The sequence below is a fragment of the Callorhinchus milii genome, unplaced genomic scaffold (assembly GCF_018977255.1).
Source record: "Callorhinchus milii isolate IMCB2004 unplaced genomic scaffold, IMCB_Cmil_1.0 Scaffold2, whole genome shotgun sequence".
NCBI classification, from domain to species: Eukaryota; Metazoa; Chordata; class Chondrichthyes; order Chimaeriformes; family Callorhinchidae; genus Callorhinchus; species Callorhinchus milii.
In genome coordinates this window covers 14,262,362-14,373,883 of record NW_024704743.1, presented here as the reverse complement: position 1 = coordinate 14,373,883, position 111,522 = coordinate 14,262,362, and the positions used below count along the sequence as shown (strand labels likewise).

At 42.1% G+C, this 111,522-nt stretch overlaps 1 protein-coding gene across 1 annotated transcript; it reads left to right on the top strand.

Moving 5' to 3' along the window:
• Positions 1 to 15,320: 15,320 nt before the first annotated feature.
• LOC103181526 (SH3 and cysteine-rich domain-containing protein) lies at positions 15,321 to 75,247 on the top strand. The gene is given in 12 exon segments (XM_007898063.2): positions 15,321 to 15,505; positions 30,273 to 30,546; positions 45,595 to 45,695; positions 48,995 to 49,076; positions 49,179 to 49,294; positions 50,569 to 50,598; positions 50,601 to 50,652; positions 51,077 to 51,144; positions 53,685 to 53,779; positions 66,038 to 66,089; positions 72,190 to 72,327; positions 74,625 to 75,247. Coding segments are annotated over 12 exon segments (1,218 nt in total). The 5' UTR covers positions 15,321 to 15,394; the 3' UTR covers positions 74,724 to 75,247.
• Positions 75,248 to 111,522: the final 36,275 nt, after the last annotated feature.

Here is a 111,522-nt window from a genome sequence, read left to right as displayed (position 1 = left end):
TCAGTAAAAATAAGATTAAGTAAAATATCATTGTCTATCTGCACGTTAGTGTTATGGAGCATCAACCATGTGAACAAATCTCACTTGTGATTGACTGCCAAAGTACAGGTACAGTGGTATGTTATTCCATACACATGGCAAAGCACTCGTCTGAATTCTTCTTGGCTTACTGACAGGGAAGCTCATAGAATAAAGATAAATCCTTTATTCAGGAAAACAAATGTGCATATTCAATACGTTTTTGAGTTAAAAAGCAGAACCCAAGAAAAGCTTGATTATTGGCAAAGAAAAGAGCAATGTGAGACTACTGTTTTGTTGGGTGTGCCCCAAAAAGCAGAGTTACAACAAGCCTGGTTACAAAGGGTGCAATTCTCCTCTATTGTCATAGATTGAGGAGAGAATAATCCCACAGTATTATCACCGAGCCAGTAAAGAACCTTGGTGTCTTGTTCTACTCTCAAATGGCCTTTAAACTCCGTATCGATGCCTTCGCCTTCAACCTTCCCCCACCTACGCAAAACTGCCCTCCTCTCTCACTACCTCTCCCTTTGGGCTCCCAAGACCCTTACCCATACTTTGATCACATCCAGGTTTGATTTAGCTAACTTCCCAATCTCCGGACATCCCAACTCTTCCCTCTACAACATGTGGATTATTCAGAACTCTGCAGCTCATGTCCTCTCCCACACCAGACTCCATAATATCACCTACATCCTTGCCCAGATTCACTGGCTTACCATCCCCCAGAGGATCAAATTCAAGGTCCTCATCCTCACGTTTAAAGCCCTCCACGGTCTTGCCCCACAATACCTCTGGTCCTGCTAAAACCTTATCAACCCACCCGCTCTCTCCACTCAGCAGGCACTTGCATCCTTCTCGTCCCCCATCCTGCCAGCCTCACCTTCAGTGATTGGGCCTTCAGCCTTTCTGCACCCACCCTCTGCACCCACCCTCTGCAACTCCAACCCGGAGTCCCTTCGCTTCATCTCTTCCCTTCCCTCCTTCAAGGTCCATTTCAAGGCCTTCCTTTGTGACAGCACCTTCCCACTCCCACCGCCCTTGCCCCTACCTCTCTTGAATCCAACTCCCAGCTCGGGTGCAAACCCTCAACTGTACAGCGCCTTCCCTATATGAAAGGCACTATATAAATTCATAGAAATGTTGTTTTTGTTTTGTTATCACTTGGTAATCTTGTCATGATAACAATCCACATATAGAATGGCTAATAATGGAATGTTTTCTACATTTTGCAGAGAAACCATAAAGAACTTTCCGAAAACATTGGAACAGAAGGAAAGGTAGGACATTGAATAGCTAGTCTTCATTCAGACATAATTTTGAAGCCATTTTTTAAAGTACCTTTGATAATTAAGATTGAATTTAAGTCTTTTTCAAAAATCCTGCATGATCTTACATTTTTGACAATGGTCTTAAAGTTCAGACAATATTGTAATTCAGACATAGCAGCACCAATGAGGTGAGGAAGTCACTGACAGGTGGAACAGGTCTAGTAGATGGACCATTTGAGAAACAAGACTTTAAAGCAAGGTTATCATGACTGAACATTTTCTCAGTTTGTTCAGAGCATGATAAGGAATTGGACCTCTTGTGCTTGAAGAAGACTGGCTCAGTCGGTAGCACTCTCACCTTTGAGTCAGAAGATTATGGGTTCACACCTCACATTGGGAAATTCAATTTACACAGTCTAGACTGACACTCCAATGCAATGGTGGGGGTGCACTCCATTGTTGGAGTTGCTGTCCTTCAGATGAGATGATAACCAAAATCCTTAATGCCTATTCGAGTGGATCCCATGGCACTATCTGAAAAGAGAAGGGGGTCTTGGACAACAATCCCCCATATAAAATTGGTTATTCATTTCATGGCTGTCTGTGGGACGTTGATGTGTGCAAATTGGCTGCTACATTAGCCAACAAAATACATAATCATTACACTTTACAATAATGATTCTGTGAAGCCCTCTGAAATGTTCTCCCAATGTGAAAGGCACTATATAAATTGCAAATAATTTAATCTAATTTTTACACTGCTCTGTTTGTTGTACAACTGTTGTTTTGAGTTGTTTAACATACAATTACATAGAATGTTACAGCACCTAAACAGGCCATATGGCCCAATTAGCCCATGCTAGTGCTTATAGTCTACAGGATCTTCCATCCTAATGTCCTGTCTGTATCCCTCTCTATTCCCTTCTCAACTTGATATAATCAATCAACTTTCAAAAACATTATGGCCACCCAGAAGATGATTTATATAGTGTTTATATAAGAATATATAAGAATGCACCTCACTGAGGTGTCCACATAGTTGCTCTTTCTACCACAATACATTCTAAATATTTACAAGTACACAATTATATGAAAATATTAAGGTGTATTTAGAATTATCGTATACTTTGACTACAAATACACAGTCATCATGCCTTACAGAGAAGCTCTGAAGCTCTTTGAGACATTTTGATGTGCTAATGTACTGTATCAAATGCAAATTGTTTATATAATTGTTTTACACTGTACATTGACCCAAAATAATCCATCCTACTGTATGTATTATTTTCCTTTGTTGAAGTAAATAATGAAGAATGAATATCAATATTAAACAATGAATTTTATGATTGGATGATGTGTTTGGATCACACTGCATCCTAGTGCCTCGAGGCATTCTTTTATTTTATTCTGCAACAAAAAGCACGACTTTGAGGCACATGAATACATTACTGTGATGAATTACATCTTTTCTTGCTGCATCTTCATGTCCATGCACCAAAAGCTTCCCTGAGCAAGATGGAGGAGATTACACAGTAATAACAATAAAAATAACCCCTGCATTTGATACAGCACCTTTCATGTCTCGAGAACGTCTCAAAACGCTTCACAGGGTATATTGTAAAGTTTAGGATTGTATATCTTTATTTTAGTCAGCCAGTGCCTAAAACATGCAAAAATACACCACCAGGATGTAGAGTATCCAATCCAAACTGAGATTTCAATGCATCCCACACACACACACACACACACACACACAGAAATTCCCATGATTGGAATGGATTGTGTTCTCTCCCAGGAGGGACACACCTTGCTAACCTAATTCTAGAGAGTATTAGGCACAGGCTTGTAAGTATTTTGTACAATGGAGAAGATATTTGCATCCTGTACTAAAAAGCCATGTACGACGGCAATTTTAAAACAAAATTATTCTACAAAGTGCAATGTAGAAAAAAGATGAAAAAATTAAATTTGTAACATAAATGCTGTAAAATGGGTTTATTTTGCACCCGTATTTGTTTGTGCAACGGTCCGGGATTTTGGTTCGCAAACCTATATTTTTGCTCAATCAAATTTCCGGAAGTTCAGAGTCAGTGGAGTTTCCGGAGTTGGAAGCTCAGAGAGAGTGGAGTTTGTGGAGTTGAACAGTGTTTAGTGCTTATATGGTTCTTGTTAGTGGCAAATTAACTGGTCAACAAATCAACAGTACATGATGCTCTTGTCATTTCTGGTGGCAGCGTAGTTCTAGCAACACTCCACGTAGCTTTCTAAAAAGGATAGACTACAGAATGGCCATTCTTGAAAAACTGGAAAGATATCAGTAGCTAAATGCAAAGAAACCTTCTGGAAATTACAAAAAAAATTAATTTCTGTGAATTTCTTTTAATTTCACAGAAAAGTTAACAAGAGGAAATATTGAGAAAATATTGGGGTGACAAAAAATACTGGTTTTATATTTTTACAATACTCTGTGAAGTACAGCATGCTTTACATTTACTGTGAAGTACAGTCTTACCCAGTACCTTAGATAATGAGGGGCTTGAACCCATACCTCTGGACTCAGAAGCAACTGAGTCAACCTGACACCAAATAAGTACATTGAGAAACTGGTCATTGGCAACAAAGAAAAAAGAAAAAAACATTAAACAATATTATTGCAAGTAAGAGATACAACATGGTTAACAATTCACATAAGAAAAACAAGATGCGAAAAAGGAAGTGCAAAAAATATTAGGAACAGACTATTAGAATTAGAGATATAATAATATTATTGGTATTATACTAAAATGATCAGGAGCAGACAAATTAGGTAAATGATACAGGGAAGGCTTTGGAAATATATGCAAGTGTGATGATAAATCAGTAAAATAGTAGTAGAAAGGGAGATGGCAATAAACAACAACACATTTTAGAAAATTGGTATCTTTACATGTTACTGATGGCTACCCACCATTGTCAACCACCCATTTCTGATCATTGTTCCTTTGGTTCACCCACACAAACACAGCAAGAGCAATTAACTAATGTACTGACTTTTAATGTCACACTAAAACTTCACCTACCACTTTCCTCATTAGGTATAATGTTTAGATATTTCCAATGCACAAGCATAGTACATTATTAACATTGCTGATTCATTGTCTGTAAGAATAATTGCCTTTTAATATTAATTAATCTTTAATTAATATTATTCTTTACATTTGATATTTGACATACATATTATATATCCTTCGACCACCGTTGCTTTGGAAGCATTAAGCTTTTCACCCATTAACGTCTGGTAAGATTACACGAACACTCTATAAGCAGCCTGAGGAAAGAAGTTCACTGGTTTGACTCTAACCCAGGTTGACTGGTTTTGGGCATACGGTTATGATGAATATTGTAAAAAATCCCATCATAGACAGACAAGATGTTCTGATGTATTCCAGATACTGCCTGCTGGGTACTCTGGTTTGCATAATAATGACATCTGTACATATGCTGATGCTGAACAGAGAATTGTGTCGCCATTACTATTAGTGATAGCTTGTTAGCAAATTTCCATATCTGGTAGTGACACCTTCTGGAATTGACAGAAGTCCTGAAAAGTCTCACGGTCTTTGCTTTAAGACAAATCTCAGACCTCAGTGATCTCTTTAAAATGAGATTTTCTGAGAATATGTTCATTTCTTGAGTTTTATTTACCTGACTAAAATGTGTGCAGGTGGGCCACGAAGTCTATACCGGCGGTGTAATCATTTGTGTTCATTCATTCATTTTATTTTTTTTCGTTCATTATTATTTCACATGCTGCTAATGAGTCAATGGCTACGTAGACAAAGGTTGACACATCGGTTCTACATTTGGGGATCTAAGATGCAATATTTATAACTTGTGTCCCTAATAATAACTCAGAGTTACAAATAGCAACAAGATAACTTGCACTTATATAATGTGTTTCATACAGGATAAACAACTTGAATTCTTCACCTGGGGAATATCAAACAAAGAGGGAAAGTGAGGGAATGTAAGGATGTTGACGAGTGGCATGTTCAAGGAGGTTCTAATAGAATGGTGGAACAAACTTGAGGGGCTGAATGGCCTACTCCTGTTCCTATGTTCGAGATAGGTTTCTAATAGAGTTTTGGGGAGCAGGGAAAGAAGGCAAATGGAATTTGGGGAAAGAGCTCCAAAGAGCAAACTCCAAAGAGTCATTTTTTGGAGAAGTATAAGGATATGACCATACAGAGCTGGATCAATTTGTTCAGTGTGACAGTTGCTTTAATTAGATTTGTATAATTCTCTTAAAGGCAAATCCACAGCTCTGCAAAATGTGCTACCATTTTGGTGTCATAACACAAACCCTTGAGTTCAGCACTGTTTGGGTGCTCACGACTGGAAGCAAATTTTGGTTCCTCTCACTTATAGAAACTCTTGCTGCTTTGCACATTTACATACATTTACATATATTGTCCAGCACTTAGACAGGCCATAGGCCCAATTCAACTATGCCGATGTTTATACTCCACATGAGTCTCTATCAACTCCTTACTTCATCCCATATCCATCTACAAAGGAGCATAGGAACCGTAGAAGGCCATTCAGCCCCTCGAGCCTGTTCCGCCATTCTATTAAATCATAGCTGACCTGTACCTCAACTCCATTTACCTGCATTTGCCCTTTATCCCTTCATACCCTTACTTAGCAAAAGCCTAACAAATGCAGTCTTGAAAATTTGAATGGATCTATTCCCTTTTCCCTCGTGTATATATTAAGCTTCCTCTTATTATAAAATTGGACTTTATAATAAATAATAGTAATAATATTTCAATAAATTCAAACCATAACAGCTCACCTTCCCCATCCCACTCTTCTGTGACCATTACCACATCATCTGGGTCCGAGACATACCTTTTCTCTCTCTGGTCTTCCTGTTTTGTTGCAATCCCACCCCCCCCCTTTGTTTTGCATCATTAGCACCTCTTTAGCCCATCATCCCCTGTCCTCTACCCCATTTTCTCCTTTGTCTTCCTTGCCCTGCTTCCCCCCCTCTTTGTTAGTCCTTAAAGGCCTCTCCCTCCCAACATGCCCCAGTTCTGACAAAGGGTCATGGACCCGAAACGTTGACTCACTTTCCTTTCTCTATAGATGCTGCCTGACCTGCTGAGTGTTCCCAGCTATCAAAGCTTCAAAGTATTTACTGTAAAGTGTAGTGACTGTGTACTTTTGTAGGTGAACAGGGCAGCCACTTCGTGCACAGCAATATTCCACAAAAAGGCCATGAAGTGAAGGGCCAATTTTACACTCACCCAATTAGTCAGCAATTAATGAATTTTCCAGGGCACCAATTAACACTTTGCCTTAAGACTGCCCTTAAATTGCCGACTTCAATGTCATGTAATATTAAACTTTCTGAAACACTTCTGAATTAACCCAGTTTTCACTTCACATTACATACTACCATTAACATCAGAATGCCCCCCCACACTCATTTCATCTTTCATCTTTAAAATCCTGAGAGGAATAGATGATCTAGATGCATTTAGACTATTTGACTTGTTCCCTAGAGGACACACGTTTCAAGCCTCAAAACCAGGTGCTTGTTATGAGTGAATATCTGATGAAGTTTACCATATCTTGAAACTGCTCTGAGAAGTTTATAATAGAGAATTTATTTTAATTTAATGCCTTATTAAGTTGAAATGTCTCATCTTATGGGAACTAAATGAAATTTTTTTATAGTACTGCTTTGCAACGTGGCTCCTAGTAGTGATTCCTAAAATGTTCAATAATTATAAGCACTGCATTACAGCAAAGTTGAAGCATTTAAGGTAGGGTATTTCCAAACCTATCACAGGCAGGGCAAGGAAGACATTGGCCACCTTTAATAAGAGTGTTTATAAAGCAAAGCTCTCATTCAATGCCATTCATATGAGTGAAGTATTACGGCCAAATGAAATCCATACTCAACTCCTTATGATTTGCAGACACAATCAAGGATTATCTCTTACATTCATTAAAATTTCTTAGAGAAGTGGAAAGTATCGATTGAATGAAAGATAGTAAATAACAAACCTAGTTGCAAGACAGCCCATGATCAGACTCCAAGAAACTTATACCTAGTTCTGCCTGTAGTTTTCAGGATAACAAAGAGGATTATAATAATAATAATAATCCTTGCATTTGATATAGCGCTTTTCACGTCGGGAGGACGTCCCAAAGCGCTTCACAGAACACACTGTAAAGTGAATTGACTTGTGGGCGAACGCGGCAGCCAATTGTGCACAGCAATATCCCACAAACAGTCGTAGATTGAAAATGACCAATTTATTATTGTTCTTGGTTTTGGAGGGATTATTATTAGGCGTATGGAGTAAGGAAACTTGCCCAAGGTTTCGCCCCGCCTGGAATTGAACTCAGGTCTCTCGCTTGCAAAGCGAGTGCTCTAACCACTGAGCTACAGGATTATCTATCACAGTTTCATGCTTCTACACTGCCATAGATTAACTTCACTAAACCAATTATTTTTTAGGCCAAACTGCTCATCTATTCATTTTCTGACTCAAGTGTACCAACACAGATAAACCATGTTAGATTAATCTGGAAAGATTAGCACAGTCGTTCTCATTGCATTCAGAGTCTTCAACCAAACATAAAGAGTTTGTGAGAGATATGGACAGAAAGAAAGAGAGAGACCATCAGTGAGAGAAAGACGATGAGTGAGACGAACAGAGAGAGGACGAGACATGTACTGTGTGTGTGTGTGACAGAGAGACACACACACACAGATAAAACAGTGTGTGAGAGATATGGAGATTGTGAGAGTGAGACTGAGACTCTCAGTGAGAGAAAGACAATGAATGAGAGACGGACAGAGAGAGGCTGAGAGAGAGAGAGTTTTTGTGAAGTCCTGTAGTGTAGTGGTTAGAGCACTCGCCTCGGGGCGGGACAGGGCAAAACCTTAAGCAAGTTTTCTTACTCCGCACATACGCCTCTGTTTACCCAGCAGTAAGTAGGAACCCACTTGTTAGTTGATTGGCCGATCGCTTTCCGGGGGCAATAATCCCTTCAAAAAAATAATAATAATAATTTGATCACTCAATCCATGACTGTTTGTGGGACACTGCTGTGCGAAATTGGCTGCCGCATTTCACCCACAAAATACACAGTCTATTATATTATATTACAGTATATTCTGTGAAATGGTTTGCGGAGTCCCGAAGATGTGAGAAGGCACTGTATCAAATGCAATAATTATTATTTATTATACGTATTGCACGTTTAGGAGAAAAACAACTATTGGAAGGCATTTGCCTTGATAGCTGTCAGCATTAATTATGTGCAGCATCAATAGTAATCTACAAATAAAATCCTGAAGCACAGTTTATATAGAAACTGGCATCCCCCCAAAACAAAATCCTTCTTTCTGATCTTTATTGATGGCCAAGTAAGAGACCTCTCTGCAGATGAGAGAATTCTGCATTAAACACTTTTACTCCCTCCCCTCACCACCTCCTGGGATGCTGAAGTTGTTGCCGTTCAGATAAGTATTGTCAGAGTATTGCACATATAGCAGACAAATGTGTGTTTTATTGAATAAAGACAAAACACAGCTGCTTGCCACCAGCTGCCCCAAATTTCCTATTCAAGACACTACGACTGCCAACTACCAGACCTTAATGAAAACTTGTGCATTATGTGTAAACGAAATATCTAGGGCTTGATACTCACCAATGATGTTATCATCTGCATCTTCTAATATGGTATAGTTTGGTATCCATTAATAATAATAATAATAATCCTTGCATTTGATATAACGCTTTTTCACGTCTTCTAGACATCTCAAAGTGCTTCATAGAATAGACTGTAAAGTGAATTGACTGTATATTTGTGGGCGACATAATTCAGTTCAGCAGCAAAATCATTAAGTAATATATCCTGATTAGATATCATCTCTGGATTGATTACTTTTGTAAAAGCAACACTATTTTCACTTACATCTATAAGTGTTTTCTGAAATGCATTGAGGCAACAGTAGAAACAATTCAGTCAGACATGATTTTTGGGTCACATAGCCTTTAAATTCTGGTTCTTCTGGGAGCTATTAATCAGGTACCTTAAAGAAAAACAGCTCATGACATAGGCTCAGTATAACTTTCAATGAAATCATTGTTGTATTGAATTTAGCTCTCACTGATAAAACCGGTTAATTTCTTTTGAATTTATTTAGTTACAATGCAGCAGCATAGTGGCAGAATAGAAATGAAAGTGTTTATTGTTAAAAACTGCCAGTTTAACATTGCTATCACATTCAATTCCCATCAACTCATTGTATAACCACATGTTATTCCTAGCATCTACAGCCAAACTGAACAGCAATATCATCAGTTTAGATTTATTGAAATTTTTTTTGGCCCAATTCTAATATTGTAGATTTGGATTGACCTTGTTCTTAAAAAAAAGCATTGGCCAAGTGGAGAGAGATGAAATGTTCCTTTTTGCAAGGAATCCCGTTTCATGCATCCAGCTGTGAATTGGCCTACATAATAGTTATTGACAGATGAAGAACTATTATAACAGCAATTGATCTTGTTGGGGGAAATCAGAATCTTAGTGCACTTGGAGATGTAGCGTTTATATGTGGTACTGGAGGAGAATCTTCTTGTGGTGGTGGTGGTGGATCTCTATCATCATTTCATGCAGACAAAGAGGTGCTTGCTTTCACTCGCTCTCCTTAGTCTAGATGAAACTGATGTCAAAAGATCACAGACGAAGAAGGCCTTTCTCCTCATTTGATCTCATCTCTCCCGAATACCCACCCTACCCAGTCCTCTCAATACAACTTTAAGCTGTTTCTCAAATGAGGCCAGTTTCCTAGCCTCAAAAGATCCTTTCTGGTAACCTGTCCCAGTTATTAATTGCCTTACGTCTTGATGTTTGACCTCAAATTGCTTTTTACGATTCTGAACCTATATTCTATTGTTCTACTGTCCTGGCATATCTGAAATATGTTTTATTTGTTTACTTTCTTAATCCCGTTTCACCCACAAATATACAGTCAATTCACTTTACAGTATATTCTGTGAAGCGTTTTGAGACATCTGGAAGATGTGAAAAGCGCTATATGAAATGCAAGGATTATTATTATTATTATCCCATTCAAAATCCTCTCGGAGACCTCTCTTGTCAAGGTTGAATAATCCCAGATTATCTAAGCCTTGCTCAAACTCATTCCTCTAATACTGGAAATTATCCTTATTGTTCTACACTTCCTCCAGGGCTGTGGGAACCCCAACCCCACCGTTCCCCACCCCCCCCACCTTATATTGCACATCGCAGTGACCAGAGTTGTCTTCAGTACTCTAGGTGCAGCCTGACCAATGCATTGTACAGATTGAGTATGATGTCTGGGGATCTAAACCTCAACTGATTTGGCAATATTGCCCAACATCCCATTTGCCTTGTTTATTGCTGCCTCACATTGTTTTGACAGAGTGAACAATTAGTCAATAAACACCCCTAGGTCTCTTTTAGCTTTCTCCTTGGAAAATTAATCCCATGCACGTATTTCCTATTTGTACTTCCTAAATCTAGTATCTTTCATTTACTCATACTAAACTTTATTTGCCAGTTATCAGCCCATGCACATACCCTATAAAGCTCTCTTTGTAAGACCTTTGTTGTCTTCTCTGTTTCCACAGGTTCCCCCAACTTGGTGTCATCTGCAAATGTAACTACCCTGCACTGAGTCTGTGAATCCAGGTCATTAATATTATATATTCAAGGAACAGGGGGGGTCCCAGTACAGACCCCTGAGATTCACCTCTTCATAACTCCATCATGTTGACCTAGCTCCCTAATGACTATCCTCTGCCTCATTCCCTTCAAACAATTTCAAATTCACATCCTTGTCTTGCTCTTGAAACAGAGTGACATCAATTTGTGAAGAAGTCTCTCATGTGGTGTTCATGTGCCTTTTGGAAGTCTTTTTATGCTCGTCATATAATATTATGCCACGATCAAACTGGAATGTTACCTCCTCAAAAAAGTCTTTGAGGTTGGTCAGACAGATCTACTCCTTCTGAATCGGTGCTACGTGCCATTTATTAGACTATTTTTATATGAGTAAAGTTCAATTTTCTTTCCAATTATTGACTCCATCATTTTGAGGTCAGGCAAAGTAATCTGTAGATGCCAGGTATGATGGCCCTTTCTTGAATATATGAAAGGGCACATAATCATACCTGGCATCTATAGGTATGCTTGCTATCAGTCACCTGCAACCTCACCAATGGTGATTGACCCTCTGGTAACGTTCATCAGTGCTACACAAATTTGTATTGTCTCTATGAAGTAGCCTGGAGCTGTGTTGGTTTCCAGCCCCTTGAGCCTATCTAGAACCTCACAAAACAGTTTTACTTATGCTAAGAAGCATGGTTCAGGAAGTACCCATTTGGGTTTCTTGCTACAGTCTTTACATTTGAACTACACCCTCCAAAGAACCTGAATTTTGCATTTGTAAATACTTTGTCTAAATTATTCAAAAGTATTCATTTCTTTAAAATTGCTACCTCTCTTATTAGTTCTTATTTATAGGCAAAATCAATTCATGAACAAATCATGTAATAGCTGCACACTTCTTTTGAAAAAAANTTATATGAATTGAAATCTTTAATAAAACCATTTCTCACATTATAACCATAATCCTTGCATTTGATACACAGTGCACTCCACTTAATTGCATATTGAATAATTGCATACTCCATTTAATAACAAACCAATTTTCAGGTACCAGAATTCGTTGTTGGTTTGTGTAGTATTGCACTCCTCTCAAATGCATATCAGATAATTGCATAATTCACTTAATTTCATGAATGATAGTTAGCTGATTTCATTCAGACCTGTATTAGTTTCGATAGTTGCGCTTGTGACCACAAACAATTTGACTTCAAGTTATGGCAACTTCTAAGAAGAGTTTTATTTTATGCTTATTTTATGCTTATTTTAGGTCACTAGTTGTCTTGAAGCAATAAATATATACTGTTGATATACTGTGTAATGTTTTATTTAATCCTGAAGTAATAAATATATACTGTTAATTTGTTATAAATATAGTTATGAACTAATGTCAGTAGAAATTTGGGTAATTGCATACTCCGTATAATTGCTGTCATCTGTCTGATCCTTGCAATTATACGCAGTACACTGTCGCTCCTTATTGCATTGTCAAGATGACTCAAAGCACATGATTTACTATAATAATAATCCTTCCATTTGGTATAGTGCCTTTCATGTCGGATGTCCCAAAGCACTTCACAGGATATACTGTGAATTTGGGTGTGTTTGTGGGCGAAACAGCAGCCAATTTGCACACAGCAATGGCCCACAAACAGCCATGAAATTAATGAACAATTTTAATTGGAGGACTGTTGGCCAAGGCACCAAGATAAACTCCCTTCACTTTTTGAATGCAATCTTTAACATCCATTTTAACAGGTAGACAGGATCTCGGTTTAACATCTCATCTGAAGGACGGCACCTCCAACAGTGCAACAAATTTCCAGCACCGTCCACTTAAAACTATGTGAGTTCAATCCCTGACGTGGGGCTTGAATCTACAACTTTCTGAGTCAGAGAAGAGTGCTACTACTGAGCCAGACTAACAGTAAAATGTAGTGACTGTATTTTGTAGGTAAAGGTGGCAGCCAATTTGCACACAGCAATATCCCACGTGCAGCTATGAAGCGAATGACCCATTTTATCTGGGAGGATTGTTCGCCAGGATTAAAAGGGAATAATAATAATCCTTGCACTTGATATAGCGCCTGCACAGATCATTCAAAGTGCTTCACAGGATATACTGTGAAGTCACGTGACGGTGTGCGCAATGCAGGAGAACCTGGCAGCTGCAACAGCTGTGGGGTGGATGACCAATTTTATTTGGGGGAATTGTTGGCCAGGACAGGGAATTAGTGAGGAATAGACTGAAATGATCATACGGGTTGGTTAACTAGTAGGTTTGAAAAGATTGTGGCCCGAAGGCATCAAAACAAGGATGTCCGGGGTGGGGAAATAAACGCACACAACTTATCCACGACTTTCCTTGGTGAGGAGCCAGGTTACATAATAAGCAGCTACAGGTGCAGGACCAGTTGAGGCAGTGAGCTTCAGTGTTTATCACCGACTGAGCACAGAAAAGATTTGCGACGGGCAGACGTGCCTCTGCATCCCTTCACGTTGTTACTGGTCACCCCCGTTGCAGACTGTTCCCGAGCGCTCCGAGACGCTACCCCACGTGAAAGGTGCTATATAAATACAAGTTGTTGTTGGTGTTGTACTAACTTTAGGTGTGAGGCTGTCACCCCCCCCCCCTCACATTCAGTAGACAGACTCGTTCAGACACAATCCCTGGAGGCCACTCATTGACCCACTATCAGATCAATTTCGATTGGGAATATATGACGACAGAGAGAGAGAGTGGGGGGGGAACACAGGCACGAAAAGTGCAGAGATTGAATAGTCGGCTGTAAATGTGAAGGGAGTGAGCAAGACCAGTGTGTTTGTGCCGGAGCACAGGGGCAGCAGCAGAGAGTGTGAGGCAGAGGCTACAGGACAGTCCACCCCTCCCAGCTCCCTCAGCCAGAGTGCTGCCAGCACCTCCCAACACCCTCTCCCTCCCTCCACCAGCTCCTCAACACCCTCTCCCTCCCTCTCTCCTCCACCCTCTCCCTCCCTCACCAGCTCCTCAACACCCTCTCCCTCCACCAGCTCCTCAATACCCTCGCCCTCCCTCTCTCCTCCCCTCTCCCTCCCTCCACCAGCTCCTCAACACCCTCTCCCTCCCCCTCACCCTCTCCTCCCTCCTCCACCCTCTCCCTCCCTCCACCAGCTCCTCAATACCCTCTCCCTCCCTCTCTCCTCCACCCTCTCCCTCCCTCTCTCCCTCCACCAGCTCCTCAACACCCTCTCCCTCCACCAGCTCAATACCCTCTCCCTCCCTCTCCTCCACCCTCTCCCTCCCTCCACCAGCTCCTCAACACCCTCTCCCTCCCTCTCTCCTCCACCCTCTCCCTCCCTCTCTCCCTCCACCAGCTCCTCAACACCCTCTCCCTCCCTCTCTCCCTCCACCAGCTCCTCAACACCCTCTCCCTCCCTCCACCAGCTCCTCAACACCCTCTCCCTCCCTCTCTCCCTCCACCAGCTCCTCAACACCCTCTCCCTCCCTCCACCAGCTCCTCAACACCCTCTCTTGCTATTTCTCTCCCCCAGTACCCTCTTCTCCCTCTCCAGCCTCTTCTCCCAAACATCCTTTCACTTCGCAGCAGCTTCTCTGATCCCCTGTAGTTTCCCCCTAACACCATCTCCCCCTCCCCTCCCCTCCCCTCCCCCCAGCAGTTTCTCAAACACCCTTCCTCTCCATCTCCCCTTCTCCTCCAGTCTCCCTCTTCCTCCCTCCCTCCCTCTCCATCTCTCCCCTCCTCTCTGCATCTCCTCTCCCCCCTCCTTTCTCTTCCCCCCTCCCCCTCTTCCCTCCTCCCCCCCCTCTCTCTCTCTCTCCCCCCCTCCCCCCAGCAGTTTCTCAAACACCCTTCCTCTCCATCTCTTACCCCCCCCTCCTCCCCCACATACTTCATGACGTGAAGCCATTGAGAATAAAACCCTGGAGAGAGAGAGAGAGAGAGGAGAGATAGAGAGAGGAGAGAAGAGGAGAGAGAGAAGAGGAGAGATAGAGAGAGAGAGAGGAGAGATAGAGAGAGGAGAGATAGAGAGGAGAGGAGAGGAGAGGAGAGAGAGATAGAGAGAGAGAGTAGAGATAGAGAGAGGAGAGATAGAGAGAGAGAGGAGAGAGGAGAGGAGAGAGAGAGAGAGGAGAGATAGAGAGAGGAGAGAGAGAGAGGAGAGAAGAGGAGAGAGAGAGAGATAGAGAGAGAGAGAAGAGGAGAGAGAGAGAGAGAGAAGAGGAGAGATAGAGAGAGAGAGGAGAGAGAGAGAGAAGAGGAGAGATAGAGAGAGAGAGGAGAGATAGAGAGAAGAGGAGAGATAGAGAGAGAGAGAAGAGGAGAGAGAAAGAGAGAGAGAGAGAGAGAGAAACTTCAGAAGCCGCAGTGAGAGGATCGCCTGTTGAGATGATCGTTGCCAACCCCACAGCAGAAACACAGATGGAGAAAGAAAACCAAGACATCAGCGCCGAGGAGCCCAAATCTCCCGCTTCCACACTCAGTCAGCGGGAATCCAAGGTAAAAAGCAAATGGGTATTTGGCGAACACAACTGGAAAGAGATGATATCGAGGTCTGTCTGACCCGACGTCCCTCACACAGCGCGGTCTGTGGAGCAGACTCCCGCCGCCTGGTCGCCGGTGGCTCTGCCAATCGCACGGATTGGTCTCCACCGCTGCTTTTGGGGGGAAAAGTGTTCATTTCAAGCTCTTCACTGCCTGGTGAGAGGCACTCACACTCACTCACTCACTCACTCACACACTCACTCACTCACACTCACACTCACTCACTCACTCACTCACATTCACTCACACACACACACACTCACACACTCACATTCACTCACACACTCACACACTCACATTCACTCACACACACACACACTCACACACTCACTCACAGACACACACACACACTCACTCACACACAGACACACACACACACTCACACACAGACACACACACACACACACACACTCACACACAGACACACTCACTCACACACAGACACACTCACACACACAGACTCACTCTCTCACACACACAGACACACTCACACACACAGACACCCACACAGACACTCACACACACAGACACACTCACACACACACAGACACTCACACAGACACACACACACAGACACACACACACTTTCACACACACGCAGACACACACACAGACACACACTTTCACACACACACTGACACACACACACTCACACACACACACAGACACACACACACACAGACACTCACACACACACAGACACAGATACTCAAACACAGACACACACTCACACACACACACACACAGACACACTCACAGACAGACACTCACACACAGAGACACCCACACAGACACACACACACACACAGACACTCACACACACACACTCACACACCACACAGACACTCACACACACACACTCACACACACACACACACACACTCACACACACACAGACACACTCACAGACAGACACTCACACACACAGACACTCACAGACACACACAGACACGGGATGGGGAGACGGGTGTAGGGTTTTGCTATCTATCTCAAATGCAGTAGTAACCAATATATAAGATGTGTGACGGTTTGGTGTTGTTCTAACGATGAATGAATCCATCGGTTGTTGCGTCTCACAGGAGTGGAAACGATCAGAAACGTCGACAGGACCTGCGCTGAACCCCCGTCTGAAGAAACGTCGCTTTTTTTTTTCATCTTTCACGCTGCAGTTTAGATGTGTGAACAGTTGTAGCTTTTGCAAATTAATTTGTTCAGAAACTCGAGCATGAAAATGTTTGGCTCATCAGCAATTGTTGGTAACACGATCTGCATCAGGACTGGGGGTGGGGAGAGGAGGAGAGGTTTCTAAACAAATTCAGATCCCATTCGCATTGGAACATTTCAGTGTTTTATTCGATTTAGTGATAGCAGTACCCAATTATATGTGTGTGTATGTGTCTGTCTGTGTGTTATTGCATGTGACCATTCAGTCCCACAATGAAGATGTAAATATAATGCTCAGAAACAAATCATGTTTAAGAATAAGGGTTCTGATTAATCAGTTATATATGTATTGTAATATACATTGTTGTTGTGGTTTAAAGTTCTGAACAAGTTCCTGAAAAAAAACCCAGGAATATCTTGCTTCAAAAATTCAGTTCATGCTCATTCTTTTGATCATTGGGGTAAGTTTATATTTGCAGCTGTTGCTATCTATGCCCCAGAATTAACTTTTATTTTTTTAAAAAAAAATATATATATAAATGCCTGTTTGGAATGAAACCTGAACGTTTGTTTTAATGGGTGAGTTTGTAGGTGTGTCAGTATTGTCCGTTTTGCACATGGTACATTTGTTCACAAATCATAATATTTCATTCCTGTCACAAAATATACAGACTCCCACAAAATATAGTCAATTCACTTTACAGTATATTGTGTGAAGAGCTTTGAGACGTCTTGAAGACGTGATAAGGTGCTGTATCAAAGGCAAGGATTATTTTTATATTATTTATCACTTTGCCAGAAGTCAATCCCTCTTTAAGAGTATTCAAATTAATATGAGTTATTATGGCTTTAAATATCCAGATTTATAGTAGACTTATTTATGTTATTATTACTTCTTAGTTCATAAAGAGGCAGTGGTGATGTATAATTGTTTGCAACAGAAAAGCTTTCATTTAGATGTAACTATTATTTATGAAGATGTGGACAAGTGTAGACTTCAGCTTCAGGCGTCTACATACTTCACAGAATCATCATGTCTCCAAAACCCTCACTGTGCTGAATGGTTACATCTCACAGGAAGTGCCAACAATTCAGAATTGAATACCATTATTTGACCATAAGCCATTTATGAAAACATCCATTGATCAGTTCATGATTTTAAACATATTCTTGATTGCTGGAACATTCATCACTATGTAATAACTTGTGAGCGGATAGAAAATGTAATCCTAAACTATTTTCTGTTTGCTGTATTAATTCCTTACAGCTCAGTTATTTATAACTAAGCAGACATTTTTCTCTTTACACATGTTACTTTACACATTTTACCATGTTTAAAGTACAAATTGCACACATTAGGTTTCCGCCTAATCTGTGTGGCACACTTTTTTTATTTTAGCAGTCGATCAAAACATACCAGATTAAAAATATAACAATATGAATTAATTTCCACATCAGAAAAATCTCAATTATAATTATAAGCATGCATGAAATGGGCAACAGAAAGCTGCATGTTCATGATACACAAACACACTGTTCCTCTCCTATTTCTTATCTATGTGATTCTCCTTGGTAGCTTCATCCCCAGATATTGAGTCACTTTCCACATGTATGCCAGTGACACTCAGCTTTACCACCCTCCATTCTCAGACTGTTGTTGTTGTGATTGATTAACTACCCACCTGTCATCCTGGAATGCGTCTTCACCTCCTTCAACTGAACGATAACAAAACTGAAGCATCTGATTTGCCCTTTGCTAGTGCCTTCTCCCTTCTGGCTCTGACTCACTTATTCTCCCTAGCTGCTCCCATTGAGCTAACTGAGCCCTGTATACTTGTATAATCTGTGTGTTTTGTCCCATCCTCAACCTTCACTTTTGTTTCAAATCTGGTCTTTGACCAACATCACTTGCTTGTAGCATTGCCCCTGGAGTCCCTCTCTCACTCCTTCGACATCTGAAAATTCTATTCATGCCTCGTTCATCTCAAGTCTGTTCATTTCTGAGCTAGATATAGTATTGCTTATAATTTTTATGGTCTAAGGTAATTGTTAGATTTGTGTTGAGAAATGTATAGTTAGATTTTTTCTAAAGTTTATGTATTTTTGTTAAGGTTTTCTTTGTGCAGTAAACAAAATTATCTTTGTTGCACCAAATTTGTACCAATTAGGTCAATACATCACCATTTGTCTGAACAAACAAAATCACATGTGGAGAGTCAGATAAGTTTAACAAATCTGTTCCTTATGCAACTGTTCCCGTTCTCGCAGTCCTGAAGCAAACAAGAAATTTCCATTAAGTAATTCATGCAGTATCATTTCGCAAGAAGCTCTGTTTATGGAAAAGGTCAATTATTATTCAAATGCAAACATTCTGAGCTTCTCTTGTTTAGTAACCTGGGGGGTGATGTTACTCAGATCATCATTTTACGATCGTGTGTGCATGAAAGTTAATGCCAAGTTAATGCCACTAGTCAGGACACTTAAAATAAGCATGCTTCTCACACCCTGAGTTAATAGCTCATGAGTTAAACATATTCAAACATGCATAGGACCCCTTAACTATGTAATTTATCACTAATTGAAAGATGATTCTGTCGTCCTTCAAAGTGGTTAGTACAATGCAATTTACATTTATATAACAACTTTCACATTAGGAGGGTGTCTATATTTAGTAGTATAGCTATGGACATTAATGTGTGTTTGAACATGGTTATCCATGGCTATAAGCCAAAACCACACTTTAGACCGCACTGTATAAGTAAGTGAATGGTACAAATATTCCTATGACCATTAATTCAGTTGTGGACTGCAAAACTCTGCCAACATTATCTCTGAGGTCTAAGATTGGGGAGCCTGTTTTTTTCTGATTAGCCAGTAATACTGGAGGAATTAATATACTGGCACAGAGGTATATTTGCCTTACCTCAGTCCGTAAGTTTGGCAGGAGTTGACTCCCCCCTAGCTGTGGCCAATATCTGAGAGTCAGAATCCACCCCCAAAATCAAGAGAGAAGTTGAGTAACGTAAAAAGAGGTGCCAAGGTGATTTTTTAAATATCAGCAACAAACTTAGCAGAGGTTCCAACACAAATAACTCATGCAACCAATCTGAGAAACATCTATTTTCCCTTACTCCTGACTTGTATCCTTCAGCAATGCCTTTATCCAAGCTGCCAATTTTTGCAGGATGGCAGATCTTAATGACTCTCTGCCTTGCTCAGCTTTCTCGAGTGGTGTTCCTTCACACCTTCAGGTTGCTTGTTCTATCTGAATATATCTTCTGCCCAAAGGCCAGAATCTGGAACAAGGAATATAATACATGATTCATGCGTTTGATACAGTGCCTCATCATATTGTCGAGAAATCTCCCAAGTGCTTAATAGGATATACTGTAAAATATAGTGACTTATTTTTGTAGGTGAACGTGGCCGACAATTTGCACGCAGCAGGAGTGAAGTAAATGACCAATTTTTATCTGGGTGATTGTTGGCTAGGACACCTGGAGGAACTCCCTTTTTAGAATAGTGCCATGGGATCTTTAATGTCAGCTGAACAGGCAGACGGCACCTCGCTTTACCATCTTGTCAGCACCTTCAACAATGCAACATACTCCAGTACTGCATTGAAGTGTCAATTTAGACTGTAAGACTTCAAAAATCCCGATGTGCGGTTTGAACCCACAACCTTCTGTCTCAAAGGTGAGAGTGCTAGTAACTGAGCCTGGCTGACCCAATGCACTCAGGCTCCTACTCCACCTTCTCCTTCACATGTAACCATGTCCAAACCTGTGGCACCCATGTTTTCAAATACAAACTGCAATGTAGAAACCTTGGCTCATTGGAGCAATATTTGTTTACAATATCTGTTTATTTCTGTGTCTCTTAGTTTATCCTGTCAGCAGTGTTTCTCACCTGCAATGCTAATTTAGTGGATAATGGGCAAAACCAGTAGATTGTATATTAAAATATTTACTTACACCCCATTACAACAAAGATACAAATCACAACAACAACTTCCATTTATATAGCACCCCTCACACAGGGTAGCCAGGGACCCAGAGAGCTTCCAAATCACACAAAAGTACAGCTATGATATGCTATATATTATATATCCATTATATACAGACACCTATGTCTAACATATGGGGAAATCCGATCACCTGCTTAAGAGTATCCAGATGCAGACTGAGAATTCCATTTAACATGAAAATTTCTGGAATGAAATGCACTTTCCCTGGACGGATGTATCCTTCTTGCCTAATTCTGAACAGGTGCAGATTAGCAAAAACCGTGGCTCAGGGACCCCAGTGTATTATTGGGGTACTGCTCCATTGAGGTACTACAGTTTACCACAAAAAACACACAGCTTGCCATTAAGAGCAGTGCCTGGGAAGCTTCCCACTCCTTGTCCAACTATAATCAGCTTCAAAAAGTCCTGAGATATTTATTAGAATGGAATGTGCACTCTCTCATGAGCGATACATCCTACTTACCTAACTCTGGAAAGTATTGGGCGTAGGTTGGCAACAGCCAAGGCTTGGGGACCGTAGAATTTTTTGTTGGGATTCTGCTGGAGTTTAAGCAACTAAAACCACATAGCTTGCCACTGTAAGGCAATCTTTCCCACTGGTTGTCCAGCTAGGATCATCCTACCCATTAGGACTTTGGCTTGTAGGGAGCTTAACAGGAGCTGAGTGGGGGAAGAATCACTGCTCCCAGTAACTGGTCTGCCCTTCCCATGTGTCAGGCTAGCTGGGTTTAATAACCTGACTGCCTTTCTATGGCCTGCTCCATTTTAGCACAGGGTTTAAGTTTATGGACCCAAAGCATCATTATTATAACAGTGTGTATAATAACAACAACAAAATTATAATTGTATAGTGCCTTTCACAGCAGGAGGATGTCTCAAGACACTGGACACTCAGGGTTTCGGACCCGAGCTGGAGTTCGGGATTGAGGAGGGTGGAGGGCAGGGAGGGAAGCAGGGAGTTTGAAAGCACGATCGAAGAGAAGGGTCTTGAGATGGGTCTTGAAGGAGACCATGGAGGGAATGAGGCGGAGGGACTGCGGGATGGAGTTTCAGAGGATGGGGGCATAGTGGCAGAAGGCCCGCCTACCAATGGTGGGGCAGGCGAGGTGGGGGACGTGAAGCAGGCTGGAGCCCACTGAGCGGAGGGAGCGGGCAGGATGGTAGGGGGTTAGGAGGTCACAGAGATAGGGGGGGAACAAGACCATGGGGGGATTTGAAGGTGAGGACCAGGATCTTGAACGGTATCCTCGGTGTGATGGGAAACCAATAGAGTCAGGGGAGGATAGGGGTGATAGGGTCACGGAGCCTGGTGCGGAAGAGGACACGGGCTGCAGAGTTCTGGATGATCTGCAGCCTGTGGAGGGAGGAGTTGGGGAGGCCGACAAGCAATGAGTTTGCATAGTCAAGCCTCAATGTAATGAATGTGTGTATGAGGGTTTCGGCGGCCTGCGGTGTGAGACAGTGGCGGAGCGAGGCGATGTTGCAGAGATGGGGGAAGGCAGAGCGGGTCATGGCACGGATGTGTGGTAGAAAGGATAATTAAGGGTAAAACAAGTTGCCAAGGTTCGGATTGACTTAGTAAAGTGGAATGTGCATCCACCTTATTTCACAGTGTACTTGGAGCTCTGTGAAATAAGTCTCTCCAGTTAAAGGTGAAAAAGGAGTTGGCAAAATATATCAAATGTAAAAATGCTCAATGAAATAATGGATGCAGTTGTTCAATGTTTCAGTTGTAGATACTAGATTTTTGATTGATTCAATCGATTTCTGCAATGAAATTAATGCTGAAAGTGCAGTATTACTGCAGTTAAGAGTTAACCAAACTGGTATTGATTTGATTTCAAGTAAGACTATTGGAGAATCTTCTGGGAGGTAGTTTCAGATTGCAGTTGGTAAGCATATTTGTCATGGAACAACAGTATGCCTTTTTTACAAAACATAAGAGTAAAGATTCCAATGGACTGCCTTTAAATCTATTAAGATTATTTGAGAGGTAGATGCAATGCCAGCTCTTCGATGACATTAACCATTTAACCAGCATTTGAGGCAGGATAGCGGAGTTCTGTACATGAACTTGGTTGCTCATATGCACTGAATCACTTTACTTGGAATCAGTCTCAGGCGAGGACAGTATGGAAGTGACAGTATCACATGCTCTGAATCATTCTGCTGTAGAAGCCTGTTGGAGAACTGCAGTGTAACATGTTGTACAGCAATGATATCTCTGGAACAAATTGTACTTATTTTAAGGTTATTGTTCGAAACAAAATGTGTTTGTTCGGAAAATAAAAGTCTGAATACAACCCACAGTTATAATAAAAAGTTAAACAGTGAAGAAAGCCATAGATGGCTTTCTTCAATGTGATGAGATTTACTACAAACCATCTCCAGGGAATTTAGTAAGGAGACCTCTTCACACGTACAAAAGGTTTCCATTCTACAAAGCATTATCCAACCACTCATTTATCATAAAGGTCCATTACCTCGCCTCCTCCTTTAAGTTTCTATTCTTCAGTTCAAAATTTAAAACAAAAGGTGAAACTTGGGCTTGCATGTGTCAGTCTGGCTTGATTGGTAGCACTTTTGCCTCTGGGTCAGATAGTTGTGTGTTGAAGCTGCACGTTGGGACTTTGAGCTCATAGTCTAGGTTGACACTGCAATAGAATGCTGCATTGGCCAATGTGCAATACGTTAAACTGAACTGACAGTCTGACCATTCAGATGGACGTTAAAGAAATCATGGCATTATGTAAAGAGAGATAGGAGATTTTCCTGGTGTCCGGGTAAAAAATACTCCAGGTAAAAATGGCCATTCACTTCATGACTGTTTGTGGTACATTGCTGTGTGCAAATCGATGTACATATTCACTTGCAAATACACAGTCACAGCACTCCGCAGAAAACTGTAAAGTGCTTTGAGGCCTTCATATCAAATGGAAGGATTATTATTATTTTATTATTGCCATCATTCATTTGTATGCCAGGACTCAAAATGAAAACTCGCTATTTGTCACTTCTGTATCCCCACAGGTGCTCAATGTAGGTACACTTTGAATAGGACTCAGTGTAAATATCCCTGTTAGAAATCTATTATTTGCTCAAGAAATATTATTAGCTTGTGCATCTTGATAGAGGACATCACTTGGAAACTGGATTGGAGCGTTTGCTGTGTTAGATAGTGTGAGAAAGCTAAATTAGCATTTAGGATTGAAATGCCATGATCGTTGAAGCACTCTGAGTTAATGATAGTGTTTACTGATGATGATTCACTTCCTTCACACTACAGTCACGCTCAGCAACTCCTCCAAATCTGTCTCCATCAATCTAGGTCATCAGTGGTCATAGATAAAAGAGAAATAGACAGATCATTAAAGCCAATCATTGTCCTTTCTTGCTTTATCTTCATTTTATGGCAAGTACCATGTAGCTTGGATTGCACCATATTATTTATGCTGTCCCTCAACTCAAGAAAATGTGAATCTTGTTTAATCCTTATGTGTCAGGCTGGCTCAGTCGGTAGCCCTCTCACCTCCGAGTCAGAAGGTTGTGGTTTCAAGTCCCACATCAGGATTTGAAAATCATACTCTAGGCTGACACTCCAATACAGGCTGGCGGTGTGCTGTGTTGTTGGCTGTGCTAACCTTCAGATGAGACTTTAAACTGAAGTCTTGTTTGCCCGTTCAGGTGGATGTTAAAGTTCCTATGGCACTACTGGAAAAGAAAAGGGAGTTTCTCCTGCACCCAAATAAAACAGAGGGTAAGCAGCTGTTGCTTACTGGTGAAACTATCGCACAATAGGAAGGGATGCGTGCCCAAACTGCGGACAGGAAGATGCTCCACCTCCATAAGCAGTGAAAGCAGTCCACTTTGTCTAGAATAGTTAGCCATGACTTGTCTTGTTAGAGTTAGGAAGGTAAGAGTACCAGCAAAGACTGATCCAGCTTCACCGGAATGAAGCCCATCTATATTCCAACTGAAAGTTGGGGTTACGCTAAACAACTAGGTAACAGTTAAGGTAAGGTTATTAACCTATATAAACCAGGGCTCAATTTTACCATGCAACTGTCTAATTGGCACAACCGCAATGGGAAAGATAGGAGATTAAATTTAGCTCACTTGGTAGTGTAATAGGATTGGGTTTTGATTTATTTTGCGACATAAGTAGGACAATGTCAGAACAAGGAGAGAATGATAAAACCGACTGAGCGAAGACTAAGACAGCATCTTATGCTGAGGAAAAGCCTATTTCACAGATTGAGACGTTCTCAGGAATTGTGTTACCTGAAATGAAAGCAGGCTTATAGCACAACAAAGTAAACAATGTTCTCCAGAGCAGAGTGAGTTAAGCACGAGTTAAGCAAAGAAAGATGAACTCTTCCAATAAAAAAACTCAGTTGGTGATGGCAAGTGTGTAAGCAGAGGTGAAAGACTTAGACTAAGATTAAGTTTGAGAGAGTGCGAATAGTAAGTAAAGTTGATTTTGGTATCATGGAATTAATGGAGGAGAGGTACATTGAATATTTCAATTAAGGCATTCCAAGGTAAAATTACATTTTCAAATTTATTTTGCTACAATTTTGTGTCAATTGCTGTTCCCAAAGCAAGAATCATAGATTGTATTGTGTCACCTTTTATTCACAAGATTCACTTTCTTACTGCCTCAATGCGTTTTACAGTGATTATTACTGCATTGATGGATCTAACAATGAATTTAAGAAAGTTACTCATTAAAAANTAACTGTTTTATCCAGTAACCTGTCTTGATACAGTGAAAGATCATTTTCACTTGATCCAATTATCTCATCATTAGATTCTCCATTGTCTGATATATATTGTACAAGTAAGAAACTACCTGTTCATCAGAGAATTGATTGCTAGTGTTCACAAAACCTTTTATTCAAGGGAATCCTGTAAAGAGAGCGCTACAACGAGTTGCCAGGAATCTCCTGAAGTCATAGGTGATAATGCAGTGTATGAAGACAAGCGCTTAATTGTTCATAGATTTTATTTAGGGGATGGGGATTCAAATTTTGATGGCCACTAAGTAGATTGTAGTGGCCATCAGCTTATGTGTTTTATTTAAGAACTGCCTGCGTTTTGTCAGTATTCCACTTAGCATTATCTTGTTGTCCAATGTAATGCTGAAAATTGAGCCAATTTTGCCACTTAAAATGAATTGGTAGTTATTTTAACAATCTGAATTAGCTGGTAAATGTCAATAAGCATAAAATGGCATAAATGTGCTGGAAATGCAGAAAATGAATGGGTTGTGTGACATTTGGCAAATGTCACACAAAATGTCACTACGTAATACTAGTTCCACACAGGCAGCTTTAGAAATGTTTAATACTGTGTGACCACCACCAATAGTAATGTGGATAATTTATAGTAAGGTGGTTGTGACAAAATAGACCGTGATTAATAAAATAACATAGGTATGCAGAGATTAAAAATAAAGAGCTGATATATTCATGCCTGTTTTACGAAACAGTTCAACAATTTTCAAATTTAATGGGTAATAAATACCATACCGGCATAAAATTTAACAAAGAGTAGAGTGGAAAGTCTGCATGAAATTTACTCTGAAATGTTTGCATGAAAGGATCAATAAATTTAGTGGACTAACTAATCAGTAATAATCCTTGCATTTGATATAGCACCTTTCACATCAGGAGGATCCTTCACAAGATTTATTATAAAGTGTAGTGACTGTATATTTTGCAGGCAAACTTAGAAAATAACAATAACAACATTACATTTGTAAAGCACCTTTCATGTTGGGAGGACACCCCAAAGTGCTAGACCCGAGCTGGAGGTTGTGTTCGGGGAGGGTGGAGGGCAGGCGGGGAAGGAGGGTGACCGAAGGCATGGTTGAAGAGGAGAGTCTTGAGACAGGTCTTGATGGAGGCAAGGGAGGGGGCAGAGTGGAGGGACTGCAGGATGGAGTTCCAGAGGGTGGGGCCAGAGTGGCTGAAGGCCCGCCTGCCAATGATGGGGCGAGCGAGGTGGGGGATGTGAGGCAGGCCGGAGCATACTGAGTGGAGAGAGCAGGCAGGTTGTAGGGGTTTAGGAGGTCTAAGGGGTAGGGGAGAGCAAGCCTTTGGATGGCTTTGAAGGTGAGAACCAGGATCTTGAACTGTATTCTCTGTGATGGGAAGCCAATAGAGTCGGGCAAGGATGGGGGTGATAGGTTTGTGGCGTCTTGCTCTGGAGAAGACATAGACTGCAGAGTTCTGGATGATCTGTAGCCTATGGAGGGAGGAGTTGGGGAGGCTGACATGCAGAGAGTTTGCATAGCCAAGCCTGGATGTTATGAGTGCGTGCATGAGGGTCTCGGCGGCCTGCGGTGTGAGACAGCAGAGCTAGGCGATGTTGCGGAGGTGGGGAAAGGCAGAGCGGGTCATGGCACGGATGTGGGTAGAAAGGATAGTTGAGGGTCAAACAAAACTCCAAGATTCCGGACTGGCTTACTGAGGTGGAGTATACAACCATGGATGGTGATACTATCAGCGCCTGAGGTGTGGAGGCGCTGATGGGAGCCAATCAGGAGAGCCTCCGTCTTATTGACGTTCAACTGGAGTCCTGTAGCTCAGTGGTTAGAGCACTCGCTTTGCAAGTGAAAGACCTGAGTTCAATTCCAGGCAGGGCGAAACCTTGGGCAAGTTTCCTTACTCCACACGCCTAATAATAATCCCTCCAAAACAAAACAATAATAAATTGGTCATTTTCAATCCACGACTGTTTGTGGGACATTGCTGCCGCGTTCGCCCACAAAAATATACAGTCAATTCACTTTACAGTGTGTTCTGTGAAGCGCTTTGGGATGTCCCCCCGATGTGAAAAGCGCTATATCAAATGCAAGGATTATTATTATTATTATTATAACTAGCATTTAGCTCTCATTCAGGACTTGACGTCTGACAGACATTCTATCAGGACAGCAGTGGTCATGGAGTTGAGGGTGGAGTCAGAGAGATAGAGTTGGGTGTCATCCCCATACATGTGGAAGTTGACCCCATGTCTGCAGATGATGTCACCAAGAGGGAGCATATAGATATCGTAGAGGAGGGTACCAAGGACAGAGCCCTGAGGAAATCCGCATGAGATGGTGCAGGGCTAGAGAAGTTGTTGTTTGTGGAGATGAAGTAGAGACGGTGTGAAAGATAGGATCTGAACCATTCAAGGACAGAACCATGAAGATTGAGGTGAGAGGAGAGGAAATGGAGGAGGATACAGTGGTCAATGGTATCCAAGGCAGCAGAGAGGTCAAGGAGGACGAGGAGGCAGAGAGAGCCCCGGTGGCAGATCGACAAATTTGTCACTTTGACCAAAGCTGTTTCTGTGCTGCAGGTGGCACAGAAACCCAATTGAAGGGGTCATAAAAGAAAATGTGCATATAAGGCATGCATAAATAGTCAATGCAATGTTTTATATAAGGCAATATTGACCATGTGCTTACATTAACAGCTCTAGCTACTGAGTACAATACCTGCACGTAACAACCGACTTTTTATGTATTCCATAAAATCCCAAATTCGGTTGCTCGATCACAAATGGCACAAAACCAGTACCACGGTTCACCGCCAGGTGTTGTTCGAGCATCTCCATACCTACCCCCACTCCCTCTCGCAAGCCAAAACTGTAATCTACTCGCAGGTTCATTCTGGAGGCCAAAAACAACTCCAAAATCCTATTCCCCACCACCTCAGCGCCCCATCAAGCACCCTCAATCCTAACATCAAATGCCAAGTGCAAAGAGGTCTTGGATTTCTATGTCTCCAAGATAGATATTCCAGGCAGGGTGAAACCTTGGGCAAGTTTCCTTACTCCACACGCCTAATAATAATCCCTCCAAATCCCAAAACAATAATAAATTGGTCATTTTCAATCTACGACTGTTTGTGGGACATTGCTATGCGCAATTGGCTGCCGTGTTCGCCCACAAATATACAGTCAATTCACTTTACAGTGTGTTCTGTGAAGTGCTTTGGGACGTCCTCCCGACGTGAAAAGTGCTATATCAAATGCAAGGAATATTATTATTATTATTATTATAGATCGCAACCACCTGGCCGTCCTCTGGATTTGTCTGTTGTGTTCGACAGTCGACTACGCCATCCTCCTCCACTGCCTCTCCTCCCTCATCCACCTTAGTGGGACCGCACTCGCATGATTCGAGTCCTGCTTAAACGATCGCCAGCACTTTATCTTGGCCAATGGTTTTTCCTCCCGCTCAGCCCGGTCACCTGTGGGGTACCCCAAGGCTCCATCCTTGGCCCCTCCTTTTCCTCATCTATATGCTCCCACTTGATGATGTCATCTTCAGACATGGGACAGAGTAAACTTCCACAATTATGCGGATGATACCCATATCTACTTCTCCTCCTCCAGCTGCGATTCCCAGTCCCCGAATATCCAGTCAGCTTGTTTGACAGCCATCAAGAGCCTGGATGAGCGCAAACTTCCTGCAGTTGAATGTCAGCAAGACGGAAGCCATACTCTTTGGCTCCCATCAACATCTTCTCACCTGCGAGTCTGAACTCCTCAACCTCCCCGTACCCCCATCACACCAATCCTAGCTGTTTTCAGATGCCATGTAAAACTGAGGTCCGGTCTACCTGGTCAGGTGGACGTTAAAGATCCCATGGCAACTATTTGAGAAGAGTTTCTCCTGACAAACAGTCCCCCAAATAAAATTGGTCATTCAGTGATAACTGTTTGCTGTGTGTAAATTGGCTGCCACATTCGACTATAAAATATATATTATTCTTTACAGTATATCCTGTGAAGCATTTGAGACATCCAGCTGACATGAAAGTTACTACATCAAATGTAAAGATTATTATTACTGCAATGGTGAAATGAAAAAGACAACAAAAAGACAACATTGGTGGGTGGCCTTAAGGTGTGTGTTTACTGTACTACACATACAAAGAAAATGTAGGAGGCACTTATACTCCTAGGATGGCATAGAACATGTTGAGGAAGAAGTTGAAAGAGACTTAAGGGTGTTAGATGACTCGTCTCTCACAATGGCAAACAATGCAAGGCAGCCATAAAGACAAACAGGCTGCTGGGCTATGTATTGCTATTTGACAAGTAGATATATTTTAACTAGTGTTACATTCAAGGTGCCCTTCTGAACTCCCCATGAACCAATGATCAAACCTGAATCCTGATGGGTCTATGGCTCAGTGGCCACAGCCAAAGGAGTTGAAGAATAAATTTTTAAACAAGTACAGCATATCTGTCTGTCAATACACTGGCTTCCAGCAGCGCTATGTTGATTATGCACAAACAATGAAAGGCCAGGAATCTGATCTCCTTCATATTTTCCAAGGATATTGTTTCAAAATAAACTTAGGTAAGGTTTTTCTGTACACTCTGTCACACACTCGGCTGCAGATCTGGGATACGGCAGCACCACGGCACAAGATATTTGTGCCGAGCCAAGATATTTGTCTGGCAATAATTAGGCTCATCATTGCCATGTCTCCCATCCGCTTAAACATCATTTCCATTCAATTACAGCTGCAGAAACTGAAGCGATCGCTGTCGTTCAAGACAAAGAGTCTGAGGAGTAAAAGCGCTGATAATTTCTTTCATCGAACGGGCAGCGAGACAAAGCTTCAGGTGGAACTACTGCCTGGAGTTAGCTCCAGCACCGGACAGCTCCCAGGCTCAGAGAGTCAGACATCCACCCCAACCAAAACCCAAAGGCAATCTGAGAACAGGACGCATTCCTTCCAGGAATACATCTTCAAGAAACCAACTTTCTGTGATACCTGCAACCATATGATCGTTGGTAAGAAATCTCTTTCTGTCAGTCCTATGTTTAAATAAGTGTAAAGTCATTCATTTGAAATTCATTTAATGATTCGTGTTGCACAAGAAGCTCATTGGGAACATCTGAAGCAGTTGTTAGTAGATGTTATTACCCTCCCTTGGAATGATCTTTACTCCCCTATAAGTTATAATGGAAATGTATTGCCTCCTGGCCAATATTTCTAGCTGGTCCAAATCCACCCTAAAAATGTAATTAATTTGACTACTTATCCCAGAGCTGTTTGTGGGATGTTGTAGGCACAGATTGGCTACTGCGTTTGCCTAAGCTAGCTTCCATTTCCTTAGCATAGAAAAGCCTCAGGCAGCCTGCAATGGGCAAACAGTTTTGAGTCTTCAGTGTTAAGGCTGAGTTTTAACCATTCAGAGTACAGAGGGTGAGTATATACACAGATTTAATTCAGTGCCTAGCTACTGAATTCTACAAATACACAGAAAAAAAAGGAGAAATACACCTAGGAACAGGAGTAGGCCATTCAGCCTGTTGAGCCTGTTCCGCCATTTAATTAGATTATGGCTGATCTATATCTTTACTAGAATTTCAAATCCAATTTTTTTTGCTTTCTCCCCGTATCCCTTAATACCGCGACCTACCAAAAATCTGTCAATCTCTTTCTTGAATGTGTGGATGGATCCAGCATCCACCACCTTTTGGGGGAGAGAGTTCCAGATTTCTACCACCTTTTGAGTGAAAAAATGCTTCCTAATTTCACTCTTAAATGGTCTGGTTCTAATTTTAAGACTATGCCCCTTGTTTTGCATTCCCCCAACATAGGAAATAGTTTTTCTGCATCTACCCTATCAAATCCCTTTATCATCCTAAAAACCTCAATCTTCTAAACTTGAGGGAATACAATCCAAGTTTACGCAGCCTTTCCTCGTAACTTAACCCTTTTTGGCCTGGTAACATTCTGGTGAACCTGCTCTGCACCCAATATATCTTTCCTGTGGTGTGGTGCCCAAAACTGAACGCAGTACTCCAGGTAGGGTCTGACTAAAGCTCTGTACAGCTGAAGCATCGTATCTTCCCCTTTGTATTCCAGGCCTCTCGAGATAAAATCCAACATACCATTTGCCTTTTTGATTTTGCACCTGGGAACTAGTTTTTAGTGATTTGTGGATATAGACACCCAAATCTTTTTGCTCTTGCACAGCTCTTAATTTCTCCCCATTAAGAAAGTATTCTGCCCTATCTTTTTTCGGTCCATAGTGGATGACTTCCTACCTCTGTAACTTCCTACTCCCATCTTCACTACTTGCTGAGCCTCTTATCTTAGTGTCATCCGCAAACTTGGATATAAAACTTTCTATTTCTTCATCCATGTCATTTATGTATATGGCAAAAAGCTGAGGTCCCAGTACAGACCCCTGGGGGACACCACTTGTCAAGTCCCCCCAATCAGAGAATGTTTCCTTAATCCCTATCCTCTGTTTTCTGCCTCCCAACCAATTGCAAAGCCACGTCACAAGATTACCTCCGATTCTATGCGCTTCTCTTTTTGCTAATAATAGTCCCAATAGCGTAGTGGTTTGCGTGCTCGCCTTGCAAGCGAAGACCTGGGTTTGAATCCGGGTGAGGCGAAACCTTAAGGAAATTTCCTTATTCCACACAGCTCTGTTTACCTACCAGTAAGTAGGAACCTGGATGTTAGTTGATCAGTAGATCCTTTCAAAGAAAAAATAATAATTTGGTCAGTCAATCCGCGACTGTTTGTGGGACACTGCTATGTACAATTGGCTGTCGTGTTTCACCCACAAAATATACAGTCAGTTCACTTTACAGTATGTTCTGTGAAGCGCTTTGAGATGTCTCAATGACATGATAAAATACTATATAAATTCAAGGATTATTATCAAGTATTATTAATAAAGGGGACAAATACCGCCAAAAATCTAAGAAAACAGGATTCACTTCAGAATACGCTGACTGTTAGTGTGCTGTCATGGTGTGGATAAAATGATTCTGTAATCCACTTTCCCCATTTGGAAAAAAATGACTGGTTCATAACTTGTTTTGTTTTTGCAATGGCAGCACAGTCAAACAGATTATTGTAGATTATACCAAGTCCATTTGTGAATCACTGTCGCTCATAGCCAGTTATAGTAGGTGAAGTGAAGCACAGTTGAAGACTTGGCTGTTTTTCACAGAGAGAGGTCAGAAGCATCATGCAGTCTGCAATAGCAAAATCAGTCTTAGTTGGTCATTACTCCTTAGCCAGAGAAACTAAGCTCTGAAATTCCTCATGGTATTAACCTCAAACCCCTTGTTGGAAAACTTAGGGTCACATGGAATTTTGGAAAATGTTTAAATTTAATTTTAAATTAGTAGCTGATTTTCCACAGCTCTTTTTAAGAGCTTTGATATTACATTTCTGTATGATCTTTAAGACAATGGTCTTAAGGCTAAGACTATGATCTGGCTCCTTGGCTTAACAAATTAGTTGCCAAAATCTTCAAGAGGTCAAGCATGAAGTCTGACAAAATATTATTTTAATCCTAAAACCACTCCAAGCATGGTTTCAGTGCCAGTTTTAGCTGAAATAGTGGCAGTATAAACATTCTTTCAGTGTAATAACAGAATAAAACAGCTGCTTCATCAATGTCATAGCTGTAGGAAAATCATGTTCTTGTGTCCTTGTGCACATTACAACACAAAGAGCATAAACATAGCTGCACCAACATTGAATCCGGATTGCTCACAACCTTATCTGGCTGCTTTATTACAACTGGAATAATGTACACAGAGCAGTTCATCTCCATCGCAGGGTGGATTGCATTGGAATTGCCCTGGATGCTAATCTAGCTAAGACTTAAGGTCTTTTTCAGTGCACAGCCAGCACCATATGCACTGACATCTAATCTTCTGCCTCTGTTGCATTATATTGTGACATGTTATGGCCTCTGGCTGAAACCTGACACAAAGTCAGCATATAAGCCTAGTATTTAGCACAGTAGTCAATATCATTTATTGTACCTCCCAAGTAAATCTCCTAATTGTTTTCTTGCTAAATACTTGGTTACATAAATATAATGTGATCCAAATTTGCCAGAAAATCAACTTGTCACTGGGTTTATCTTGAATACTTTCACCTTTTCTGGATTTTTTAAAAGTTAGTGGCAATGGAATTCAATTCAGTTGACAAATGGAGGTTGCAAAGACGTTTTAAAAAATGATAATGTAATAACTTGGTCACTCTATCCACAGCTGTTTGTGGGTCACTGATGTGCACAATTGGCTGCCGTGTTTTGTCTACAAAATATACAGTCAATTCACTTTACAGTATATTCTGTGAAGCGCTTTGAGATGTCTCAAAGACTTGATAAGGTCTTATATCAAATTCAAGAATTGTTATTATGTATAAAAAATAATTGTTTTGACCCAAATGAAACAATATATCTTTAAAATCTTCATTAAAATTTTAGGAAAGAGGAAATCATTCTGTTCATTGTCTTAAGATTTAAGATTGTTTTCCAAAATTTTACACAATTTCCAATTCAAAATTCAGTCTTTACTTGGATGCAGTTTTTCTGTGATCCCCTATAAAAGAATGATGCAAATCGACTTCTGGATCTACGACTCTTGCAAAATTTCACATGATCTTAAACATTAAGACAATGGTCTTAAGCCTAAACGCATGAGACATTCAGGCCTCGAGTTTTGTAAATGTTTTTGTTTGTACTAAATCATCATGCAATTTATCCAAGCAACTAGAAATAGAGTAGGATGAAAATGAATGGTTTCAATTTAGAGCAGTCATACACTCCACCATAGTGGGTTTGTTTTCTCCCACGCTCCTGTGTTCCCGGCCCTGATACATCTCTATGAAAAGATGCTGTTCCCTTCAGGGAACTAAACTGAGCTGAATGTTGATAGAAAATAAAATCTTACTCTCCAAATACACTATGGGTCAAGAATTTAAAGCCAAAGGTACCAAATAGTTTTTAAATAGCTTTCAGCTATGGGCGGTGAGTGCCGAGCTTTTTGAGTCATAGAAAATGACCATCTGAAGCCAGAAATGTATATGTTTATAACTTTGTGGTCAGTTTTGTCATAATTTTAAGATTTTGAAGATTCTTAAATTCAGTCTTAATTTGGGAGTTAGTTCTTAAACTGGGCTGCGTGAAAAACAGCTTCCAAACTGGTTCAGGCTGGTTTTTGGATGATTTCCCCAAATTCGGCACAAACGTAAAATTTTAGTCTTAAGGTTACAACTGTGATACCAGGTTACAATTATAATATATGACTCAACAGCCTGAATTTAAGAATCATCAAAATCTTAAAATTATGACAAAACTGACCACAAAGTTATAAACATATACATTTCTGGCTTCAGATGGTCATTTTCTATGACTCAAAAAGCTCGGCACTCATAACTTTACTCATAATAATAACAATAATCCTTGCACTTGAAACGTCTCAAAGCGTTTCACAGTATATACTGTAAAGTGGATTGACTATATATTGTGGGCGAAATGCATAGGATACTGACATACTAATGCTTAGGCCAATTTCTGCATGGAATTGACAAAGAGGTTGGTTTTCAACCATAGAAATTTACTTTCAGAGGGAAATTTGCTAAATTAAGGTTGAATATAAATAATTTTTGGCAGCCTTTCTTGGGAATGTTCAACATCATGGGATCGAATTTCCATCCAGTACTTTATACTAAAATTAAATAAGATTGATAGAGTAATTTGGGGAATGCAATAAATGAAGAGGTGCTAAACGTACATTGCTAAATTCCAAAGTCCACTTTTTGAACTACACAGAAGGTAAACCCATTAGACCATCTTAACTGCTTGGAATGACTGGCCATTTAGTTTACTAGTTGATTTCTGTACCTTTGAACAGCTTTAACACCAACATTTATTTATGGCTTTTAACTTAGCTGTAGGCATGGATACAAACTTGGGCACACACTTGTCAGCTTGGAAAATAATTACAATTGTGAATAGTTTCTTTTACCTTAAGTGCTCAGCCTCATAGTCCTAAATTTATCAGTCTACATCTATTGAAGTAATGCAGGTGCAGACCTAATTGCAACTTCTTATCTGTGCCTATGTTTAGACTTTGGGGATGAGACTACCATCTTACATGAGCATTTAAGGATATAACATATTGCATGGCTGGAGGAGTTCTCACAAACAGCAACTCATATTGATAGCGAAGCAATAAATGCTGCAACGTTTATTCAGTAGTTGTTTTTAACTAGCATAAGTAAGTTGTGGAGATCTTGACAACAGAAGGGGGCATGACTTGTGTCAGTGTAGCTCAGTGGTAGAACTTTCACCTCTGAATCAGACGGTTGTGGGTTCAAGCCCCACATTGGGACTTGAACTCACATAGTCTAAACTAGTGTTGGCCATCTTTTTGGTCGACCAACAAAATTAATTTTCTTGATTTATGGTATTTCTGGCCCATGAGCCATTGGTTGGCCACCAGATCCCATGGCACTATTTGAAAAGAGAGTTTCTTCAGGTGTCTGATCAACAACCCTCCAAATAAAATTGGTTGCATTCACCACAAATACATAGTCACTCCACTTCACAGTATACCGAATCCTGTAAAGTGCTTTTGGACGCACTTTGGGCATGAAAGACGCTATAAGGATTATTAATATTATTTATCATGACTGAAATGGAAGCTGTGAGAATTGTTGAAAACATCATTTTGCAGAGCGCCAGCATTCAGAAAGAACCTTCTTCACAGAAAGTACCTCCTCAGAGAAAGCATCTTCTCCACATGATCATGCCTGAACAAAACCAACCTCATCTCCTGTTCGTAGGTTGTAATTTCTTCCGTTGTTGACAGAGTGCTTCATTGTCAGAGGTGCCCTCCTTCAGATGAGAAGTTAAATTAAGGTCCCGGCTGCCTGTTCAGATAGATGTTCAAAGATCTCATACACTGTTCAAAAAGAGAAAGGAGTTTCTCCCTTTGTCCTGGCCATCAATCCCCCAAATAAAATTAGTCATTCACTTCATGGCTGGTTGTGGGACCTTCGCGTGTGCAAATTAGCTATTATGTTCACAAACAAATATGCAGTTACTTTGATTCACTTTGTCATCCTCCTCGAACTCTCTGCTGTCTTTGCACAGTGGACTACTCTATCCTCCTCCACCACCTCTCCTCTCACCTTGATCTTCAAGGTTCTGTCCTTGAATGGTTCAGGTTCTATCTCTTACACTGGCTACAATTTGTGTCCACAAATGGCTTCTCTTCCAGCCCGCGCACTGTCTTGTGCAGTGTTCCTCGGGCCCTGTCCTCGGTCCTCTCCTCTTCAACCTGTACATGCTCCCTCATGGTGAACATCATCCGCAGAAATGGATCAACTTCCACATGTACGCAGATGACACCCAACGCTATCTCTCTGTCTCCACCCTCAACTCCAGGACAACTGATGTCCTGACAGAATGTCTGTCAAACATCAAGTCTTGATGAGAGCCAACTTTCTACAGTTGAACATAGGCAACACTGAAGCTCTCCTGATTAGCTCACGCCAGCGCGTCTGCACCTCAGGCACTGGCAGCATCAGCATCCACGAATGCATGCTTCACCTCACCAAGCCAGTTAGGAACCCAGGCATCTTGTTCGACCCTCAACTGTCCTTTCTCCCTTACTCCCTCCCTTGCCTCCTTCAAGGCATGCCTCAAGACCCTCCTCTTTGACCGTGTCTTTGGCCACCCTCTTACCCTGACTGTTCAGTGCCTTAGGATGTCCTCCCGATATGAAAGCCGCTTTACAATAATTTTGTATTTATTGTATTTACAGTAAAATCCTGCAAAGTTCTTTGGGACTTTTGATAAGGTGCTGTATCAAATGAAAGGATAAGCTTGATGCATTCCAAACAATGTTAGGTTTAGAAGAGACACTTCAGGCTTCACGTATGGAATCATTTATGTGGATAATCATTGTACTGTAATCCTTAGTCCGTGATGTGCTGGGCTTGTGGAGTCTTCCTGAATATATATAACATCTGTGGCTGATCATGATCCTACATCTACAGATATCCGCTTTTTCCCCCGGGAAGCCTTCACAAAGTTTTTGGAACAGCTCCCTTCCCCTCTGATGTAGGAGTCCTGTAGAGTATTGGTTAGAGCACTCGGTTCGCAAGCAGGATGACCCGGGTTTGATTCCCAGGCAGGGCCGAAACTATGGCAAATCTCCTTTCTGCCCACGGCTCTTTATCTAGCAGTAAGTGGGAACCCGTTTGTTATTTGATTGGTGGATCAATTTCCGGGCGTAGTAATCCCTTCAAAAAAAATAATAATTTGGTCACTCAATCCACGACTGTTTGAGGGACAGTGTTGTGCATAATCGGCTGCCATGTTTCCCCCACAAAATACACAGTCAATTTACTTTACAGTATATTCTGTGAAGCACTTTGAGATGTCTCACTAACATGATAAGGCACTATATCAAGTGCAAGTATTATTATTATTATTATTATCACATGCCAATATCATCCGCTACTGGAGCAAACACCTAAACTTATGAAAACCAACATGGGCAGGTAACCTCCTTCAATGGAGCCATTCAAAGTAGGCATAATTTGGACCACGTTTGGGGAGCAGCAGGTGTCTGCTCTGTCTTCATCTTCCACTGTGGGAAGAATGGATTGCATAGCAATATTTTTGGAAGAACATAAAAGAAACCAAAGCAGTTAACAACAAGAATTGCCAAGGAACTCCGCGCTGAATCAGAGAGAAGCCCTTAAATATAATAGGTTTGTACCTTGCAATGTTTCATCCACGACTTTGCTGTATGAAAGCTTCACTTGTGGGTCGTGTTCAAGTTAAAGATCAGGTTAATCCAATTCAATTCTCTCAGCTACAGCAGTATTCACAGCCAAGACCTCGAATTAATAACCTTGATTCACATTTGAACTCTAGGGAACTATGTTTGTATGAAGCCAAATGACTGAATGAGCAACTTGCAGTGTTCAATTCCTCAGCCTCATAGATGGAAGAAAATCTACCTCCACAGTGAGGGTCCTTTCTCTGATGTAGAAAAATATTCATATTATTGCCTCACTCGTTGAGCTCAATCAGAGGAAGGTAGAAGAAAGTGGACATATTAAAAGGGATATTTTATAAAAAAATATATTTTGAATTTTATTTTTTTTAAATCGGAATTTTTTTTAACATATATGAAGATGTTAATATCAACTTAAATGTGCAGGAAAATACTAACATGTAGGAAATCAGTGCCAATTGTGGAGTCCTGTAGCTCAGTGGTTAGAGCACTCGCTTTGCAAGTGAGAGACCTGAGTTCAAATCCAGGCAGGGCGAAACTTGGGCAAGTTTCCTTACTCCACACACCTAATAATAATCCCTCCAAAAAACCCAAAACAATAACAAATTGGTCATTTTCAATCTACGACTGTTTGTGGGACATTGCTGTGCGCAATTGGCTGCCGCGTTCGCCCACAAATATACAGTCAATTCACTTTACAGTGTGTTCTGTGAAGCGCTTTGGGACGTCCTCCCAACGTGAAAAGCGCTATATCAAATGCAAGGATTATTATTATTATTATTAAATGACTCCGTGAATAATGGTCCTTTAGAAGTCAAGTCACTGATGACTGCACGTCACTCAGTTTAGTAGAAAACAAAATAAACACTTCTTCATGACAGTTATAACCTAAGCTGGTCCTGTATCTTTTCTTCATATGTTGAACAATCAGACACAATACCTGGACTTCAAAACCTCTTCTGTATGTGATTCTTAAACCATAGAAATTTACAACACAGAAGGCCATTCAGCCCATTGTGTCCTCTTTAAAAAACAGCCTCTTACAGTCCCATTTCCCCTTCCTGAGGCACTGACAGCATCACCATCCATGGTTGCACACTCCACCTTACTAAGACAGTTCGGAACCTTGGCATCTTGTTTGACCCTCAACTATCTTTTCTATCCCACATCTGTGCCATGACCTGCTCTGCCTTCCCCACCTCTACAACATCGCCCGGCTCCACCAATGTCTCACACCGCAGGCCACCAAAACCCTCAAACACTCTCTCATAACATCCAGGCTTGACTATGCAAATTCCTTGCTTGTCTGCCTCCCCAACTCCTCCCTCCATAGGCTGCAGATCATCCACAACTCTGCAGCCCGTGTCCTCTCCCGCACCAGGCTCCATGACCCTATCATCCCCATCCTCGCCCGACTCCACTGGCTTCCCATCACACAGAGAATACAATTCAAGATCTTGTTTCTCACCTTCAAAGCCCTCCATGGTCTTGCTCCCCCCTATCTCTCCGACCTCCTAACCCCCTACCACCCTGTTCGCTCCCTCAGCTAGCAGGCTCTGGCCTGCTTCACGTCCCCCACCTCACCCGCCCCACCATTGGCAGGCCTTCTGCCCCACCATTGGCGGGCGGGCCTTCTGCCACTCTGCCCACACCCTCTGGAACTCCATCCCACAGTCCCTCCACTCGCCCCTTCCCTTGCCTCCTTCAAGACCCATCTCAGTACCCTCCTTCGACCGTGCTTTCCATCATCCTGCTTCCCCACCTGCCCGCCATCCTCCCCAATCCCGACCCCTAGCTCGGATCCGAATCACTGACTGTCTGGCGCCTTGGGACGTTTTCCCGACGTGAAAGGCGCTTTACAAATGTAATTTTGTTGTTGTTATTGTTCCTTTCCCCATCCCCCTTTAAAACTTTTACATACAGAAGAGGTTTTGAAGTCCATGTATTTAATCTACCATATATATAATATATATAATAATATAATAATAATATATCCTAATATATATATCCTATCCTATCTTTGCCCTTTGTCACATGTTGATCACTTTTGGAGTGTGTCGATTTTTGTAAAATCTTACTTGGTAAGATTTTGGCTTAATTGAATAAAACACATGATTTCTCTTTATGATGATATGTGAGTTTACAAGCATTTTGAGCTTTTTACCAGTGTCCTTGCAACAACTGAGTTTTGTTTGCCTCAGAGTTAATAGTTTCTATACCACGCGGTGCCATCCATTGCTGTCCAACTCCTCCACAAACCAATTCCTCAGTATTCTTCAGTTGTTACGTGGCTTTTTAAGTTGGGTCTATACTCTTGAGCATTATTACAAATGGAGACAGAACTTGGACATTGTATTAACCACTGCAATTTGGGCTTGTTCCTTCAAGCCTTCCACCTAAATTCCATCACTTGATATTGAAAGATGGGCATGAATAGTATCCATATGGACACAAGAAGAAACGCAGATTGACTATCACACTTTGGTTCGCTGAAAATTCTTCTCATATAAATTCTTTATGTGATACTTTCCAGCAGTAAAGAATAGTCCAAAGAATTACATAAGAACATAAGAATTAGGAGCAGGAGTAGGCCATTCGGCCCCTCGAGGCTGTCCCGCCATTCGATAAGATCATGGCTGATCTTCAGACCTATCTCTAATTACCCGCCCTATCCCCATATCCCCTAATCCCTCTGTTTTTTAAAAATCTATCAGTCTCAGCCTTGAAGATGTTCAAGGACTGAGCATCTACAGCCTTCTGGGGTAGTGAATTCCATAAATTCACTACCCTCTGAGTGAAGAAATGTTTCCTCAACTCTGTTCTAAAAGGCTGACCCTTAATTTTAAGACTGTGACCCCTGGTTATAGATTCTCCTACCAGGAGAAACAGACCCTCAGTAGCTACTTTATCCAGCCCTTTAAGAATCTTGTATGTTTCAATAAGATCTCCCCTAATTCTTATGTACTCTAGAGAATATAGCCCTAGTTTATTCAGCCTATCCTCATAGGTCAGTCCCCTCATCCCAGGAACTAACCTAGTGAATCTACGCTGCACCCCCTCTAGGGCAAGTATGTCCTTTTTTAAATAAGGAGACCAAAACTGCACACAATACTCTAGGTGCGGTCTCACCAAGGCCCTATACAGTTGCACCAAGACTTCCCTACTCTTGTACTCTAAACCTTTTGCAATGAATGCTAACATGCCGTTCGCCTTCTTAGTTGCTTGCTGCACCTGCAAACTAACTTTTTGAAACTGGTGTACAAGGACACCCAAATCCCTCTGCACACTAACACTATCTAATCTCTCCCCCTCTAGAAAATAATCTGGTTTTCTATTTTTTCTACCAAGGTGAATAACTTCACACTTCCCCACATTAAAATCCCTACTCCCTGTTTTCTACCCGTTAGCTACTCTTCAATCCATGCTAATATGTTCCCATTAATCCCATGGGCGTTAACCTTGTGCAATAGCCTTTTGTGTGGCACTTTGTCAAATGCCTTTTTAAAATCTAAATATACTACATCTACTGGTTCCCCCCTATCTAACCTGCAGATACATCTTCAAAAAACTCTAAAATATAGTTAAGCATGACTTCCCTTTTGTAAAGCCATGTTGTCTCTGCCTAATCTTGTTATGGTCTTCCAGGAATCGCATAACAACATCTTTAATTAAGAACTCAAGAATTTTCCCTACCACTGATGTCAGACTAACTGATCTATAGTTCCCCATCTTTTCTCTCCCACCCTTCTTAAATAGTGGTGTCACGTTTGCAATCTTCCAATCAATGGGAACCGTTCCAGAATCCAGAGAATTTTGGAAGATCAAAGACAAGCCATCCACTATCTCAGTAGCCACCTCTTTTAAAACCCTAGGATGTAGGCAATCAGGTCCAGGAGATTTATCAATTTTAAGACCTGATAATTTACCTAATTAGGCCATGTTTGTCGCTTTGAAAGTCATGAAACAGTTTCAATCTTTTAATGAAACAGGAGTTTATTGCCTTTTTAGTCTTAAAAATTGTCTTGTCATAATGGGCTAAGTGAAAGTTTAATGATTAGAAGAAGCCGGTTCCATGTAAGTGGAAGGCATTGCAGAAAAGTCAACCTGCTAAGTTTTAAATTGAAGTGCAATCATCCAATAAACGTTTTATACATTTTACTGACTTTATTGTGAGGTTCTTCAATATGTGCATGTCATTGCATACAGAATGACGCAGAGTAAAGGACAAACTGACCAGTGCTTGCTTCATTTACAACTGAGCATGGACATGACATCCTAAAATGGCTATGTTCAATGGTTCTGGCAGCAAGGTTGTTTGGGAGGTCATTTCCTCGTGTCGGTTGCTAGGCCTCAATAGGTAATTGAAGTGGCTTGAGAGAGTTGCGTTCTCATTAGCTCTTGAGGCTACAATGTTTCTCACCCTCTTAATGTTATTATACAATAATCCTGTAATTTCCCACCATACAACACGCTATGTTAAAAGCAAAATAAAACTCTATCTCTATTTATGCATCCAAACCAGAATTTCTACTCCCATGTGAGCTCTTGCTAGTGAGAATCATGAATCAAGCAAGCAGTGTAAACAGTCCATAAGCACACTACTTTGTTTACAGTGGGAATGTGCCAAAAGGCTTGACTTTTTCGGAAAAACGGCATAACACCCTAATGGGCAGAACCCATTCATAATTCCTGCATGCTCTGGGATAGAGTAACGTGTTTTTGGACATACTTTATCTCAACCTTAAACCTAGGTGCCAACGGCACAAAAATATGTTCTGGAAAGCCAAGATGCAGCACTTCTCTAAGTAATGGGAGGATATATTCTGCCTAACAGTATAAGACCATATTTCACACAGACTTCATAATAATAATAAAAATAATATTTGCATTTGATTTAGCACCTTATCACATTTTTGAGGCATCTGAAAGCACTTTACAGGATATACTGTAACGTGGTTTGACTATATTTTGTGGGCGAAACTCAGTTGAGGAAAGGTTTATTTCAGATTGTCTGTTCCGCTTAGAATCACAACAGGTACTACATTCAATTCTTAGGGTTACATAAATGCTATGTTATTGGTTATAGTGACCTAATTATGCATGATTCATCTGGATAGTTACAGGTTTTACAATAAGTGAATAATCAGTTTGCAGATAGGTGAATAATGAAATAAGTGAATTTAGTTATAGGACCAAATACTTGTATAATCTCTCTAGCACTGTGCTTTCTGATTTCCTCTATAATTACTGTGTTCAGATTATCTGAATATTAATGTTACCATTTTAAAAGTAATATCCATCCTGGTGAATAGGATTGTTATTCATTCAATTATTCATTTCTGATCACTTTATAATGCTGAAAATGAAGGGAAGTTGCATTAATATGTGTCTTTCAAGAACGTGCAGCATCAGAAAATATAATAAAAATGGTGTTTTGCTGTAATTGCAAGCGGAAATACATCAACATAATAATAATATAATAATCCTAGCATTTGGTTTAGTGCATTTTAGGTCCAGTGTTTGCCTCAAAGCACTGGATGGCTTATATTTTACTGAGAAGTAAAGCAATTGTGGCAGGCCAATTGCACATAGCAATGTCCCACAAATAGAGGTGAATGACCAATTTTATTTGGGGAATTGTTGGTCAGGACACCAGGAGAAACTCCCTTTGAATAGTGCCTGGGATCTTTAACGTCCACCTGAGTAGATGGGACCTTGTTTAATGTCTCATCTGAAGAACGACGTCACCAACAATACAATAGAACACATCCCCAGCACTGCATTGGAGTGACAGCTTAGATGTTGTGAGCTCAGGTCCCATCATGGAGCTAAATCCACAATTTCTAAATCAGAGGCAAGAGTGCTACCACCTGAGCCAGGCTGATACACCTGTGTCAGGCTGAGCCAGACTGATAATAGATAGGATTCAAAGATAAAAACAGAAGATTAATTCCAAAGTAATTGAATCATTCTTCACTTATTCTTAGCATTCTTCAACATTCTATTCAACATTGATTTGAACCAAAACGTGCAATAGACTAAAATGAATTAACTCACAGGAAAGGAAGAGGACTACCTGAATGGAAGGCTTAACAGGTGATGAGAAGCAGTCTTGATGTAATTTGGGAAATTTAAATTCATGTAGATCTGATTCTGGTCCATCATATAAAAGTAAAACAGTTTTCTGTAATTTTCTGATTTACAAGTGTTGGCCAAAGCTGTTACATCCAAGTCTTCAGGCAGCTAACTTAGTACAGTTCACTTGGCATTCTGCCCCTGTTCATGAATTTCAGTACGGTCATTAAAATTCATGGCTTGAGTAATGTCAGCCATTGGCATCTGCTTGGAAGTTTAAGAAGTGGTGTCAAAATTTACATAGAAATAGTGAGCAAAGAAGGAAGAGTGGACAATTGATCTCAAAAGATTTGATTGGGTAAAAGTATGTGATTTACATTATACATCAAGATTCTGTTTATAAAAGATATTATAAGATATGTTTTAAGAATATGCTTGTGTGAAGCAATGATGATGTGTATTGATGGGGACCTTTAGTGGCAGAATTCAACATTATTATTTGCGGTAACCTTTGCATTTGCATTTGTTATAGCGCCTTATCACATCGTTGATGCGTCACAAGGAGCTTCACAGAATATTTTGTAAAGTGAATTGTGTATTTTGTGGGCCTAAAACGCAGCAGCCAACTGCGCACAGCAGTGTCCCTACAATACTACAATAAATCGTGTACTGCTGAGTAATGGAACACAGTTTGATTAGCAGGATATTTACAAAATAATAAGTTCCCACGGGCAGAATAACAGAAAAACTGGGTTACGTTTTTTGCCCTCTTAGAGCAGTGCAGCATACATATAAGCTGTACGGATGGAGTGGTAAGCAATGGGTTCATAGTTACCACTTCCATATTGAGGAAATACTGTTCTTAGCCATGTCATCATCCTGAAGTGCCAAGCAGCAGTCGCGTCAAAGAGCAATATCAACAGAAATGTGAAGGTTACCCTCAGGCAACAGCGGGGTACACACTAATAAATAAAAATAAACCGATTACTAACAAAAGTACTTTCCCTGTAGCAAATCTGATTTTCTCTTAATAAGTTTCCACTGTTATTAATATCCATGGGCCTGACTTGGCCACGTTTAGGGTTAATATTAAACTCTATCGCTGTTCTTTCAGATTATTTAATTGCTAACTAAATATATGGAAAATATTGATGTGATCAGTGATGCATATGCATTTGACAGGCACCAATGCCAAACATGGGCTGCGTTGCAAGGCCTGCAAGATGAGCATCCATCACAAATGCATTGGCAGTATTGAGCAGCAGAGATGCGTGGGCAAACTGGTAAGCAACCAATTTGTTTAGTACAGGTACCAAAGCTCCACACAGTACGACTCACAACTAATCTGTTGATGACTGAAGGTACTTTGCTTCTTCTAAAATCTGCATTGAATTTCCTTCATGAATAATCTACAGAAATAGTTCCTGGAAATTCTGAGTGGTAAAAATTCTAAAGTAAAGCTAAATATTGTATGGCAATATGATTAATTCTTAAATTGCCAAATTTTCTGAATATATACAAGATATTCTCGATCCGCTCCCAAATGCACAATCTCCAGTCAGCTAATGAATCTACCACAGAATACTCACAGCTCCCTCCCGTTAACGTTGTCACTTAAGTGACCTAGCAATTGGGTCCAGGGATTTTTGAATCTCAGACTCAAGAGACCATTTTTTGATCTAAAGATTAAATATATTTTAATAGGTATAAATATTTCTACTATGGCACTACACAAAAATTACTCCACTTTGTCATTCTCTGACAAACTTGCTTAAGTAACTTTTAAAAGAATAGAGTAGTCTCAACTATATATGTGCTACAGATATATTACAGTAGAGCTGTTCCAAGCAAGATTCTTTAGATCAACAACACCACAGTGAAATTCTATTGCTTAACAGCAATGTGTTCATCAAAGGGACACTACAAGGGATGCCAAAGGAATATTGTTGAGCTTTCTGTAATGAAATGATTGGTTTCTGCATGTGTCAGACACCCAGGCTAACCAAAAAGAATTGAGCACCTTACCGTCAAAAAAAACATTGATTGACAATGTTATTGTCATCCTTTTCCTTCTTCGCTGCTGCAAGGGGACACTACTTATTTGTATGTACATTTACCATTTCTCATTCTAATCCACATCACTTTGCATTTAGTTACATTAAAATCACTCAAACACTTTTTGGCCAATCTGCTTAACTGGTCCAGTTCTTCTTGATTTCTACTTATCCTTCCCATTACCATTCACTTGGCAGCTTGCTGTCATTAGAAAATGCCATAATATTTAAGGAAGGATTCTGCTCCAAGACATTATGACTAATGTGAACAACAGGGGACTGACAACTGACATCTATGGAGCTCTGTTAGTTACAGTATTCTCCTCAAACAGAGCATTTTCCATTAATCATCATGTTGGGCTTTACAGTTTTTAAGCCAATTTTTAGTTATGCTTTAGAAAATGATTTCCTTGTTATTTCAACTTAGCGTATTTCAACTATATACTACTGGGAGTAAGCATGTCAACGCTTGTTATGAACGTACTTAGTTATAAATACTTTCATCTATTCTGGCTGCTTTGAAATTTAAATTTTGTAAATTGGTAAGGTTTCATTCATTAAATACTAGTGTTATGAGGATTGTAAAATGAAATACATTCATGCAGCTTAATGTGAGCATTCTGATTTGTTCTGCTCCATCAGTCAGAGCTCAAAAGACAAAACTATTGTATTCATGCTAAGAGGTCACTAGTCTGTTATACTGAATACATTTTAGCTTTTTTAGGAAGTCTTCCCCAAATTTGCCTACACACCAGGAATTAAGGAGAATGATGACTAAACAATATGCAATTAGATAAGTCAATAGAATGCATTTTACATCGTCACCATCTCGCCGGTAAGAAAACCTCTGCAAAGGTTAAAGTCTGTTCTAATCACTGTACCCTGGGCTGCACTCAGTCAAGCTCTTTGGAAAGCAGCTGCATAGTGATGACAAGGCGTAAACCACACATTACTTGACCAGCCACTAAAAGTAAGTGGAGAACTCGCCACCGTGATGCTGTTCTCCGATGACATGAAGAGGACAGTGATTGTGGTACTCGTCATTCGTCGAGTCACTGAGATGGAGTTCATGATGATACAGCAGGAGAAGTGCTACACAAAAAACTCTGCTTCCAAAATGCTTTCACTCAACAGTATAAAATGAAGGGCAATAAAAGAGCAACATAGATAATATAGATGTCTTCCTTTATACCATTTAGGAACGTCAGGAACAGTATTGGGCTATATGTCCCCTTTAAATTAGCATTACAAACTCCTGTCATTCAGCTTTATTCTTTTTATTATTATTAATTTTGAAATTCTATAAATATCATTATTTTAGTCTATTATAGATAGTATTATTGATTTAACAATAGCTACTTACCTTTGGCCTGATACTGTTGTAGCCTCTCCCTTTATTGGTTAGTGAGCCGCTGATGTCCCATTGCTCTACGATGCTCTCAGCACCCAATCCTGGACAACTCAGAAAAATCCACACTCACGGGACATTGAGGCAAAGTGTGTGAGCAGAAAGTTTAATGCCATACTAAGCCTAAATTTCAAAACGGAAGTATTTTGAGTGAAGTGAGGTGGATTTTCTGGTCCACTTAACAAATGTATAGTTTTGAGAATTATTTTATTTTTCAGTGAGTATCAAAATCTACTTCACCATCACAATGAGCCTCCCACTGGAAAGTCATTCAAACCACACTAAATTTCAACAGTTTTGGAAAACTGACAAATATTTGCTTTAATGCTGTGGTATTTATTAAATGTTACCCTCAATTCTGGTTCAGTCATGAGTTTCATGTTATTGAAACTCACAAACCTTGGCAGATAGGTTCTTGAAATCGCACGGAACAGTTGTATTTTACTTAAAAAACAGAAGAAAAATACTGGATCATTGAATAAACACCAAGCACTTTATTTCTATGCAACAAAGTAATGCACAAGTTTACACACTGCAGATTAGGCTGTTAGCTTTATCTCCAGGATTATGGTGAATTCTTAGCACTGCTATTCGATTATTGTTCCTAAAAATGAATGCACTGCAATTTTGTACAAATAATGATGCTTACTTCAGGGTTTACCAGTACAAATCACTGGTAAGTGAGTCTTCCTGAGATACCACTGACAATTATTAGTTGCTGATCTATAGTACTTGTCCTGCTCTTCATTAGGGCTTTGTCTTATCTCTAAAACTCATTATTAAGGTAGAGAAGCTGGTCAATTATCAACAAAGCCTTGGGTACTCCGTACCTGCCTGGTTTCAGACAAGCATGACTTTGCAACTCCAGTTTATTCTTGGGAATTTACCTCACTCTCCAGAGGATTTCATTTTTTAAATTATGGATTTATTCGTACTTATCATTGGAAGTAAACGGAGAAAAGCAGTAGGACTGAAGTTTCAAAAAGCTGCTCGCTTCCTTAGCTTTTCCTAAAAGAACAAATGCATGACTAAAGGACTGGAACATATTCCTAGTCAATTCTCAGTTGTCAGTGTCCAGTTGTATTGATCAACAGTTTGACGTATTTTTCCCTCTTAATAGCCGAAGGGATTTCGACGCTACTACAGCTCTCCGCTTTTAATACATGAACAGTATGGGTGCATCAAGGAAGTCATGCCTATTGGTAAGTATTGATTTGTTTCTTGCTTCCAGCCCAAATGAGTGTTGTGTCTCATTTGCTGCCAGCTCCCGCAGCTCATGTATCTCTTTCTGTTTATTTCCTAAGCTTGCCGAAGTAAAGTTGACCCAGTGTATGAAGCACTCCGGTTTGGGACATCCCTGGCTCAACGAACCAAGAAGTCTGGTTCAGGCAGTGGATCTGAGTCACCTCAGCATAACTCTGTAAATAATGCTTTTGTCTGCAAATCTCTTCTTGAACCCAACCAACAAATTCCCTATTTCATGTTTTGTTTAGGCTAGAAAGAGTCAGATCAGCATGCCGCTCTTACATTTGATATTTATTTCTGTTAATTAAAAAGTTGTCGCAGCTGGAAATAGATCTTCATTGGTATACAAACTTGTAGTTATTTGCTCAGTCAATTTAAGTCACTGGATCATTTTGCGATTCACCATTTTAAAATAAATATACTTTTAGCTCCTGAACGTTTCTGTTAATAAATGTACATGGGGTCATTTTGTAGTGGCAATTCTCTAAAACTTCAGAAGGGTAGTTGAGCTGTGGAATGGTAATATCAAAGTAATAGATCTGAAGATATTAATCACACTTTATGACAGCATTGTTTTCTAATCTAATTCCATCTTCGAAACTTTGTTTTGGGTTGTGTGTTAAAACAGAAGGTTTTTATTCTGAAGACAAGGAATTGAAGAATCTTTGACAAAATAATAATAATAGTTAAAATATTTCTTAATTACGATATAGCACCTTTCACGTCAGGGGGATGTCACAAAGTATAAACTGTAAAGTGGAGTGACTGTGTATTTTGTGGGTGAACAGGGTGGCCAATTTGAGCGCAGCAATGTCTCACATGCAGCCATGAAGTAAATGGGCTATTTTACCTGTGTCACTAGTGCAAATAAAATTGTTAAAGAAAATTCAGACCCCATTAGAAAGCACCCATTTGAATGTGAGACCACAGGTCTCCAGAGGTACACACTGCATTACACCCAACTTCCAGCCAGTGGGCAGGAAGCACCACTAACAACAGTTCCTGCACACTGGTCATGGAACTAGTTGCAGGAAGCACCATTGATATCACACTGTTAGAAGTTAGAAAGTTAGAAACTCGGAAACAGAGAGAAAAAAACAGGGAGCGAGAGAAAAACATGGAGTAAATGAGAGAAAAGTCAGAGAAAGAGAGAAAAAGTTTCAGAGAGGGAAGAGCTGGTACAATATGGCACTACAGTGACATTATAATTCCTGAAGGAACAATTGTTCAGTTTTTTAGCACGAAAGTCAATTTATGTTTTGCTTGCTGTCCAGTTTGCTTCTCCTTGAAGGGACCAGTCCAGATTAGTGCAGACAATTATCCCTATATTGTGTTTTAGAACTAGTTGAAATGAAAACATTGAAAATTTTCACTGATTACCAAATAACAGCATACAGAAAACCAAGTTAATCCCAGGTTTGCTTTCCACTTCCTGCTGTTATACTTTAGGCTTCTGATCTTGCTGAAGTTCCAGAGAAGGTGCTGATGGTCCATTTGGACTGTTGAGTTTAAGCAGAAAGCTCAGTGATAGCGGTAAGCATGAAATGCAAACCTTTCTCTCAATTATTCATACAGCAAAGCACCTACAGAAGTGGTGTTAAAATGTAGTTTCAATATTTACTGCTTCACAGTGTGCTTCTGCTCTTATGTTATAATGTTTTGCTATTTTAAGTAACATTTAAATCACACAGGTAGCTCAACTTGATCTATAAAATACGTCAATACTATTCTTTGTAGTTAATCAATTATTTGACTTACATTATTGGCATGTTGAATATTTTGCTTTTAAAAATTATAGTGATTAACTGAACGCAATGCAAAGTCTTTTTTTCTCTAATTAAAAAGAGAAAGAGTGCAACAATATTACACTCAGCACTGAAGTGAAACAAGTAATCTGCAATGGAAATGTGTCTTAGTCTTAGTTTTCAGAAACAGTTCATGTTTTTCTTCTCTGTAGTATTTGGGTCAGTGGAAAATGGGTTGGAAAACATATGCAACGAAGAAAAAAAAGCTCTCCATTCCCCGGTAAGATGTAAATCTTTGCGCTTTGTTTTTATTTATCTCTTATAATAGACAATAATAATAATCCTTGCATTTGATATGGCACCTTTCATGTTGGAAGGACATCTCAAAGTGCTTCACAGGATTTACTGTGAAGTGGAGTCACTGTATTTGTAGGCAAACACATCTACCCAATTGCGCACAGCAATGTCCTACAAACAGCAATTAAGCAAATCATCAAATTCATCTGGAAGATTGCTGGTCAGTATATCAGGAGAAACTCCCTACTGTTTTCAAATAGTGCCATGGAACCTAAACTGGCAGACAGGACCTCAGTTTAACACCCAATCCGAAGCATGGCGGAGCCGGGCGATGTTGCGGAGGTTGGGAAAGGCAGAGCAGGTCATGGCACAAATGTGGGATAGGAAGGATAGTTGAGGGTGATTTCCACTCTGGAAAGTGAGCTTGATCTCCTGGCTGTTCTTGCTGGTAATGCACCAGAAGAAGTACCGTCTGACAACTACTCTACCTCAAGTAACCCCGCCACAGAAGCTTCGATCCCACCACTGAGTGACAGCGATGGGGCTACACACACTGCCGAACCCACCCCTTTGTCAGCTGGCACTTCTGCAGGACAACCCAGTCCAATCGAGGTCATCGAGACACCCACTAATAGTGCATCTGTTTTCCCAGTCTCCAGTGCCACAGACCCAGCACATCTTAGCTCTGTTCTCGATGATAGAGATTTCTAGTGATCCTTCTGTACAGACTACTATTTCACAGGCCCTGGAAGATCACATGACCCAGATCAGAAAGAGAAGAGCTGCTCCACAAATGGCACAAGTATCCCAGGCAGAGAGGATGGCAAAGCGGAGTCAACTGGATCTCCAAGCTGCTATACCTGGAGACAATATGGCTGTCCCCATCCCACCAGCGGACAGGGGTAGAGGGGATCGCAGGAACATCCTTGGTGTTATCATTAATAGAAATTTAGACACTGACCAGTGCAAGAGCAATCACCAATTTGACCTCTGCCCACAACGATTGTTAACAGAGTCCTGTGTCAACCCGGAGAAGTCAGTGTCACTCCGTGAAGCTGTCATTGCACAGTCTGTTTGTGGTGGACAAAACTTTACGAAGTGTAACTGAGGTCAGAAGAAATGTCAGACCAACCGTTGTAAATGCTTCAAAGCAAATTTCAGGGATTTCGCAAAATCCTTGGTTAAAATAATTTCAGGGATTTCATGGAATCACACCATATACACACAGACAGTATTTAATCTTCCATAATTTATTTATTTTGAACAAAAAAAAAGGACAACCATAGCTGCAATAAAATTGAGACTTTTCAAACTAAATTTTTTTCAGTAAAAGGCTAATGATTAGTACAGGTGATGGAAGAAGGAACTATATAAAAGGTTGCAGAAAGAAACTAGACATGTCCTGTGAATTAAAAGTAGTCCATGTTATAATTAGATAAATGTGTCAAAGGAATCTTTGGGGAAGTTTTGGGTGGGTAAAGCTAGATAGACCAATGGCCCACTTCTGCCTAAAACTGAGTTAATGTTATTATGTTACAAAAGACATGGCCAAAAGATCAATAATAATCATAAAATAGTAACAAAAACACAACAATATTTTAATGATCCCCAAGTGAATTAATAATCCTACACTGTTGTAGGATTATTTCATATGGGCCTACAATGTTGAATTATTCAGTTAATTGTATCAAATGTAATGACTGTACTGTATTTGTAGGCCCCAATAATGAGGAAGCTATTTTGAGTAAAGTGTAGTGAACTAGAGATGTACCCTTTAGAATGTAGTGCTTTGGCTCCATAAAATCAAACTTTATACAATAAAGATAATACTGTAGAGCAGAGACTCATCAGTGCTTTTTGTCATCAGATTGCTGATGATGTCACCTAACTGAATAGCACATTTCCGCAGCACACACAAAGCAGACCGGTCAGCCACGACCACTCTCGCTATTTCCAGGGATTGCTGAGATGCTACTGATGTCCAGAATGCTGGCCTGGCAGGACTGCAAGTAGGACATATATTACACTTTGGGTATTCTGCTGGTGCATGGCCACCTGCATTATATATGAATCATGGACTTCTGTAGCTCAGTGGTTAGAGGACTCACCTCTCAAGTGAGAGATTTGGGTTCGATTCCAGCCAGGGCGAAATTTGGGGCAAGCTTCCCCACTCCACACACCTCTGTTTACCTAGCAGTGAGTAGGAAACCAGTTGTTAGTTGATTGGTGAATCGCTTTTCCAGGGTAATAATTGCTTCTAAAAAATGAAAAAATGTAAAAAATAATAAATTGGTCACTTCAATCCATGATTGTTTGTGGGACACTGTTATGTGCATTCAATTCATTCTACAATATATTCTGTGAAGCGCTTTGAGACGTCTCGAAGACATGATAAAGTTCTATATCAAATGAAAGGATTATTATAATATACCAAAGTGTGGGATAACGATGTCCAACTGTAGGTGGTCCAGACTAGATAATCTCTTCTTGCAGTTTTTTTATATATGTTTTATTTTCTTACAGCTGAAAGGATTAGAACATAAAGATACATTACAGCTCTACAGCTATGTAGCCTTGTATAAGTTTGTACCACAAGAAAATGAAGATCTGGAAATGCAGTAAGTAGAACTTCTAAAAGAATTTAAGCATGTAAAATAATTTTACCATCTTGTTTCCCTCTCTTCCTTCCTCAACTCATCCAGCAAAATATGTGAAGTAGGAATCTTGCAATTTATCCACTACTTGAGAAATGATTAAAGGGAGTTGTGGTGTAAATCAGTGTAAACTGATTTCAGTGTCTGTGTTAGAAACTATGCCCTTTCAAATCACTCATTTAAGCCTTTGTCTGGGTTCAGCAATACTATTTGCACTGCATTAATTTGCTGCTTTGAATTATTCAATGTACCGTAGATTAAGAAGGTGTGCATCTATTACAGCCCTGTAGATATACTTTGAAATTAAACCATAAATTTATGTAATTACTCAATTGTCTAATAGTATGAGTAATCAGGCAAGTTAGGTCCTGAGGTCCTGAAGGGCCTTTCACAATCTTATTTCATTTTATGATTTTGCTCCTTGAGTTATCAAAGTAAAAGCAAGAAAGAGATGAGCGGACGTATCATAAAGTGTAAAGATGCTGCTCGATAGAAACGAACAAAAGATCAAGAAGAGTTTTGTTTCCTTTATCTTTCTGAATTTATTTTTGTCAAAGTCTTTCTTTCTCTGTGTCTGACATTCAACAGAATGAAGTGAGATTGATGTTTATGTCGCATTAGATGGGTTTCATAATTCATTTAATCTAACTATTCTGCATCTACTCCCTGCAAATGGGATACACACTCAAAAAAAAGCTCAGTCTTATGAACTGTGTTTATCTTTGCCATCAGAAGGCTGCCTTCAACAAATCTCATAAACATACTGATGCAAAATTCTGGGAAGGCATTCAATGGAACAGAATGGAAAATTGGATGTGCTCATGATTCCCAACATATGGGCAGAAATTCCTTATTAGGGTCCTACTAGGTTTCCATTTCCTCTATTTTAGAGCATCCAGAATTTGGCAAATTGTTGAATTCAGTCTTAACATAAAAGAACTTATTAAAAAGAAGCTACAAAAATTAAGGCTATATTTAAGTATTTGCAAAATTCTAGATGCTCTGAAATATTAAGAAAATAGAGCAACTTTAGACCCAGTTCTAAATGCCCTACTGAGATCGATGTTTGAGGCAGAATCCATATTAGCTTTTAAAGGGGAACTAAGTAGATATTTTAAAAGGCGAAAACCTCATGGTTATGGGGAAATTGGACTGAAAAGATTGCTCTTTAAAAGAGCCAGCATTGACACTTTAGGCTGAATGGCCTACACCTGTGGAATCTCCCAATGATGAGTTGGTAATGCTGAACAGGAGATGAAATCACGTGATACAGTATATCAAATCACTCTGTGGACTTCATGTTGGTCAGTTATCAAGTGGCATTGGCAGATACCTGAGAGCAAGTCAAATGACAACTTTCTCCCTGTCCTCTGGTACTGTTCCCACCCCTTTAAAAACCGCTGTCATCACTCCTATCTTTAAAAANCCCTCCCTGGACCCTCCTCTACTCCCTAACTACCACCCCATCTCCAACCTCCCCTTCCTCTCCAAGGTCCTGGAATGAGTTGTTGCTTCTCAGCTTCGCTCCTTCCTCTCCCACCATTCCCTTCTCGAACCCCTTCAATCGGGCTTCCATGCCACCCACAGCACAGAAACAGCCCTGGTCAAAGTGACAAATGACATTCTGTCCATCTGCGATCAGGGCTCCCTTTGCCTCTTCGTCCTTCTTGACCTCTCTGCTGCTTTTGACAGCGTAGACCACTCTATCCTCATCCACTGCCCCTCCTCTCACATCAACCACCACGGCGCTGTCCTTCATTGGTTCAGATTGTACCTCTCACACCGCCTGCACTTCATCTCCTCAAATAGCTTCTCTTCTAGCTCCGGACCGTCTCGTGCACCGTTCCTCAGGGCTCTGTCCTTGGTCCCCTCCTCTTCAATATCTATATGCACCCTCTTGGTGACATCATCCACAGACATGGGGTCAACTTCCACACGTATGCGGATGATACCCAACTCTACCTCTCTGCCTCCACCCTTGACACCAGGAGCACTGTTGTGCTGACAGAATGTCTGTCAGACATCAAGTGCTGGATGAGAGCTAACTTTCTTCAGTTGAACGTCAACAAGACTGAGGCTGTCCTGATTGGCTCCCGTCAGCACCTCCACACCTCAGGCGCTGACAGTATCACCATCCATGGTTGCACACTCTACCCCACTAAGCCAGTCCGGAACCTTAAGGTCTTGTTTGACCCTCAACTATCCTTTCTACCCCACATCTGCACCATGAGCCGCTCTGCCTTCCCCCACCTCCGCAACGTCGTCCGGCTCCAACACTGTCTCACACAGCAGGCCGCCGAAACCCTCATACACGCATTCATTACGTCGAGGCTCCGCTTCGCTTCCTCCGCTCAGCGGGCTCCTGCCTGCTTCACGACCCCCGCCTTGCTCGCCCCACTATTGGCAGGCGGGCCTTCCGCCACTCTGCACCCACCCTCTGGAACTCCATCCCACAGTCCCTCCTCTCCCTCTTCCTCATCACCTTCAAGACCCACCTCAAGACCCTCCTCTCCGACTGTGCTTTTGATCTCCCTGCCTCCTGCCCTACCCTCCCCCCTGCCCCACCCCGACCCTCAGCTCGGCTCCGTAACTCTGTCCAGCACCTTGGGACGTCCTCTTGACATGAAAGGCGCTATATAAATGTAATTTTGTTGTTGTTGTTTCCATTAAGGATTGTTGAATTATATGGAGCCACCACATAAGGAAAGAGAGAACATAATAAAATGTCTTAGCACTTTATTTTAAAAATAAACACTCATCAATTAAATTTAAAAGACAGTATCCACATATTCAAAATAAGAATAGTTTGTAAAAGAACAAATATGGAAAGTTTCAAAGCATAGCAATTTAATAATAATAATCCTTGAATTTAATACCTTACCACCTTGAGATGTCTCAAAACGCTTCACAGAATATACTGTAAAGTAAATTTAATTGTATATTTTGTGGGCATAAAATTATTTTGTGACTATTTTTTGTGACACAATGAACTGAAAATAATTTAACGAGAAGAGGTCATTAAGAGGGTTTTGAATATTAGACAGGATCAGAAGTGCAGAGGGTACAAGGAAAAAGAATAGAACTGGAGATGGTTGTACTTTCAGGGTTAGGTAACATCATGATGGGAATTGAAGGTCAAGGTGAGGATTATAAAGTGCATCCCCTTGGTTCTTGGAGCTAGTTGAGCTTGGAAAGAATATGGCTAATGGCCTTGTGGAGCCTGGTGTGGGAGACTATATCAGCTGCCGAGTCCTTTATGAGTTGGAGCCTTGTGTAAGGCATATGAACTGGGAGACCTGGAAGAAATTGGGAGAGATGATGGATACTAGATGCTATCTCACAGGATTTCAGAATTAAATGACAGTTCAGTTCATTGGACAGTCTGGAACAATGACAGTATTACTCTGAACAATAAACGTTGTCCATTGGGGACTCGGTTCCTACCTATTGCCATATATTAGATGGCTTGAGAATCTCGTGGAAAGAGAAGAAAATCTCAAAGTTTAGAGTTCTGTTTGCTTTATTTAACCTTTTTATTTTTTTCTTATTATCCTCAGTTTTAGTTAACAATGCTTGAATTACAATGATGAAACAGTGAAAACATAGGGTGGATATGGAACTAAGTAACATAGATATTTTCTATGAGCACAGGAGATAATCAGATCATCAAGTCTGTTTCAGTGCTACATCTGTGTTTTCTGAATCGCTAAATCGCCCTTTTTTTAAAAAACACTAATCCTACATTCCATCTGTTTTTCCACATCCCTTGATTGTTTACCCAATTCCACTTTGAATGGATAACAATCTGTTGACAGCATATTCTGGGAACTAGATTGCTTCAGAGCAGAGGTCTCTTGAATGGTCAAAAATGCCTCAACTTACAATCCATCTCATACATCGAATTGTATATCCTGAGGCATTTTTTCTGGTCATTTTTTTTGTGCCATTTTCATGTTGTTGTTTCGGTTTTCACGTTTGAATGTTTTTTCTAACTCCATTAGGATAAAGAGTAAAAATACATGTCAACAAAGAGGCTGCTGAAAAAAGCTGTCAGGAAGTGGTTAATAAGATTATTTGTACAAAGAGCTGATGGGTCATGAACTGATTGGAATACTCTGAAGTGCAATGCAAGGAAAGACACAACAACAGCTGTGAGAATCGGATGGAATGAATATTTCAGTAAAAAAAAGCACAAGTGTACTTTACAAGTATAAAATAGCGACATGGGATCTAAACGAGAATTTAGGAGGAACTATTTCATGCTGAGTGTAGTGAGATTGTGGAACTCGCTGCCTGAAGTGGTAGTTGAATCAGAAAGCGTAGATCGGCTAAAGACCTTTCTTTTCGACCTCGCCTTTGGTCACCTTCTCCTGGCTCAGCCCCGGAATCCATTATTATGAAGCGCTCTGAGATGCTGTCCGGCGTGGAGGGCGCGATATAAATCCAAGTTGTTGTTGTTGTGTAGTTGGATTCATGAGGAACCTGGATTTTCACAGCAGCGAAAGGAGAATAGAAGGCTATGGGAGGGAGTAGGGAATGGGTAGAGACTCATTAGAGATATAAACACAATACAGACTTTTTGGGCCAAGAGGCCTGTTTCCTTCTTGTACATTCTTGTAAATAATAATCGTTGCACTTGATATAACACCTTATCATGTCAAAACATGTCAAAATGCTTCACAGAGCTTTCTGCAAAATGGAGTTACTATGTATTTATAGGCAAATGCTACAACAGTTGCATTTATAATAGAACCCTTCAAGTAACATCAGGGTAACATCTTGGAGCACTGTACAAAGGTGGAGTCAAACGCTGAGCAAGTGAGAGAGAAAGGAAGAGATGGCCATAGGTGCAGTTCAAGAGATAGGTTTTAAAGCAGCACTTGAAAATAGATAGAGAGGGGGTGAGACAGAAGAAGTTGTAGAGCTTAGGGCACTGTCTCACAAACAACCATGAAGTGAATGACCAATTTGTTATCTCCTCTAGCATTGCATTGGAGTGTCAGCCTCTTTGAATGGTACAGTGAGAAAATAGAAGTGACCAAGAAAGCTTAAGGAATGGGAAAGTGGAGGAGACAGAAGCAGTTTGATGATGTTGTAATCAATGCTTCAGCAAGATAAAGATGTGGCTCCTAAGATTGCGTTGGGCTTAATTAAAAGGTTTTGGAGGTCTATCATAGAGAGGTTAGATTGGGAATGGAAGTTACAGGGACATTAGGATCATGTTGGGATCTTTAATTAGTATCTAATTAAATCTTTGCAGACAGGATGGACATGATCAACAAAGATATGATCAGCCCAATCTATGTCTGGCCTCACCAGTCTTGAGGAGAATGCAACAAAAGCAGCAAATAATGCAACTATAATTTTTGATAAAGATTTTGCCCCTTTAAAAGTGTTGTGAAGAATATTGATATTTATTCAGCGAATGGTCCAACATTTTGATGTATTCAGGACCGTGAGACCCAATGTGCCGCAGCATTTGCCAATTTAATGTTTGAAGAAAACAAACTCCTGACGACAAAGAGCCTTTCATTTGGGCTCTCATCTGTCAGAAATATATAACCATAATTGGATTCAGTATTCCAGAAACTTGTCTGTTACGTCACAAAAATAAAGCACTTCAGAAACCAACTATGTGCCATGTTTCATTCTTGGCACGAATCTGAAGGCCTGTAGTTATCTTTAATCAGCTTTCCTAAATATCACCCCAATTACAGACACAATTCAGTGGAAATGATTGATTATGAATCCAGAACAGCATTTGAAGACTTAGGGAGTGAGACTTCAATTGAATTTGGACCATTTACACTAATTACTATGATCTTAACCAGCACTTTGATCCGACTACATATCAACTGGAAATTAGTTCATGAAATAGGTTAAATGAGAAGGCATCTCTGAGAGTAAAAACCACAGGTTAATTTTCAGTTAATATCACAAACTGTTATTCAGTGAATAACAAAAAAAAGTGATCATCTCTAAATGATAGGACCACAGCCATTATCATTAGCAAATGCACAATTACGTTTTAAACTTATAATAAGAATTCCATTTGAATACTCTGAGACTATTTACAATGATTATGCAAAATGCCTTATGATTACAATACCATTTAATTTTTCCAGTGCAAAATAAGCTTTGTTTAAAAAGGCAATCAAGTACAATCAGAAAATCTACAATGAGCATATTTGCATGAAGTTATTGAGGGTTGATTATGGTTCAGGCCCATTTTGGGGTGATTTGTAAATGGATTTCTAAATATTTGGCTCAAACCTCTGCTTGGGCGAAACCTTGCGCAAGTTTCCTTACTCCACACGCCTCGTAATAATCCCTCCAAAAAACAAAACAATAATAAATTGGTCAATTTCAATCCACGACTGTTTGTGGGACACTGCTGTGCGCAATTGGCTGCCGCATTTCACCCACAAATATATGGTCAATTCACTTTACATTATATTCTGTGAAGCGCTTTGAGACATCTAGAAGACGTGAAAAGCGCTATATCAAATGCAAGGATTATTATTATTATTATTATTATTGTTGGATGTTGAATGACCAACTATTAACTATCCTCCTGGGGGGAGGGGGTGGTAAGCGGGAGATGCTTGGCAATGGAATGACGGAATTCCTTAGCCAGGCGAGTCTGCAGTATTCCAGGGCACTGCTCATGATAGCCCAGCTCATCGGCAGGACCTGAAAGTGCAGACCAGTCACTGGGGCCAGGGAATCCTCCCACTCAGCTCCTGTTAACCCTGCAAGCCAAAGCCCTAACGGGTAGGGTGGTCCAAGCTGGACAAGCAGTGGGAAAGCTTGCCAGACAGCGATATCAATGGCAAGCTATGCGGTTTCAGCTGGTTAGAGTCTAAATATTTAATTCTGCAGGTGACCAGATTTGTCTCACAAAATCCACAGGAACTTCACTCAGCCAGTCTGAATTTCAACTTGTTTGAAGTTGGATTGAAGCTGGAGGAGATACTCAACACCCAGCAAAAGAACAGCTAAAATTGACATTGGTTTCAAATTCCAGCAGTTTGGCCTGAGACTCAAATTGGTTCATGAAAGATTTGATATTTACAAATTTTCTCACAAGTTCCAGCATATTAGACCCCAGTGTGTCAAATTTGATATTTTTATATTTTGGTATAGCACGGGTCCATTTAAAATGCAGGTGTACCTTAGATGTACCAGAAACGGATACACTTCTGGCTTCCAGAGGTGACTAGTTGGCTGTCAGCATATAGCACACAGATGCAGACGTTCTCCTAGTGTCTGGTATCTCAGCAACTGCTGGAAACACTTGTGAGAGTAGTTGCTGATTTACTGTATTTCGATTAACTAATTTTGAGATTAAAATCATACTAGGTAAGTCATTAGGACCAGGGAAGGGCTTAGTCTTATCTGGTTTCTGGTCTTATTATTAAACTAACTAAAAAATAACACTAACCTAATTGAGAAATAGAGAGCCTGGTTTATGTGTGCCCTGTGGATTGGCTAAATGCATTGAACATTTTTTCTGTGTTAAGGATATCTGATGGAAAAAATATGAAGTAAAAAGTGTTCCTTTGAGATTTTGGTTGCAGCTCATTCTTGGTGAAGGATAAAAGGAGTTTTGTATTGCACTTGGCACATTCTAAATTTGGCTTGAGAATGCTTAATGCTGATTATGTGAACACAAGTTCATTCTCTAACACCGACATGCCTCACTTTGTTCAGCACATAAATTGACCATTTTTGACTGTGGGTAGGAGAAGTTTACATTTATAAAGGCATATATTTTAGTTTTCGGATCAATGTCCTCTTTGAGTCATTCCTAGACTGGGGAAAGGTCCATCGCCAAAGCTTTTGTGATTTTTGAGCGTTACCACCAATGGGGCTGTGTAAATGAAGCATATGGAGGTTTGGGGCCATAAAGTTAGATCCATGTTGTAATGAGTCATTCTATACAAACGGTCAACACTTCTGGATCGCATGTCGCCACCGATGTTAGTAAACTGCACCGAGTGCAGCACACAGTAAACCAGCAACCACTCTCACAAGTGTTTCCAACAGTTGCTGGGATACCAGACACCAGGAGAACGTCTACCTCTGCATGCTATGTGCAGACAGCCAGCTAGTCACCTCTGGAAGCCAGAAGTATATCCATTTCTGGTACACCTGCATTTTAAATGGACCCATGCTATACCAAAATATGAAATAATGGGAGGCTGACTATATATATACAAATATTTTCTGCAATGCAGGATTCAATTTGACTTTTACTCCGAAAGTCAGTAACTGCAACAGGCACATGCAAAGTGTACCTTGCAATAATGCTTTTTCATCCATGTAGATTAAAGGCAAAAGATATACAGGGGTTGTACGATTAGAATTAAATGAGAGATTAAAAGGAACCTTTTCATGCAGTGTTATCAGAATAAATGGCTATTCTAAGATTATAAAAACATCTCAAAGGGAATTGGGTAAGTATTTTTATTCATAGGAATATAAAAGGATGAAGGGAAAGTATAAATAATTGCGATTATAGTAGCTAACGTCCATAGATGACTTAACACCAGGCTAGGTTCGAAAGGCTCTTCCTATGCTGTCATTTCTTTGATTCTATCATTCTGTGTAGTTCAGTGTTTACATGGCTTTAAATATAAGATGTATTCTCATCGCAGACAGTCCTGTGATCCAAATGGCTTACTTTCCTGTTTTGATTTATAATGGAAACCTTACTGACAACTGTGAATTTTCCATTGCTCAGCAGCAAGAAATACCAAACAAACAGAGATCTGAGTAGACAGATGAAAACCACCAGTGTAATGCTCTCCACTTTACCACTTAGGTTTAAGCCAAAACACTAGAAAGTGCCGATTTGTTTCAGGCTTCAGATAGTTTCAGGAACCTGAAAGTTCTCATGTTCTTTTCGAATAATACTTGCATTTGATATGGTGCCTTATGTCGAAACGCCTCAAAGCATTTTCTGCAAAGTGTAGTGACTATGTATTCGTAAGCAAAATATGGCAACCAGTTTGCACACAGCATTGTCCCACAGACAGCCATGAAGTGTATGACCATTTTATTTCTGGAGAATTGTTGGCCCTTTTGATAAATGTTATGGGCCCTTTAGGGTCCAATTCAAACAGGCAAGTAAGACCTCAGTTTAATATCTCATCTGAAGGACATAAATAAATTTCTGTTAAAAAATAATATCTTGGGATACAATATATAGTTTGGGACACGGCATGTCAAGCACCCGCAAGGATGGTGGAAGGCAAACTGGATGGACTTGGTCTTCTTTTGCCTAGCAAATTATTTTGTTCTTATGTTGATAGTATCTCCAACAATGCAGCACATCCCCAGCATTGCAGTAGAGTGTCAGTTATGAACTCATAGCCCTGAGGTGGGGTTTGAACCATAAATTTCTGACACCAAAGAAGAGAGTACTACCAACTGAGCTAGGCTGATAAGTCAACTGTCTTAAACATTGTATTAAAATTCAAGATTATTGAGGAACTTTCTAAAACAGGCTTAAATTCAGTCTTAGTCTGAAAGCTGATCTTTTTACACTTTTGGATACTATGGAAAATAGGCTTTTAAATTAAGATTGAATATAAAAAGTTATTTCCCGAAACTCTACAATCTTACATTTTAAGACAATTGTTAAACCTGCTAATATGAGGAATTTCAAGCTCCAGATATTGAACTCGATCAGAAAGTAATTGATCAACCTGGGGTCACCTCAGCTCCAAATTCTCGTGAGTTGGGGTGATTTATGTTTGATTCCTTGGAAGACGAGCACCTTACAACCCGAGATAGCATTTACACTAACGCTTTCCTGGGAAGCACTTTGTTAACCCAAATAATGACAGGCTTCTCAGCAAATGTAGTCCTCACATTACATCCAATCAAACATGAAAGCACTCGCATGTACAATACTGTACTTTCCCCCAATGTGAAAAGAATTAACCTTAAGGCATGTACTTTTTTTTGTACCTTTTCAAATGTACAAAACTAGGGAAATTAGCAAGAAGGAGGGCTGGGTGGGAGGATTTTTTTTCATAAAGCTGAAAGAATTAAAATAATAAGAGCAAGAATATAAGGATCACAAATTACAAGTGTGAAAACAACATGCAATTCAGATTGTATTGAGCAGCAGCAAATGGTTTCTAAGTGATTCAAGAAGAGGAGATTGGTAAAGCAGTTGGAGAAGATCATTAAAAAATGATTCATAATAATAGAGAACCAGCAAATGAATATTTTCCTTTAGTTTTCACTATGAGAAAAGAATATGATACCAGGGGTATAGGGAAGAGTGCAGATTAGTGAAGGGGAGAAAATGACAAAGATTAATATAAACAAGACATTTCTAATGGGTAAACTATTATGACTGAAGACATAAATCTCTACTGCCTAGGTTTCCATCCTAGGGGTATGAAAATAAATAGGCAAGGAAATTGGACATGCATTAGTTATAATCTTTCAAAGCACTATGGATTCAGGAAAGGTACCTGAGGACTGCAAAATAATAATAATCCTTTGATATATAATGCTTTATCACATAGTTGAAACATCTCAAAGCACTTCACATGATTTCAGGGCAACGACTATGTATTTGTCGGCCAAAATAGCAAATGTAATGGCATTATTGAAGAAGAGAGGAAGAAGCAAATTAAATTCCATTAGATCTCTATGATGTTACAATGTTACAGGGGTGGAGAAATTACCAGAATCTATCACTCAGGACAGAGTAATTGAGCACTTGGAGCACTTCATCAAGAAAAATCAGGAGGGGGAAGCAGAATGTTAGGATAAAAGGAACCGTCTGGTTAGCAGGCAGTGGCAAGCAGTGACCGATTGGAGTCTCCATTTTTTAAGCTATCAACAAATGATTTAGGAATAGAGGGGGGTATATCCAACTTTTTATGTGGATGGTATAGTAAATTATGAAGAGAGCTGAAGATTGTAGAGGACATATCCAGATTAAGCAAGTGAGCACTGAAACAGATCAAGAGGTCCAACTAGTCCATTGTCGTCCTGTACCTCAGGGTTACAGAACTCGCCAAGCAAGCGAGAGATCTGGGTTCGATTCTCTGCAGGGCGAAACTTTGCGTAAGTTTCCTTACTCCACATGGCTCTGTTTACCTAAACGTAAGTAGAACACAGTTGTTAGTCAATTGAAGGATCGCTTTTCCAGGGGTAATAATGCCTTAGAAGAAAAAATTAGTCACTTCAACCCACGACTGTTTGTGGGACACTGCTGTGCGCAATTGGCTGCCACGTTTCGCCCACAAAATATACAGTATATTCTGTGAAGCGCTTTGAGACGTCTCAAAGAGGTGATAAGGCGCAGTTGAATAAAGCTTGTGTTAATCCACGAGGATGTCACAGCGGCAGGTGGGAATGTATTACATTCTAAATGAGGAATCATAAGAAAGATGGGAGGGAACAAACGGATTTAGGTGTCGAGTTTTATAAATTATTGAAAGCGATTTTACAAGTGATGAAAGTGGGATTTAATTTTGATGAGGCACTGGATAAATGGGTTATAGTCCCAGCATTAAGAAGGTTAAGCGTGAGAAGAGTGATCTGTTTGAGGTATTTAAGCTAATGAAGAAAATTGACAAGATAGATATGGTATGACTCCTCTAGTAGGCAAAAGGAGGAAATAATCTTAAAATTATAGCTAAACCGATTAAACATTTCTTCTGCGAATGTGGAATTCACAGTCCGAGAAGGCCATAGATAATAATAATATTAATAATAATAATAATAATAATAATCCTTGCATTTAATATAGCGCTTTTCACATCTTCTAGATGTCTCAAAGCGCTTCACAGAATATACTGTAAAGTCAATTGACCGTATATTTGTGGGCGAAACTCGGCAGACAATTGCGCACAGCAGTGCCCCAAACAGTAGTGGATTGAAGTGACCAATTTATTTATTTTTTCTTGAGGGATTATTATTAGACGTGTGGAGTAAGGAAACTTGCCCAAGGTTTCGCCTTGGCAAAATACATTTTTTTTTGTATTTTAAAGATACAGAAATCAATTGGGATATTTCAAAGGGGGAAAAGTTATGGTATGAATGTACATTGAGAATGAGCAAGGTAATAGAATTGAAGTATGAAGAACACTCCATGAAATAGCCTTTAATCCTTAACTTGAACTTCCTTCATGTCCAAGATCGAGATGATTTGATTGAACACTGTCAACATATTTTTGTTTGAACTTACAGGGCTGGAGACAGGGTTACTCTGCTAGATGATTCTAATGAAGAGTGGTGGAAGGTAAGATTTCCTAAATTTCTATTCTCTGCTGTAATAGAAAGATTATTCTACCAGCATGCAAAGATCTAGATAGCCAGGATATCCAGAGCAAGTTATTAAAAGGGGAAATTATTATATGGTCACAGGTGGCTAAACACTTGCCTACTTTTTCAAAATTACAGCATTCTAATTTTCTTCCCATTGCCCCATCGCCCCATGCTGGGGTGGACATGTAATCATTGTTCATGTGTCAGCTTCTCATCTGGCTGACACACACTTATAATGCCAGTGTAGGATACATTCAATAGCCATCTTACAATAATTGTCAATACTTGCACATGAATAACGACAGTTTAGATGAGGTACCAGAGGGTGTCTGTAGAACTGTACCCAGCAGAAGGAAAAGTACTAGTCCACCCTCAACAGATTAGGTGAGTGGAAAAAAATCAGATAGTAAGATAGCTCCCTTCGCTCAGCGAGCACTGGCTTGCTTCATGTTCTCTATCCTGTCCACCCCTTCGTCAGCAGGTAGGCTTTCAGACAATCTACCCTGCTCTCTGGAACTCCATCCTGGAATCCCTCTAACTCGCTCCCTCCCTCTCCTCTTTCAAGACACATCTCAAAACATAGCTCTTTGGCTGCACTTTTGATCATCTTTACCCCTCCCCACCTTGGCTACTGTCTCCATTTTGAGTGCCCACCCTGTTCTGTGAATGTTTTTGGGATGTCCTTTAAAGTGGAAGGCGCTATATACAATTCCCCTTTGAGGAGAATGTGAGAAATCAGCATAATCTATCAGATGGCAAAGTAGCTCATGAACCCTGAGTAGTGTAATATCACAATTCAGAAAGACCATGTTTTTACTAGCAATTTTTTGTTATTCATATCTCCTGATTAAACATGGCTATCTCAAATTAGATGCACTTTAATAGATTGCTGTAGCAACTTAATTTCCATAATGATTTCAATCATTCGTGCTCTTCAAGGTATAGAATGATCATTTAAGTGGGAGTGGAAAATGTTTCCTCTTTGCAACTGGTGGTAGCGACATGTAAGGTCTAGTTCAAGAAACAATACCAGACATAGAAAATCCAGAATTATTCTGAGTGAGCCCCAAAGATAGTGATGTCTATTGCACCAGCTCGCAATCAATCTTCCTCAGTCACTGTCTGTAGGAAACTGTCCAAATCAGACCTGAATTCTAAGTAATTTACGTGTTCACTAAAAGCTGGACTGAGACCCTTATTGGAACAGCTGTTTATCTCTTTCACTTAGACCAGATTTATTCAGAACGCAAGACCCAGGTAGACAGCAACAGCTCCCATTTCACTGTATCACCTTGTTTCACTCTTCTGATCATCATCAACTGTCACTCTAAAAAGTATGAACTGAAAGGGTTTCTCAATGAAATAAAAAAGATATATCAAGATGAGCACTAAAATCACCTAGAAATATTGTGTTTGTACATGATTTATGTTCTTCTTTCTGCAACCTTCTGTAATCCCACCACTCCGCTGTACCCTCCGCTCGGCGGGCACTGGCCAGCTCCATGTCTCCAGCCCTGCCCGCTCCACCATCAGTGGTCGGGCCTTCAGCCTTTCTGCCCCCACCCTCTGTAACTCCATTCCAGAGCCCTTCTGCCTTGCACCCTCCCTTGCCGCCTTCAAGGCCCATCTCAGGACCTTCCTCTTTGATCAAGTCTTTGGTCATCTTCCTACCCCATCCCCCTTGCCCTCCACCCCTCTTGACTTCTGCCTGCAGCTCAAGTGCAAATCCTTTAGGATCCAGCAGATTGGGATGTCCTCCCAATGTGAAAGGCGCTATATAAATGCAATTTGTTGTTGTTGTTGAACGTTGCTTCATGTCCTCCGCCTGTTCTGCCTCACTATCTGCCACCATTCTCTGGAACTCCTCGCTCTCTTCCTCCCCATTTTTAAAGTCTGCCTTAAGACCTTCCTCTTTGATCGTGCTTTTGGTCACCCTTCCCCTTCTTCGTCTTCCTCAGCTCCCCCACTCACAGCTCGGGCTTTCAGTTGGCTCTGTGAAACGTTTTGAGACATCCTCCCAACATGAAAAGTGCTGTACAAATGTAAATTGTTGTTGTAGTCATTTATACAATACAATACTAATTTTCATTTATACAGCGCTTTTTGCATCAGGAGGACATCCCAAGCCACTGGACAGTCTAAGGTTGGTATATGAGCTGGGAGTTAAAGGGGTAGAGTGACCAAAAGTGCAGTCAAAGAGGAAGGACTTGAGGCTGTCCTTGAAGTAGATGAGGGAAGGGGGCAGATATCTATGGCCCAGCCATGTCTAATGAATTCTGTTATTTGAGTTTTGCTTCTTCCCTTCTTTGATTGAATAAGTATTGCACCTGTTAGTGGAGTTGCTCACAGAAGGATGTGCTCGTGCAGGATTTTTATTGCTGCCTCCTCAACCCAGAACATCTTTAGATCATTCAAACACATGCCGACTGCATTGGGTAGCAAGGTTCTCAAACACAGAGAATAAGATAATTCTGGAAAGAACTCACATGGTTTCTGCTGTTGCTTTGACTGACTAATGAGTATCTCCCACCTCCTCATTCTTGGTGTTAACTTTACACAGCATCTGTGATTCCTAAATTATGGACAGCTGGTTTACTGACGTAGCCAAATCTTTAAATGGAAGAGTCAGTCAAACTGAAGTGCTTTTACTATATATACTGTATATGTTTAATATATACAACAGTGTATATGTTTTCCATACAGAGCTAGTTATATTTGTTACTGGCACCTCTCTATTTCTTCAACCTGCTTATAACCCAGTCTTCTATCAGCCACCTCCGCTCAGCCAGCTGCGGCCTCCTACACGTCCCTCGTCCCCTCCACTCCATTGTCAGCAGCCTTCAGCCACTACACATAGAACATGAGAACATAAGAATTTGCTAGATGAAAGAAGAACAAGGCCCATCTAGTTTGCCTACCTGGCGATTGCTTGACATGTCATGTGCTAAACTATATACTGTATCCTGAGATATTATTTTCTATCAGAAATCTGTCTAATTTGTTCTTGAAACAAATAACATTTTCTGCTTCCACTGTCTCCCTAGGGAGCCTGTTCCATAAGTTTACTACTCGCTCATTGAAGTAATGTTACCGCAGATTTGTTCTGAATTTACCCTCCTTCAATTGCAGGCCACGTCCTCTGGTTCTACTGTTCAGTACAAGATAAAACAGCTTATCATAGTCTACATTTTCTTCCCTTCAAAATCTTAAAGACTGCAATCATATCGCCCCTCAACCTTCTCTTCTCCAGTGTGAACATGCCTAGTTTATATAATTGCTCTTAATTGTCCAGTCCCTCCATTCCCTCAATCATTTTGGTTGCCCTCCTCTGTATCCTCTCAATCGCTGCAATATCCTTTTTATATTGCGATGACCAGAACAACACCCAGAAACTCTGGAACTCTCTGCCTCAATCCCTCTGCCTTGCTTCCACCTTGCTCATCTTCAGTTCGCACTTGAGGTTGTCTTTGACTGTGCCTACAGTCATCTCAACTCAGTGCCAAGCTCCACCACTGTTAAGCACTCCAAAACACTAAATCCGCTTGAAGGCACTGTATAAATGCAAGTTGCTGTCATTATTAATGTTATTGTTGTTATACTGCCTACATGGAATTCCTACTTATTTTAATTTTACAGCATGAGCTTATTATAAATAACTCTATTGTGACAAGTAGGATATAATAAATAATGTTTTGCCTAAGGCATGACAGACGAGGATGAACTCTACATTCCACCATAACCTTTATGTTGTTTCTTTGTAGAAACCACCTGTGGAGACAACAGTCAGTTATCATTTGTTATCGTGTCAATCTTTGTGCTCAGTAGCAAATATTATTTGACCTTTATTAATATTTTTTTATTTATTTATTTACCCTTTGCTAAACTCCTTGCATTAGAATAATTTGTTTTTCTCTTTTGGGACGTACATGCTCTGCCACCCCCTGATCACAAAGCACAGTTGAGAGTTCCCATGTGTAGTATTGTAGATGGGAACGCACTTCATGACAAATGTGATGAAATATGCGTGTGTTGCAAAGAAATGCTGTCCAATTCTACTTTTGCTGATAAAACTATAAGAACAATAATCCTTGCATTTGTTATAGGACCTTATCATGTCATTGAAATGCCTCAAAGTGCTTCTCAGAATATACAGTAATGTGAATTGACTATATTTTGTGGGCAAAACACGGCAACCAATTGTACACAACAGTGTCCCACAAACAATTGTGGATTGAGTGATTAAATAATTTTTTTTATCGGGAAGGATTATTACTCATGGAAAGCAATCCTCCAATCAACTAATAACTAGGTTCCTACTTACTGCTGGGTAAATAGAGGCTTGTGGAGTTACAAAACCTGCCTAAGGTTTAACCTCACCAAGCAATTAACCCTGGGTCCTCTCGTTTGCGAGGTAAGTGCTCTAACCAATACACTACCGGACTCTACAAAAGTGGAGATTATAACACAGCTCTCCCAGGTCCAGCTATAGGGAACAAAGAGAACAAGAATATATATTTTTAAACAATATGCCATAGACATAGTCATAGGCAATATAGCACAAATGTGATTGCTTGTATCTCCCCCATAACATGACAGGAGATTTGTAGCATGTAAAAAATAAATTGTTGAGTAGATTCTTATGCTATTTCTGTACCTAGAGGGTAATTAACATAGGGGTTTCTCCCAATCTCCTCATCAACAATTCCCCCAAAATAAATTGGCCATTTGCTTCATATCTGCTTACAGTACGGATTGATTGGTGAAGAGCACGTGTTATACACTGTATCTAGTGAACACACGCCTGTCAGAATAAGCTATGAGGAGAAATCAGTTGAGCAACTTCATGCAATTTCTATGAGTAACGTACTGAACTTTCCAAAATGTTGTATGATTGATGGATAAGTGAAATATACATTGTTGCTTCTGTGCAGTTGTCTATTTCACAGGAAAGGCTTCACTGGAATGTACAAGTACATTTTGTAATGGATGTGTTACCATTTGCTATGGTAACAGAACAAGTAGTGTGGGTAGACTATTTAAACAAAATATACAAGGCCTGATTTATGTTAAGATTCATCTGAAACATAAATACGAGAGTGATTTGCAAAATGAAAAAAGGTGAAAAATGATTGGAGGATATTAAGATGTGTTTATAGATTGCACATCTTGAAAGAGGAATTGGAGAGTAAAACTTTCTTAGTACACCAACTGCACCTATTAAGATATACTATATAATTTGAAGTAAAATCGAATGGTGATTGTTAAATAATATCAGATATTCCGATGAGGAGCTAACATGTTTTTTGTGATATAGTAGCTGCATCCAACTCGTGCAAAGGGATTGAAGTATCTACACCTTTTCAGTGCTTGTTTAGACATCCGAAATTGTGTTATTTTTCAGAAGGGCATAAACAGCAGCTCCTTGCAACACCATGCACTATTCCCACAGAAAAATGTGTTTTTTTTCACAAATAAAGGGGAAATGTATATATCTCTATCGGTGTGTATTGCACCTAATTCTTGTGTGCTCACTGACCTTGCCTCAGTGTATCTGAAATCTGTGTGAAAGAGAAGGCCGATGGAAGACCTTCATTCCTCCTCGACTCTGCAGTGTTAAGTGCTTCACAATAGGATGTCCCATCATCTGCCATTTGATCTCGTCTTTTCAGAATATCCACACTACGATCCAGTTATGAACTGAATGACTAATTAATTTTATTTGAGGGCTTGTTGGTCACGACATCAGGAGAAACTCCCTTCTGTTTTGAATAGTGCCGTGGGATTTTTAACATCCACCTGAACAGGCAGACGGGACCTGGGTTTAATGTCTTCTTTGAAGGACTGTATTGCATACTATACAGCACACCCCTGCACTGCATTGAAGTGTCAGTTTTGACTATGCAAGTTTGAGTTCTGACGTGGGGCTTGAACCCACAACCTTCTGAATTCGAGGCAAGAGTCTACCAACTGGGCCAGACTATTGTGCTGCAATTTTGTTTTGAGAAAAGCTAGAATGTTATGGATATTGCACTATGTTACCTTTGCTAAATATTTTCTTTCCCTGCATTTTTCAGGGTAAAATTGAAGACCGAGTGGGATATTTTCCTGCCACCTTTGTCCAAAGGGTGATGCTGGGTGAAAGGATCTTCAGATGCACCAAACTATTCACAGGCTGTAAAGAACAAGGAGAGATAAATGTAAAGGAAAATCAAGTATGTACCTTTCCTAGGTCCTATTTGTTATTGAATTTAAATGTCGATGAAAATTAAAATCTGCACAAGTGATTCTATTCTTCAAACAATGGCACAAACACCTTCTTTAAAAAAANCATATTTTTGAATTAATGCAACCAAAATATTTCACTTAAAAATTATAGTCCCTATACTTCACAGTAATTCCTGCAAAGCGCTTTGAGACATCCTCCATATATGAAAGGTCCTGGATGAAAAGTAATTATTATTACATTAAAAGCTCCAAGACAAAGGGAGCTAAATAAATGCAAGTTGTTGTTTTATATTTTGTTAGAAGTGATTCATACATTTATTCAGTGAACAAAACCAATGTTTTATCCTGCTATGCTGTTAGGAAATAGGTAAAAGGTAAACTTTATACTAAAAACAAGAGATCAGAGAAGAGAAGGGAAGAAGAAGAAGAACAACAACAAATTATATTTGTATGGAGCCTTTCACATCAGGAGGATATCCCAAGAGAAGAGCAGTGAAGAGAAGGGAAATTATGTTTTAATTTTTATTATTTTAGGTATTTGCATTAAACATTGGTTTTAGCTAGTTAATATTAGAATACTACAGATAGTACTAGAGACATAAAGATTTCTCAGAGAATCATACAACTACACATGGATCACACTTAGTCTATCCAGTCTAAACTGGTACAAATCAGAGATTGCTGGGAACACTCAGCAGGTCAGGCAGCATCTATGGAGAAGGGAAAGTGGGTCAACGTTTCGGGTCCACGACCCTTCGTCAGAACTGGGGGAAGTTGGGAGGAAGAGGTTTTAAGGCCTAATGGAGAGAGCAGGCGGGGCAAGAAAATCAAAGCAGAAAATGGGGTGAAGGACAGGAGCAAAGAAGGTGACCAGGGTAAAAAGGGAAGAACAAAAGTCACATCGGAGAGAAGAGCAAAACTTCTTCAAGGTAGGCATTCCTAGAAGGGAAGTGGCAGTGAATTAAACATAAATAAAATGCAAAATACTGCAGATGCCTGAAATCTGAAACAAAAACAGAGATCGCTGGGAACATTCAGCAGGTCTAAACCAGTGCTATTTTATCCACTGGAGTTATTTACTTGAATCCTAATTCTACCTACTCTAATCCCAGTTCAATCTGCTCTAACTCCAATCTCAATCCTAATTGTACATAATCCCAATTCCCTGCTCTCCCCACTGTAACCTTTTTCAATTGTTCTTGTTCAAATATTTATTCAATCTCTTGTAAAATATTTTATAATCTCAGCCTTACGATGCTTAGAATTTGTATCTTTATTCCTATAACATTAGTGTAGTTTTAAATGTCACTATCCATAAAATGAAAAATTACAGAAAAGAGAGATGGAATTTTCTCTAAATGTAAAGATTTTAAAATAATAATAATAAAAATGTTTGCACTTGATATAGAAACATATCTCTTCTAAAGAGACATATTGGGTTTAGCTTTCAGGAAGGACAAGAAGTTTCTTAATGCACACTACTATTATGGTAGGGGCTGAGAGGAGCCCATTTTTCTCACAATGTAGCCATAGACATCCTTTTAAAACCATTTCTAAGGCCACACCTATTGCATAAATAGAACTTCCCATTCCGGGAAAGAAATGGTATTTGGTTATCTGTGAACTGCAATAAATTTGATATTGGATAAATCGTACAAGGCCTAAACTGTACATGGCCTTCACACTGCAAGACATAGGAAATAAGATATTGGGTCACTTCAGAAAAATGTATCGACTATACTACATCTCCAAGATATAAATTGGCTGTACCAGCACAAAACCCAAGATCAGTGTGTGTTCGACTGTCTGATGCTGGCCCAGAGTTACTCGTAATTAATCGTTTAATTTATTAATCCTGCCTCCCCTCGGCTAACTCTAGCCTCCTGATAGTCCCTCGTTCCCTCCATTCAACCATCGGCGGCCACACTTTCAGCCACTAACCCTGAAGAGTTGGAAACCTCTCCCTCAATTTCTCCATCTTGCCTCCCCTTCCCCTCTTTTAGATCACGACTAAAGACCTTCCTCTTCGTAACGACCTTATGGTCACCTACTGCCGGCATCAGACTCCGCCACTGTTAAGAGCTCCGAGACGCTGATTGAATTTATATAAATGCAAGTTGTTGTTAACTTAATTTGGTGACGTGGCAATGTAAAAAATTGTCATATGTATTTTTTCACTGTCGCAATTCTTGAAAATCAACTCACTGATTGTTTGATGCTGGGATATTGTTAAAACAAGACTAACCATGATGCAGCCTTTTACATGTTTCTATTTTTTTTGCAGATCTGCGTGGACAAGGGTGAGGAGATTAATGGCTTCATCAAGGTGTGCAGTGGGAAGAAGAAAGGCTTTGTGCCACTTGATATTCTTGTTGATATCTGATATTACAGCTGATGTGTGCAGTGAAGGTACTGGTCGTGGTGCTTGCCATCCTTGTCTCACGTTGTCAACAAAGATGAACTGTCTTTTGCACCAATGCGGACAGTCGGATTGTGCCAAAAGTGAACTTCAAAGCAACTGAGGAGTTTCACAACTTCTCCAGAAAACACAAATCTGGGGGAAATGCTGGAAACCTTCTAACGCCTCTCCCAGATTGGTGAGATGGATCAGTAATCCATATCGTTTCATGTAGGGTTCGGCAATATCCCAACCCTATAAAGTCTACCAAAAGGCAAGAATGGTGATTTCAATCACTATGCCGTCCATTTGCATTTTACTGGTCATCATCCGCTAGGAAGCCTCTCTAAACAGAAGGATTTAAAAACAGTTTGCGTGTTATCATAGATTATGCGCTACACCATGTGTTTTCAAATGGCAGCTGTTACTGTAGCACGTTTGCTGCTTGTGTTAACGTGTGAATATCATGCAGTGTGTGGACTGGAGCGTGCCGTAGATTAACTGAAATTGTTTGCCTTCTCAGTGTCTGGACTGTATCTGGAACCAGGACCTGTCTGAGTTCATCTGCTTCCTACGTGGTCCAAAATATCCAACTAAGCAACACAATAGTTGTCAATTTCAATCTACAAAAACAGAACAAGCTCACCTGCTCTTCATACAATTCTGAGTTCTTGGATGCTATGACTGGTCTCAGTGTTCTGTTTGAATTATATTTTATATCATTATCACTGTATCTTTTAACTTTTCTTTCATTGAAGCGTTTTATGGTAAAGAGAAATGCAGGTGTGTCTGTCGTTCATAGTGGTTTGCATTTTTTTAACTGTTATAAAATAAATGATTTGAATCCACATTTCTAATAACATTCAGTCCTTTTATGTAGAAGTAAGGTAGACCTCGTCAAAAAACTGCATCTTTGCATGAGAGATTGATAACAAAGACCTCACATGTATTTACAAATGCGGACAAGTATCAAATTCCAGGGTTTCCTAAAATGTATATTATTTTTGTCATTGTTTAAAGATCCTGCACCTCTTAATATGGTTAGTTCAGCTTAAACCAATCAATTGAACTATGAAAAAATAAGTGTAGGTGTAACTGGAGCCTTATGTATAAAATGATATTACAAGTGAGGACAAAAGAACTTCAAAGCCATTTGTAAAACCTGGAGAAGGGAGTTTCTCCCAATGTCTGACCATCAATCCTGGCCCAGATAAAAGTAATCATTCGCTTCCTGGCTGTTTGTGGGACATTGCCACGACAGGACTTTGAGCTTACAGATGAGGCTGATTCTCTATTGCAGTGCTGGGGTAACGTAGCATCGTTGGAGGTGCCGTACTTCAGACGAGGCATTAAACGGTGCTCTCGTCTTGCCTGTTCAGTTGGAAGTTAAAGTTCCCATGGCACTTTTCGAAAAAAGATAGGAGTTTCTCCTGGTGTCCTGGCCAACACTCCCCCAGATGAAATTGATCATTCACTTAATGGTTATTTGCTGTGTGCAATTTGGTTGCTGTGTTTGCCTACAAAATACACATATACACTTTGCAGTAAATCCTATGAAGCACTTTATTCCCTTTGTTCCATAAGGAGTATATTTTGTCGGCGCATTTCGCCGACTTTATATACTTTACAGTATATTATGTGAAGTGCTTTGCGACGTCTCGAAGACATGATAAGGCATTATATCAAATGCAGAATTATTATTTTTATGAAAACGAGAGGCTTCACAAGATCACAAGAGAGGTTCAAATGAAGGTATTTCTGCACTTATGGTCTGATACTACGAGATCTTTCCATTACAGCATTGCAGTTGTTGCTTGTAGGCCAGAGGGTTGGCTTCTACTACCAAAATGTCTGCCCTAAAGCTATCTTTTCCAACATAAAACTGTGCCCTCTTGTCCAAAGAAGCCCATTCTGTGTCCATTCACCCACCAAACAAATATTCACTGCACTTAACAGTAGATTCTATGAAGCACTTTGGGCTGGACTCCAGATGTGAAAGGCGCTAGACCAAATACCAAGGATTATTAAAGGCAGGCTGGGAAAACACTACTTTAATTAACACTAATACTACTTAGATATGTTTACAAAGATTTACAAAGAATGTAAAGTACAGAAACAGGACCCCATCAGTCCGTGCCGGTGTTTGTCCTCCACACGAGACTCCATTCCTTACTCCCTCCTCTACCCTTCTATTCCATTCCCCTCTCCCTCATGTGAAGGTCTAGCTTACTCTTGAATGCATTCAACCAGAGCTTCAGGCAGTGAGCTTCACAATCTCACAAATCTCTGCATGAAGTAGTTCCTCCTAAGTACCCTTTTAGATTCCCAACCAGTAAAAACTTTTATTAGGTCTGCCCTTAAATGGGCATAGGTTCAGCACATCATATATGAATAAAAGTTAACAATCAATGAAACGATCACATTGGTTGTTAATTATACAATTACAGGCACGTGAAAACATTGAATTTTCATATGATTAACACACCTGCAAATTAGACACAATTTATCAATTCTTTTTGATGAAATTAATTAACACAACATCAACTGTTTTGATTTATGTGTAATCCATTGCATTATAGTCTAGGTTTATAGTGGTGAATTCTTGACAAGCAGTCTAATTATGTCCCCTTGGTCTTCAAAAAACCTTCCCTGGACCCATCACTAGTCTCCAGCTATCGCCCCATCTCCAACCTCCCTTTCTTCTCCAAGGCCCTGGAACGAATTGGCGTGCCCCAGCTTCGCTCTTTCCTCTCTTGCAATTCCCTCTTTGAACCCCTCCAATCGGATTTCCGTGCTGCCCACAGAACAGAAACAGCCCTGGTGAAAGTCACTAATGACATTCTGAACATCTACGACCAGGGCTCTCTCTGCCTCCTTGTTCTCCTCGACCTCTGCTGCCTTTGATACTGTCGACCGACTTATCCTCCTCCACCGCCTCTCCGCTCAGCTCAACCTTCACGGACCTGCCCGTGCCTGGTTCAAATCCTACTTCTCCCACAATCTCCACTTTGTCTCCATTAACAGCTTCTCCTCCATCCCTGCATCATCACGTGTGGCATCCCTCAAGGCTCTGTCCTTTCTCCTCTCTTCAAAATCTACATTCTCCCTCTTGGTGACATCATCCGTAGACATGGGGTCAACTTCCAGATGGATGTGGATGACACCCAACTCTACCTCTCCGCCTCCACCCTCGACTCCAGGACCACTGCTCCCCCAGTTGAATATGAACGTGGCGGCAGGGTGGCCCTGCTCTCCAAAGCCTCCCTTGGCCTTACCCCCTATTCCTTTGGCTGCTTCCCCTTCTTCGAGCACCTCACCCTCTTACATCCCTCTCTCCCACAGAAAATCCTCCTGGTCTATCGCGCCCTAAGCCCCCTGTCTTCGTCCTCTCTGAAATCTCTACTCTCCTCTCTTCCCTGTCCCTCTGCTCCGAAAGCCTGCTCATAATGGGCGATTTCAACCTCCACCTAAACTCCCCTTGCACCACTTCTTCTGACTTCACTGCCCTCCTCTCCTCCCTAAACCTCACCCTTCACATTAATTCACTGACCCACAACCGTGGCCATGCCCTCGATCTCGTCATCACCCACGGCCTTGACATTTCCAACCTTAGCATAGTGGACAAGATCACTTCCTCATCTCCTTCTCCACTCACATTCTCCTCCACCAAACCCTCAACCATCCTCTACCACCCATAGAAAAGGCTACCCCCTGAGACCCTCACAAATGCCCTCACATCATCAAATATCCCTCTGGTCTTCCACTCGCGGAGATCCTGAAGCAGCCGTCCAGCTGCTCCATGATCGCCTCTCCTCCACCTTAACTCCCTCGTCCCCCTGAAATCCAGGACCATTACCAAACACCCGATACCCCTGGTACAACAACCATCTCCAAACCCGGCTGCTTGAGTGCAGATGGTGGAAAATTGGCCTGACAGTTCACCGCCAACTGTGGCTCGAGCATTTCCACAGTTACCGCTGTTCGTTGATGCGAGCAAAAACGGCCTTCTGCTCCAACATCATCTTGGAGGATAAAAACAATCCTAAAATCCTTTTTTCCACCATCCACTACCTTCTCCGTGCGGCCCTCAGGCCTCCTCAATCTTCACATCCAATGCCAAGTGTGAGGAGGTCATGGACTTCTTTTCCTCCAAAATATATAACCTCTGCCTGGCAGCCTCATCCTCCTGCCTGTTGTCACCCACCACCACCCTCTCTCCGTTCCCCCTCACCCTCCCCATCATCAGCTCCTACCACGATCCCCATCCTACATTCCTTCCTCCCCATCTCTCCCTCCTCCCTCTCACCCACCATCACCTCAATGAAACCCACCACCTTCAGCCTTGACCCCCTCCCCACCAACTTGATGGTCACCCAACTCCCTCTCCTCTGCCCACTAATGGCTGATGTCATCAACCAGTCCCTCTTCTCAGGATCAGTCCCAGTCCCTGCCCCTCTCAAAACTGCTGTCATCACCCCCCTCCTCAAAAAACCTTCCCTAGATCCCTCAAACCCCAGCCACTACCACCCTACCTCTAATCTGCCCTTCCTCACAAAAGTCCTAGAATGCGTTATTGCCAATCAACTCTGCGCACACCTCTCCTCCCATTCCCTCTTCGAATCCTTCCAGTCCAGTTTCCGCCCTACCCACAGTACAGAGACTGCGTTTGTGAAAGTCACAAACAACGTCCTCTCTATCTGTGACCAGGGCTCCCTCTGTCTCCTTGTCCTCCTGGATCTCTCTGCCGTTTTCGACACAGTCGATCACGCCATCCTCCTCCACCGCCTTTCCTCCGTCATCCACCTCAGTGGGACCGCTCTCGTTTGGTTTTGGTCCTACCTCATGAACCGCCAGCAGTACACCTGCACAAACGGCTTCTCCTCCCACTCTCATCCCTGCAGGATACCCCAAGGATCCATTGGCCCCCTCCTCTTTCTGATCTATATGCTCCCTCTTGGGGATGTCAGGTTCGACCCCCAATTATCCTTCCTTCCTCACATCCAGTCCCTCACCAGGACCACTTTCTTCCACCTCCGACGCATCACCCATCTCTGCCAATACCTTGCTCCAAAATCCACTGAAACCCTGGTCCATGCCTTTGTCACCTCTCGGCTGGACTATTCAGATGCCCTCCTCGTCGGTCTCCCCTCTACTACCATCCATAAAATCCAGGTCATACAAAACTCTGCCGCCCGCATTCTTACCCGCACCAAACTCCGCTCCCTGATTACCCCAGTCCTTGCCAGACTGCACTGGCTGCCTGTCCCAGAGAGGATTAACTTCAAGATCCTCACCCTTGTATTCAAATTCCTCCACTCCTCTGCAACCCTCTACCTCTCTGACCTCCTCTTTCCTCAAAACAGTGCCCGTTGCCTTCGTTCCACCGAGTCTGGCCTCCTCCTTGTCCCTCGAGTTCTCTACCTTCAGCCATTACACCCCGAGGCTCTGGAACTCCCTTTCTCACTCCCTTCGCCTCGCACTCTCTCTTCCTATTTTCAGGTCTTGCTGAAGACCTTTTTGACTGAGCCTTTGATCACCTTCCTCCCCCTCCCCCTGGCTCGGCCCCGGGATCCGTTACTGTGAAGCGCTCTGAGACGCTGTTGAACAAACCCAAGGCCCTCCTGCTTGGCTCCCGTTAGTGCCTGCATACCTCGGGCATGGACAGCATCAGCCTTCGTGGATGCCCTCTACACCTCACAGAGTCAAGAGATAATCTTGGCATCCTGTTCAACTCTCAATTGTCCTTCATCGCCCACATTCGCGCCATGACCCGTTTTGCCTTTACCCACCTCCGCAACATTGCCCAGCTCTGCCATTGTCTTTCATCGCAGGCCGCCGAGACCCTCATCCAAACATTCATCACATCTAGGATCGACTACGCAATCTCTTGACAGCCTCCCCAACTCCTCCCTCCACAGGCTGCAGCTCATCCAGATCTCTGCAACCCGTTTCCTCTCCCACACCAGGCTCCGCTTCCTAATCACCCCCATCCCTGCCCAGCTCCATTGGTTCCCCGTCACGATGAAGTTCAAGATCCTGGTTCTCACCTTCAAAGCCTTCCACAGGCTTGCTCCCCCCTACCTCTGTGACCTCCTACCAATCTGTCCGCTCCCTCCACTCAGTGGACTCTGGCCTGCTTCACGTCCCCCGTCTTACATGTCCCCCTCCTTGCACGTCGCTCGCCTTGCGCGCCTCATCATTTGCAGGCGGGCTTTCAGCATCTCTGCCCCCACACTACGGAACTCCATCCCACAGTCCTTCAGCTTCACCCTCTCCCTTGCTTCCTTCAAAACCAGTCTCAAAACCCTCATCTTCAGCTGCGCCTTCGGCCACCCTCCTACCCCACCCCTCCCCACCCTCCACCCCTCCTGATCCCAACCACCAGCTTGAGTCGGATCCCTGACTGTCCAGCTCCTTGGGACGTCCTCCTGACATGAAAGGCGCTATACAAATGTAATTTCTTGTTGTTGTTATCATCGTTTCTCATCACAATTACTTTTCAAACATTTAAACATTCTACCACATAAATCTAATCCGAAGCTTTGCATTTTCACTATGTTTTCTCTTAGCTACGCACACATGCTTTCTAGAGAAGATTATTTTCCACCTGGTTTATAAACTGGAACTCCTCTTCTACTAAAACAGCAGACTACCTGATACAAATTAGAATTATTTGTTGCCATTTATTGTGAACTGAACATTTATGTTTGTTTAATATGAGTGTGAAGGCTTTTAATTTTAACAATAATTAATAATAATCGTTGCATTTGATAAAGCACTCAGAAGGTTATAATCTCTCAAAGCTCCTGTGCAAACAACACAGCAGCCAATTGTGGCTATCTTAGAATTATGTCCCCTAGTCACTGACTCCCCTATCATTGGAAATAACTCCCTATTTACCCTGTTAAAACCCCTCATGATTTTGTACACCTTCATCGGGTCTCCCCTCAACCTTCTCTGCTCCATTGAAAACAAACTGTGCTTCTCGATTCTTTCCTCATAACTGTAGCCCTTTATCTCTGGAATTATTCCCCTAAATCTCCTCTGCAAACCTCCTCTTTCCAAATAAAATGGGATTTTCAACAGTGAGACAAGACCTAGGTTTAATGCCTCATCTGAAGGACTGCATTGGTGTGCCAGGGGAAGTTATCAGTTCAAAGTCCCGTGGAGCTAGAACAACAACAACAACAACAACAGATGTCCCAAGGCGCTGAACAGTCGGGGATCAGGACCCGAGCGTGGGGGTGCAAGGTTGGGATGAGGGAGGACAGAGAGGTAGGAGGGTGGCTGATGGCGCGGTCGAAAAGGAGCGTCTTGGGTTGTGCCTTGAAGGAGGCAAGGGAGGGAGCAAGGTGAAGGGACTGTGGGATGGAGTTCCAAAGGATGGGGGCAGAGAGGCTGCAAGCCCAGCCGCTGATGATAGGGTGGGTCGGGCAGGAGACCTGGAGCAGGCTGGAGCCTGCTGAACGGAGGGAGCGGACAGATTGATAGGGGGTCAGTAGGTTAGAGAGGTAGGAGGGGCAAACCCGGGGAGAGCCTTGAAAGTGAGGACGAGGATTTTGATTCTATCCTCTGAGACATGGAGAGCCAGTGGAGCTGGGCAAGCGTGGGGATGATGGGGTCAGGAGCTTGGTGAGGGACAGGACTTGGGCTGCAGAGTTCTGGATGATTTGCAGCTTGTGGTGTTGGGGAGGCCAACAAGGAGGGAGTTTCCGTAGTTGAGGTGACAAATGCGTGAATGAGGGTTTCGGTGGCCTGAGGGGTGAGGCGGTGGTGGAGTCAGGCAATGTTGCGGAGGTGGGACAAGGCAGAGTAGATCATGGCACGGATATGGAGGAGAAAGGACAGTTGAGGGTCGAACAAGATGCCCAGGTTCCTGACTGGCTTGGTGAGGTGGAATGTGCATTTAACTGTCCTTTCTCCCCCATTATCCATGCCTGATGCTGCAAGCGCTTGAGGTGCGGAGGCACTGGCGTGAGCCAATCAGGAGAGCTTTGGTCTTGCTGATATTTAGCTGTAGAAAATTGGCTCTTATCCAGGATTAGAGAGTTGAACCTCTCCAACTAAGTGAGAAGCCTACCAACTAAATGAGGCTGACATCTTCTGATTGATGCGTATCTCACTTAAATGATGGCATGTCTGTGTCAATGTAGGTAATGACTCCAGGTCCTGGCATGCTGCTTGAACCCACAATGCTCTAACACCATAAGTGAGAGAGGGCTACCAACTGCGACAAACTTCATAGCTTGATTTCAGTTTAATGTTGGGCCACTTATATACTAGTGGTCTTAAGTACCAGCACTTGCTTAGGTGGACCTTAAGGAACTCGAGATACTATTTAAACCGAGACAGCCTTCCTGGCCAACACATTTTGTTGATTGATCATCACCTCTTGGTTGTTGTGTTGGTCATTGCTATGTACAAATTAGCCTTTGTATTTGTATACAAATAAACTAATTATATTTAACAGTATTTACTGTGAAGCTAAAACGTATTACATTTTGGACACTGTTTCAGGCCTTGACCTCATTATGACTCTTGAGATCTGTCAACAGCAGGATTTCCAACTGGCATTTTTCAACATGTCTGAATATTTTAGTTTGCTCAAAGTCCATGCTTAATGAAGGCCACTGACAGCAGCATGTGAAAATGCTGCTGTGATGCATTTCAGGATTAAATTACAGATAGAATTGTGATAAGAGACAGATGGCCAACTGATCCAAGCTTGACATAACGCAAAATACTGAAGATACTGGAAATCTGAAACAAAAACAGAAGTCGCTGGAACACTCAGAAGGTCAGGCAGCATCTATGGAGAAACGAAAGTGAGTCAACGTTTTGGGTCCATGACCCTTTGTCAGATTCGAAGCTGGACCCCCTAGCTCAAAACTCAGAAATGAACAATAGATTCTGCCGCATAATCTCCATTGCTTTGTGCCAAAGGTAATGGAAGAGTGTCATTTCACACTGACGCTTAGCTTTACTGCTGTGTGAGAAATGTAATCTGATTCTGATGCCCTACAGATCTCTGCTGATGAATAGCACGGAAATGTACACTCAATCAGGTGAGCTACAATACGTGATTGCTTCAAAAAGCAGCCACTTTCACAGCAAGCCAATCCATGCAGGATTTAGTTTAGTTGCTTAATCCTCAAGTGCCAAGAAGAACCATCCTCATGGAAATGTCTCCAGTACATTGTACTGAGATCTTAATAATAATCCTTGCATTTGATATAGCGCTTTTTACATCGGGAGGACGTGTTGAAAAGCAGGGAAAAGCATTGGTGACTTAATGACCGGCAAATATTCAGCTTGTTTCACTGCTGCACAGATTGTAGGGCGAAATTTCCCTTGTCTCATTCTTGCATTCTATCTGGGAATTATCACACTGAATACATTCATGAAAACCTGCACATTTCACGCCTGCATTTCATTCTATCCAATGCAGAGCTGGTCCAGGGTCAAGGGTGACCATTGTTTTACTGACATTCAGCCAATAATGGGAGACAGTGGGGAATGATTAACATTCCTTCTACGTGCAGATAAACCTGTATTCATTTTGTCTACGCAAGGGAATTGTTATAAATGTCTGGTTCAGCCACTTTAGATAAATGTCATGTGTTCTAAAGTCATAATATGAGCACAGTAATCTCATTAATCATTATGGGTTTGATGCAGGAACACAAGGGCAGACCATCAATTAGAAATGCCCCACAGCACTGACTGTGAAGCCCAGAAGATAAATAACAGCATTTAAACTCTCTGCTGTTAAATAGCTGCTCAGGCAGCTGTCTCTACCAAGATTGACACAATGAATAGAATTCCTAATATTGCAGTGAATTAATGCAAAGTTGCATTAAACAATAAAAGCAAATCTTAGCTCTGAGAATTATCAGATTTTTATGTTATTCCTGGTGACCTTTGTGTGTTTTTCATGACAGATATATTGTTTACTTAAAAGAAACAGTTAATAAATTGTCTCATCATCTCACACAACTGAAATTGATATTGCTTTAAAAAGCCACATTACCGGAGCACTGGGTAGCTTGTGGGTTCAAATCCTTCCCATACTGAAGGTCTCTTCTCTCTGCTGGATGTGGGATCCTCCATGAAGTCCTATAGCTCAGTAGTTATAGCACTTGCCTCGCAAGCGAGAGACCTGGGTTCAATTCCCGACAGAGCGAAACATTGGGCAAATGTCCTTATTCCACACGCTTCTATTTACTTAGCAGTAAGTAGGAACCCAGTTGTTAGTCGATTGGCGGAATGCTTTTCTGAGGATAATAATTCCATCAAAAAAAATAATAAATTGGTCACTCAATCCACGACTGTTTGTGGGATCCTACTGCGAGTAATTGGCTACCGCATTTCGCCCATAAAATATAAGGTCAATTCCCCTCGCAGTATATTCTGTGAAGCGCTTTGAGATGTCTCGAAGACACGATAAAGTGTTATATCAAATGTAAGGTTTATTATTATGAAATTAATTTTAGGACGTCCAAATTCAGTTGCTAGTAAATTGTGTGGATGCAGCACAAACCTATTCTAATGTGGTACGGAGTTATCTCTAGATCTTCAGTCCCACTAACTGAAGCCACGAGCAGAGTGGAGAACTAGAATTCCTTTTTCAACCACTGTGTCTGGCCAATTCACATAGCTATATGTTTAGCACACTTTGACAATACGTAATGTTAATATGATTTCTTTTAATGCACAAGGTACTATACATGTACCACTGCAAGAGCACCATCCTCATAGAAGGTTTTCATTTATACCAAGGAACACAGGAATACTGGACCTTCAGTCTCTGCCATCCGAGGTGAGAATTAAATAGTGTAGATGGGGACGATTCAAGTAGACAGAGATAAACCTCCCACAAAGTTGTATTTTCATATCCATTGGAATGAAGGAACCACATTAAGAGGCAGAATTCCCATCAGAGAGGAATGGATGTATTCTTAACACAAGAATACAAGTCTCAGCCTGGTTCAGTTGGTAGCCCTCTCACCTCTGAGCTAAAACTGTGGATTCAATCCCCACATCGGGACTTTGAGTTCATAGTCTAGAGGCTGACACACCAGTGCAGGTGACATCCTTTGGATGACGTAGTAAATTGAAGACTCGCCACCTGTTCAGATGTACCTTAAAGATCCCATGTCACTACCTGAAAAAGAGAAGGAAGTTTCTCCTGGGTCCTGGTGAATAGATCAAATTGGTCATTCACTTCATCTCTTTTTGTGGAAAATGTATGTGCTCAAATTTGATTTTGCATTCCCCTATAAATACACAGTCACTACATTTTACAATTAAATGCCATGAAGTAATTTAAGATCTTTTGAGAATGTAATAAGATGCTACATCAAAATGCAACAATTGTTATTATTAAATGTCTTCCTCCATTAGATTTCTTTGCCAAAATAATATTGAAGTATTTCTTCATCTATAAAACTCCATTCAGAAGTAGATTTCATCAGAGTGCACACTCCCACGAGTGAATGTGACCTACTTCCCTTTGTTGTATGGGGACCCCAACTGAATGAGTAGGATTCTCTTCCAACTCTCTAATAAGTAATCCTGGTAAGAAATCGTGCAAATTAAAACCCTATTCATTTGCTTAACATAAATGAAAACCAACAATGCTGCCTGAGCAATAAACTATTCACATCACTGAGTTGTTAACCACTCACGGGAAATATGTTTTTAACTCTGAAATGAAATCTGATTATAGCAAAGGAACTTTTTCCCCAAACCAGAGCCAGCTATAAGTGCCCTGACCACAGCGATTTCCCCTGAGCTTCGCTCTGTTCCAAAAATGAACTCAACAGCAACCAGCTGCGGCTGACAGACAGCGAGTAACAAGTTTCCATTAGAGACAGTCATCCTTGAAGAAATCTATAAATTCCAGCTAGATATGACAAGCAATTTATCCACTGTGAGCTGCAATGTAAAACATCTCCAAACCTCAATGTCCCAGATGGGCCAATGTGTGTCTGAAGTGAAGAACCATTACCCAGAAATGATGAATGATTCACCGAGTTCAAGACAAAAGGACAATTTAAGATCACGAGATTCCACTAAAATTTTGGAGTTCACACAGTTTATTCTCAAGGATGTATTTTATTAGCAAAAGTGATGATCCTGAAGAATGTTTCAGCATGAGCTCTGAATTGAATCGATAAAGTGGAAGGATTTCAATCTATCCAAGCCGTATTCAAGAGCTTTCAGTGGATCATCTATTATAGCAAAACAACTCTCATCACCCCTATCCTAAAAAATCTTCTCTGGACACATCCCTGCTCACTAACTGCCACCCCATCTACAACCTCCCTTTCCTTTCCAAGGTCCTTGAAAGAGTTGTTGCTTCCCAGCTTCATGATCTTAAATTGTCCTTTTGTCCTTTTGTCCTTTTGTCTTGAACTCTGTGAATCATTCATCATTTCTGGGTAATGCTTCTTCACTTCAGACACAAGTGGGCCCATCTGGGACACTGAGGTTTGGAGATGTTTTATGTTGCAACTCACAGCGCCTGAAATGCTGTGCATTGTCCAGCGCCTTGGGATGTCCTCCCAACATGAAAGGCGCTATACAAATGTAATCTTGTTGTTGCTGTTGTTCACTCCTTCCTCTCCTACCATTCCCTTCACACGTTCCTCCAATTGGGTTTCCATTCTGCTCACAGCACAGAAACTGCTCTGGTCAAGGTTACAAACAACATCCTGTCCATCTGTGACCAGAGTTTCCTCTGTCTCTTCGTCCTCCTCAACCTCTCTGCTGCTTTTGACACTGTGAACCACTCCATCCTCCTCCACCGCCTCATGTCTTGTGCGGTGTTCCTCAGGGTTCTATCCTTGGTCCCCCACCTCTTCAACCTCTACATACTCCCCCTTAGTGACATCATCTGCAGACAATAGTTTGCTACCATTGCTAAATCAATTAAATGGAGAGAATTAGAGATGGATTTTTGTTTGTTGCAGACTGAATGGTAAATTTTCACATTTTCAAACGTCAATCTTTGGGATGCTGAGGAATTATAGAAGGCAGCCAAGCTATTACACAGAGTATTCACATGGGATGATCACTAGTAAGTTCATTCCAGATAAATTTAACAGAAATAAAAATATGGTGAATGAGAAAATAGTGGGACTAACGATAGACAAATCTCCAGGACCTGATAGATTCCACCTCATGGTATTAAAAGAAGTAGGCAAGGAAATTGCAGATGCATTACTCATAATTTTCCAAGGCTCCCTATATTTGGAAATTATATCTTTGGATTGGAAAATTGCAAATGCCACTCCATTATTTAGGAAAGGAGGAGAAAGCAGGTAATTACAGACCTGTCAGCTTAACTTCAGTTGTGGGGAAGTTACTAGAATCTCTCATCAGGAATAGTGTGACTGAGCACTTGGACAAGTATGAGCTAATCAAAGAGAGTCGGCATGGATTTGTGAAGGGTACGTCACGTCTGACGAACCTAATTGAATTTTTTGAGGTAGTCACTAACATGGTGGATAAGAGAGTGTCTATGGATGTCACCTACATGGACTTCAAGAAGCATGTGATAAGGTTGCACACAAAAGGTTATTAGCAAAAATAAAAGCACATGGAATCAGAGGTAACCTTACGACATGGCTTGGTAATTGGTTGAGAGGAGGGAAGCAAAGAGTAGGGATAAAAGGAATGTTCTCTGATTGGCAGGACATGACAAGTGGTGTTCCCCAGGGGCCTGTACTGGGCCCTCAGCTTTTCAGATGGGAGCAGGAAGTTACAAAGAGATTTAGATTGATTAAGTGAGTGGGAAAAACTCTGATAGATGGAATTTAATGTGGGGAAGTGGGTGGTCACCCACTATGGATCCAAAAATAGCAAAACAGAATATTTTCTAAATGGTAAGAAACTAAGAACTGTGGAAGAGCAAAGGGATTTGGAGCTAGGCCATTTAGGAGTGAAATCAGGAAGCAATTTTCCACCCAAAGGGTAGTGGAAATCTGGAACTCTCTTCCCCCAAAGGGCTATGGATGCTGGATCAATTCACATTTTCAAGACTATATTTGTTAGGTCAGGGCCTTAAGGGATATGGAGCAAGGGCAGGTAATTGGACTTGAGGAACAGATCATCCATGACCTTATTGAATGGCAGAACAGGTTCGAGGGGCTGATTGGCCCACTCCTGTTTCTATGTTTCTAAACACTAACAATAATTATCCTTGCATTTGATATAGCGCTTTATCACGTTAAGATGTCTCAAAGCACTTCACAGAATATATTGTAAAATGGAGCGTCTGTGTATTAAGAACCACTCCAGAGAATGATATAGAATGATATGGTAAGGAAACAAGTCATTCTGGCCGATTAGTCCATGCTGGAAAAGTATATAGGAAGTAAACATGAGATGTACATTCACTCTCTGGTTGGGATCAAACTTACTACGGAACAAATTGAAAGAGACCTGAGGATGTTGGTTCGCTCATCGGTTACCATGTCCAAATAGTGCGAGGCAGTAATAAACACAGAACAGATGCTGGGCTATTTTGCCAAATGAAACCTGTTGAGCTCTACAGATCCCCAGACGTCAAGCTGTACAGCGTGCTGGTCAGGGCATACCTGGACAACAGAGCACAAGAAAAGATTTCAACATTAGGAATTTACTCAGGCCTTAGAGACAATATAGAGGAGATCAGCTCAGCAGATTCCGTTTTGGAGAAATAGGTTTTGAGGAACAACTAGATAATCTCTTTAGCCTTGAAAGAGATATCTCAGAGGAGGCCCAATTAGGGAATATATGCAATGATGTTTAACAGAATAGAGAAAATAAACCCAGAAGAACAATTCCAGCTGCCCAAGTTTAGGACAGATACCAGGAAGCATTATTTTTAGTTCCTAGGAGGATGACTGATGCTAGGTCACTGGATGAAGAAACAGCTGTAATGATAGCGTGAGTATTCTGGAAGGATGAGATCAATGGGCCTGCTTGGTTTGAAACTCTTGGGATATCTTTATCCCAGCAGGTACCGTGTGCATTTTTATGCATGTTTTACAATATAAATCCTTTGTTTGATTGAATTAGATGGACTATGTCAAACATTTACTTTAAAGAGGAAATGTGGAATCAGTATCTTATGGTATTTTCAAAAGCTAGAAGGTATAGGAGCAGTTTGACAGTCTGAATTTGGCTGGCTGCTTACTGTCAGCTACTACAAAAAAGAAAAGCAGGACAGCCGCTAAAATTGTCCAACACATCAGCTACACTATCTGAGAGGATATAAAAGTACATGATTAATATAAGGCCAATGTCCCAAAATAACTTGATATTTCTATCGGACTTTGATGTAGACTGAATATAAATTAAGATGTGTAACATGTGTTTGAAAAGGAATATGTTGTGATTTATGAAAATAATAAGGCAATCGCTGGACTGCTACAGCATCCTCAGATCACTTATGTTTATTTTTTTCTGGAAAAAGGGATATTCTCAAATGATCTTCATTGGCAAACAAGGCTGAAAGATCAGAGAGTTAACATCAATAGATGTGGTGGAGTTTGAAGCTCTGTTCAATCTGATACTTTTAATCCTACTTTGCAAAATAGGTCTTTTTCTTCCGCTGTCAAATATAAGAATGTGTAAATATATATCAGCAACATGTATAGTCGATTTGGGTTAGAGAGTACAATTTCCAAGTTTGTAGATGATACTAAGCTAGGAAAAGTAGTACACAGTGAGGAGGATAGTAGCAGACTGCAGGAGGACATAGACAGACTGGTCAAATGGGTAGACACGTGGCAGATGAAGTTTAATGTGAAGAAATGCAAAGTCATTCATTTTGGAAGAAAGAATGAGGAGAGGCAATATAAGCTGATGGTACAATCTTAAAGCGGGTGAAGGAACAGAGAGACCTGGAGGTTCACACAAGTAAATCTTTGAAGGTAGCAGGACAGGTAGATAAAGCTGTTAAAAAAGCATACGAGATACTAGGCTTTATAAATAGCGGCATAAAATACAAAAGTCAGGAAGTTATGATGAACACTTTTATAACAGTTGAACAGTTTTATAAAACACTGCTTGGGCCTCAGCTAGAGACTGTGTTCAGTTCTGGGCACCACACTTTAGGAAGGATGTCAAGGCATTGGAGAGGGTGCAAAGGAGATTTACCGGGATGGTACCAGGAATGAGGGACTTCAGTTATCAGGAGAGGCTAGAGAAACTGGGATTATTCTCCTTGGAGCAGAGAAGGTTAAGAGGAGACTTAATAGAAGTTTTCAAAATTATGAGGGGATTCGGAAAGGTGAACAAGGAGAAACTATTTCCACGGGCGGGTGGGTCAGTAACCCGAGGGCACAGATTTAAAATAGTTGTTAAAAGAAACAGGAGAGGTGAGAAGAATTTTTTCACACAACGAGTTGTTCGTATGTGGAATGCATTGCCTGAAAGGGTGGTGGAAGCTGATTCAATAACAACTTTTAAGATTGAAGTAGATAACTATTTGGGGAGGACAAGTTTGCAGGGCTATGGAGAGAGGGTGGGGGAGTGGGATTGATTTGGGTAACTCTTTTCAAAGAGCCAGCACAGACACGACAGTCCGAATGGCCTTCTTCTGTGCTGCATAATCCTATGATGCTATGATTCTATGTAACGGAGTTCGTTCAACTGCAAAACAATTCATTACATATAGAGATAGATAACGAGCCAACCAAGGAGGATATGCTGTAATGCTTAAATTGGATGGTGAATGAGCATTTAAGACAAGGTCTGGGCTCATTCAATGGTAGAGAACACATCTGTGGTAAACGGTGTGGTTTACCTAATGTTCTGACAGCTCTAATCAATGCAGAAGTGCAAGAGAAGTACTGTGGAGTAGCATATTGATTAGAGCACTCGCCTCGCAAGCGAGAGGACCTGGTTAGATTCTCGGGCAATCTGGTTAGATTCTCGGTGAATCTTTTGGCAAATTTTCTTACTTCACAAGCCTTTATTTACCTAGCAGTAACTAGGAACCTGGTTGTTAGGCAATGGCAGATCACTTTTCATGGGGTAATAATCCCTTCAAAATAAAAATTATTAATAAAAATGGTAATTTGGTCACTCAATCCAAGACTCTTTGTGGGACACTGCTGTGCGCAATTGGTTGCCGCGTTTTACCCATAAAATATACAGTCAATTCACTTCACAGTATATTCTGTAAAGCATTTTGAGATGTCTTGAAGGCATAATAAGGTGCTATATCAAATGCAAGGATTATTGTTATTATTATAAGAGAAGCAGCTTTATTTTGTATAGGAGGCATTCTGTCAAAGATGCAACAGCGTCACATAAACAGTAGGAGATGACCGATCGTGTATACAGTACCTGCAATACTTCTTAAGAGAATGGGATAACATTTAAAAGATCTGGACGTATATGTGACAAGGAACAAACAGGCACATGGAATTGGAATCATAGTGGACAGCTCCAGTTAGCTAGCACCAGCATAAGCTAGATGGACCAAATGACCTTTTCTGGTGCTGTAATTTCTATCATTCTTAAAGTTCATGACCTGAAAAAAATATAAGGGCAATGGAAAAAAGGAATGGAATGACAAGGCCAAATAATATGCTATTATTCTTAGGTTAATGGGTCAGCCGACATAGAGACAAAGCACAACCCACAACTCAAGCTAAATAATTTAACCCTTAACTTCAATGACCACAGATCTCGAAGTCTGATTGTATTCAGATGTTAAATCGTGCTTGTTGGTAGACACACAAGCTGACATGATGACCACTGTACCAATACACAATACAATACAAAATTATATTTGTAAAGCGCCTTTCACGTCAGGAGAACATCCCAAGGCACTGATCAGTCAGGAATTAGGGATTAGGACCTGAGTGGGGGGAATGGGGTGGTGTTGGGATCAGGAGGGGTGGAGGACAGAGAGAGTAGGAGGGTGGCCGAAGACATGGTCGAAGAGGAGGGTCTTGAGATGTGCCTTGAAGGAGGCAAGGGAGGGAGTGAGGCGAAGGGCATGTGGGATGGATTTCCAGAGGGTGGAGGCAGAGAGGCTGAAGGCCCGAATGCTTATGGTGGGGTGGAGTGGGCGGGGGACATGGAGCAGGTCAGAGCCTGCTGAGCGGAGGGAGCAGCCAGACTGATAAAGGGGAGCAGGTTGGAGAGGTAGGAGGGGGCAAGGCCACGAAGGGCCTTGAAGATGAGGACGAGGATTTTGAACTCGATTCTCTGAGGGATGGGAAGCCAGTGGAGCCGGGCAAGGGTGGGTGTTATGGGATCACGGAGCCTAGTGTGGGACACGACCTGCAGAGTTCTGGATAACCTGCAGCTTGTGGAGGGAAGAGTTGAGAAGGCCGACAAGCAGTGAGTTATAGTCAAGCCTAGATATAATGAAGGCATGTAGGATGGTTTCAGTGGCCTGAGGGGTGAGGCAGTGGCAGAGTCGGGCATTGTTGCGGAGGTGGGGGAAGGCAGAGCGATCGTGGCATGGATGTGGGGAACAAAGGACAGTTGAGGTTGAGTAAGACGCTGATGCTGTTGATTGGCTCGGTGAGGTGGAGTGTGCATCCATGGATACTGATGCTGCCAGTGCCTGAGGTCCGGAGACGCTGATGCAAGCCACTGGTTAAAGCCAGTCAGGAGAGCCTCGGTCTTGCTGATGTTCAACTTTAGAAAGTTGGCCTTCATTCAGGACTTGATGTCTGACTGGCAGTCTGTCAGGACAGCAGTGGTCCTGGGGTTAAGGGTGGAGGCAAAGAAATAGAGTTGGGTGTCATCCACATACACGTGGAAGTTGACACAATGTCCGTGGATGATGCCACAAAGGGGGAGCATGTGCACGTTGAAGAGGAGAGGACCGAGGCCAGAGCCCTGAGGAACTCTGCGTTGCATTATTAATAACACAAATGAGCATAAATGATACACAGTTGAGAAGTTTTAACAACAAACTCCTACCAACCAAGGAGACATTCCTACTGGCAAAGTTTGCTATGTTTCAGTGTTGATCTATTAAACTGCTTTTCCCTGTGTGGGTGTTAAACTTATTATGCGCTAAATATGTGCCAGCACCACACAGTTATCCTAAAAGCAATTACACATGATTTAAGCACTTCAGTGAGTGCAGTAATACCACCCAGTGGTGAGGCAAGTCACGCTTACAGATGTGAGCTGAAATCACGCACATGAATCAAGTTAATAATCTAAAATGAGCAGCTTGACCTTTTCAAATTCCTCCAGTGGTTCTTTCATCTGCTGGGGACAAAATAAATGGTGCAAAAAACATCTTCAAGGAGATAAATCAGCCTTTCAGAAGCTGGGACTCAATGTTTCAATGAGGAATTTCTGAAAGAAAAAGGGAACATAATAAGCTCCATATGTCATATGTCAACGCTGACTGGTTGTCATAAAACTTGGGTGCAAATTGGCCTGAAAGTAAAATGTCAAACACAGCATGTGGGACCAAGGCTGTCAGACTTGGACTGAGTGAGCAGAGAGAAGATAACAAACAACAATCCCTGATGAAACCTACGGATTCAACACACAAAAGATTTATGCTTTAAATGCAATGCAACATTTATATTGCACTTTTCATAGCTGGAGAATGTCTCAATGTCTTGACAATGCTGGCTGGCCGAGCTGGGAGTGGGAGCTGAGGGTCTAAGGAGGGGAAAGATGCCAGAAAGCACGATCAAAGAGGTATGTTTTGAGATTTGCCTTGAAAGAGAGGAAGGAGTTTCGGGGGGAATCCAGCGAGTTGGGGGCAAAATGGTTGAAGGCCTGCCCACTGACGGTGAGTGAATAGGGAGGGGGACATGTTTGTTGATTGGATAGAGTGTTCGGATCAGTATTTATTATTATTATAAATACAAAACAACCCTGTTATAACATATTCAGCTGAGTCCGATATCTAAGCAGGTGGGTCACAAGTGAAGTAAGAAAAAATGGCCAAATTCCAGGTTGTTGGGTCGTCACTGATGTTAATTCTATTCCTGTGCGTTATGTGAAAGAAGTGCTGCTGATGTCCGTACTTGTGAAAAGTGCCATCAGTGGTGCTGAACAGGGCTTAACCTACAATGTGCAGGAAGTGATGTAAGCAACGTTCTTTCGAGCATCGTGCACATGTCTCACTGCCCTCCCTGCACTTAGTGCACAAACTCACAAATATCTGTGTGTGATGCCAGTGATGATCCCAAAGCTGGCCTTTTTTTTTAATGCGAGATGCCAGCTGCTCAGTGCTGGAAATTGGGTATATGTATATATATGGTTACCTGGGCTCCACAGAACACCAGTGCTGTAATAATAATAATCCTTGCTTTTGATACAGTGCCTAATCATGTCATGTCAGAAAGCTCTTTACAGAATATAATGTAAAGAGTAGCGCCTCCTCATCTCAGTGCTGGCAGCATCACCATTGAAGGATGCACACTTCACCTTACTAAGCCAGTCTGGAACCTTAGCATCTTGTTTGACTCCCAACTATCCTTTCTACACCGCATCTACACCATGACCCACTCTGCTTTCCCCCACCTCCACAATATCATCTGGCTCCGCCAATGTCTCACACCACAGACCGCCAAGACCCTTGTACACGCATTCATAACATCCAGGCTTGACTATGCAAACTCCTTGCTTGTCGGCCTCCCCATCTCCTCCTTCTATAGGCTGCAGATCATCCAGAACTCTGCAGCACGTGTCGTTTCCCAAGCAGGCTCCATGACCCTATCACTCCCATCCTCGCCCGACTTCACTGGCTTCCCATCACACAGAGATACTGGTCCTCACCTTCAAAGCCCTCCATCACCTTTGCGACCTCCTAACCCCCTACCCACCTGCCTGCTCCCTCAGCTCAGCGGGCTCCAGCCTGCTTCACGTTCCCCACCTCGTCCACCCCACCATTGGGGGGCTGGCCTTCAGCCACTCTGTCCCACCCTCTGGAGCTCCATTCCATAGTCCCTCAGCCTCACCTCCTCCCGTGCCTCCTTTAAAACCCATCTCAAGACCCTCCTCTTCGTCCGTTACTTCGATCACCCTCCTTCGCCCCCTGCCCTCCACCCTCCCTGATCCTAATCCCCAGCTCGGATTTGAAACACTGATTGTTCAGGGCCTTGGGATGTCCTCCTGATGTGAAAGGCGCTATACAAATGTAATTTTGTTGTTGTTGTTGTGTAATTGTAGGGCGAACGTGGCAGCGAATTTGTGCACAGCCATGTCATACCAGGGAATGTTAGAATGGGATTGCCGCATAGTCAGAACCACGTTTCTACATTCCTTTCTACATTTCTAAGACCGGTTTGTCTTAGGAATTGGGATTAGGAATTGGGACTCGACCGGGTGTGTTGGGGGTGGGTTGGGATCAGGGAGGGTGGAGAGCAGAGAGGGTGACCAAAGGCATGGTCAAAGAGGAGGGACTTGAGTCATGCCCTGAAGGAGGCAAGGGAGGGAAGGGAATGTGGGATGGAGTTCCAGAGGGTGGGTACACCCGCACTGAAAATGCACGAACAATTGTAATGCACTGCTGGTGTGAGGAATTAAAAATGACAAAGCCCCACTGTACTTTGTTGTCTTTGTAAATAAGAAACATACTGCTTGTTGCCTGAAATGTCACAGGGCTGCCAGTCAGTAACGACTTTCTCCTCCATATAACTGGCTTTGGCTGTCACATTACCTGAGGGAAAACATTATTCATTTTGAGAATGAACATTGCAACAAAAAATCATCAAGTCTGTGCTTCCTTCCGTGGATAGAGAATATCATTATAGAGTATATATATGATTTTGTATTCTGGGATGTGTCCTGTTATACCTGTGTTCAAATGGGTGACCTGCGGTGTCAGTAACAACTGACAATTATATAGCGCCTTTCACATAGGATCAAGTCTCTGAGCACTGCACAGTTGGACACTGAGCAAGCGAAAAGGGGATTGTAACTGTTGTTGAACAGTTTAGAAACTCATTATATCCAGTCATGTCATTTCTGCAGAAGAAGAATACAATTCTTTACTGACTCTGATAGAGTGATTTGCCAAATATCATTGCATTATTCTCAAGTGCAAGGGATTCATTCCCTCAATCTGACTACCTATTTCACTATTCATTTAATGAAGCTTTATAAATAAAGTCCCCATAAGTTATTACAAATGCTTCTTCCTGCTGCGGAATCACACACAGACAATAGCATCACTCTAGTGCATATGTCATTGGTATGAGAAATGTTTCAAACGGTTCTCGGGATTTATTGTGAAGTGTAGTGACTGTGTATTTGTAGACGAATAGGTCAACCAATTTGCAGACAGCAATGCCAAACAACAACAAGATTACATTTGTATAGCACCTTTCACATCGGGAGGAATCCCAAGGCGCTGGACAGTGTATAGCATTTCAGACCCAAGCTGGGGTCAGGGGGGGGGAGAAGGGAGGGGAAGGGGAGTGGCCAATGGCATGGTTGAAGAGGAGGGTTTTGAGGCGGGACTTCAAGGAGGCCAAGGAGGGGGCGAGGCGGAGTGATTGGGGGATGGAATTCCAGAGGTTGGGGGCAGAGTGGCTGAAGGCTCTACCGCCAATGGCTGAGCGGAGGGAGTGGGCGGGTTGGTAAGGGGTTAGAAGGTCGCAGAGGTAGGGTGGGGGGAGGCCATGGAGTATTTTGTAGGTGAGGACCAGGATTTTAAACTGGATCCTCTGAAGGATAGGGAGCCAATGGAGTCGGGTGAGAATGGGGGAGATGGGGTCACAGAGTTTGGTGCGGGAGAGGACACGGGCTGCAGAGTTCTGGATTATCTGCAGCCTGTGGAGAGAGGAGTTGAGAAGGCCGACAAGAAGGGCATTTGCAAAGTCGAGCCTGGAGGTGATGAAGGCGTGAAAAAGAGTTTCAGCGGCCTGAGGGGTGAGGTAGTGGTGGAGTGGGGTGATGGTACGGAGGTGAGGGAAGGCAGAGCGGGTCATGGCTTGGATGTGGGGAAGAAAAGACAGTTGAGGGTTGAACAAGACCCCTAGGTTGCTGACTGGCTTGGTGAGTTGAAGTGTGCAACCACGGACGATGATGTTGCCAGAGCCTGAGCTGCAGAGGCACTGGCGTGAGCCAATCAGGAGGGCCTCAGTCTTGAAGCCAAATCTGCCGATTGACCGTTAATTTGGATTTGGTCGGCAGCTCGCACTTGTGCCTTGAGAGAACGGAGATGGCTGGTGTACCAGGGGCATTTACGGGAGTATGAGACAGTTTGGGAGGTGAGGGGGGCGAGGGAGTCCAGAATGGAGGGAGATGAAGTAGTGGTCCGAGATGGCTTTGTCGATGATGGTGATGTCCGAGACGGTGAGGCCCCGGGTGATCACCAGATCAAGGGGGTGGCCACGATCGTGGGTTGGGGAGTGAATGAGGAGGGAGATGTTAAAGGAAGAGAGGAGGGAGGAGAAGTCAGTAGAGATAGAGCAGGAGGGGGTGTCATAGAGGTTGAAGCTGCTTACGATTAGGAGACATTCAGAGCAGAGGGAGAGGGAAGATAGGAGGGTGGAGATGTCCGAGAGAGAGGTGGGGGAAGACTTGGGGGGAACAGTAAACAAGGAGGATTTTGAGGGAAAGCTTGGAAGGGTAGTTGTAATGAATATGGTTGTAACAAACAACCATGGCTCAAAAATTATGACCAATTTTATCTTTCGGAGTGTATCTAGGACATCAGGAGAAATTCCCTCCTTTTTGTGAATAGAACCATGGGATCTTTACAACAACAACTTGGATTTATATAACGCCGGACGGCATCTCAGAGCGCTCCACAGTAACAGATCCCAGGGCCAAGCCAGGGGAAGGGGAGGAAGGTGACCAAAAGCGCGGTCGAAAGGAAAGGCATGACCACCGATGGTGGAGTGGAGGATTCCGGGGACAAGGAGGAGGCTAGACCTGGTGGAACGAAGGCAACAGGCACTATTGTGAGGAGAGAGGATGTCAGGGTGGTAGGGGGGTGCAGGGGAGTGGAGGGATTTGAAGACAAGGGTGAGGATCTTGAAGTCGATCCTCTCTGGGACAGGCAGCCAGTGTAGTCTGGCAAGGACTGGGGTAATCGGGGAGTGGAGCTACGTACGGGTAAGAATGCGGGTGGCAGAGTTTTGGATGACCTGAATATTGTGAATGGCAGTGGAGGGGAGACCGGTGAGGAGGGCATTTGAATAGTCCAGCCGAGAGGTGACAAAGGCATGGACCAGGATTTCAGCGGCTTTTGGAGTGAGGTATTGGCAGAGACGGACGATGCGTCGGAGGTAGAAGAAAGCAGTGCTGGTGAGGGACCGGATGTGGGAAAGGAAGGATAATTGGGGGTCGAACCTGACGCCTAGGTTGTGTACCGGTTCAGAGAGTTTTAGAGGGAGGTCGGGTAGTTGGAGGAGGTGAGAACCATGTGATTTTAGATGTTGATGAGAGCCAAAGAGTATGGCTTCCGTCTTGTCAACATTCAGCTGAAGGAAATTTGCGCTCATCCAGCTCCTGATGTCTGACAGGCAGGCTGACAGAACATCAGGGGACTGGGGAACACAATGTGAGGTGAAAAAATCGAGTTGGGTGTCGTCCACATCTCCAACAGGGAGGCACATAGATCAGAAAGAGGAGGGGGCCAAGGATGGATTCTTGGGGTACCCCATAGGTAACCGGGTGAGAGCGGGCGGAAAAGCCGTTTGTGCAGATGTACTGCTGGTGGTTTGTGAGGTAGGGCTCGAACCAGGCGAGTGCGGTCCCACTGAGGTGGATGACGGAGGAAAGGCAGTGGAGGAGGATGGCGTGATCGACTGTGTCGAACGCGGTGGAGAAGTCCAGGAGGACAAGGAGGCAGAGGGAGCCCGGGTCACAGATAGAGAAGATGTCATTTGAAACTTTCACAAGCGCAGTCTCTGAAACCCACCACCTGCTCCCTTGACCCCATCCCCACTCCACTCCTTATCTCCCAGCTCCACCTCCTCGCCCCACATATCACATATCACAGACATCGTCAACCTCTCCTCTGGCTCTATTCCCATTCCCTTAAAAACTGCCACCATCACTCCCACCTTAAAAAAACCCTCCCTCGATGCGTCGCAGCTATCAAGCTATCGGCCCATCTCCAACCTCCCCTTCCTGTCCAAGGTCCTGGAATGAGTTGTCGCCTCCCAGCTGCGCTCTTTCCTCTCCAACCATTCACTATTCGAACCCCTTCAGTCGGGTTTCCGTGCTGCCCATAGCACAGAAACTGCCCTGGTCAAGGTCACCAATGACATCCTGACCATCTGTGACCAGGGCTCCCTCTGCCTCCTCGTCCTCCTCGACCTATCGGCAGCATTCGATACGGTCGACCATGCTATCCTCCTCCACCGCTTGTCCTCCCACCTCAACCTTCAAGGCCCTGTCCTTGAGTGGTTTAGGTCGTACCTCTCCCACCGTCTTCACTTTGTCTCCACGAATGGTTTTTCCTCCGGCCCCCGCACTGTCTCGTGCGGTGTCCCTCAAGGCTCTGTCCTCGGTCCCCTCCTCTTCACCCTCTATATGCTCCCCCTCGGTGACATCATCCGCAGACATGGGGTCAACTTCCACATGTATGCAGATGACACCCAACTCTACCTTTCCTCCTCTACCCTCAACTCCACGACCACCGATGTCCTGACAGCTGCCTGTCCGACATCGAGTCCTGGACGAGAGATAACTTTCTTCAGCTCAACGTGCGCAAAACTGAGGCCCTCCTGATTGGCTCACGTCAGCGCCTCCGCACCTCAGGCGCTGACAGCATCAGCATCCAAGGCTGCACTCTCCACCTCTCAAAGTCAGTCAGAAACCTTGGGGTTCTGTTCGACCCTGAGCTGTCCTTTCTCCCCCATATCCGCGCCACAACTGGCACCGCCTTCCATCACCTCCGGAACATCGCCAGACTACGGCACTACCTCACCCCTCACGCGGCTGAAACTCTGGTCCACGCCTTTATCACCTCAAGGCTGGACTATGGGAACTCTCTCCTCGCCGGCCTTCCCGTCACCTCCCTCCACAAGCTGCAGGTCATTCAGAACTCTGCAGCTCATGTACTGTCCCGCACCAGGCTTTGCGACCACATCACTCCCACCCTCGCTCGCCTCCACTGGCTCCCCATCCCCCAGAAGATCGAATTCAAGATCCTCATCCTCACCTACAAGGCCATTCACGGCCTTGCTCCCTCCTACCTCTCCGACCTACTATCCCGCTACCTACCTGCCCGTACCCTCCATTCCTCTGGCTCCGGTCTGCTCCACATCCCCCGCCCCAACCGCCCTACCATCGGTGGCCGGGCCTTCAGCCTCTCAGGTCCTAGGCTCTGGAACTCCATCCCCCAGTGCCTTCGCCGCCTCCTCCCTTTCCTCCTTCAAGGCCGGTCTCAAGACCTTTCTCTTTGACCGTGCCTTCAGCTCCCCTCTCGACTCTCTACCCCCTCCTCGCTCCCTCCCTTCCCTCACCCTGACCATTTCCCCCCTGCTTGGGTCCTGACCCAACTGTACAGCGCCTTGGGACGTCCTCCCGACGTGAAAGGCGCTCAATAAATGGAATCTTGTTGTTGTTGTTGCTGTACTGTGAGCAGGGCGGAAAACGGACTGGAGGGGTTCGAAGAGGGAGTGGGAGGAAAGAGGTGCGCAAAGTTGATTGGCAACAATGCGTTCTAGGACTTTTGTGAGGAAGGGCAGATTAGAGGTATCGTGGTAGTGGCTGGGGTTTGAGGGATCTAGGGAAGGTTTTTTGAGGAGGGTGGTGTTGACAGCAGTTTTGAGGGGTCAGGGACTGATCCAGAGGAGAGGGACTGGTTGATGACATCAGCCATTAGTGGGCAGGGGAGGGGGAGCTGGGTGATCATCAAGTTGGTGGGGAGGGAGTCGAGGCAGCAGGTGGTGGGTTTCATTGAGGTGATGGTGGGTGAGAGGGAGGAGGGAGAGATGGGAGGAAGGAATGTAGGATGGGGATCGTGGTAGGAGCTGGTGATGGGGAGGGTGAGGGGAAATGGAGAGCGTGTGGTGGTGGGTGACAAGAGGCAGGAGGATGAGGCTGTCTGGCGGATGTTATGTATTTTGGATGAAAAGAAGTCCATGACCTCCTCGCATTTGGCATTGGATGTGAAGATTGGGGAGGCCTGAGGGAGCACACGGAGGAGGTAGTGGGTGGTGGAAAAAAGAACTTTGGGATTGTTTTTTGCCTCCAAGATGATGTTGGAGTAGAAGGGCACTTTTGCGCTCATCAAAGAATGGAGGTAGCTATGGAGATGCTCGAGCCACAGTTGGTGGTGAACTGTCAGGCCAGTTTTCTGCCATCTGCACTTGAGCAGCCGGGTTTGGGTTTTTAGGGAGCGGAAATGATTGTTATATCGGGTGGGTTTGGAGATGGTCCTGGATTTCAGGGGGCGAGGGAGTTGAAGGTGGAGGCAAGGCGATCATGGAGCAGCTGCACGGCAGCTTCAGGATCTCCGTGGGTGGAAGGCCAGACGGATAGGATATTGGCGGATGTGAGGGCCTTTGTGAGGGTCTCAGGGGGTAGCCTTTTCGATGGGTGGTAGAGTATGGTTGAGTGCTTGTGGAAGAGAGAGGGATGTGAGAGGAAGTGGTCCAAGATGGCCTTGTCCATTATGTTAAGGTCGAAATGTCAAGGCCGTGAGTGATGACGAGGTCGAGGGCATGGCCACAGTTGTGGGTCAGTGAATTAATGTGAAGGGTGAGGTTTAGGGAGGAAAGGAGGGCAGTGAAGTCAGAAAAAGTGGTGCAAGGGGAATTTAGGTGGAGGTTGAAATCGCCCATTATGAGCAGGCGTTCGGAGCAGAAGGACAGGGAAGAGAGGAGAGTAGAGATGTCAGAGAGGAAGATGCCGGGGGTTAGGGCGTGGTAGACCAGGAAGATTTTCAGTGGAAGAGAGGGATGGAAGAGGGTGAGGTGTTTGAAGGAGTGGAAGCAGCCAGAGGAGTAGGGGGAAAGACCAAAGGAGGCTTTGGAGATGAGGGCCACCGTGCCACCACATTGGTTTGGACAGGGGGTGTGGTGGAAAGAGTAGCCTGGAAGGGAGGCTTCAACTCGGGGGATGGGGTCATTGGGGGGAGCCAGGTTTCTGTGAGCCCAAGAATGTCGAGGTCCTCGTCCAGATGAGGTCATGGATGGTGAGGGCTTTGTTTGAGAGGGAGAAGTGATGCGGAGAGGATTTTAGGGTATATAGGAGAGATGGCTGTGGAGTGTGGTGGGAGTGGATAGTTGGGGAGGGTACAAATGAGGGAGGGGGAAGTTGGGTTTGCCTTGAGGAGACAGTTTGAGCGGAGGGAGTGAATGATGGGACACATGGGATTGTTGCTCTGGGACAGCCAGTGCCGGGGAGACAGAGACGAGACGGCGGTGGGGGGGGGGGGGGGGGGGGGAGGGTGTGGTGAGGGTTGTGTGGTGGGGTGGGGGGTGGTGGGGAGGGTGGGAGAGTAGAACAGAGGACAGAGGGGGAGTAGTGGATAGAGTGGGTGGGAGGAGAGACATTTAGAGTGGAGGGGGAGGCTCGGGTCAGGGCGGAAGCCAAAACCCGCACGCAGAGACCGGGAGCGAGTGATCAGCGGGAAGGCATCAGCCCTCAGGCTGTGTGGTCATGGCTGGGATGGCAGTGACCAGGGGCTGCCAGGACATTTTTTTATTTATCACGTCACGCCGACGTCACTTTTGTAAATCAGCGCCCCCTCCTCACCTCCTGACTCCGCTCCTGAATGAATGGCTCCTCACCTCGCTGGGTTTTAATATCCGCTGCTAGGCCTCGGCTCCACCCCGCGCTCTCCTGACTCCTCCTGGACAGACGGATACTTTGTTTAACATCTCATCTCAGGGTAGCACCTCCTAATATGCAGCGTTCATTCTCCCAGCACTAAATTAAAGTGTCAGCCTAGACTGCAAGCATACATTTCTTCTGGACCTTCAGCATCAGAAGTGAGTGCTACCAACTGAGCAAGGCTGACAAAAGCTGCAGTTGAAATTGTTTGAATGCAAATTCTACCCTGAAATTCCCTCTAGTCAGTTTCCAGTCAGCCACATGCTTTAGGCACAAACACACACGAGTACCATAATTCTTCAGGACACTGTTTTAGTTTCAGGACACATAGAACATAAGAACATAAGAAATAGGAGCAGGAGGAGGCCATTCGGCCCCTCTAGCCCGCCCCGCCATTCAATAAGATCATGGCTGATCTATTCTAACTCCACCTACTTGCCTTATCCCCATATCCCTTAATCCCTTTATCCACAAGAAATTTATCAATCTTAGTCTTGAATATGTTCAAGGACTGAGCATCTGCAGCCCTTTGGGGTAGAGAATTCTATAAATTCACTATCCTCTGAGTGAAGAATTTTTCCTCAACTCAGTGCAAAAGAGCTTACCCCTAATTTTAAGACTGTGACCCCCTGGTTATAGTTTCTCCAACCAGGGGAAAAAATCTCCCACTATCTATTCTGTCATGCCCATTTATAATCTTATAGGTTTCTATAAGATCACGTCTCATTCTTCTATAGTCTAGAGAATATAGGCCTAAATTGGTCAACCCAGGTACCAACCTAGTGAATCTACGTTGTACCCCCTCCAAGGCTTTCTTAAATAAGGAGACCAAAACTGCAAACAATACTCTAGGTACAGTCTCACCAGGGCCCTATATAGTTGCAGCAAGACTTCCCTACTCCTATATTCTAACCCTTTTGTAACAAATGCCAACATACCATTAGCCTTCCTAATTGCTTGCTGTACCTGCAAACTAACTTTTTGTGACTGGCGTACAAGGACACCCAAGACCCTTTGAACGCTAACACTATCCAGTCTCTCCCCTTCTAAAAAATAATCTGCTCTACTGTTTTTGCCACCTAGGTGGATGACTTCACACTTCCCTGCATTATACTTCATCTGCCACCTATTTGCCCACTCACCTAGCCTATCTATATCTCGTTGCATTTTTTTAATGTCATCCTCGGTGTTCACCCTCCCTCCTAGTTTAGTGTCATCTGTGAATTAACAATAATAACAATCCAAACTGCTCCTACTGATCTCACAGTACAACACATTATAGATATTGTCAACAGATCATGCTAGGTTTAAAGTGATATTTTCCCTTTCTTCTCGTGAAACAAACATGACGATTACTCTTGTAATGTTTGTTAATCCAAAACACAGTTTCAATTCACTAGTTCCTTTATTTAAACCTTACACTTTCACTCTCTCCCACAATCTGCCCAAGTCACTTTCCTAGAATCCTTTTATGCTTGCTTGCTTCTCATTGTCAATGCCCAATTGCCAATTAAGTCATTAAAGCAATATGCAACAACCATTCTAGTAGTAGGATTTATGTATGCTGTTCGCCCTGTGGCTTGCGTGTTCTCTGTTGTGCAAGTCTTGGTTTGCTACTCCTGCTGTGGTTGAGAGATTCTTTCTGTCATTGACGTGCTGCCACCACCTGCCACAATTTCTCTCCATCAGCACAAACTGCACGATTCAAGGGCCACTGGCAGTGCAAGTCCTCTAACCTGCAGGTAGAGTTTTGTAGGGTATTAGTTGGAGCACTCGCCTCAAAATTGGTCACTCATTCCACAACTATTTATGGGACACTGCTGTGTGCAATTGGCTGCCGTGTTTCGCCCACAAAATATACAGTCAATTCACTTTACAGTATATTCTCAACAATGTGATAAGGCAGTATATCAAATGCAAGGATTATTATTATTATTTATTATCATTATAGTCACAGGTGGCAGAGCTCACCACAAGTGCTGTTGAACTGCAAACCAACTTTTCTTAGGCTTGTGTGTTAAAAGCTACAGAAACTTGTTTGGATGTTCTTAGAATCTACAAAGATTCTATCACTCAGGAGGCAGATATTTCTATTCTTTACTCATGCATAAGGAAAGAATATCATTTTCAAAATTGTCACCAAATATCTTGCAGTTTAGAGCTATGATCTAGGAGTCCTGTAGCTCAGTGGTTAGAGCACTCGCCTTGCAAGCAAGAGACCTGTGTGCAATTCCCAGCAGGCAAAATCTTGGACAAGTTTCCTTACTCCACACCCCGATAATAACCCCTCAAGAAAAAACAAGAAAAACAATAATAAATTGTTCACTTCAATCCACAACTGTTTGCTGTAAGCAAATGGCTGCCATGTTTTGCCCACAAATATACAGTGACTTCACTTTACAGTATATTCTGTGAAGCGCTTTGCGACGTATAGAAGTGAAAAGCGCAATATCAAATTTGTCCCTGACTGCATTGACGTAGGTGCAGAAGTGATGCATATTGTGATGCAAGTAATGTAAACAACTGTTTGTGGGACATTTCTGTGAGCAATTGACTGCTGTGTTTCATCCCACAAAATATACAGTCAATTCACTTTACAGTATATTCTGTGAAGCACTTTGCGCCGTCTCGAAGACATGATAATGTGCTATATCAAATGCAAGGATTATTATTATTATTATAATATTGTCTCTGACTACACCAAACAGATCCAGCTCAATTGGTAAGGAGCTATATCCCACTGGTATAAAAGCACAATAAAAGAAAATAATAAAGTCTTGTTCTTTGTCGCTATCTTTGTTTCCAAGACACAATCTTTGAATATATCAGACCATCAGTGGAGCATTTATAGAGTCATGGCATTCACAAATAAAATTGTAACAAGCCTTTTAAAACATCAGCCCTTCTTTTAGCCTCAGTGACAATATAATAAAGTGTTTCAATTTGATTTCTGCCATCAAGTCATGTATTTATAAACAATGTCTCTCAGGCACAGCTGCAACAGCGCCCAAAAAGTAGGTTTGATAACAACAACAACAAGGTTACATTTGTATAGCGCCTTTCACGTCGGGAGGACGTCCCAAGGCGCTGGACAGTGTACAGCATTTCAGACCCGAGCTGTGGTCAGGGAGGGCGAAGAGTGGGGAGGGGAAGGGGGGTGACTGATGGCATGGTTGAAGAGGAGGATTTTGAGGCGGGACTTGAAAGAGGCTAAGAAGGGTGCGAGGCGGAGTGATTGAGAGATGGAATTCCAAAGATTGGGGGCAGAGTGGCTGAAGGCTCTCCCGCCAATGGTGGGGCGGGTGGGTCGGGGGACACGGAGCAGGCCAGAGCCGGCTGAGCGGAGTGAGCGGGCGGGTTGGTAGGGGGTTAGGGGGTCGCAGAGATAGGGTGGGGTGAGGCCATGGAGGGCTTTGTAGGTGAGGACCTGGATTTTGAACTGGATTCTCTGAAGGATAGGGAGCCAATGGAGTTGGGCGAGAATGGGGGAGATGGGGTCACGGAGTTTGGTGCGGGAGAGGACACGGGCTGCAGAGTTCTGGATTATCTGCAGCCTGTGGAGGGAGGAGTTGGGAAGGCCGACAAGCAGAGCATTTGCATAGTCGAGCCTGGAGGTGATGAAGGCATCAACAAGAGTTTCAGCGGCCTGAGGGGTGAGGTAGTGGCGGAGTCGGGCGATGTTACGGAGGTGAGGGAAGGCAGAGCGGGTCATGGCTTGGATGTGGGGAAGAAAAGACAGTTGAAGGTCGAACAAGACACCCAGGTTCCTAACTGGCTTGGTGAGTTGAAGTGTGCAACCATGGAGGTTGATGTTGCCAGAGCCTGAGCTGCTGGGCGCTGGCGCGAGCCAATTAAGGGCCTCAGTTTTGTTCACATTCAACTGTAGGAAATTTGCCCTCATCCAGGACTTGATGTCTGACAGGCAGTCTGTCAGGACAGCAGTGGTCCTGGAGTTGAGGGTGGAGGCAGAAAGATGTTGGGTGTCATCCGCATACATGTGGAAGTTGACCCCATGTCTGCGGATGATGTCACCAAGAGGGAGCATGTAGATATTAAAAGAGGAGAGGGCCAAGGACAGAGCCCTGGGAGATGCCAGACGTGACAGTGTGGGGGCTGGAAGAGAAACCATTAGAGGCAACACAGTGGAAACGGTGATAACTTCCCCTGCGAAAGGCATGGCTATCGTAAATGAAGTCATACAGACCCCCAGGTGCCTGGTTTAATCTCTGGTCTATGCTGAGTTAGTTAACCTCATTCATCCTGCAGTAGGGTTCATATAATTGGTGTCGACAACAACAACTTGCACTTATATAGCGCCCCGCGTCCCAGAGTGCTTAAAGATGTCTCAACAAGGTGTCAGTACTCCTGGGCCTGGAGGCGAAGATCAGCCAGAGTTCCTGTTCTTGGTTACTTTCCAGTTATTTGGTTCTCAGAGTACCCTGGAGCACAGCTCATCCATTCTGGGGAATTCCTGTGCTTTTTTTAAGCTTCTTGAGCCTAACTAAGTACCAAAATTCACATAACAGGATGTTGATGGGATACAAAATGCAATAACAACAACAATAATAATAATAATATTCATTGCATTTAATATAGTGCCTTTCACATCCAGAGGGTAATAATAATAATCGTTGCATTTGATAGTATGCCTTATCACGTCTTTGTGATGTCTCAAGGCGCTTCACAGAATATACCGTGAAGTTAATTGATTGTATATTTTGTGGGCGAAACGCGGCATGTGGTGTAAGGAAACTTGCCCAACGTTTCACTCTGCCCGGGAATCAAACTCAGGTACTCTTGCCTTTGAGGCAAGTGCTCTAACCACTATGCTACAGGGCTCAGGATGTCTCAAATCAGTTCACAGGATTTACTATAAAGTGTAGTGACTGTTTTGTAGGTGAAACCAGCAGTCAATTTGCACAAAGCAATGTCTATCAAACAGTAAATGAACAATTTTCTTTCGAGGATTGTTGGCAAAGGTCCCTTTTTGAATAATGCCATGAGATCTTTAACATCCACCTGAACAGCCAGACGGGACCTCAGTTTAACATCTCATCTGAAGGATAGCACCTCCAGCAATGTAGCACTTCCCCAGCACTCCATTGTCAGTGAAGACTATTAGATCAAAGTACCAACATGGGGCTTAAACCCACAACCTTCTGACTCCGAGTACTATCAACTAAGGCAGGCTGACAACCTACAAATTTGTTAACTATCAAACACATAATCATTTGGAAACCATAATTACTGTCAAGTGTAGTGATTGTTTCAGGTGTTTCTTTCTCAATCTGTTCACTCTTAGAACTGTATTAAGAAAATGTTGCCATTTCAGAGTGTGTTACCAATACAATCGAATGCTGCGTAACTACATGTCAATTACCTTCTTGTTCACTTAAGTGAAATTACGTGCAATGTTAGGAAAAATTTTAATTTGCACACATACACCGAGGTCGCCAGGTTTGGAAGTTCATCCAAGCAGCACGAGGTGGAGAGATTTGATCCACGGATTAAGTACAGGATTAGAGACAGAGGGAGATATACACACAAAACCACAAAGACCTGATATCCACACTGTTTTCACATCTACAATGGAATGGGGCCAGTTGCAGTTGTGGTTAGGCTCTTCTGTATTATATTCAGTGAAGTGCAGCCTCTAGTTACAATTAATTTGCCAGCAACAAAGAATATACTTTAATAATATAATTCTAGCATTTGATATACGACTTTATCAAGTAATTAGATGCCTCAAAGTATTTCGCTGGATATATTTAAATTTGGAAGCCAGTCTTCTGAATCTCTTAAATTAAGGTTGCTAAATTTTAGAAATTAGTCTTAAGTTCAGTAATAACTTAGAAAATGATTTCTCTAGCGGGCAAAAAAAAACCTGTGGAAAATGAGCTTCCTAAACAAGACTGAATTTACAACTTTTCCAAAATTGTATGCAATCTTAAATTGCATGGTCTTACGTTAAAGCTGAGAGATTTCTGAGCAAGTGGGGAAAGTGTGGGCAATTAGAAGCTCATCATCTGACAGTGATCTCTCTGAGCTCAGGCTGAATTAGAGGAAGGACGTCAGTGCCCAGAATAATACAATCACAGTTAAATTACTAAGCACCCAACAGAGCCAGGGCTCTTCAATAACCATAACAGTAACCAGGCATTGCTTCACAATTTCTGGACTAACGAGTTGCATTGCAATCTGTGCAATACTTTTTTTTGAAATACATCATTCTAATGTATTACATTGTAATCTTACAGATATGAACTATGGGAAAAGGGTTGGGTACCGAGCCCTTAAGATCGTTCCACCCATGTAAAAGATTCAGAATCCCATTCTACAGTATTACAAAATTCAGGGGAATGTGGACTGAGTATCCCAGTGTAGAAATTAGAATTGCTGCAAATGGATGCTGCAGGAAAATTGAACAGGAGGTGAAGAAAGAGGAAGACTTACAAAGCTTTCAGGGGGAGGGAAGAGAAAGAATGAGTACAAACAGATAAAAATTAAAAGAGATCAGGGAGCCGAGGCAGAATTGGAAAGGGACACAGGAGCAGATGCAAATAATTACGTCACAGAAGGTGGTCAGGAAAGAACTTACAATGTTAAAGATCCCATGGCAGTACTTGAAAAGAGAACAGAATTTCTTCCACAATGCTGGGCAACATGGACCTTCATGGCTGTTCCAGTGCAAGTTGTTTGTGGGACAATGTTGTGCGCAAATTGTCTGTGGCATTTGCCTACAAACATAAAGTGTCACTACACTTTGCAGAAAAATCCTGTGAAGTGCTGAGACGTCTTAACCTCTAGTGCCTAAGGCACTAGGGAAATGCCAAGGATTATTATTATTATCAATGTATAACTGTGGCACAATTCAGTTAAGCAGAAGAACATCACCACTGAGCTCTTACCAGCTAACCTTCTCCCTGGTGAAGCTGTTGGTTTGCTAACTCAATTGTCTGTGTGATCCTGTTTTCACTATACATTGCAGCCAGTATTGGCACCAGGTTCTCTATGGTGACTTTTCATAACATATTTCTAGGTTTCAAAAGTTTGGCATAAATAAGTAAAATTAGGATTTTATGAAAGGCCATTGATAACATGTTTTATTATAATGGTCATCCATGAAGCTGTGATCTCATGTAAAATCATATCAATGAATTGCCAGAGCCCTTGGTGCTCTGTTTACAAATTGTATTTATTAGCACTCAGAGCAGTGGGTTTCTATGGCTACTAATTCCATATCCTCTAAAGGCTGACATTGAACCACAGAACACAAAGCAATTTCTCCTAGTTGTCTTCCTTCTTAAACCTTTGTGAAAGGATTGCAACAAATGTGTACTCAAAAAGCGAATACTGTACTACTAAATGATTACAGAATTACGGATTTCGATATAGAATTTTTAGTCCTGGTAAATTTGATTTCATGGGCAAGATCGACACTCCAATGCGGTGCTGAGGGTATGCTGTATTGAAGAAGATGCTGTCCTTTGATTAAATGTTAAACCAGGGTCCCGTCTGCCTGTACAGTTGGTCATTAAAGATTCCATGGCACTATTCAAAAAGAGAAGAAACTTTCTACTGGGGTCCTGGTCAACAATCCTCCAAATAAAATTGGGCAGTCACCTCATGGCTGTTTGTGGGACATTGTTATGTGCAAATTGTTTCTGCATTCACCCAGAAAATACAATGACTATACTTTACAGTAAATCCTGTGAAGCACTCTGAGTAATTGTGATGACCTGATAAAGCCTAGATCAAATGCCAGGATTATTATACTCCAAATGGTTGATTAAAGGTTCTAACTAAGTATGACACTCAAACAATTGACCTATTTTTCTTTATCAGATTGCTGATTGACTGGATTTCTCCTTTTATTCCTTAATGTGTTTATTTTAAAACAATAACAACTTGCATTTATATAGCACCTTCACACAGGGTGGTGTCCTGGAGCACTTAACACATTATTGGTGGTATAACTGATTGACTAAAGGCTGTCATTCTTTCCTGTCATGTCTCATTCGGTCAAATCCAGGGGAATCGTCATATTGTGAAT